This window comes from Neolamprologus brichardi, chromosome 9, assembly GCF_056152115.1.
Source record: "Neolamprologus brichardi isolate AB-2024 chromosome 9, ASM5615211v1, whole genome shotgun sequence".
Taxonomy (NCBI): Eukaryota; Metazoa; Chordata; class Actinopteri; order Cichliformes; family Cichlidae; genus Neolamprologus; species Neolamprologus brichardi.
In genome coordinates, this window is record NC_142112.1 from 30,670,141 (window position 1) to 30,777,320 (window position 107,180).

General features: G+C 39.3%; 4 protein-coding genes across 6 annotated transcripts; 3 read left to right on the forward strand and 1 right to left on the reverse strand.

The window, feature by feature from the left end:
* Positions 1-1,069: 1,069 nt before the first annotated feature.
* smpx (small muscle protein X-linked) lies at positions 1,070-16,721 on the reverse strand. 2 transcript variants are annotated; one of them, XM_006799215.2, is made up of 5 exons: positions 16,655-16,721; positions 11,982-12,041; positions 7,623-7,709; positions 6,474-6,617; positions 1,070-1,678 (listed from the first exon to the last, which is right to left on the reverse strand). In XM_006799215.2, exons 2-4 carry the CDS (start codon positions 12,015-12,017, stop codon positions 6,477-6,479), a joined length of 264 nt encoding a protein of 87 aa, XP_006799278.1. In that variant the 5' UTR covers positions 12,018-12,041; positions 16,655-16,721; the 3' UTR covers positions 1,070-1,678; positions 6,474-6,476. The 2 variants fall into 2 exon arrangements, with proteins under 2 accessions (XP_006799278.1, XP_006799277.1); XM_006799214.3 differs by lacking the exon at positions 16,655-16,721 and adding an exon at positions 15,130-15,296.
* Positions 16,722-20,528: 3,807 nt separating this feature from the next.
* Positions 20,529-43,769, forward strand: mbtps2 (membrane-bound transcription factor peptidase, site 2). The gene is made up of 11 exons (XM_087846298.1): positions 20,529-20,816; positions 22,285-22,433; positions 24,525-24,663; positions 25,287-25,390; positions 28,606-28,733; positions 34,790-34,908; positions 36,253-36,433; positions 37,313-37,419; positions 39,928-40,126; positions 40,421-40,496; positions 42,854-43,769. Exons 1-11 carry the CDS (start codon positions 20,742-20,744, stop codon positions 43,074-43,076), a joined length of 1,500 nt encoding a protein of 499 aa, XP_087702424.1. The 5' UTR covers positions 20,529-20,741; the 3' UTR covers positions 43,077-43,769.
* A 7,949-nt stretch (positions 43,770-51,718) lies between these two features.
* Positions 51,719-72,188, forward strand: phex (phosphate regulating endopeptidase homolog, X-linked). Its single transcript, XM_006799213.2, has 22 exons — positions 51,719-52,149; positions 55,867-55,923; positions 56,060-56,221; positions 57,182-57,265; positions 57,580-57,806; positions 58,843-58,911; positions 59,829-59,945; positions 60,160-60,243; positions 60,797-60,939; positions 61,793-61,886; positions 62,711-62,839; positions 63,093-63,194; positions 65,755-65,832; positions 65,956-66,059; positions 66,377-66,435; positions 66,665-66,719; positions 68,166-68,233; positions 68,312-68,442; positions 68,671-68,736; positions 68,934-69,038; positions 69,968-70,044; positions 70,130-72,188. Exons 1-22 carry the CDS (start codon positions 52,026-52,028, stop codon positions 70,230-70,232), a joined length of 2,238 nt encoding a protein of 745 aa, XP_006799276.1. The 5' UTR covers positions 51,719-52,025; the 3' UTR covers positions 70,233-72,188.
* A 10,188-nt stretch (positions 72,189-82,376) lies between these two features.
* ptchd1 (patched domain containing 1) lies at positions 82,377-101,895 on the forward strand. Of its 2 annotated transcripts, XM_006799212.3 has the most exons (5): positions 82,377-82,755; positions 83,047-83,628; positions 87,708-88,422; positions 99,688-100,412; positions 100,497-101,895. In XM_006799212.3, exons 2-5 carry the CDS (start codon positions 83,215-83,217, stop codon positions 101,595-101,597), a joined length of 2,955 nt encoding a protein of 984 aa, XP_006799275.1. In that variant the 5' UTR covers positions 82,377-82,755; positions 83,047-83,214; the 3' UTR covers positions 101,598-101,895. The 2 variants fall into 2 exon arrangements, with proteins under 2 accessions (XP_006799275.1, XP_006799274.1); XM_006799211.3 differs by having other exon boundaries at positions 82,377-83,628.
* The last annotated feature ends 5,285 nt before the right edge of the window (positions 101,896-107,180 follow it).

The window sequence follows — 107,180 nt, forward strand, 5'->3', positions numbered from 1 at the left end:
ACCTATCATGTTTGGGACTCTCTAATCAAAAGGATTAGCCTAATTATTATTTATGTGTGTAAGCGTGTTTTTGCATTTACCCCTCAGTACTCTAAGCCATTCCTACAACATATCAGTTCAGACAGTCACGCTGAACGAAGCTTTTGACCTCCACATGACTGAGTAGCAACTCCTATGAGCACGATTGCAATGTGTTTATAAACATCATTTATATATATATATATATATATAATCTTCAATGTTATTCATTTGGGTAAGCGCCACTTTTGACACCCTTTTAAGAAGCTCTCTTCTTCTCTTATCTGATCACAAACATCCTGTACAAAAAAAACTCTTATTTTGCAAGTGCAAAGTTTCCAAGCAAACTGTCTTAACTTCCTGTTATCTGTCTCTGCAAGCATTTTGTTTTTACATTGACCTTTTACTACACTCTGTCACCTTTCACTTATTCTACTAAAAAAAAAATCAAAGAGAAAACAAAACAAGCATTTTCAATCAATTAAGTTTAAGCATAAAAGCAATTACTTATGAATAAGTTTTATCATAGCTAAATTGTCAAACACCCAGAAAGTCCTAACATGATCATAAAGCCCCTTATTTCAACTTAAACCCCAAATCCCTCCTTCCTGACACACTTTAGGTGTCACTAGCAAACACGCTAAAATGATATGGCGGTTTTTCTATGCACTTATAACACCTCATAAAAGTGTCATAATTTTTTTATTTCATCACAGTAACATTAAATTTATACCCATAAAACTTTAGTTGTGTATGATACATGGTTGCACCTCACCATTTTAACAGTAACATTACATTTATACTCTCAAAATCTGTATTAGGACATGACATATTGGCCTAAACCCACTCAGCAATGGGCTAAAATTACCCTTTTTTTTTCATTTATCCAGCTGTAGGTCTTTAGAAATCTAATTTCTTATTACACAGTCGGTTAACATTACAAACAATACTGTAGCGTCAGCATCTATCAGTAATATTAAGACACTTGCACTCCTGTTGTCTTTTGCTATAACAGATGGAGGCATAAGTGATAAACCGAGTTTGGACAGGATTTTTAGAACCTTTTTGATTTATTGCAGTGTTTTTTCAAGACATTTTTGGAAACATCACAATAAACAACAAACGTATGATTATTTCCCCCCAAAAGCAGTACAGCTGACCTTAAACCCCACATACAACATTAGCAAAGGAAACATTTATTATTGTATCAATATAAAGTATCAATATAAATCAGTGGTGAACAGCTGAAGTGTCACCACAGAGTTTATTTGTTGCTGAGATGGATTCCTCGAATTTATATTCATTGTCAATAAAATGTCCTTTTTAACCATCTACTTAACAGAAAAGCAGATAACATGCTAAACAGTATGTTGTAATTGTAACACAAGTCACTCACTTCTAAAAGTCCAGGTAAACGATATATTATCTGAAGCAAGACTGTCAAGAATATTTGAAATTGTTGTATAAATTATGATTTAATTGGAAAGATAAATAAATATTTCTGTTAAACTACTGATTGGAGGAGAGTTTATAAAAACTGAGGCATTAGTATCTCCAAACATGTTGGGATTGGGGTTGTATTTTGCCATTCTTCAGAGTCAGTGGGCAAGTCTGTGTCTATGAAGATTATCTGCTTTCCTCTCCGCCTGGCTGGAGAATCCTGGAAGAAAACAGGCAGATATGATAACAGGCAGGCATGGTGAGAGATTTTCTTTGGCTGCTATCAGCCGTCTCAGAGCTGCCGACCTCTGACAGACTGTCTGTGACGTTCTAGACGATGAGGAGAAGGCCAGTTTACTACTGGTAGCTGAAATATGGAAACATTCTCATGTGCAATTAGCAATGCTGACCCTTCAAAAAGCCTGCCTCATATTCTTGAAGTAATAAACAAGAAATCCATTGAAGTTTTGCTTTGATTTTTTTGTCTTCAGCTAATTCTGGTAAGATATTTGCTTCTCAGCTCTTGGCCAAAAGTACTTGGACAGCCATACTTTTCTCTACTTCACATCTGGGGTTCTGTTTTGTAAATTGAGGCCCATTCGCTCCTGTAAAGGAAATTCATAATGCTGCTGTATACAATGATAATTTAGTTAATAAAGTGATCCAACTCTGTGCCAACAGTTTTGGGAAATTTCCGGCCTGTTTCAGCAAGGCCGTTTCCCCATGCATGAAGCCAGATTCATAAATAAAAGCGTTTGCCAGTTTTGAGTGGAACTTCGTGTCCACAGTCCTGTCCAATGCTTTTTGCACAGAGCAAATCCCTGCAGGCAGCTTCCAAAATCTTGTGGAAAACCATTCGCCAAAGAGCCTAGGCAGTTTTAGCAGCAGATTAATATCCACAACTCTGGGGGAAAAATGGTAAACAAACACAGATGGGTTTGACTTTCAGGTGAACACTGGAATGAAAATTGCTGGTGGTGCTGTATCTGTGTCTCCATAGTGTGTTCTTTATAAACTGCATAAAGACCTGATAAACAATAATAACAATAATCATGATAACAGATGTATGAGGATAGTGTTTATATAGTTTATGTAGATGCAAGCTCATAAATATCTATGAACTTCTATTATAAAACCAGGTTAAATTTACGTTATTTTTCTTTTTCCCTTGTGCAGAATACTAAACAGCTAGGATGTGGCTGCTGTTGTTGTTGCTGTTTGGAATAATTTTCCATGTTAAAACTTAAACCAGCTTCTGCTTTTGTTATTCCATCTCTTCTCTCCCTCATTTAGAACACCTACACAGCACACCCACGTGGCTTGGGCTGGGCACAGCAGCCGCAGTGCTTGGATATTGTGGTTTCTGTGTCCCGCTGGGAAAGTTGCAGCACAGACTGCCACTCAGCACTCACACTCATTTTCTAAAACACACACACACCCATAAAGTATAAATATAGCATCTGACTCAACCTGTCCAGCCCCCACACACACAGAGGCATCAACACACACGATGCTTGACCCAAACAAAGGCTGAGCGGCCCACACTGACTCCATGTGGTGAACTGCAACTACTGCAAGTAATTATTGCGTATCCTCACCAGCACCATACAATTAGCACACATTTACAGAGATATGAGTAGACCAATTTGAGTATCCGGTTAGGGTAGGATGTAAAAGATATACAATAGCACCATTTGTTCTCTTACCATGCATCAAAGAGACATACTTTAGCTAATATCAGTGTGTGCAAAGTTGAGGTAAAAAAGTAAAAATAAAAATAAAGCAGCGCTAAATATTTATTAAAAGACACTATATCACAGACTGTAATTGTTGCAAGATGCCAGTGTGACTTTTTAACTCTGCATAGCTTTGCTCTAGACAAAGATGTGTTTGATATTCTTACAGGTGTCTCTCGTGGTCATTCATGAACTCTTCAAACAGTTTGGAGACATTATCAACTCTGCACATAACCCTTCTTACATAGTGGTTATATAGTGAGGATTCTCATATTAAACACGGTCAGAGTTTTAAGTAGTAAGGGTCAGCATGAGTCCAAGTAAGCTAAGGCTTCAAACAGCTCTAAACAGTTGGCCTCCAGCTGTTTTTTTTTCCGCTTTTGGCCCTTTGTGATGTTAGTGAGAGTGGATCTCCCTAATATGGTCATCTCAGGCACATAGCTCCCATCCACCTGCTCCAACTGTGAACGTTTGTTCACTGCTTATCCATTCTTTAATTAGCCGCAGTGACCGACAGCTGGCTACACTAGGAGGAGGTTAAAAAAGCGGGGATTAAACCCTAGAAACCCGAAGTGCTTCAAGGTATTTTGTTTAAAAACAAATCTCAGAATGCAGCTCAACTTTCAGCTAGGCTAAAGCTAAAAGATGAAGATGTATAAAAAGTTATGTAGACAAGTGAATAGCTGAAGGTGTAATTAGCTTTATGTCGCTGAAATAATGTGTTGTATTAATTTTCAGGCTGAATGGCTTGTGACCACTATTTCATGGAAGACAAATAGCGTATTTAAATTTAACTAAGCAACTCTTGTAAGCTGATTTTAATATGATAAAAGCGATCATGAGCACTTGGCAACAGCAGAAAAGCATTATGCTATACGTAACTCTGTATCCAGTGTTTTCAGTCCAGTCAGCATTTCAGAAAATTTCCCTCACCTATTAAAAGGGACATATGTAGACACTGTTTTATAGAGCTTGTGATTAAAAGACTAAATCCACTTTTTTATACCACAATTACAAGGTAATGAGCATAATATTTACCAAATGGAAACATTCTCCTATCATCTTCATTTTTGTGGATGTTTGCGTTTTTCACTCTCATCTTCTGGGTCAGATTCTCAGAAGCTGCTGATTCAAGACTGCTTAATTATGTTTTCTAGGAGGTTTTCAGTTTGTTTTATGACTCTACAAGAAGTAACTTTTGTTTGCAGAAACAAAGGCAGCCAAGTGCTGACTTCAAGGAAAGGTGACATTAAAGGAAGAGGACAGTGGATTAACTGAGGAGTTGCACCAAGACAGATGTAAACCTACTCTGGTAGAGTCCAAGAATAAAAGTACAGAGCTAGAAATGAGGTCAAGTTTACCCTAACTTGCAAAACCACACTCAGTAACACTTTCAGATAGCCTCAATAAAACTCAATATTAAAACCCCAATGAATGTAGGATTTACTGCAAGACTTACACTAGTTTTACCTAGATGTACCAAACAAAACAGTCTACTTCTATTAGATCTAACTCCGAAAGGATTGTACAAATAAATCTTACCAATAATTGATGCAATTTTAAACATGATCACAGTATCTGTATCAACAGAATATGTACTTTAAGCTTTCAAGGTAGCTGTAATGAAACCACTACTGTAAAAAGCTTTTACTTGACCCAGCTGTCTTTGCTAATTATCTCCAACCTTCCATATTTCAAAAATTCTTAAATTGCAGTCCTGTGAGACCTCAGTGCAGCATTTGATACAGTATCACTGACCACAGTATTTTACTACCGAGATTAGGATATGTTAAAGGAAATGCACTGTCTTCACACACGAAAGTCAATTTTGGAGTTCCACAGGGTCCTGTGCTGGGTCCAGTATCATTTACATTAAACATGCTTCCCTTAGGCAATATTTTACAAGGCTGTTTTCTTGCATTATTTAAGATTTATGACCTTGCATAATCTAATCAGAAACAATTTGTCTCAGAGTGATACTGAAAAGCTAGTTCACAAATTCATTTCTTCTTAGCTTTTTGGGTTTTATTGTAGATTGTTTTAAAATTTACCTGAAAAGACATTTGTTAATCCAAAACACTATAAGGAGAGTACTGACAAGGCCTAGAAAGACAGAGTATAATTCTCCCACATTAGCTTATCTTCATTAAATTACAATCAAATTTAAAATCATTCTCCTTACATACAAAATCTTGAATGATCCCATCATATCTTAAACACCATATTATCCTAACAGAGCACTTTACAGGCTTGCTTATAGTTTTAAAAGTAGAATGGGAGGCAGAGCCTTCAGCTTTCAGGACTCTCTCCTAAGGGAATCAGTTCCTAGTTTGGATTTGGGAGACAGACATCCTCCCTACTTCTAAAAATAGACTAAAAACTTTACTTTTGATAAAGCTTATTGTTAGGGCTGGATCTGAGCCACTACTGCTGCTGTGGGACTTTGTGTGGTGGACTGAGCACTTCTTCTCTCACCTTATTTCACTCCCCACATGTTTACATACCGCTGCAGTGTGTCATTAGAGTTTTGTCTTCTCTCTCTCTCTTAGCTTGTGTTTTCTCCTGTCTGCCTTTGCTTTTTTCTTTCTCCTCAGTCAACAACCAGTCACAGCAGATGACTGAGCCCGTTTGTATTGCAGGCTTCTTCCTGTTAAAAGGGAGTTTTTCCTTCACAGCTTCACAAAGTGCTTACTCATAGGGTTTTTTGTTGGTTTTTCTCCAGAAATTTGTATAGTCTCTTCCTCCTACTACAAAATGCATTGAGGTGACAGTTGTTGCAATTTAGTGTTATATAAATAAACTTGAATTAAATGAAAAAATCCGAATTGGACAGGAATTGTAGACATGTCTCACATGTTAACTGTGGAGGACTTTAACTTTAGTATTCTTCACTTTTCTCAGTAACATCAAACACAGTATGCTTCTCTGCCTTTATATGTACACTTTTGTACATACATGTACACGTTTGTCGAGTTAGCAAATGATTTACTTTTTTCTTGCACTCAAACTGGATTTGCATCCTCCACAAAGTATTTGCAGTATTTGTGCTTCCTTTCAGTAGTTTGGTTGCAATTTGCATCTTTTAGTCTGGACTTTATAAACCCAGCCTATCTACATCACGGATCACACAAAAGACCTGCATTAATAAATAATAAAATAATTAACTTGCACATACTATATAATATTTTTAAAAAATAATTTTCCTTATTATAGTGTATTGATGATGTTTTATTTTCTTTGGAATCTTGCAAAAATGAAGGGAACTACAATCAAACCTACATGTTACTCCTTGGTGACCCATCGTAGTTCACTCTTGGCGTTTTGTATCTCTGAAAGGTTAACAGCAGGCCCAGGTAGCTTCACTGCTCCTGGCAATTTCTTCTCCTCTGGTGACTGGGCTGCAGCGCTTGGAGGTGAAGGATCCTGATTTAAAAAATAAATTGTGTGTGAGGTGATGGCATCATTGCTTTTACCTATATTTAAAGAGAAACTTCATCATCTTATAAAGGGACAGAATGCAAATGAAGCTGCTGCTTAAGCTGCCTATTCATAACAATGTGAGCTTTTAGGAAAAGGCCTTAAAGAGACAGCAGCAAAAACTACCTGTGTCGAAAGAGTATAAACTGAAGAGCCTCATAGAAGGCCAATATAAGATAAGTAAGGGTAAAATAAGAATAAAAATATGTAGCTAGAAAGTAGCTTTCTAGTTCCTTTTTAATGTCAATTAAATGCAGTTCTCAGGAAATTAATTTTGTAGTTTTTTATTATATCTTATATTATACTATATTGTGTTATAAAGTGATCACAAAATAAAATCTGCTTAGAATAAGTAAACAAAGTTAAGGAAATGTTTCTTTTATTACCATGCCACACACTACAGCATTTACAGCCCAAATTAATTTGCAAAGCCCTTCCCTAGATTGTCCTTTTAAATATGTAAAACTCAGCAACACTTACACAGTATGTCTGTGAAGGTTCCAAGTCATCCAGGTCATCGTAGTCAAAGGAGCTTGCTTTCTTTGCTTTCTTTGCTTTCTTTGCAAGCTCCTTTGACCACTTACACAGTAGTTAGTCAGAAACGTTAATTGTGCAATAAAAGCACATTAGAAGCACAAAAGTGGAATAGAGCCAAACTAGGAAATGTCTGAGTTTATTTTTTAGTTTTCAAGACGATATTAACATACATTTGTATCCATATTCAGCTCATTTGGGTCAGGAAAATTCCAGTTGTAAATATATGCAGATCCATGAGGTGGTCATGCGTATGTTGAATTTACAATTTAAATGTGACCACATTGTGAAAAAAAAAGCATCAGCTCCACAAGTTGGCAGAAGCTGTCTGTCTTGCCCATAGGCATTAAGGTGTGGGTAGAGTGGGGATGAGGAAAATGCAGACCAGTGGACTGGGTGTGAAATGTGTTATCTCACCTCTTCTGTTTCTACTGTGTCCTCTCTCCTCTTGACAGGATGTCCCGCCCCTGGACGCAGAGCTCCCATCGGGATGTTCAAATTAGCCTGAATGACAACAAAAACAGCCAATGAGACCCTTTCAACACTTGATACTCAACTGTCTGCGGTGTGTGTGTGTGTGTGTGTGTGTGCGTGCAGGCTCCTGCTGTTTCCTCAAAACCCAATGTTTTGATTATGGCCACTGCTTCCTCGTTATCATCATGTCCCTAAAAAGAGACTTGTGTTTTTATGAAAATTGGGAGACACATGCTTAAACACAGACAGACACACACACACACACACACACACACACATACACACAGATAAGAACGATCTACCTGCTAACTCGATGTTCTACTGCTGCCTGCCCCAACGTCCAACCACCTGGATTTGATGTGTTTTGTATTTGTACTGTAATGTATTGTATATAAGCTCACATTGTACAGCTGTACAGAGTGGGAGTGTGATGTGTGTTAACGATGTCTGTGGATGTTGTTCTATGAAAGAGTTATATATTTTACAGACGTTAAAGTTTTGAGATTGGTGAGGGAAGGTAAATCGCCTCATTCGCAGCATGTTTGCTGAAGTTTGTATCACTGTAACGTTGCTTTGGCTGGAATCGTTTGTTGTCTTTATGCTTGGCGTGCCGTCAGCATTCATGTCCTTGCACACCACTGGCACAACCCAAAGATTAAAGGAATATTTCACCCCAGAATGTTTTCTTGAAAATCCATTTTCAAGAAAACAAGACCACATGCTGTAATTCAATCTGAGCCTCCCATGCATAGGAAAAAAATGTTTATTGCAGCTCAGGCTTTTATTTTTCCACCAGCCATTAAAAGATCATAAACTTTTAGAGCAAACCAGTAGATTTACCTGATTTATTTGGATACGAAAATGCCCAGTTGATCCCCATAAACCATCTCAGTTTCTGTTTATCTTTGTAGTTATGTAGTTTTGTTTATGTATTTGACAATAATAATTTTAAATGCTCGCTAGTATCAGCTTTTCCCCCCTGATTTCCTGTGACAGTAAACTTAAGAGCTTTAGACATTTGGGCAAAGCAGACCAAGCATATATATCTCAGTAACCTGATTTTCTCTCACATTTTTTAAGAAAAATAACAAAACTATTAAAACTATTAATGATTCAAGTAAGTTACTCCCAGTAATTTGATGAAAGAAAGTAATACAACATGAAGTGACATAAAGTCGGCCAACTAGACTGAGCTCCTACATAACATGGGGACTGAAATTTTAAGGCATTTACCACATTTGGCCAGCTGGAAAATCATTATAGAAACTCATGTTTAACTTTTCCGATTAATGTATTGAGGTTTAGATAAACATGAATTAAATATTTATCTGATTGCAAAGTTAAGTATACAGAGTTCTAAAAATCTGGTTCAAGCTGTGATAAACTGTAGATTACCTAAAGTTTAGAAAACGTGATTTGGCATGTTCTCTTTTGTTCAATACCTCTTCAGTACAGCACAGAAACACATACAAGATATAATATAACACTTAAACAGCTGATTAAGAGGTTAAGTCTGTGTTTTAACCTCATATGTGTTGCATGTACAAGTCTTTCATTCATTCCTTTTTTAGATCCAAGATATTTTCTACTCATCATTTTAATAATAGCAATAACCAGGCAAGAAAACACTGGTAAATTCCACATATTGTAGGGGCACAGCTGTTGCATAAAGTAGAGTGTGAACTTTCTCCAAACAGCTTATGCAACACACTTCAGACTGTTTTTTTTTATCTAAACAACAGCACCAAAGCTCCAAACCTCTACGTATTTATCATCATTAACCTTGTTGCTAACCACATCCACATATACAGTATGTGAAGTAGAAGTGTGAGAGAAGCTGTCTGAGACGATACCCTATAAAGTCAACACTAGCTGTGAGTCTGGGAAGAGGCTGAGACTGAACTACAGTATACCTCCGCATTTTGATTGATTCTGTTAATGTTTTTTGAAGGTGAACTAATCCTTTAAGCTCGCCTGCTGACAAGCCGTTGTTATAACTTTATGTGAACATGAAAGGAAAGCCTAGATAAGAAGAAAGACCTCAGTATCTGACAGGTAAATGGAAGAAAAACAGACTCACAGACTAATCCTGTTGAGGAAAACAAACAAACATACAAATAAGCTCAATAGCCAGACTTCTTGTTACTTCCACATTCTAGTACCATTATGTCTGTATTATATAGGAATATGTTAAACTGAATTACCAAGCCGATGTTTATGAAAGTTTAAGACTTGAACTACAGATTTGACTTAATTTACTTGACTGTCAACTGTTTTCAAAAGCATAACAACTGAATTCCCTCAGACAGCCTCTGGTTTCCATTTCTTGCGTACGTGTTTTTAAAGTTGCTTTCTTAGTCAAACTGTTGCTGCTCTCTGAAGCAGCTGTAAACAGAGCCTGTTGTGAAAACCTGCTTTTACTGATGCTCAGCTGACTTAGTACTTTACCCCTATAATATTCTCGCATTTACGCTGGCCTTTCTGATTCCACATCATCTTCTTCCTTTTACATGGTTGCTAATGCTCCTGAATCTCTGGCAACCCGTGAGGTTGAAATATTAGGGCAACATGGAAAATGAAGGTGCCAAAGCCACTTGAAGGTGGCTTCAAAGGTGATTCAGTCCCTCGTAGAGTTACATGTTTAACATGGTCAACTTTAGAGCACTAATAAACATTTGCACCCTGGTATAGAAAACCCGTGTGGTGTTTTGGGTCTTTCGAGCTAATTCATCCATTCATAAGAGCAGTGCAGGGTTTTTTTGTTTGTTTGTTTGTTTGTTTTTTCAAGTAATTCTAATATTACAGGTATAGGTAGCATGCCAGTCATAGATAGGCAGCCAGATGCTTTCTGCAAGGCTTCACCTGATCTCCATTAATTTAAGTCATGACATAGACCTGTCCACTTTATTAGTGTTGTCGGTGCCTTCAAAGCATTTTAATTTAATAATGTGGTCCACTGTGTGCGGTACAACAAATCTGTTTGGTGAGTGAAATCTTATTACTTATTAGTGTTTTATTTAACAATAATTAGCAGGTAAGTATGTCTGTGTACAGCTTATGAGGGAAGTTTGCTTTTGAGGCATTTTGTAATATAGATATCTAACAAATATTATGGTTTGCTATGTGGTTTATCTATTAATGGCCCATTACAAAAATGTCTTTGTCCCACTTTTTTGTTAAGTTAAATTCTAGTGCTATATTTGTATTTTACTTGTATGCACCAGTACAGCCTATGGTTGCAGCTTGAAGGGTGCAAATGTTTCCCTGTAACTATGTCTACCAAGGCATTTGTCATTATCACGCTTCTTCTGTAACAATGCAAAATTTCCTAATGGGTTCATTTTAAATGTCTTTATTCAAAAAAACCCAGAATATGTTTAATTTACAACCTTTTATCCTTATTTGCAAACTGATTTTGACTACATTGACTTTGTATAATCACCATCTTTACATGACTATTGTCCATGCATGTGCTGGCTCTTCCCAAGATCTTTGCTCCTTGACATTGAATTGGCAACAGGTTGCAAATAGACATCCTGAAAGTTCTAGACTTGTCTTACACACTAAGAGGAGGCTAAGGAGAAAAGTTTAATTTAAAAAAACAACAACCCTAAATGCAGAAAATCATCATCTGATGGAATATTAAAGGGTATTTAGGCAATAATTAATAAATGGAAAACAATAGCTGTCTGGAAAACCTCTAATAATGCAACCACCTTTTGAAAATGTTTGACGCTAAAGCAATTAAAAGATTTGTTATTGATGAGCTAAAATGTGCAAAGCTGCTGACACTGAAGTATAAAGAGGTTTTTATCATCCAAATATTTATAATGTGAAGTCGCACTGCTTTTTTTCTTTGTGATAAAGTGATGATGGACTCTTTGGTGGAAACTGAACTGTGAACCTCATGGTTGTACTGTTAATAAAAAAGAAACTCTGTCCCATGGTTAGACGTGAAAATGAGCACAATGAGAAGTGAGCTGATGGAGGAAACACACAGAAAGCCACCAACACAAAGAAACTGCTCTGCATATGTTCGCCTTGCTAAAACCCTGCACTAACAACGCCTTGATAATGTATATGCACAGTTTAAACTCAGCATTTGCCTTCATGAATAAAGACTTTAATGTGGAAACCTGAATTTGTCTTTATTGAGGAGCAGGAAGAGTTACTGTGCATTTCAGTTGTCTTCTATTCTGCCTTTACTTTTGTAAAGTTAATATCATGCAGGAGGTAACACACAACCTTTTGAAGACACATCCACCTTACTGTGCATACAGATGGAAAAAAACAAACTTTTACCTGAAGGGCCTTAACGTTGGTCGAAGGTTTGGACATAATCCCCCTGGTGAGTCCGCTGACCTGCAGGAAGCATAGATCACAGACATTCAGGTGTGTTGGATCTTTGTTCTGTGTACTTGTGAGCGTGTGTATGCATGTTGGGGGCACTGGTACTCAGTTCCTGTGGTTTTCACGGCCTGGGATACCATTTCAGTTGCTTAGCGACTCTTGGGGAGTTAAGCAGGCAGAGGAACTGTTCTCTGAATCATTCATGAGAGGGAGACAGAGTGACTGCCAGTATAAAAGTACCTCAATTTCACCTTTGGGACGACTTTTGGATTGATGTAAAGGTAAAATAGAAAAAATTCTACTGCTGCTACTGTCAAATTTCTTCTTGGAGATTCTGTAGTTTGGTAATGTAACATGGTACACAGCAGTGTGAATGATAAACGCCACTTTTGTACAGTTTTTATTGCTATAAAGTTGTAGCTGAAGAGGGTAACTCTTCAAAATTCCAGCGTGCTGCTTCACCACCTTTACTGCTATGAACTTTTTTCAGCCAAATGTATTCATATCACAACACGAGCAGAACCTACGACAGAAACAGCTGTTTTTACTGGGGCGAGCAAGGCACGTATTGGTTATTTAATGCAATCTAAAAATAGACATCAATTAAAGTGTAGGAAATCGAAAGCAATCTTGCTCCTTTCATCTCAAACAGTGTTGTGTGTCATAAGCTTATCTTATTGTGTGTTTCAATTACTGCCATGTGTGGCCATAGCTGTCACTGTGTCTGTAGTGGCTGGATTAACTCTAACTCATTCTTACAGTCAAGAAAGCTGCACCCCACTTAAAAACCAAAAATTCCCATTGGTGCCACCAAATTGTTTGCGTAGTGGTAAAGCCAATGTGTGACCCACTTGACACTGCGACACAGATTGCAATATAGAGTGGTAAGTTTAGGTAAGAGTAGTGAGTAATATAAAAAACTAACCAGCACCTACCAGTTTTAATATAAAATTCTTTATTCATATAAAAATTGAAATATAAATCACTTTTATATAAATGAATAAAAATATGGAAATATGAAATTGTACACATGGAGTAATTTCAAATTGAATCTTTATTACTGCAACCCATCTACAGTACCTTCTTGGCCCATTAGGGGCTGACATTTTTGGAATCTCTGCTCTAGGACATGGACATCTTCATGGACATGTCCATGTCCTGTTAACAAGGATTAACTAAAAAAAATGCTAAAAACAATGTATGTCTATATCCTAATCAGTTAAACTGAAATTAAGACAAATCAAAAAGTCTAAAAGGAAGAAAATAGCCCGAGTGTGGTTAACACTAGCAGTGCTAATACCAATTGGGTTTTTATCCCATGTAGGTCAGAGTCTATATGCTTGTACTGAACGAGGTTATGCTCCTGTCTAGTAGTTATGCATCCATTTACTCCAAAGCGGCCCTATCTATCAGCAGCATAGACAGTTGCAAGTAGTGATGGTCTGACTGTGTAACCTTCCACTACAATAGTGCTGTACTTTGATGTCATTACTAATTCACAAACCAGTATTATTTGTTCACTAATATCTCACATCCTCCAAAGTTGACTGACTCCTATAAGAAAAAACAGAGATGTCACTAAAGCCTGTTTAGATGGGGTGAAACGGAGCACTCTGGTAATCTAGGAAGTGAAGCGTACTAGCGCATGTTTAATGTTGTATAAGGGAGTATTTTAACCCAGATGATGGTTTTCCAAACCAAATATGGTTGAGATTAGAAGTAAGCTAAACCAAATTTTCTTAACCCAACCAAACAGCAATTAAAAATAAAACTTTAGTCTCCTTGTCAAAGGTCAAAAAACTGTCTTTGTTTCCTCCACCTAACAAATATTCATTCTTGAAGTAGAAACACGTCTAAGTGTCTTTTAAGGATCACTTACATGGGTCTTTTCAAATGGAACAAAAGTGTCTCTCACCACTTTGCAGTTATTTTTTACTTGCTCCCCTCCTTTTAACTATAAATAAACTACAAATCCACTCCAAGCAACAAGTGGTTAACTATCATTAAAGTTTCCACGGCCTATTTATCGTATCTCCTAGTAGCTAAGAGGGCCAGATGTCCACTGGTTTCTCCAATCTTCTTTGTACAACAAAACGAAAGAAGGAAAAAGCTTTTCTGCCCTTGTGAGTAAAAACATGGACCCCGCTGAAATACACAGTACACACATTTCCACTACGTGATGATATTAATGTTGGCTGCCCGTAGCAGCCGCCTCAGTGACGCCACACTGCAGAGTCTGAAAAGCCCTTTCACTTTGCACACTCATGTCTGTCATGCAACGAGGCAAAGAGGCACAGGTGAATATATTATTTATGCTTTCAGGTTTTTTTTAAACCAGATGCAACACATTGGTATGCCAGTTTATTTCATGAAACCTGTGAAAAAGTCTGTATGCCTGCATGTTGTTGCTTGAACATCAATAAAACTTTAAAGAGGTGCAGCTGTGCATATAGGTTTGTCTCACTTTGATTACAGATTTGAAACACAATAACAGTTTCAAACTCATGTGTGAAATACCAACATAAATAATGCATAAAACAATTCATTCTAACTTTAAATAAAATTCTTTCCTTTCTTGCCAAGAGTGTAACAGAAAGATCAAAGCCGCTCCTAAATCTGTACGCTTAATATTTAATAGGAGATGATTGGCTTAGCATAAAGTTTGATTCTGCAAGGTGAAAACATTTTGAGGTTTCATGGACTTTAGACTTTCATGGCTGGAAACCTAAGAATTTCCAGTGATTGCTAAGGTAGGCTGACCTTGGGACACTGACACTGTATCTTGCATCCCATTCAAATCCTTCAAATCCTCCTCTTTCCCCAAATAATGAATCATATAAGGTCAATTTATTTCCCAAGTTGCTGGCTGTTGATTTATTAAGAATAAATGCAGTACATCAATTGCTGAATAACCAAACTCAATAAAGAATTTGGCTTAAATTTTTCCCTGCCATACTCTGAGTTCTCCTTAGAAACTTACATAATAATCCTTTAAAAAGCCACAGAAAGCTGAATGACTTTGACAGTAATGCCATCAACTGTCATGCCAATAAAAACACAGCACATAGACATAACATTATGTAAAGGAGACTGAACTTACCAGTCAATGAAACAACTCTTTCTTCTGATGCTTGCTTTTTTTACACCCACTGCTCTTGTTTATTTGACTCCTCACGCACTATTTGCCTGTCTTCTCTCCATCTCTTTTCTCTTCCTTTCTTTTCTCTCCTTCTCCCTCTCCCTCTTTCTTTCGCTCACTAACTCTCTCTCTTTGCCTTGTAAGTGGTAGGAGGATTCCTCTCATATCTGGGATTTGTTCTCACTATAAATAGACGAGTGATACACAGAAGGGACCTGCTTTCTATCTATGCTCACATGGACACACACAGCGACGGACCAAAACACAGTCAAACAGACGCACTGAGCACTGGAAACAGCTTAATTTGCATAGATTTTAAAGGGTTCTTTTTTTAAAACTACGTTTACAAGATTAGTCAGGAGCAGCAAAACACATTTAACTCCAAGACCATAGTGACTTTAACACTTTTTACATGTATTAATTCATAATCCACACTCATTTTAAAACTCTTCAAATAAGATCCAAAAGTTTTTTAAAGATTTAAATGCAGACCACTGAAATGCAGCACCGTCTGCATATATGATGTTTACATATTTTTAAGCTACAGTGAGATCAAGTGAGCAAACACTAGTAGAAAGTAAAACCTGTAAGTGTGAAATTTTTGTAAACTTTAAAAAGACGATTTTTCTCGTACCTGACTGGGCCAAATACCATTTAAAAATCTGATGCTTTAACCATGAAACAATCAAACACAATGTTGCCAGCTTCTGTTATGGCTGCTTTTATGATATTTGCTGATGCAAAAATGTACTTAAGTTATATTTACAGGGAAATAATGCGAAATAGATATGTACCTTCAGGGCATTTCAGCATGAACCAGAAGCTCTCATATATTGTAATGTTCTGATTGACAAAAAATAAGGGACTTACGTTAGGACCAAACTTAATTTTAAAAAAATTACGATCCAGCTTGTCTGCCAATGTAATTCAATCTCATTCAGCAATATTTATGATGACTTGATCCCTAATTTCAAATTGCTTTTAAGGTTTTAAACAATTGCAGAAAAATGCTCCAGTTAAGTATGAACCATGAAACTGTCTGCTAGATTATCGGATATTCATTCATTCATAATGAGAAGTGAGGTCACTGATTTAAGCATTTGGATTTTTTTTAATCTACTCATGTAGCAAAATGTTCCAAAGAGTAAAATAATTTCACTGCAGATTCATTCAGAAAATAAAACATTTTACTCATGAAACTCAAAACTATCTGTTTATATGGCATTCAGAGATGAGATGCGTGGTAATTTTTAGCTCTTCATCAAACCCTGACACTTGAGTCCCGAAAACACCCTTTCCTAATCTCAGTGACTAAAATGGGACTGGCCTATTTCTACCCCGACGCACACAAACACACAGAAAGAAGCAGTCATGCTGGTATATCTGCGTTTATACACTGATGTACAACCAAAAGCCCAGAGGAGACCTGTGATGCCACAGAGTTAAAGGTGCGCATGTGGCTATGAATGAGTGTGTGCTTTCTTACCTCCTGGTGTGCGTAGCTGCTCTGCCTTGCCTGTGCGCTCTCTGAGGTCCTCTTCGGCTACCTGACCTGTTTCCGCTTGTCCCGATTGGCTTGCGAGACAGAAAACTCCTCCCAGAGTGGAACCCGACCCAGCATCAGAGAAGTAAAATGAGTTTCAGCCTCTGTGCGTCTGTGTGTGTGTTTGTCTTTATTACATTGTGGGGACAAGGACCTGTTAGCACAGTCATGGGGTGGGAACCAGAATAAGTATGGGGACCAAAGAAAATAACTTTTATGTTTAATCGAATTTTTTAATTACAAAATATCTGACAAGTTCCCAGAATGCGGTTTCTATTCTGGTCTAATTATTCAGTGCTTTACAACCAGCAGAAAAGTTGGATCCCACGATGCATGTTTTGGACAGGTGGCCCTATAATGTAACAAAGACAAGGATAGGTGTGTGTGTGTGTGTGTGTGTGTGTGTGTGTGTGTGCACTTCTGTATGTTTGAAGTCATTATGACACATTCAACATACCTTTCTCTCTGGATGTGTTCTTTAAATGAGGCTGTTCACATTTATTGCAGCAAAGCACAGCGATCATCAGGCTTGTTACACTGACCTGCTGTGTCCCTGGGTAGTGAAATGAAGAGGCTCAAACTGAAACCTTGTTATATATTTCAAACTATGCAAATGCAACCCCCACACACAGGTCTCAACTGTTGGGAAGGACCGCCCTGGTCTATTATAGATAAACACTTTCATCACTGAATGTGTTTATTGTGTTGTTGCAGAGATCGGGTTGGTGGAGCCCAGAGGAGGGAAAATCCAAGGCATAACATTTCTCGACATGATCTGATTAATTGCAAATTGGCTGTATAAAGTACAAAGATCAAACGTGACTGAATCTTGTTGTGCAGGAGAAAGCCAAATAACTTTTTATGGATATGTAACGATGAGGTTTTTGTCAAGTTGTTTTTTCTACCTTGATAGAGCAGTCTGTAAAAGGTTCTACAGTATTGTGAAAAGGAAAGTAGACCTAAAGGATTTAAAAGCTTGCAGAGAATTTTGGCCCACTAGTTTTTACAGTGTTGTTTCAGTTGATTGAGGTTTGTGGGGATTTGTTTATGCACAACTCTCTTAATAGTCACCACAGCATTTCATTCGGGTTGTATTCTGAACTTTGACTGAGCCACTGGAACACCTCAATTCTTTTCTTTTTCAGCCATTCTGTTATAGGTTTGCTGCTATGCTTCGGGACTGTTGAACTGTTGCATGAACCAGTTTCAGCCAAGCTGTGCCAGCAGCACTGCTACAGCTTAGCACATTTGAGTCTAGAATACATTAATTTTTGACTCAGTTGGTACAAGATGCCCAGTTCCTTTGGTTGAGACAAAACCCCATATCATCACCCTTCCACAACTGTGCTTGTCAGTTGGTATGAGGCGGTTGTGCTGATATACTGTGTTTGGTTTTCACCAAACGTGGTGCTGTGCATTATGGAAAAATATCTCCACTTCATTCAAAGGACATTTGAAATCTGGTGGTTTGTTGTAAATACAGCCTTGCAACCAAGTCATGCAGATGTGTTATTTTTCAAAGTTCTTCTGCTTTTATAGATGTGCTTAAACTTGCTGATGATCAGTTAATCGAATGCATTTGATTAGCAGCATCTGGCTGCTACTTACCCACTCAATTCCACTGGATTGTACTTAGTTTTCCAAAGAACTGCATGGAGTCCTGAGAAAACATTCTTTTGCACAAATCTATAATTGAAAGACTTTGAGTATTATTATAGAAAAAAAACAACTAGTAGCAGAGCACTGGGGTCCAAAAAGGTAAAGTCATATTTCCTTTTTGTGTTGTAATTTTAGTTTCCGTATTCTTTATTTTGGAGCTGGTCCAGCCAGTCACTAGTTGCAAGTTCCTCACTTTTAAACTTTTGACCAGCCACATGCTTACGAAGGCCATTAAGCTGAACACGGCAATATAAAAGCAAGATGGCACACACTGAAAAAACACCCTGAAGATAACTGAAAAAACAAACAAGCAAACTCTACAGGTGGCAACTGCAGCATCTAATAGATATTCAATGTATTGCATAGAGCTAATTGCATTTGGGTGTTGCTTTTGGCACACTAGTTATAAATGTATCATGAAGAAAGTTAGAAGGTGTGGCTGATGTGCTCATTTGTTTTGGTCTGTGCTGTGGCTCTGAAGTTGTTTATGCTGTATATCACCTTTAAAACAAAGAAAACCTGTGGAAAAGTATCATCATTCAATAATGGAAATACTGTAGAGCTCAATCAATCATTCATTTCACCTGAACAAAAACCCCATCAAACGTTTTTTTTTTTTCTCCATTGAAAACATTTACCTTGTTGGAAATCCAGAATCGTGCTCCCGTAATAATACAGACTCTGTTGATATTTTTTTTTAATGGGAAAAGTTTAAATGTTGTTTAAAAGGCATCTGCTAGTCCAGTGTAAGGTTCAAAGTCTGACAATCCAAGGTAGCTTAAAGGTGATCGAGTTATTTACATTGTCCTGAGGAATAACCATTTACATATTCCTCAGGACTATGCAAATATCTTCCAAACTAACCTAGAAATGCCAAAAGGGAGTTTACTTCATAGGCAAATAATGAAAAAAGGAGCTTTACAAACAATATAATCTGCCTGTCTGTGGATAAAATAAATACACCATGGTGTGTATAATCGGGATCACTAAGCGTACAACACAAACTGTTGCCGCAGGGCCTAAAAGGAGATAAATGTGGCTGTGGCTAAGTTTGATATTACTTACTTTAAGAGTAAGACCTCATAAAGGAGGAGGTAAACTGCAATTGGGGTTTAACCTTTTAGAAGGCAGGTTATTGCACCCAAATAGACAGTTTTCATCTGCAGCTGTGTCCTCATGAAGCTCAAATAACACAGTTATTCTGAAAGGCTGAAGGCTCTGTAGGAACTGATGTACAGCAACACGTTGGCCTTTATCCACAAGCAGTTTTATGTTCCCTTGGCCACATTTATGGCTTAATGAGTCAGACTGGGAGCTTATTTTCTTGTTGCGCCTGACTCTGGCAATCCACATTTATTGGTTTCCTTTTACCCCCATTGACCTTTTGGCAGGATGAAATCCAATATCCAAAAACAAACTTTCATTTTTGTGTCTGCAGCTGAGCCAACTGATTATGCAATTCTCCATTTTTTAGGGTTGCAGCTATTTTCAGGTGCACCTCTAGATTTTCTTTTGCCAAGCTCTTTAAGAGTTAGACACATTGACAGAAAAGCATAAGTATAAATAATGTCAAATAATGTATTTTATTGAAGCAATAGCAGGGAAATGCATTATTTGCCACCGAAAACATTTTTAGGCACAGGTGTGCTTTTATTTTCCATAAGGAAAATAAAACAAATGTTGAATTAAAGTGAAATAAAGTAATGTTAGGGTTCATTTAAGAGGGGTTTGATATGATAAAGCAAATTAATGCTAAGTACTGCTTTAAATGATTAATTTCACCCTTTTCAACTCCTTTTTGAAGGCAGAATGTTTCTCTGTGCCCTATAAATAGTAAGCACAGGGACAATCCACTGTGAATTGTTTTTTTGTTGTTTTTTTTCATTTACATAAAAAAATTCTCTCTATCAATTTCTGCCATTTAATTTATTTCTTTTTATATGTAATTATTATAATTATTTTTTTTACTTCTTTACTAGTATTTAGAATTTGTGAATTTTTCAAAATACTTTTTATTTTTTACAGCAAATGTAATTATTTTTGTTTTAATTTTTTAATTAGTAATTTGTAAAAACTACCCAAAATGAAAAGTGAGATGCTGCAGTTGAACACTTGATGGCGCAATATTGGCAGGGACAAAAGAAAGTGTCGAAGAAGAAGAAGAAGCCGGAGTTTTGTCGCGCAGTGCTGACACTTCTTCCGATTCACGGCATTCGTGAAATCAAACCTTTCTGTCTGTTTGCAGTTCACCGTAAGTGACGGCATTTTATGGCAGCGTTGGACGCTAATGACGGCGGCCAGCTGCGTGACAAACGGCGGGCAGAGACAGTGATGAAGGCGGCGCGGTGTGGAGTCCTGTAACGGCTGCACTATGATCCCCGTGTCCCTGCTGGTGTTTGTGATGGCAGGCTGGTGTGCTGTCTATCTGGCGGACACGCTGCTCAGGGTGAATATTTGCCTTTTTGTGTTTGTTTTTCTTCCTGCTCGGCAGTCTGTCAACTGACGCACGTGAATGGATTTAACATTAGAAGAGGTTTGAGCTGTGGACACTCGTGTAAACAGGCCACAGCAGCCCTGGAACCGCTGGAAACCCCGCTATTAAACACATTACGGCCATTACTTCACAATGTCTGTCCATGAGATGCGTTTAATGCTTAAAGTGAGCAGAAAATGTGCGAAATATAAGACCCTGTCTGTCTTTAAATACTATCAGAGTAATATATAAGCGAGTACCTGCAGTAGTATAGAGTATCAGGATTTCCATGTATCCTGGAAAACCTGGCAACCTAGAGATCTGCTCTCCAACCCTTAAAATTTCGTGGAATTACAAAGCAAAACACAAGTAAACAAGGAAGAAGAGAGTAAAATCAGCTACAAACAAAGAGGAAATTGCCATTCACAATAAAAACAGCATGGGATAATTATAGCATTATTAGTATGGAAGCACATTCAAGGATTAGTGAGGAAAAAGAAAGGTTAATAACAAATTTTCTATTTCTTAAAACTGAGACATCCATTAGGGCATACACTTATTCGTTTTCATTAACTGGCTATCCTAATTAGTTGCAGGCCTGCTGGATCCTATCCCAGCTATTAGTCATATATTTTGACTTTAAAAAACAACAACTGGGTGAGCAAGATTGAATTTATTTAGGATTTTCTTGACTCGACACAGGGTCGAAAGTATACATACAGACACTAAATACTTACATACGACTCCACAAAGATTTGGTTAAATGACCCTTAGCAAGTTGCAGTTGAATCAGACACTTTTGTTAGCCAAAACGTATATCCCCATGTAAAAACATGTAACATCTTGTCAGATCTAAAGATACAGAGGAGCCAGTGAATGAGGCTTGTAATATCAACATCTGCTCAATTTTAGCTGCATTTTGAACAGTGTACAGATGAGTTAATGAAGACTGTGAAAGCCTTTAAATATCACTGCGAAAGCAATTTTAATGTTCAGAGGAGTTTAAATCCCAGTTTCAGATTTGAGAAGCCTTCGTGTTATTTATAACACGAAGGCTATAAATACCTTATTTCCTACCAAGTTAGAGGCAGTCTGCGGCCTCATATCTGAGCTGTTTTGTGTGTAAACCATTTCAGTCGGTCCTCCTCCCTCGACTTGCTTTTCCTTTTCTTACAATGATTAAGCATTTGGCTGCTTTTATCATTACATGCATCTGTGGGCAACTTTTAACATTGTAACCCCTTGTAGCTTATATAAAGTTAGAGATGAATAGTGTAACATTCTCCTTCTGATTGGGGGTTTCAATATGCAGAACCTTTTCTGATTACAGCTTATTGAGGTCCGGACATTGGAAATATCTGGACACTACAGAATAACTCCAGTTAGACGTGCTTTCTAAATGTGGATGTGCTTGTGCGCTGACTTTGTCTCTGTCCTGCAGTCGTCGGTGACGCATCGGATCAACTATGAGTCGTGGCTCGCCAGTCGTGGCCTGATGTTGTCTCCTTTTCACGTGAGATGGCAAACCACCATGTTCAACCGACTATTTGCATACTGCGCCCGCATCAACCCCCGGGCTCTTTACATGTGGTACGGTTTCTGTATATATAATCCACTCAGCTGTTCCTGTAGTCTTTCTGAACTTTAATCGAGTGCAGTTAGTCTCAAAAATGGTAGAAAATGTGTATGTTGTGACACACAAGCCTAAACTAACATTTACAAATGTGTACAAATGATTTGATTCAGGTGCTAGTGGAAAACCAGGACATCTGAGCTTCCTCATGTGTTTTTCAAATAAAACAATGTTTTGTTTTTATTTTTTGTTTTTTTCCTGAATAAACAGAACAGCCCATCACTCCTCGACTACAAAACATACATTTACAAGTTACAGATACAGTAACCAGTGAAAGTCAAAATGTGATTCAAATAAGATGTTGCTGCTGAGTTTATTCTGACTAATCTCTTGTATATTTTGAATGCTGATATAATCAGATTTACCTGGCATAACTACATCTAGGCTGCTATGTGGCATCCATGGTGGATAAATGTAGATTTTCTAGTCGAGGGGTGATGAGCTGTTTTGTTTATTTAGAGAAAAAAAAAGTCTTTATTTAAGAAGCATAGGAATCCACAAGAAGCCCACATATCCCAGTTTTCCACTTGCACTTAAATGCAGCTTATATTTGTAGATCTGTGTTGGCAGATTTTGATATACATGTTTGTAAAATAGTTTTATGCATGTGCAAATTGTTTTGTATTTGTGTGTGGATTGGAGCACACATTTGTGAGTGCTCAGTATACACACAAATAAATGAGTACATTAGCAAGTTAGCTTATGGATTATAACACACACTTTTTTAAAACATTTTGAGACTAATTTCCCTCTATAAACCTTTGTCCACACCTTCAGATTCCTGCTTCCTTCCACTTCAGTTACAATAAAATTATACTTTTTTTTCTTTTGACTTTGATACTTGATGGTTTGGCTAAAAGCTTTCCTCAACCTTCCTTTTTCATCATAAAAGCATTTGGCAATTTAATAACATTTCTAAAAACGTCTTTTCTGCAGTAAATGGATTCAGAGAAGCTGTTTACTTACTTTCACTGGACATAATTTGTTTCCTGGAAGAAAAAAGGACATTTTAGAGGATTACATTTTAATTGCAAACTGAGTCTGCACTGACTTCTATAACCAGCCGTATGACAACCGAGCCTTAAAAGCTAAAGTCGGCAGCAAATGTAAAAAATAAATAGCTTGAGATGTTAGCAGACATCTTTCCTCCTGCAGATGTCCTCTCTCTTTCTAAAGACTAAATGGACAGATAGACATGCATCATACATGCTGAAAGTAAGTAAATTTTTGACTTTTTAGTAAGCAAGTAAGTAACATTCATTTACAAAGCACTTCTCAATAACATTTCATCACATGGCTCTTCACAGTAAGATGAAAACAATGATGGAAAAAAATTAAAATAGGGATAAAAGCTGGTCTAAAGGTATCAGAAATGTCCACAGACCTCAAAAGCTCCTTTCTTCCTTAACCTGGACTGTGGGACAGCTAGCAGCACTGAACAGTAAACTGTACTGTCTTGCTAGTTACATATAGATTTAAAGGCTGACTAATATAGAGGGACATCTGACTGTCAGAGATTTGAAAGAATTTTGATTTGAATCCTAAGCTTTAATTCGAAGCCAATGTAAAGCCAGGACCATTTAGAGGACGTGATGAGAAGCCTCACAGCAGCATTCTGGACTGTTAGTAGGCTTTGAGGTCCGGTCAGGATTTGGTCTGAATTGTAGGATTTAAACTCTACTCTCAAAGGTAAAGGTCCTAACTCTATCTGTGTCTGGTCAAAGAAGTTGTTTTCCCATGACACAATTTAGGAAGGAACCTGATGGACAGGCCAGTTTTTACATATTTGTTTTATTGATTCATATTTTTTATGCTAACACCCCCAAACGTTTGGATTTATAGTAGATGACTTGTAGTAGTGACTGTTTTTAAAAATACTACTCTTAGTGTGGAACTGACTTGGTGTGGCATTTCTGAGTTTCTCAATTCCAGGTGATTTTTTCCGTTGTTTAGCTTTAATAATCTTTAGTTTTTTTCACATTTATAAATGTGAAAAAAGTACAGCAAAATTGCACTTGTTGAATTTGCATCCCATCTGTGTTTCCCAGGTTCAACAGTGGTCTGGTGTTTGGTATCGCTGCCATGTTGGGCTCAGTGGTGCTGCTGATAAGGACTCTGCAGCAGACCATCGCTCAGATGACCACAGACAACCCACGGATTGGAGATCAACAGACCCTGCAGGTGGTGGTAGGTTGACTTTAATGAGATTTCTATACATAAGTTACATCAGCTGAATGAAAATGGCAAGTATTCATCAGATTTAAATCTGTAAGCTTTTGTGTCTCTTTTCTGTGTGTAACTGGATAAAAACATCCTTCAGAGTTGATCATAAGCGTGTGAAATTCAAATGTCCGTGCCATGAAAAAAAATGACCCCTGCTTTTCAGAAGTGTTTCCCTATTCGCTTTTTATTCATTATGGTGTCAAATAACCGTGCATAAATGTGAGCCCTATCCCCAGTGGAGCTCTGTAGGTGATTCATGGGAAGCTATTAGTGGGCCATTTATATCCAAGAATTCAGCCTGGAGAAGAAAAGAAAATCTAGTCAGAAGGGGAAAAAATGCAGAAAACGACAAGCTTCAGCAAAACACCAAGCAATTAATGTGAAGAACCAAAAAAAAATAAAATAAATGTGGTGATACAAATTAGAATTTTTTATTTGGGAAGATGTTACACTGTGGTTAAATTGGCTCTTCATTTTTAGGATAAAACGAACCATAAATGCTGATTTTTAACTCTGTGAATTATGTTTTATGTTCATATCTTAGTCAGTTTCTTTTTTTTTTTTTCTCATCTCTGGTGTGTCTTTAGGTCCCCGGCGTTAATCTACCCACAAGTCAGCTGGCCTACTTCTTCATCGCCCTGCTGCTCAGTGGAGTAATACATGAGCTGGGCCACGCTGTGGCAGCACTGAGGTAATAACCACACCGCACCACATTGCAGTGTCAACATAGCATCCAGCATGAATCCATCATGATGAAGAGCATTTGTTTTGTTGGTGGATAATATATTAAACTCCAGAAAGGTGAAAGAATACAAAGACTCCAATACTACAAGTGTGTTTGCAAGGAGGACATTGTAAATGTATGTCAGACTTCTGCTCAAAACGTTTGAAGCCTGGTCTTAAAAGTAGAGAGGACGTCTGTCTCTTGAAGCCAAACTGGGAGCTGGTTCCACAGGAGAAGAGCCTGATTAATAATCTTGTCCATTGATAACCTTTCGGGATTAAGATAAAGGGTTTATCTGAATCAGAGATAAAGGATTGTTAAAGATGGGACAATCTGCCTGCAGACATGAGCCAAATATAGAGCCCTTTGCCTTTTATTCTGCTTTAAGTAGAATGTGTTTCTGCTACTTTAGTATTTAAATTTGACCTTAAACACCGGTTTGATAAAATTAGAGTGGCTTAGGCTGTCCAGGTACAGTGGAAATTAAATGTTTTTTGTATTAATCGCATGTTTTGATGTCAAATTCAAAACCACAAGTTGCTGATAATTTTGTTTAATTGGGCTTTGTATTACTTGCTCACTTTGTGTGATTTTTGATGAGCCCCAAAAAAATAACTTTAATTCATTCCTGATTTTTATTTCATTGTGCATTGGTTCTGATTACAGTTAATGATTAGGTGGATTGTGCAAATCAAAACTAATGAATTAGTGTGCATAGCACATGGTCCAGAGGAGATGACCCCTCTGATCTGCTGCTGCATCCTGTTTTTCACAAAGCCACTGATTTCAGGCAAATGCTTTTTAAGTGAGGAGCCTCAAAGACTTCTTTCATGTGGATCCAGTCTGTGAGACTGTGATTAACCTCTGCTGGAGGATTTTTTTTCCTCAAAAGGGTTGCAATTATTTTAATACAGGATACAACTTGTGTACAGATAAACGTGAAGGCAGTAGGGGGCTAGGTTCCAAGTACAGTGGTATGTATTTATGACAAATATAGGAAAAGAATTAACATTTGAAAAATATGTACATCCATAAACACTCAAGTCAGTATCTTGATTCAATCAAACAGGGGTTCAAGGGGATTTTTTTAAAGGATGTTTATTGTAAATTCTGTTGCACTAAATTAACAATGAATTCTTAACTTTCGGTGCAATATATACTGGGTGTATCAAAAAGAGTTGTTTGATTTCAAAGTGCTGTAATTCTGCAGTTGTTCGCCTGTAACAATCGAAAGATGCACTGTTACAAAGAGGGGATCCATGAGTTTCATGTGGTTGCTGGTAGGTAGCATAACAACAGCAGATGTTCTAGAGATGCTCTCAAAAGCATGTGACGAGTTTGACTATCATATGGACATATGCTGTGTGTCTAGAAAGGGACATGCTGAGCAATTGTGAAAATTGCTTGCAAGTTCTGTATATAAAACATTATATTCAGCCATGTATTTTAAAATGTATTTCAAGTTTCTATATCCGTTACTTTAACAAACATAGCCTTTTGAAATTGGATGGTTCTTTTTGATGAACCCTGTATATTGCAGTCGTATTTAGTAACCCCAAGTGCTGCTGCACACCTGAGGCGAATAACGTTCCCTTACTGCACATTGGCTCTGCCCTAAGTACACCCCGCTTTAATTGCATATCAGTTAATAACCACATAATCTAAAAAAAAAAATTAGATTATGAAATTACTGGCAAAATGTTTACTGAGGTCAAATATCCAGTGAGCGCCAGAATAGATTTTCCCATAGCCTCTTATACAAGCCAACTTCTGCTTGGAGCCAGATGTTTCCCCTTGCTTTCTATTTGAAGGTTTAAGGTACCTCCACACTTCCCAGAAGCTACATCTATGTTTTCCTCTAAATATTCACAGACACTATAGTGTGTTTGTCTAAATGGTCTCAAGACTTCTTGTACGTTTAGTGGAGTCTGGTGTGTCATTTGAGTTCGAGGGCAGCAAAGCCCAGTTTGATCTCACATGAGCTCTGCTCTTTGCCTTTTTCTAGTAGGTGTGCCCTATCTCATGTGCACATCCATGGTATGTCATGTACCCCCTAAAAAACCTAATTACAAGCCTTCAAAAAAGAAAAAGCATTCTTACCACATGACTCCCATCAGGAAGTGGTCCAGTCTGTCATATGCTTTTCACCAGTCTATCATCCGTTGACAGCGTAAATCAAGTCTGCCACTTCTTATGTATCTGTCATACCTTGGCTTTTGAATATTTTCCCTCACTGTGCCCAAAACCTGGAAACTGCCCAGTGTTGCCCAGGAGCTTCCACCACTTCAGTTGTTGGAGCTGTTAACAAAGATTCTCTCTTAGCAGGAGAGTTTACCCTCTGTTAAATTCAAGGACCAAAAATTGGCCTGAACATTTGTGTGTATTTGCTGTTCTTTTGTATGTTGTGGGCTTTTGTGGTAAATGGTAAAAGGACTGGGTCTTATGTAGTGCTTTTCTACTTCACTTGAGCACTCAAAGTGCTTTATACAGCTTGCCTTGTTCACTTATTCGCACCCATTTATACAAGGACTTTTTTTCTATGCCTAAGCGCTTTCTGTTGAAGATTCACACACATGACACTCCAATCAACACATCAGAGAGCAACCTGTGGTTCAATATATTGCCCATGGATACTTTGACATGCAGACTGGATCAAACCACAAAACCGATTAGTAGGTGACCTGCTCTGCCTTCTGAGCTCACCGCTTTTGTGTATACAATTGTAGAGACTGGCCTCGGGGCAAGTTCCTTTGTAGGGTGTCAGATTGTAAATCTGGCTGGCACGCCAGAAATTGTCAGCAACTGCTACAGGGCTAGACCAGTAAAACCACTTTATAATACGCTGTATGTATAAAGAAATACAAGTACTGTTGGAATATTTTCATTTGTAGTGAATCAATCCAATCAATCCGATCCATGATGGCAAGGCTGAAATAAATAAAATAAGTGGGATTCCACTGTCGCTTCTTTCACTTTCTGGTAGTCTGCAAAGAAATATTTCCATCAGAAAGTTTTGGCATGGCTCCTTGTCTTCTAGGTCATGATAAAAATCCAAAAATGGTGACCTCCTTTATCTTCCTTCTGTTCCAGCCCTCAGGCTGTATGTTTGACACCCCTCATAGAGTCTGTTTCCCTTTAAAATCTAATGTTTCTTTGTTTTTTTTACTTCTGTTCCCACGCAGGGAGCAAGTGCGAGTGAATGGATTTGGGATGTTTGTGTTCGTAGTTTATCCTGGTGCATTTGTGGACCTCTTCACCACACACCTCAACCTCATATCACCGGCTCAGCAGCTCCGCATCTTCTGTGCCGGTAAGACTTTTTATCCTGAGATGTGCTGATGGCTCCTTACGGCAGCCTGATTGTGTTTCCAGCTATTAATCACAATTATTACAAGCATGTTGTTTTGCCAGCAAAGGTCACTCTGAGGAGTTTATTGCTAAGCAGCAGACAGCTGCATCGCATCAAATCATTTCACTCTGCAATTAAGAAAATTAGAGCTTAATGAATTGAATGGTAAGCTGGCAGTCATTCGCACATGAATGTGACTGATGTCTGCCATCGCAGATCATCAGAGGGAGCTGCTTAAAGCCTGAGTATTTTCTGTGTGTGGTCTGGTTTGGAAGAAAAGTGCAGTTTCATTAGAAAATAGTCAAGTAGTTAGTTTGGAAAATCCCCATGCTGTAAGAATTACAGCAGAACTGTTATATGAAACATAAATTAAACGTCAAGCAGAGACTTGAACTTGATTTCCAAATTAACACAATGAAAACCAAAAAAACAAAACACAATAGATTAACATTAGAAGTTTTTCTGCATACAACTTATAAGTGTTGCTCTTAATATTCTTATAAAGCAGAAGTTATGAGAGCATCTTTTGCACTTTGATAATGTATACCCATGCCCCCTTACAGAAAGTGTGAAAGGATTATGTGGACTTGTTAAGGCCCTGGTCAAACAGGCCTAGAGTCTGGTTGTTGACTGCTTGGTAACCACTGGTTACTAGGAAAAAGTGAGTATTCCCAAACTAGTTGCAAGTGGTTGCTGGCAATCTCTGTGAAATAGATTTTTTTTAAGCCACAGTCATGCACCAAGAGGCCAATCAGTGAGACTTGGAGTATCCATGGGTCTGTTTGATGAGTGGTTGCTGGAGGTTGCTTGCTGCTGTTAAGTGAAATTGGTCACAAACAGGTATACGGTTGCTAGCAGATAGCTTTGGTTAACTTTAGTTTGTATGAAAGATGCTGACTAGTCTGCAAACACTTGCCAACTACTCTCAACCATTCGCCTTAAAAGTAAAAGTTTATTTAAACGTGTTATTTTCAGTAGAGAGGCGAAACTTTCAATTTGAAGGCAAATGTTCTTAGTTTGCAGTTTGTATCGCACTTTACTACTAAGAAGCATTAAAACTAAAGTGTTTGCAGAGGAGTCATCATCTTCTGTGCAAGCCACAGCAATCTGCATGCAACCGTGTACCTGTCTGTGACCAGTGTCACCCAATGACAGCAAGCCACTCATCCACCTCGTTGTTGACTGGCGTCTAGGTCTATGTTACTCAAGCCTAAGGTATCGCATTCCCTCCATCACAATGCCCGCCAGGCAGATGATTTTTCAGATGGTTTTGCATGGTGGATCAAAATCTGCTGGTTTTTTTCTGTGTTCATCAATTTGGACAAGATCTCTGACATCACTGGCTGAAATGCAGCCCCAAACTATGACCGAGTCTCCACCGTGTTTTAGTGATGGCTTCAGATACTCACTATTATGTCCCCACGCACATGTTGATAACAAGTTTGAAGTTTGAACCAATAATTTCTGAATTTAGATTCCTCACTTCATTAAACCTGTAGTTGCCGATTTTCAGTGCAGTTCTTGTATACTTTGGCAGACCTCACCTTTTCTCTTTGTTAACTTAAGAATACCTTCATCACAGCCACCTTTCCACTGAAACCATTTCTGATGAGGCTTTGGGAGTTTTTCCTTCCCACTTCGCCAAAGTGCTTGCTAGTAGGGGGTCATATGATTGTTGGGTTTTTCTCTGTATGTATTATTGTAGGTTCTACCTTATAATATAAAGCACCTTGAGGTGACTGTTGTTGTAATTTGCTGCTGTATAAATCAAATTGAATTGAATTGGTCAGTATGGGAATCAACCATGATTCACACACTGCTGAGAGATGGTAAGTTTTCAGCTAGTAGTTCTTTAGGAATAACCTAGGCTGAAAGTGATACAATTTAAAATGGGTTCTTTGCTAAATTGTCTAATATGTGTAAATGGAATGGGTTCATCACTTGAATTAGATGCCTTTTTTGTGCTTGAATTATTCATAGGTCAGTGCTAAATGGCTTATGAAATTTAAAATACAAACTATTAAATAAGATTCTCCTGGAAATGGTCCAGTACAAGGACTGGATTGAAAATGAGTGGTAATAGCAGCCAGTGTCTAACCCCCCCAAAAAACTTGGACAAGGTGAAACCTGCCCAGTACTATACATGTGTAATAGCCTTATCAATACAAAGGTCTGGCTAATGTGTATTAAAAGTTAGCAGATTTAAATACTTACATTAGTAAAATTATGAAGGTATTATAAGTTAAATATAGTTGATGCACTCATTATGTAGAGAAATTGTTAGCTGGGTCATGCATACTGTACTACATGTGATGTTTGATGTTGTGTTATAGGATTATTTATTCTATTGTCTTTGTATTGCTTCTGACTTGTATTTGGTCAATTCTGAAGCAATTATTCTGTCAGGCAGTTTAATGCAAAATCCCAATCACCCTATCATAATGAAAGCATTTCTCAATATAATGAAGAAAGGTTGTAGCTATAAAAATGGGGGAATGAGGCCTGTTATTGCAGTAAAAATATAATGTAGGAAAAAAAAGGTTCTGACATTCTTCCTGATATTTTGTCGCTTCATTAGAGAATTTTAATGATTCAGTCAAAGACGAAATTACTTGAAAATTGGATTAATTTTTTAATTTATTTTTGCACTTAATCATTTCCACATTTTATAGATTGAAGACATGGAGTAAAAGTGCACGAGTAGAACAGAACAAGAGCGCTCAGGTAAACAGAGCCACACCTTAATTCAGAGTGTGGCGATGCTATGAATAATTTTTCCAGCCTTGGAAATGTCACGCTGGTCTGGTCGAGGCTGAGCTCCATACAGATTATGGTACAGCTGGCAAAATTCCATACTGCTGGGTTTCCCTTTGCTGTTTGCAGCCTTTAGAGGGCAGTGAAGAGCTGTTGTGAAACAGTCTTTGTCTTTACCTATCAAGTGAAAAAAATTCCCTCAGGCTTTGCTGAGAAGAAAATAACTTGGTGGGGACTCCAGATGCAAAACTGAGACGTTCAGTCAGTTCACGTGACAAAGTGAGAGAGATGCTTTTCCCATTAGGAGGGTGGTGACGTAATAGCATGCTGTGTTTATTGTTTTTTTCTCTCGCTGTCCACAGCTGAGATTGCCCTGCGTGCAAGGGGGGTTGTCAGACATAACATGTTTATTATTTATTCCTGTAGAGATAGGTGCTGAAACTTTAATAGTTTGTTTACTGCATATATCAATATTTGAAATGCACTGCATGAAGCTTTTCCTTTTTTCTTTTTTGGCTGTAGGGCAGACATTGACTCTTTTTTTTTAAGATGTAGTGCATTTTCCAGCTGTACATTAAAAATCAGTTTTTTCCTTTTTTGTCAAAAAGGTTTTTCCTCAAAATACCATGTTTTTAACTTCCCCCTGACCACAGAGTCTGCCTCTGTCTATGTCACCATCACTATGTTTGAGTGATACCGTTGAGTGCTTTGACCTCATCAGGCCATGCAACGTTTCCTCCCGTGGTTTTTGGGAGACTGGCTTAGTTCTCTTGCATAATTAAGATGGTATAGACTGCTATTTTTAGTGAGCCGTGGTTACTGTTGTGGCATGAGATCCTACATTCAGAATATGTGGCAAACACGCAGGTGGTTATTACAGCAGCAGCAAAACTTTACCATACAATCCTGACATTACGAAGGATGTTTTAGTCTAAGCTTTTTGAAGGATGCGAAGGATGAAAAGACTATTGTTGTCCACAAAGTGATGTGCAGACTAGATGAGCAAGATATTAGTATTTCTTCTTATATTTGGAGTTCTTCCTTTGTAGGTCAAAGAGAGACACTCGTTAGCCAGTCTTTTTAGTGCAGAGTGATTTTGTAAGGAAAATGAAATTGCATCAGGTTTGCAATATTTTATGTTTTTTAAAACGGTGGTCTGTTATTCACAATTCCATTTGTGTATTTATAATCTTGTGTCCTGATAGAGTGGCATTTCAACATTAGTAGACCAAATAATCGCTATTTTTACACTATCAGTTGATTAGATGTCTGAAATGAGCTGTGAAACCAAAAACCTCCAGTTTCAATGTACTTTGCCATTGACGGCATGTGGGTGGAGCATCTGCACACTCAGCAACAGCTGTGATGACCATATATGGGATATCTGTCTCAGTGACATAATTAAGACACCCCCCCCCCCCCAAAAAAAAAAAAAAAGAAAAAAAAAAAGTCTGAAACCGAGCATACACTGACCTCAATATTTAAAATTTTTGTTCATAGAAAATAGCAGGTGCACTACAGTTTTCTTTGAACCATTGGACAAACAGAAACTTCCCTTTCCATGTACTTACATCAGTGATCCTTTAAGATAAAACAGTAAGAAATTAAAACGAATACAAGAGCTTGTAGTTATAGCCATTTAAAGTTCAGACACTGAGGCAATTTAACAGTCATATGTCCACTTGATTTGATTTTGAAGGAGTAATTACTGCAGCAGCTGGCTGGAAAATGTGAGAACCTGTCTTCCACCACTTCCAATTCGAAATGGAGACTTTGGCTTCAAGTGTCTGCCAATACAGAGTTCCTATCCAATAACGCTGTTAAATTAATAATCTGTATGTCTCACTGTGAGAAAAAGACTGGGTATTAGCCAAAATCTCATATCCCGATATAAGAATTCTATCGTCCAGGTAAAGATATAAATCACAAAAATGTAACATTTTCTGAAAATTCTGTGAATCTCGGGCAGCTCGACTTGCGGGAAGTGTTTCCAGCTGTGCGTCATGTAGCTGGAGTCGAGTGTTTTAACTGATGCATGAAACGATACATTTTTAGACATAAGTTGTAACGGCTGCCGTTTTCTTTGTGAGTATTTATTACACGAACAAGCCTGTTCTAACGTTTGAGTCCAAGGTTTGTTTTTTTTAGCACCTGACGGCTCTTTTTTACTTCTCATCCGTAAATAATCTGCTCTTTCACGTGATTCAGTTTATTTTGAAAAGTCTCAACAGGATCTTGAGCTTTATTGTGAAAGGTTTATGTGGAAGATGCTGTTACCGTCGTTGTTGCTAACCACAACGCATAAAAACAGGCGCTTGTCCGTCTGTTATATAAAATATAAGAGAAAGAGAGAACTTTAAGAAATTAATATAGCCACTACAGTGACCATCAAAACGATGAAAAAATATTGCCGTAAAGAGTTTATTTTGCGACACCACGAAACAAAGGATAGCGTAAGATGAAACGATAGACGTTTTTATATCATCATCCGATATATATCGTTATATCGAACAGCCTTACTGGGTATATATATATAGAGAGATAGATATATGGAAAAAAAAAACATCAAGTTCGACTTAAACAGTGAAATAATAAATGAAAACAGGTCCAGGAGAAATACAATGGGGGAAAAATAATGTATTTGTGTTGTTCAACTAATTTATTTTCACTGATCTTATTTTGGATCAGTGAGAGTCATGAGGCCGCAAACTGCAGCAGGTGTGCAGCTGACAGGAGACAGCTGCAGTGGAATCATATTTAATTGCGGTGACAACAACATTTTATGTTAACATAAGTGTAATAAAAGCTTACTGACAGGTGTTACACCAAACTAGGGTCCTACTAGCTTCACGTGTAAAGACTCGAACGTGACAAGAGTGAAAGTAAATGATAGTGAGCATAGTCATCTGATCTTTTCAGTCATGTCTGCTTACTTTGATCAGTTTGTATGTTTGCAGAAGTTTTTTTTTTTATGTAAGTGCAAACAGCAGCTGTTGGTGTAAAATGCCTCAAATGCCAATATCCTACTGTTAGCTTCCTCTGTGCTATGTTAGCTATGTTGCTAGCTGATGGCTTGTGGGGTGAAGGAAAACCACAGCAGCATAGAACTGAAATGAAGATTTCCACCTATAGATCGACTTGTTGTTGACAATATTGTTTTTAACGTGATTAAACCAAAGTTTAAAAAGCAAAACTACACAACTCAAATGAAGATAAAAAATGAGGAAAAACAAAAAAAACCATTTTTTGTCTTCTCTTTCCAGGTGTGTGGCACAACTTTGTTCTGTGTTTGGCAGCGTTGGCCTTTCTCTTCCTGTTGCCTCTCCTCCTGTTTCCCATGTACGCCACCGGAGCTGGAGCGCTGGTCACAGAGGTTGTGCAGGTCAGTGCCTCAGTTTCACATATCAGGTAAAGGGGTAGGTCGACGTGATAGCAAATCCATCGTACCTCTACATGAATTAATTTTAGCTGAGCTTAGCAGAAAGCTGCCCTGCCTCTGTCCCAAACTGAACTGATGTGAAGCCTGTGAGCAACAAACCCGCTGAATGTTTTATTTTCTGTCTGAGGTGAGAATGTCATTGTCATAAATTAATCAAATAAACACTGAAATAAACCACTGCTTTAATGCTGCATAATGCTATTACATCCTCAGCCAGATTACAATCAATGATGATGATGATGATGATTGTTGATTTAAGATAAGAAAAGCTACAAAACACACCTCTGTTTACCATTGGAGGTGAAGTACATCAGGTGAACAGCTTAATAATATTACTACTAATAATATTATCATCAATAATGTTATTTTGGGGTAATTGAGCCTTTATATATGTTTACATCTACTGATTTTTCCGACAGAACACTTCAGTTTTGTCATGAAACAAAAAATAAAAGCATGAAACAAATAAAAGCACACACTCAGAACAATACATAATCCCCCTGTAGTAAATAGTTAAGTAAAATATAGTTATAGCCGAGTCTGTAGTTGGAGTCTATGCTCTTTATATGTTCTTTACCACTGCTAGTGTCCCTTTATTAGCTCATTTAATCCACTTTAAAAATCCATCCAGGGTGCTTTATCTGCTTGTCAGTGTAGCAGCATTTAAAATACTTGAACAATGACCAGAATACTGACTATCACTAATCTCCAACCAGGAAAGAAGGGTCAGAAAAAGCAAAACCAGGCTAAATTCATGTGTTAAGTTCTTGTAAACGTCCGCAGATGGGGGGTAGAAGGCTAACTGGAAGCTCTGCAGTCTGGAATGTGCGCTTTGTACGGTCAGAACAGGAATACCCTGCAGTGGGTGACTAAAACCACCCAGAACGTCACTAGTTCCTGTGTGTCGCTGATACTGATGAAGCGAGGTGTTTGACCAGAGCCCAAAGGAGATAATAACCAGCCCCGTTGCCATCTGACAAACAGCACAATAGTATCAGCTACATCACCACTATGTGACTTGTGAGCTCATCCTCCCCACTTAAATCCACAGTAAACACTAAATTTTATGACTTAATCATTTATGATTTCATTAATGTATTTATGCTGCAGCAGTGTAGCCACAGTTGGTGACTGTTGCTCAAGAGCTTATTGTATTTGTCAATCTGTGCCCCCTCGCAGAGTTTCCCAACTATTGCAAGCTTGCAGGACTGAAGCCATCAGATTTCACTCGTGTGACCTTTTGCCCATTTAAATCAAGATTTATGTCTGCGTGTGTATTTGGTCCAGAGCTCTGCAGCTGACGGTCCCAGGGGTCTGTCAGTTGGGGACATAGTGACAGGCCTGGAAGACTGTCCCGTCAGGGGAGTGGAGGACTGGACCAGCTGCCTGTCTCACCTCACTCACACACCACAGACGGGATACTGCGTCCCTGTCGCCAGCCTGCAGCCCAGCTGGGCTCATGGGCGAGGTGGGTGAGGAATTTGTTCAGCAAGGCCTCCGGACTTGCTCTATCAAGACATAAGAAAGCTGTATTATTTCATAGTTTTGTATGTACACCTCCAATAAAGAGCTAGCTGAGTACCTCTACCTGGAGACTTGACTGTATTAAATCGTAATAGCATCATAAATTAACGTCTTTCAAAAGGCAGCTATTAAATGACTTTATTAATCACTTGATTTAAACATTAATTGACCTTGTTTTATCATCACTACAGTGGGCCACTTAAATATTAAACGGGGTCACAGTTACAGAGCAGCAACAGGAGCTCCGATTGGCCAAGTGTCAACTCATGTGGGAGGTAATTGTGTAACAGCTGGCCAATCCTAGCTCCTGCTGCTTCTCTGTGGTCTAGAATTTACTCAAGTGGCACATTTGATTTAGGAGCAGATGCCCTTAATGTTAATTTTCTATTATAGTCCTAAAATTTTTTATTGACATAACAGCTTAGAGATCAGTCATTTATGTCATTTTATTTGTCCTTTGTCTTTCAAAGTCTGTGTCTTGGATGGTTATCGAAAATAAGCTGAAACAAGTTATCACTGGGGATTTTGCTTATACTCTTCTTACTCTGGCATTGGTAATTATTGTCATATTAGATATGCAGAACAGAGTCTTTGGGGTTTTTCGCCTGAAGCACACCAGATTAATGTGCTTCTTACTATGCAGAGTTAAGCCAATGACCTTTTAAGGAGTCCAGAAGACTTTTTAGGCATCTAATAAATGGTGTGATATTGTGTTATTTTATCTAATCATCCATTTCGAGTCCACCTACTAACAGAACATCTATTTTTAAGATTCTTTTCAGAGTTGTGCTATATTTTCCATCCGTTTCTCTCCCCCCTGTAGCTTTCAAGCGTCTGGATGGAACAATGGACTGCTGCAGCAACAACAGCCTGACCGACCTCTGCTTCTCTTACATTAAGCCACAGGGCAGGAGCAGCAGAGAGAGAGAGGTGACACACACTCACTGACAGATGTGGGGGCTTTTTGTGGCTGGTTAGTCATACAAACAGGTCTCAAAACCTTTTAGACAGTCGCGGATATTTATATTACTTCCTTTGTTCACTTCCCTTTTATTTCCATGTGTGACTTTCCATGAGTTTTCAGCTGCGGTGCTGTGAAAAAAGTTTGACACTGTTCAAGTAAAGTTAGGATTTCTATTAGCATTTGGTGTGAGCACACTTTGTCTACATCACCAGTTCTTCTTATTGCCTTATTTTCTTGAGTAGCCACAGTTCTTCTGTGGGTTTTTATGCCACCTCTGTTACATTTTGTTCTTGCGATTGAAGATTACTCTGTGTCAACCTTATATGCTGAATTGACCCAAATCTGATTGGTTTTGCCCCAGAGTGACAGAGCTTGAGCATCTGCATTCGAGGGCTGCTTTACACGAGAGAGCTGGTTTTATGACCCCTGTTGGGACAATGAGATTGAAATTTTTCAGTTTTTTTCTGGATTTTTTTTTCCCTTGCCTGTCACCACCCACAGCTCTGTCTGGGCTGATGTGCCACCAAATGTTGGTAACACAGCAGCGGTTAAGGCTTATTCTTGTCTTGTCTGCTTACCTCTACAGTAAATTATCCTGAATGTGTACAGTAACACGGTGGCGGCACGGAATTGAACTCAGGACCTTCTCACTGTTGCTGCACAGTAAGAAGGTCCTGAGTTCAATTCCACCATCAGGCCGGGGTCTTTCTGTGTGGAGTTTGCATGTTCTCTCCGTGTACTCCGGCTTCCTCCCACCATCCAAAGAGATGCAGTTTGTGGGGATAGGTTAATTGGATAATCCAAATTGCCACTAGGTGCCCTGCGACAGACTGGCGACCTGTCCAGGGTGTACCCCGCCTCTCGCCCAATGACAGCTGGGATAGGCTCCAGCGCCCCCCGCGACGCTGAAAAGGATAAGCGGAAGCGAATGGATGGATGGATGGATGGTGTACGGTAACATAGGTATGTTAGGATTTTTTGCTGATGTACAATAGGCCTTTGGCTCTCAAGGCAATGAGTTAGGTGCTCCATATCACACAGATATGTGTTGTGTTTTGTTTTTTACCATTTGCTGAGCAAAAAGATCAACGTTGCTAGAGTAAATGAAACCCCAACCACTTGTGCTAAAACCTCTTTGGGTGGAGGTCACAAAAATCTCTGTGTAGGAAAGCCCCTTCCCTGTCATCTCTATTTATGTTGTTACTGTTGTATACATTAAGGTTTTGTTGATGTTCTTGTGGCTGCGGGGCATTTTCCAAACCCCCATCTGGAGGAAATGAACATGAACACCAACAATTAAAGTTCGAATTCTGATACATTTATTTCATAAATTCTGGTGAGTTAGAAGTGTCCCCCAATGACAGTTGTCAATTATCAGTACTGTTTTATTGTTACATAATCTTGCCTGACACTTGCAATGCTGCCTAAAGGGTAAGATGTTGCTTGCTGTAAAGGGACTTAATAAAATTAATAAAGGTTTTTCAGTATTCAAACAAATTTGGCTTCAAGGCCTGCAGTGTGAAGGATAGTCTCTGAGTCTGGCTGTTTGCTCACAATAAGAAAATTATGATTGAATACTTTCTGTTTGCATTTGCTAAAAAATTAAATTCCGCTTACAAAAAAACAAACAAAATACACGTAGCAGACATCTAAGCGGAACAAACCGAGCTGTCTTTTCCAGTCTTCTGTTGTCCAATTTTAGTCAGCCTGTGCAAATTCTAGCAGACAAGAATAGGACTCTGTGTGGTCTTCTGCCCATGTGCTTCAAGGTATGCTCTTCTGCATACCTTGGTTCTATTTAAGTATTTATTTGAGTTACTGTTGCATTTTCTATAGATCAAAACACACTGGCCATTCTTCTCTGACCTTAAAATGTAATTTTTACCCAGAGAACTGCAGCTGAGTGGATATTTTCTCTTCTTCAGATCAGAAAGTCATACAGATGGTTGTGTGGGAAAATCCAAGTAGATCAGCAGTTTCTGAAATACTCATACCAGCCCACCTGACCCCATAACCATGACACTTAAATCACCTTTCTTACCCATTCTGCCATATGATTGGCTAATTGATTAATTAAAATACACCTGCTAGGTGTATTTCTGAAATGTCTGTGTTAGGGGATGTCATGCATTGAGTTGTAGTCACAAAAAATAATTATCTCCTATTTTGCGCTGCTCTCTATTCATCATATTCAAGCTGCAATGCCAGTGTCTCCTCCCAGTCTCAAATGGGGGCACTTTCATAAGTTGCACTATGTAACCTTATTTACAGAAAAGAATAATTAGATATACAGTTTGAAATACAAGCTGAAAGTGTTTGTGCAGTCGTGCTTTGTATGGAAAAAGACACCATAACAAAATGAATGGGTGTTAATGGTGGAAACGGAAGCTAGCTAACATGGAGAAAAGCTGCATAGAGTAACTGAAAATCGTTTTTTTACTTCCTGTGTTTTTTGTGTAATCCTGTGGCTTCAGTACGCCTGCATGCCAGTACGTAAGATGGTGACGGGAACGCGAGTGTGTCATACAGATGACGACTGTGCTGCACATTCCCACACTGCCAGCATTTGCGTCACGCCTTCTCTGGAGAACCAGACTCGCTTCATCCGTGTCACACACCCTCCCAACACGCACATGCTGTTCGTGGGATATCCGCCACACCTGCAGTATGCAGGTACGTACACTTATGTTACCTCCATTTGTGAATGTAGGACATAATTAGCTGAAGCAACCGTCTGTTGAACATATCATTTGTTTAAATCTTGTGTTTTCAGTTTCAAACTGGTAATAAGCAACTGCATTTACTGTAATAAGCAAGTAATTGGTGTTTACAGTGTTCTGTAGATGTTGAACTGACTCTGGGCAAGGCTGAGGGAGTAATCACGAAGAGCCTGGATGTTTTCTCAGCTCATATTTAAGATTCATAAAGTGTTCAGTGGATATATCCTGTGTTTTCTTATTTCCACAGTGAGTCTGACTAACTTTGTCCCCCGCTTTGGATTCCTCCACCTGGACCTTCCTGTATTCCTAGAAACCTTCTGCAAGTATCCTTTCAGGTTAAAGGGACTACAGTCATAATCAAAGGATGGGTGTAAGAAGAATGAACCCTACTCTTCTGTCACTTTAAATTATAACATGCAGTGCAACATTTTATCATGCGTTGCATGTTCTCAGTTTCCTCTTTTAGGATTATATAGCATAAAAGTTTCATCTTACTTGATTCTAAATGTCTTTTTCTGAATAAAAGACCCCTTTTTAACATCTAATCAGCACAGTCAAGAGGCCAGATGCACTTTAAGATTGCCTGAATGCAGCCCTTAATTGCATTGCTGTGCACATTTCTGATTGCAGTTCAACCCTTTTTAAGCCGTTTTTACATTTTTGTAGGTCTGTTTTTCTTTGTGACTACTTAACAAAGTAGTTATCTCTTGGCATTGCTGATTGGTACTTGGATTGATTGAAAACAATTTTTAGTTGGGCTGAAAAGAACATGGCCTCATTAATGTCATTAAGTTTATGTCAAGATGACGGTGAAGGCTAAAACTGTATCTCGTTAATGTGAATTCACCTTTTTATTTGTAAGGGTAGGGTGAGTTGTTTCTTCTTGTTATGTAATGCTTTGAAAGTTAAAAGCATGCTCTTTGGTCTTGGGGCATTTTGGATGATTCAACGTTGATGTGTTTTTAATGGTGATCTTTTGAAAACCAACACTGCTCATATTTGACCAGGTGATTGTAGCGTGCCGCCTTTTCTGATTACTACTGGTGAGCAGCTACCTGATCATCTAGTCATTTTCAGCTTCCAGTTCTTCCTCAGTAGGATTTTTTTCCCCCTAAAATCTAATTATATGTTTTATAGTTTTATATCCGCTGCTTACACGTGTACATGCAGTGCTAATTCAATTATGGAAAAAATGCTGTATATAAAGGATGAATGCGTCTTTGGTTTCTAAAAGGTGAAGTCAATGCAGACATGCCTTAAACCTTCATTCATAATCATAAAAAGTCAGAGGGTGACTCCTTTGGTCAGACGTCCAATTGTACTAACGTGTATTTGGGGAGGGGGGGAGCCTTTTGCATGCTTGATCTGTGCTGTCCTTAAACACATCCCTGTTGGGTTTATGGGTTTATTTCTGACTGAGTTGCTAGTTTTAGGTCATGTCAAATCCAGCATCTTGTTCGTTTTTTGAGTTATGTTCCCATTAATGTCAAAAAGGAAGATAAAGAATACAGTATATTTTATTTCATTTTCCTTTCTTGTGTTCGACAAGAGTGTGCAGTGCCCTTCAGATTCACAGTCAGATTGACTTTGTGATGTACTGTTTCAAAAAGCCAACATGGCAACGGCCATAATGATTAGTTTCAGAGTTCAAACACCAGACTGCACAAACCACTGAGTAACGTCATGGTGGATACCTTTATTTTTTTTATGGACAGACACTCCAAAGTAACAACTAATTGAGAGTATATTCTAGATAATGCTGTTTCTACTGGTTCTCCCTGATGTGATATGCTTTGGCTGAATTAAATGACAGATGTTAAGAAGATGCAATGTAAAAACGTATCTCATTAATCTTTAAAAATAGTTTAATTCCCCTCTCCAACTCCAGTCCTCGAGAGCTGCTGTCCTGCAGCTTTTAGATGCATCCCTGCTCCGACACAGCCCTATCAAATGGTTTAATTGCTTCTTCAGCTTCAAGTTTGACAAAGGCCTGGTAACGAGCCATTCATTTGATTCAGATGTCCTGGAACAAGCATGAATCTAAAAGCTACAGGACAGTAGCTCTCGAGGACTGGAGTTGGAGTATCCCGCCTTACAATATTGATAGAAATGTCCAACAATCACACCCTGTGAACAAGCAGTTGGTGATGGTCAAGAACTCCTGTTTCACAGGAAGAGAGTTCTGGCAGAACCAACCAGATGGAGGCCACTGCAACTGGTTGAGGAATTAAGGGAAAGTAAAGAGGAATAATGAGAAACCACAAAGGGGATAGTACTAATGGTATGCCTTTGGGAAGTGTAAAGTAGAGCGTCGTGGCAAAGAGCAACTTTTCTGTTCATCATCTGTTTATCGTCAACAGCCAGAGCTTATAGTAGCATAACTATGGGACTGTTCAGGGCCTACTGAAGGGAATTTACCAAAAAGGAAAGTTTAAAGTAGAGAGTGTGTCGGTGTCCTGAGCCCAAACTGGGAGCTGTCTCAACAGGAGAGAATATTTCTTTCAGAAAATTAACCAAATTGGAGTTTTTGAGCTAACTGTAAAGAATGGACCGCTACTGTTTGCTAGCTGTCCAGCAGACAGAAGTAAACTTTCTCTGCTTTCATTGCTCGCTGCTTAAACTGACACTTAAATAATTGCCTGTTACTGTGTTTGTTTTCCTGAGCTGCCCTTCCTCTCAGATACGTGGTGTCCCTCTCTGGCGCATTAGCAGTAGTCAACTCTGTGCCGTGCTTTGCTCTCGATGGTCAGTGGATGCTGAACGCCCTGCTGGAGGCCACGCTGGCCAGTGTGGTAATAGACCGTCAGAAGCGTGAGCTGATTGGTTTCTTCCTGCTCCTGGCAGGCAGCGCCCTGCTGGCGGCCAACGTGGCGCTGGGCCTGTGGATGGTCACGGCACGGTAGCCACAGCGGTCAGCTGCCCCGGTGGACTGAGAGATGTTGTCTCAGGATGCGTTTGAGTGTTGTGGACCATTAAACTGTGAACAGACTGCATTACCCAGAAGCACTGCCCACCTTGTGGAGACTGTTGAGTATAACATCACTCTGCCTTTAAAATTTGACCACCAGGGAAAACAACTTTAATCCACCGTGTTGCTGCCATAAATCCAAAAGCACACAAACAAGTTAACAAATGCACTTGCTGTAAAGCACTGTCCTATGTGACTGTTTACAAAGACTGAACTGATGAAACGTGTGTTTGTGTTTTTCATTACTTTGATTCCAAAAATGCCATATTTTCCTGAGGTATTGACTAAGCTAACCTGTGGACACAAAAACGTTTAAGGAGCCTTCTTTTGTTTTCTGGTGAATGCATGGCAATATAATAATCTTGAATTCCTTATCACTGTTGAAAAACTTGACTACCTACTGTTCATGAAAACATGAATTATTTAATTAAATAAATCGACTCCTATCAATTTGAGCCTATTTAAATGGCATCTATCCTTCAGATTGATCTGGCATTGCAGTGCAAAAATTGCTTTCTTTTTCACTCACCTTTTCTTTATGTGTACGTTTTATTTTTTATTATGTCTGCCATATAGTTGCAAAAGTCAATTTCTAGAAATTGTGAAATAAAAACAACAGTTTTCCTCTTTCTTTCCTTTTTCTTTTGTCTGTTGAAGACACTGTTGGTATGTCTGGCAAGTGTTTTCCCACTTTTTACTTCTACTACACGTCTTACTTTTATTCATCAATTTGTCATTTAGTGACAAAACGTTAGATATCATAATTTATATTCAAGCAAAAAAAAAAGATAATTTTGTATAATATGTGCAATTTTTCCCCTATGAAGCGGTTAACATTACCTGCACTGCAGCAGTGACAATACTGTATACTGTCACAGTGATAATACAGCATTTACAATAAAACAGCAGCAACAAAGATGATATGACAAGAAAATTGATTATAATGAAACACATTAGAAGTGCTTAGGATAGCAAAGTCCTCACACTTCAGTAAGATTTAAAACAATGAGAAATTAAACTCACTGACCACTTAAGCCATGTGCACTTGTGAATGCTAATATCTAATCAGCCAATCACATGGCAGCAATTTGGTTAATTTAGGCATTTACATGTGGTCCTCATAATGCTAAAGTTCAAACTTCAAAAGGGAGTTGATTTATATGACTTTACATATGTTCTTGGTGCTGGTCTGAGTATTTTAGAAACTGCTGATTTACTGGGATTTTCTGGCCATCCCCAGCAGTAACTCAAATACGCACTTGTTGGAGAAGAGCATCTCTGAACACACAACATTTAGATGGTAGCGCCAGAATTGTGCGCAAACAACGTGAAAGCAAGTGGTGTAATGGTATGGTGTATATCTTATATGCATAACTTAGTACCCTCAGTACCAAATAAGCATTGTTAAATCACCACAGCCTACCTAAACATTGTTGCTGACCCTGTCTGTTCCTTTATGCCCATATTCTACCCAACTTCTGATAGCTGTTTCCAGCAGGATAATGCCCCATATCACAAAGCTCAAATCATCTCACACTGGGTTCTTGAACATGATGAGTTCACTGTACTCAAATGGCCTTCACAGTCACCAGTTCTAAATTCAATAGAGCAGCAGGATGTGGTGGGACTGCAGACTGGCATCATGGATGTTCAGCTGACAAATGTGCAGCAGCTGTGAAACGGAACCAAAACGTCTGATGACTGTTTCCATCACCTTGTTGAATCTGTAAGTGTGAAAAGAATATTAAAATAAAATAATTTACATAGTGTGAAATAATCATAAACAGTTTAAGATTTAAGCTCGGAAGGCATGAACAAGTTGCCTTTTTCACTATTATGCTTTTGGCTATGATACGCGTTATCTTAATACAGGGTGTTCGCGTGCAATAAAACATTTCTACATAGTGATGTTTCTTCTTCTCCTTACATAGTTTGGTGGAGCCAGTGTTGTATAGCTCATCAGCAGTGGAATATAAAGTATTCAGATCTTTTACTGTAGTAAAAACAGCCATACCACTGTGGAGGAGTACTCTGCTACAAGTAAAAGCTGTGGTCGCTGTGGTCTGTCAGGGTTGCTAAAGGTCATACGCCTGATCTTTCTCTCAGGAGGCTGCAGAGCAGAGCACCTTTCTAACTTTATACCCGGCATGTTCCCAGCATATTGGCCCATTGTATTCCTCAGATACTGTAACAAAAGCACACAAGCTACACTTTTAGTAACAGCGCCAAACCACAGTGTTTTCACAGAGCCGTGCAGTGATTATGTTTCTTGAGTGCGTGAGCGAGAGGATTGACACATTGTAATTTGGAAGGGTGTTTCCCACAGACTGTAAATACTGATTGGCCTTGAGCTTAGCCACAGAGGTGTGTTTAGTAAGATGAGCAGACACCTCTGTCAGCAGGTTCAACATTGAGGCCACTTTGGAGACTCTTATCACTGAATAATTAGTGCAGTGTATGTCTGTGGGAAGATCGGACCATGTTGAGTCATGAGTCTGAGGACTTTGCGTCTTTTGCGTGTGTACATTCGTTCTCTGATAAGGCAATTGGAAGCTATGCAAACAGATTGCTTATGTGCCCTTGCGTGTGTGCTTCTGTTGCTTATCATGCACTAATGACAGCCTGCAGGGATGCTTGGGTAAACAGACATGGGAGGATGATGAACAGTAGTGAGGGAGAGGCCAGAAAAGAGCCATGTTCTGCCTGTCTGGTTTATAGTGAGAAATTGCCCCTAATTTAATGCTGCAATCTCCCCCATTTACCTATAATAAAGGGCTGCTGTCATATTTTAGTGTTATTATTCTTACATTTGTTTGATAGCACTAAATACAAGTGTGGCTGCGACTAATGGGGATGTAATGGGCCATTAAGTATTTGGCTATAATCCAAATTATTGTACGAGTTGAAAATTTGACCCCATGATGAGACAGAATAAAATGAATGGATCACCAGTGTTTATTACAAATCATTTTCCATGACAAGCTATCATAACATTGTTCTGTTTTTTCCCCACTACAGCTCTATAAATTGTAGGCTTTAACAGAAGAAAGTCATTAAAGTGAGATCAAACTTAAATATCTGTGGAGTGTCTCTGTAACCTATCCTGTGGCTGTTTAAATTCTCCACTAAAAAACACAAAGAACACTAGATGGTTAAACTAGAGGAAAGAATTATAAAATAATGACAGTCTCAAACTGAATAAAACCTCTGGGGACTGAATGAGTAACAACTCCCATGCAAATCTGTTCAGTAGTTGTTCCAATGTTTATGTAAACATGCACACAACATCATGTTGCTGCTAGGTTATTAATGTCACGGTTCTGGGTCAGTTCGACCCAGCTTTTTGAGTTGTTACGTTTTGGTTTATTTTTGAATGATGGATTATTCTTTATGTTTCTCTGGTGCTTTGTTGGGTTTTATGACGAATCTGTGTTTCAGTTATTTTGGTGTGTTTTTGCATTATGGATTGTTTTCTTATTCTCTTGTAGGGCTTGTGGTGGTGATGATGATTATTAGTTTCATGTTTCTGTTTATCCGTGTTTAAGGATTGGTTGTTGCATGTATTGTTTGAGTTGCATGTGTTATATTCTGTCTGCGTCTTTGTTTAGTGGTTTCTTATTTCCTGTTTTATTGTGAAGGTCTGTCTCATGTGAGTGTGTTCAGTTCTTCTGCTCCCCTGTCTCGTTAGTCCAATTTCTCCCAGCTGTGTCTCCCTCCTGTTGCCCATTCCCTGATTACCACCCTGTGTATATTAGCCCTGTGTTTTCCTGTGCTCAGTGTCGCGTCGTACCCTCAGAATTATGCCTGTGTGTTTCAGTTCTCTGTTGCCAGTATTTTTTGTTCAGTTCATGTTTTTTGTTCTCCAGCAATAAAGCTGAGGTTTTGAGCTACAATTCCATGTTTGAGTCCTGCACTTGGATCCACATCTCCACCTGCCCGCACACAGAGCCCTGACAATTAATCCTCTGGGGAACACTGCTATCTGTGCTAAATTTAATGATAATTCATCCTGTAGCTGTGAAACGACAAGCACAAAAACAGCAACACACGAATGATCATTTCATAGTGACACAAGAGGAACGACCCTGCATTGCAATTTTGCAGTGCTTTTTTTTACACAAAATATCTTAATGGTTCATATTGTGGGGTTATCGTGGCTCAAGAGTTGGCAGTTCGTCTTGTAATTGGAAGGTTGCTGGTTTGAGCCCCGGCTCGGACAGTCTCGGTCGTTGTGTCCTTGGGCAAGACACTTCACCCGTTGCCTGCTGGTGGTGGTCAGAGGGCCCGGTGGCGCCAGTGTTCGGCAGCCTCGCCTCTGTCAGTGCGCCCCAGGGCAGCTGTGGCTACGATGTAGCTTGCCATCACCAGTGTGTGAATGGGTGAATGACTGAATGTAGTGTAAAGCGCTTCGGGGTTCTTAAGGACTAAGTAAAGTGCTATACACACCCACAAGATGAACCATTAAGATATTTTGTGTAGACACGTGTTCCCCAGAAGGGATCAGGCCATTTACAGGCTATATTCAAAAAACTCAAAAAAAGATACAATTGCATTATGCTGCTATGACAATTGAAGGGTGCTTTGTAACAGTTAGTTTAGTGATTTAATCCGTTGGGGACCATGAATATCTGAACCAATTCCACAACAATCCAAACAGCAGATGATGACTCTTTGCAGAAAACCCATAAATAATAATTTTATAGTAGCTTTAAAAGAAAGGTAAGACAGGCCCTAGATGAATGTCGGAACTAAAATTCTTGACAGTCTTTTCAAATTAAATTAAAAAAAAAGACAGTTAATGGTGACACTAGAAGAAAAAGAGAGCTGATAATCAGAATCTGTAGACTAAGTGCTCTGGGGAGTATTAATATATCAATCAAATCTCACATTAGTTTATCCAGATTTTTCAACACTTTTAAACAGTATTTGTTGTAACTTAATCCTATGGGCAACACAAATATCTGTATTAGATTTCACATCACTCCTTAACGTAGCTGATAATATTCAAAACAACTCCTCTGTGGACCACAAAGATGGCAAAAATATAGCTTGGTGATTCTCTATATGACATTTTAATTAAGTTAATTTAGATTTTTCTTCATATTAGTTACAAATTTTTTATTTTTTTTTTTTGGGATTGGCTGCTATGTGTAGAGACTTGCATCTAGAAGAACTCTGATTTTCATTTCTTTTCTTTTGACAGTTTAGCATTGTCTTTTTTCACTTTTGGAGGTTGGAATGTCGAGCATGAAGTATCGGTTAGACAAATCAGCTCCACTGCAGTGGTGATGCCTCTGACAGCTTCTACAGTAATTTAAAACATATCTTTTGTCACAAGTGAGTACAGCTCTTTTTAAATGTCCAAATCTTAAGATGTAATTTCTGCTGTCTTACACAGATACACAGATGTCGCCCTATCTGTGAATGGAATTTTCTTTAGGTTTATTTAGGACTCTTGGTTCAGGTTTCACTTCTGGAGCTGGCTGCACATTCTGTTTGTAAGAGTAGATGGAGACTTCAGTAAGTAACCCCGCGAACTACTTCGCCTTGGTGATCACTTGTCCTCAAAATAGACACGCAGTAACGTGTATTTGTTTGTTTTGTATGTGAAAAGTAGAAACTGTACAATGGCAGTTGAAAAATCCTGTTTAATGATAATTTCATAATCTCACAACAACCCTCAAACTAGGAAACATTAAGTCAAAAAGATTTGACCCAAAAGGTTGTTGGACATTTGCAAAAAAACACTACATTTCTTTTACTGTGTGTTTTGAGATGTTGATCTCTTAATTGTTTATTAACTATATTTTTGTTATTCTGTGTTTAGACATGACAGGAAATGTCATGTTTTGTGGACAGGAGTTCGGGAAATCAACGATGACAATCCACTTGTCATCTTCCTTCTTGCTAAGTTAGCGGAAAACTGTTTTCCTTAAAGACAGACTGTTACTGCTGAGTAGCATTAGTGATTTTGTGCTCAGCACTAAGTGTACAAATTGCTGATTGATGTGGACCACAGGATATGCATCTGCTATTAGCACTGATGGTGAAGATAATATTGAGAATAAATTCAGATGACAGAAACTGGCTACTGGCTACTTGTGGGTCTGCTTGTACTGAGAGGTACATCTTTTGGATTTTTGGATATCAGTTTTTTTTACCTGTTGTGTAATTGTTATATCTCTTGTCCACAAAGGACTCTTCCCAGGATATCAGGTAATAGTTGTTTCTATGACCTTTATCTAGGTTTTAGGATTTAGTTAGACTATATTTAAGAGCATGATTAACAGAGGCCAATCCGAACAAGAAGGTATAGCTGCCTCATGACTGTAGTTTGCTATCAGAGACCAGTAAAGTGGTCTGTGGGAAGGACATACCTCTAAAGGGAGGTGGTCGTGGTTCTCTCTACACAACTTGATCTTTGGTAACTGATAAACTACCAATGGGAAGGGTGGTGGCTCGAGTCCAGTAACAGTAAATGGGAAAGAGACACCAAACCCACTGGGAAACACTTTATATTTAAGTGATGTTGCAGGCTTTTAAACCATGTCTGGATTGGTATGTGCTAGCAAACAAATAACACTAGTTTATAGTAATATCTTGTGATATTTTCTACTCTATGAATATATAAACATATCAGGTACCATCAATGAAGATCATCCACAGTGCAGTACTTGAGCAAGAGGGTTTGAGTGCTGTAGTGCTGTCAATAAAGCTTGGGTGGTTAGCAAGCTGTCAGTTCTTTCAAAGATTTCTTCCTGTTAAAAGGGTTATTTTTCCTTCCCACAGTCACCAAGTGCTTGCTTATTTGGGGGGTTTCTTCTTACTATTGTACAGCCTTTACCTTACAATATAAAGTGCCTTGGGGGGACTGTTATTGTGCATTAGTGCTATATGAATTAAACAGAATTTAACAGAAATTAATATTCTGTACAGGTGCAATTCACAGACACAGATACCTGCTAAATGGAAACCTGATAAATATCAGTCTAATAAAATACTAAAATCACACCTAAACCAGTTCTTCTTGGTCAGTTGATTTTACAGAACAAGGCATATTATTTGTCAGATAAGTCTTTTAAGATGTTTAGGAGCTGTCAAAGCAGTCACACAGTTACTGTAGCTTTAACTGTGTGACTGCCTTTCCAGTATCCAAATGGTGCTAAAAGATGTTATAAAGTGGTATACGATCAATATTAGGCCAAACTGCTTTTATTAGCAGGTTGTGAATACTCTTAGATGTTGGAGCCAATGGGATTCCCGTTTGACTTCCTTTTAAGGTCAGCTTCAAGTGGCCATTAGAGGAAGTACAGGGTTTAGTCACTTCTTCACTGCCCTCAGTTTTTAGTTCCAGAGGTTGCTGCTTGGTTGTTAGTGATATACTGTTCTTCACTTTTTTCCTGCTATCGTGACTATTTGGATGATATTATTGTGATCATACCTGCTTAAAAACTGTACAAGCTAATAGGCAAGCATACGTTACAACTGAGAGATAGCCTGCAGCTCTGAAACTGTAATATTTGGTAGTTACGCTAGTTTATTGTTTTCTTATTACCTGCTGTTGAATATCTGTAAATATTTCCTCACAATTAGGTTACACGTTGCTAAGTTATTGATCTTATTTATGCAACTTGAGACTGAAGGATAACTGAAGGTTAATGCATTCTTGATTCAATGGATTCAATGGACTTCAATGGACTTCAATGGATTTTTGTTTAGTTTTTTAATAGCTGGAGCAACAGAACCAGCTCTTGATTGCCAATCTGTAAAGCAACTGAAAAAATTAGAGACTAAAAGCGGAGCAGAGGCAATCAAAACACTATGAGTAGGGTCCCAGTTGAGAATTGAGACAATGAGATATAAACAGGACACAAGTGATTGTTAGTCACAGGGGTGAACAATAGCATCGTGGTCTGTGTTTGATGAATGGGTGTTTTTAGCAGCACAGGAAGTCGTAACTATATAAGGGCTTTGTGGCCGACGCCCCAAACCCTAATGAGCACGTGCAGAAAGAGTTCTTACCACAGTGAAGGGGGTGAAGTTGAAGGCCAATCAGGAGTCTGCGTTGTCACGGTCATCTGCACTTCAAAGAGAGTGAGAAAGTAGACAGAAACAGTGATGTATTTTTACAGACAGCAGCAACACCATCTTCATCATCAGATTAATCTGCAATAATCGGTGTCCTGTGAGGATAATTTGGTTCTAGTTCACTGGCTGTCTGATCTGATAAATGTTTCAAGCAGAGCGCCCTGCTGTTCTGTACATGAGATTAGGCACACACGTTTCACATGTGCGCCATGAAGAAGAAGTGCAGCTGCCAGTGCAGACACATGCACAGATAAGGTCCTGGTTCTGGCCAATGATTTAGTTTTTGTTTTTTGTTTTTGTTTTAATATATGACCTCAGTTCATGTCACTGGGAAGACTGGTCTGTAGTTTTCTGCTGGGAAGGAGGAAAGGCAGAAGGGAGGGTGGGTGCAAGGCAGGGAGGAGTGCTGGAGGAGAGGAGGAGGGATGGAGGGAGGAACAGTGTGAAGAGCCAGAGTGAAGTTTGAGTAGCTGCAGATAGACAGAGAGCAGCAGAGAGAGCAAGACAGATTGGGAAAGTGATCTGAGTTCGGGCTGTTAAATTGAGGGAAATTTTAAATTCTCTGAAATTTTAGAGATGTTTGTAGGACTTTTGGGCATTTAATTTTTGCCCAGATATTAGACTTTTGGGGCCTATTTTTCTATAGTTTGGGATTTTTATTTATTTTTTTGCCTGTATTTAGATGATTAATGTCTACTTCAACTCTCAAGATTTTTAGACTGTAGGAGTAGTGTTTTATCTGTGTGTGTGTTTGTGTGTGTGTGTGTGTGTGTGTGTGTGTGTGATATAGTAAACCATGGAGCTGGAGCATTTAGGCGGCGGGGGGGTTAAACCCGAGAGGGATAGCAGTCGTCTCTACAAGATAGCTCTGGCCATGTGTGTGTTACTCTGCGCCGCTCTGCTTCTTGCTCTCATACTAGGTAAGTCCACCCCAAACACACACATATATTTATATATGCACACATTTTCCTTATCCTACATTATAATTAGTTAGGAATCCATCGTACGGGAATGTATGCATGGTGTCCTCAGATTATAGTACATGCAGACTGTAAATGACACATGACCATGCGAGTGGGAGCAAAGGTCTTTGTGGAGGCCTCGCGGGTAACTTGTGTAGAACTATTTTAGGTTCATGTAAGGTTTCATACACGCCCACTTGCACACGCACAACTTTGTGCTCTCCGTAATGCACAGTGGGACTCAAATCTGGACACTTGTGGAACAGAAAAGAATGTGTTTTTCACAGCTCTTCCTGCAGAGTGTAGTATTTTTAGCAGGGATATGTGTAACGGATTGCAAGTTATTTATTTACATCAATTTAAGCTGGTGCTGTAAAAGATGGTAGGTGCTGGTAGGTGTACTAAACCAGTAATTGGCATGCTTTAGATTAGCTAAAGAAAGAGCGATCTCACACATATCCACATAACACTGCAATAAAGGGGGCAAAAAGGAGTAAGATGAGTTTAAACAAATATATTTAACATCTATCGCTTCCATGGGAATATATAAAATATAATTAAAAAGAGAATAAAGCGTGGGTAAACTCGGGTTGACTTTGAGGGCTGTTATTTTGATGGATTCCCATGGATTAACACAATCCTAGAGCTGGAGAGCTTTTTTGACTGTTCTTTTATTCTAGGAGTAGGTTTAATCCATGTCTGGGGACTGTGTAAGAGCGCTGTATGCACTCTTAGCTGGACTTTTCCAGATGTTTCCTCCTGACTACGTTCACACTGCAGGTCTTAACCTCTTAACCGCTCAATTTCGATTTTTTTGTCTGCTTGTTCACACTACAAATAAAATGTGACAGCAAACGCGCTCTAGTGTGAACCCTCAAAGCGGCCCGCATGCGCAAAAGACGACGTCACACACAACGCGCTCTGTTTAGACCCAGAGCAAACAGTATTGTTTGACTGATGGCCCTTAATATAAAGACTTGTTTCGGATTTTACGTTTCCCAATTTTGCTTTAAGTTATAAAGTTATTTTGTTATTTTCAAATGGCCTAATAATTATCCTTATTGCTGTTTTAGAGAAGGGCGGTGCTTCAAGGATAGTTGGAAATTTCTGTCAGAATCTGCAGATTATACAGTACAAATAAAATGTTAACGTTTCTCCAACGTTGTCTTCCCAACAGTTTCACTGGATGGCCAGGAAGTGTTCGCGATGTCTTCTCGGGCGCTGATAAGTGGCGTCTGTCTTGTGTCAGTGATGTAAAAGACGGATTTAATGACATGACCATTCAAACAGCAGTTGCTTTCTGAAACATCGGATATGTATCGGATTCAGTACCACATACAAAAGTGACCCAGATCGGATTTGAAAATATCGGATTTGTCCATGATCGGATATGGGTCGCATAGGGTCAAAAAAGTCGGATTTGATGCGCTTTCGCCTGCAGTGTGAACGTAGCCTAATTGTCTGTTCTCCGATTCATTATAATTTATTCATTTTTTATTTCTGTTGAAACAATGCAGTCAGTTCCCTCTGCACAGAACATGTGGACCTTCTTTCTCAACAGTAAGATTAGTTACTACTCATAATAAAAATATATCTTTTTAGATGTATTATATTATATGCATTTCTATAATGGTCAAATTCTCAATTTTTGCTCAAAAGAAACAGTTTGGAGAATTAGAGCATGCTCACTCTGATATTTAGAAATATTAGAAGTGGGCAAAAATACTGGGCAGCTGTAGCTCAGGAGGTAAAATGGGTGGCTTACTAATTAGACAGTAAGTGGATTGATCCTCGGATCCTCAAAGTACCTTTCCGCAAGATATTTAACCTCAAGATGCCCCCAATGCACCTACTGGAGTGTGAGTGTGTGACTGTTAAAAGCACTTAGGCATGATGTGTGCCCTACATCAGCCCATTTACCAAATAGCTAGCTTGCTTTTGTCTGGAGTGAACAAATATGTCTATATGCTGTTTGAAAGTTGTGATTTTTACATTGTAGGAAATATTGCAGCATGGCTCCAGAGGAACTTTAAAGAGAGCCTGATTAGCTATATGCTCTTTTTTTTTTCAGTCTTTCTGCTATGCTTATAGTTTGGATTGGCATCACTCATGTGCAACTCTGCCTTCAAGATTTTGAGGAGAACATTTGAGTAGTGTGAGTGGTGCATGGCTGTGAGGATGGCTGTAGCAGGGAGGGGTGCGGGAGTAAGTATTGTTTTTTTTTCGTTATTGAGGGAAGGCAGGATTCTTGTGGTTTCATTGAAGTGTAATTACATAACAGCCCATGTATGCAGTCCCACACACCCACACTAATAGAACCCCCCCGTCCCCATCCATGTGAATGACCAGACACAGGAATGCTGCTTTGATTTTTTTCCAGATATTTTTAATGACTTTAAAGAGTGTGAGTCTTAAATGTGCACTTGTGTATCTGCATGTTTGTGTTGGTGGCTTGTTTGGTATCTCAGTAATGGACATAAGTTTGGTTTTAGCAGTGACACTGGAGCCTCAGTCGCGAGTGTGTGTGTGTGTGTGTGCGTGTGTGCGTGCGTGTTTAAACCCCTGTGTATGGGCTTCTGGGTGAGAGAGCGCCTTGTTGAGTTTGTTCCAGGCCAAGCAGTTCATGCAGGGTTGAAGCTGTTCTGAAAGTGGCCACAACTCTCAACAAGCAGCTCTAACTAGGCAACAAGGCTGGTGGACCTCAGAGGTCAGACATTGCGGCGCAGCACCGTAACGCTCCACTCATCCGTTCACAATGGGGATTTGGTTTCTAAATCTGTCCACGGATCCACATCGCATAACAGCGGTTTCTGCCAGGAGGTTAGAAAGGCAGGTTTTTGCTCACCTTCTATGAAGGGAAGTGAATGGGTAAACCTCCAGTTACAATGCAAGTAGCTTAAACAATGGTGTGCCTATTCTGTTTGTTTTGTGGTGTTTTGATTGCCTTTCGCAAAAGCGAGCGAGTAATGTCACACTTAGTGTGTCTTTCAAGAGTGTGGGCAAGCATGACTGTTTACTCTGTCTGAGCGCTCTCCAGCTGTATCAGCTTTGCTTGTTTATCTCGGTTTGACCCTTTTTCCTAAAGAGTGGATAGTAGAAATGTCCTCGACTACATCCTTCTCCAATAAGTACTGTCATTTTTGGGTAATTATTGCATAATGACTGGTGGGGGGAGTATTCAGAGGCTGAATATATGTAATAATGCTTCAGTATAGTAGTGCAGTGTTCCAAGGTGGAAGTCATGCAGTCAAAGTTTTACAGCCCCCGTAAGGAGGGGTAGACTGTATGTTTATACAGTTGAGAATATAGTAATTTTGTTTCTGTTGAGTTCATTTTCTAGAGCATTTTTTATGATATATATCATTACAACAAAGAGCATGAAAAGTCAAGTTTGCACAATATTTTCAAACTTATACATTTGCTAATAATCCATCCTTGGATTCAGGATATGAGATGAGGCAGAATTTCAAAGAGACATTTATGCATCAAATATACAATAACAATAAATGTCTGAGTCAAAGTTGATTTTTTGATCCTAGAACTGGTTTTGCTCAAGGTGCGGCCTTGTGAAAGTCTCAACTTCCACCAATCTGTTGGAGAACTGAACTTGTTTGACGTTTGTGCGCATGCCTTCAGTTCTCAAACTTCACCAGCAACTCTTTTCCTCTTCCTCAGTGTCTCAAAAATCCAGTCAGGAGGAGTTCTGTCTGACCCCAGAATGCATTGAAGCAGGTGAGAAGAGGCGCTAAACGGTCCATCTTGTACGTTTAGCGGGTTACATATGGACTGTCTTAATTGTGACCTAAGTACCTTATGCTTAAATGTCATTGATGGAGATGTTTTTTGTTTTTTTTTTTTATCTCTGTAGCGGGGTCTATTCTAAGTAAAATGGATCAATCTGTAAACCCCTGCGAGGATTTTTATGCTTTCTCTTGCGGTGGGTGGCTGAAGGAGAACCCAATTCCTGAAGATTCGTCCTCTTACGGCATCTACCCCTGGCTTAGGCAGCAGGTTGACATCCGACTTAAAGGTTTGAGAATAAATTCCTCATCTATGTCCTAATAAGCATTTTGGTTTTCTTACAATGTTTCAGAAGTTTGGAATAATGAAGTATAGATGTAAAATGCATGTACTGAATCTAAATGTATTTCCTTTAAGCTAAATTCTTTGCTGCAGACTGCTCTGAATAGTTTTCAATTTTTTTCTGCTTTTGGGACATTGCTGCAGTTGTCTTTATATGGTCATCTGGTACAAACAGAGCACACCCAAGCTGCTCGGCACACAGGAAGTTAGTCAGTCAGCAAAAAAGTGCTCTTTTAGGGAGAGGTAGCTTAGCAAGACAGGACCTATAATGGCTTATTTCAGACACAAGATAAGCATAAGAACCAGTATAATAATAAATGAAAATATTGGAATTACAAAACAGAAAAGGAATAGTGCTAGATATTCAATTCATATTCATATTTATATAACGCCAAACAACAACATTTGCCTCAAGGTGCTTTATATTGTGCCTTGGAAACAGGTGACCCCCTGTGAGCAAGCACTTGGTGAAAGTGAGAGGGAAAAACAGCCTTTTAACAGGTAGAAACATCTGGCAGAAGTAGACAATGATGCAACCTTTTTCCTTAATAGGAATTTCATTAAAGGTCATGAACAAGGTTAAGTGTTTCCATTCACTGGACTCTCACTTTCAGAGTATGCTACTGAAATAGCATAGTGCTCCAACAACACTGCAAAGCTCACATCAAATTTAAGAAAGGAGATTAAAAATTCTAAATCAATACAGCAAGCATGTCATCATTTTAATCCATACATTCTTTTTTCAATTCTACATTAAACATCAGCCATTATGCATCCTGACTGTATGGCTAAGTGTGTTATCCTAGTGATGGTTAATGTATCCTTGAGCGGTTAGCCTCTAGCAGAGATGATGACTGGGCATTAGAGGTTTCTTTGAATGATGACACAGACTTTTTTGCTCCATCAGAATTACTGCAAGCTCCTTCTGACCCTGACGAACTTGAAGCAGTGACCAAAGCTAAGACCCTGTACCGCTCCTGTTTGAATGAAAGTAAGTCACGACACAGATGTTTGCTCTGTGGATTTGTTGGGATTTTGTTTATATGAGACCCTCAAAATTCAAACCCTACAATTAAATGTCCTTACAAAGTCAATCATTTACACAAAGACACATTGACTCTGAAAACAAATAAGGTAGGATGAGCTTTTATTGATCCACACGACAGATCTGGGGTAATGGAAAAGCAATAAGAAACATGGGTGCAGCACAAAGCTAGAAAAAAAATAGCCACATGAGCTGTAAAAATAGTACAAAGAAAATCAATAAAGTTGTGTATACCATTTGTTGTGTGTCTGTGTACAAAGCTCTATTGGAGGAGCTGGATGCCAGACCAATGCTGAAAACACTTAAACAGCCAGAGTTTCGGTGGCCTGTTGTGGGTGATGGGCGCGGTGGAGAATATCAGTGGTCAGAGAGTCAGTGGAGCCTCTTGAAGACGCTGGCAGCGATGAGGAATCAGCACAGTAAGAGCGTCCTGATTCGCCTGTACGTCTCCCCTGATGACAAAAACTCCTCTCACTACATTATCAAGGTCAGACATTTTTCCTTCATAGCCCATCACATAACTCCACTGTAAAGCACACTTTTATAGTATTGCACTTGCATTGTTGGATTCAAGAACTTGGAGAAATAGTAAGTCCATTTCATCTCACTATCAAATTACATTAATCCCATTTTTTAGTTGCTTGTACTGAAGTACAAAATCCACAATCCCATACACTGTATATAAAAGATGGACATCTAAAAAAGAAAGAAAGAAAAGAAATCGAACGAGGCAAAAAGAAGCCTTCTTTATAGAATCCATGAGTTAAGGACAACATGACTCTGTTTATCTGTGAAGTCATAAACTCATCTATTCCCAATTATACTCTATGATCACAGTTGGTACTAAAGTTATACAGATGTTTATTTTTTAAGTTATAGTCCTGTTTAGTCCTTGTGGTTGGAAAGTGTCTACTATGTGTCAGTTTCTCAGTTAGATCCACCCTGCAAAGTTGGCAACGGCCAAAACAATTTCTGTAAACCAGTTTGTAAGGTCAGTGCTATAGCCATCTTTTATATACAGCATTTGGTTCCAATTTTGTAGAAGGACTGAAAGTTTAGGTTTAGAAATTTTCATTGTTAAAAAACTGTGGGACCAGACAGGATAAGTACCTTTTCAACAAAGAAAATTGCTGTTATACATTTTTGTTTACTTCATTTTTGTAATAATCAATGATCGTGTGCTCAATCAAAAGGCACAAAAACAGTTCAAATGGGCCAATCATTCTTATTTTATTTTATAAGAATGATGTGTACATGCACAGGCTATTCTTATTAAAAGAAATCACCCTGTGCCAAATTATGACTTTGAAAAGTGAATAAGAGCAATATTTTTGAACATACAACCAGAATTTAAAAGCTAATCGGTCATGCGAACAGATCAAAGTTTCAAAGCCAGGTGAGTTATTATGTATCCAGCTTAACTTCACTAGAATATAATGTATCTGAAACCTTTTGGAACTGTTTTGAAAGACAGCAGCGTAAAAAGCAGCAGAGGCTAACCAGCGCTTTCTGTCTTTATGTAGCTCGATCAGGCATCCTTGTCTCTGCCTTCCAGGGAAGATTACATCACCAACACCTCCTCTGCTCAGGCGGTGAGTTTCCGCTTTGCCTTCATGCATCTTACCTTTTAATCAAAACTCTCCGTCCTGGATGAATGGTAGCAAAAAAGACTTTTCCTGTAAAAAAAGTGTTTCTATTCAGACTCAATACGTCCCCCTCTGTGTTTTCCTGTAAAAAAAAAGATTTCTTCCTCACCTCAGTCACAGAGTTCTCACTCAAAAGGGATTGTAAAGACCTCATAAAGCACCTTTAGAAGCTATAAATTTAAATGGAATTGAAGATATCAAATAAGGCTTTTTATAATCTGTATAACTGTGAATTCCTTCTTATAACTTCAAATCTAAACATTTACGAGTGAAGACCTGTTGAAGCCGTTGAATTTAGAGTAATTCAAGATATTCATGCAAAACTTAAAATAGCAGAAATGTAATTTAAGGATAACAAGATGTTTTTGAATAAAACCGCTCTTGTATCACTTTCTTATTTTTAATTGTTTCTTTTTTGTACTGATCTGGCTTTAAATATTTCTGAACCACTGATAAATGGATACATTTGCATTTATATATATTAGCATATAATGCAAAAAACCTCTTTTGAGCCTAAACATTCTTATTAATAGTTTATCTGATCTGCTAACTTTAACACACTAATATTTAAACTTTCTAATGCTTTATAAACATCATCAGAGAGCAACACAGATTGGATTCCCTTTTTCAGTCACCATGAAGCTATTTGTGAACATAAATGTCTCTTTAAACCACTGAAGATTTTTCTGCTGCTGTTTGTCTCTCCCTCAAAAAAGGTAATAATAAAAAAAATACATTTCGCTGAATACTGATACAGTAGCACAAGGGTATGTGAGTGCAGATGCAGGCGCTTGATTGATGTCTGATGATGCCTGATAGCTCAGAGCAATGGAAGAATGAAGTCTCTCTGTCTCTTTCTCCAGTATCGTGCGGCGCTGCTCAGTTTGATGGTGGATGTGGCCGTCATGCTGGGCGCCCCAGAGAAAGACGCTCTGACCCAGATGGAAAAGGCTCTCGCCTTTGAGACCAAAGTGGCTCATGTAAGGACGTCATGTCAGATAAATATAATCCCGCTTAATGTATGAAAATTATTAAATAGGTCTCTGTAGCTCCAAAGCTAATTAAAACTCTACATTATTCTCTGTGAAATATGGCTGCTGATTCATCAGCTTCGCCAACAGTATAACAGGAAATCGTTTTTTGGACAAATTTAGGATCAGTCATGCTGATGACAATTGCTCTCTGTGTCTGCAGATCCTGATTCCCTATGAAAACCGCACCAGCGAGAGCATGTACCACAAATACACGCTCTCTCGCCTGCAGCGCTCAATACCTCAGGTACTTTAAAAGAATGCAGAAAAACCGCCAGAGAGAAATCAACCTTAGCATCAGTTAAAACCGGTTTGAAACCAAGTTGTACACGATTTCCTTGTCCTGTTTTTCCTGAGAAGTCTTCCTACCAAGCAGGGCTTTCTTCAATAGTACCAAACATTTCTGTTTTTTTGTGGACTGTTTTGTTTCCAAGGTCAGAAGAAAGATCAGTACAGCTCTTATGGTGAATTTGTTGCTACTGAGAGCAGAAACTCAATCAGCAAGTCAGGGAAACTGCTTTTATTGGATTTGTCTGAAATGTAACTACAAGCTTCATGACATGTTTAACCTCTATACGAACCAAATTGGAAATGAGGACTGCTGATATTTTGTATTTACCTGTGCACAAAAATGTAGTTCACAAAAGTTGAAATTGAACTTTGAAATTGAAAAAATACAATGCGTGCAGGTGTTGCGATGCCCAGCAACTGAAGTAGCTGGCTTGGTGAATATACTACATATTTCTATATGTTGTTAAAGACCTTTCGTGCTCTTTCTCCCTCTCTCTCTATCGCTGTAGTTCGATTGGCTTAATTTCGTAAAAACCGTGGTGGAGTCTAAAGGTGACCCGGATCGATCCATCTCCTCCTCTGAGCCTGTCATCGTCAGAGTTCCACAGTACTTCAAGGAACTTATGAAGCTCATCGAGGCCACCGATCCCCGGTACAGACTCCCTTTCTATCGTGGTGCCTTGTTGACACAATAGCTTAAAGACACTCTTCATACACACCCTATTAATAAATACAATTGTTGGTCCCAATGCGAGCTAAACAATGTAGAAAACTGCCTCGGGTAGTTTACGTGCATCAGCAAAGCAGATGCAAAATCTGCAAGCAATAGGCAATAAAAGGATGCAAAAGCTACACAGAGTTCCACAGTACTTCAAGGAACTTATGAAGCTCACCGAGGCCACCGATCCCCGGTACAGACTCCCTTTCTATCGTGGTGCCTTGTTGACACGATGCATTCCAGAGCCAACTTCTCTATCCATCACAGCACATAATAATAATAGCTTAAAGACACTCTTCATACACACCCTATTAATAAATACAATTGTTTGGTCCCAACGCGAGCTAAACAGTGTAGTTTACGTGCATCAGCAACGCAGACGCAAAATCTGCAAGCAATAGGCAATAAAAGGGTGTGAAAGCTACACAGCCTCAAAGTTCAGATGCTTGGCTTAATGGCAGGATGGCTTTAAAGAAAGAGCAGCTAAAACAGTGAGGGGCGCAGTAGGCCCAGTAAAAGAAAAAGAATTATTATGTAGTGTATGTCAGGCAAAGCTACTCTCGTAGTGTCAAAAAATTGAAGAATTGGCACCTGAGATAAACATTCAAGTCCCCTTTAAACTCAACCCAGTCCTCATAAGGGACAGATATAATGTACACACACAGGCACAGACATGAGCCCACACTGGGGCTGGAGGGCACCTGTCGCTCATTACAAGTATTTTACAGTGTGTAATGAGATTACATGTAGGAATTGAATTAATGTCCCTGTGTCTCTCGCTCTCCAGGACGGTAGCGAACTACGTCCAGTGGAGGACAGTCTTTTCCCGGATAACCGCTCTGAGCCGTCGTTTCCTCTACAGATACCTCGACTACGCTCGGGTCGGTACACAAATCGATGTCCATATATGATCACTTTTGAATGTTTTGAAAACAACTGTATTTTAGAGAATCTTAAGAAATGCAATATTTTGAATGTTAGCATTTAACGTGCTAACCGAGGCCTGTTAAATCTCAGATGTAGCTCTTGGGTTTTTCAGTTTCTCAGAGCAAAAGTCTGACCTCGGGTCAACTTATTAGGACATTCACTCCTTGGAAGTCTGGCTATCTTGAATGTCTTCCAATTGTGAATAATCTTTCTCACTGCAGAATGATAGACTTTAAATTGTTTGAAAATAACCTTATAACCCTTCCCAGATTGGCTGGCACCAACAGTTGCTTCTCTGAGATCATTTCTGATGTACTTGCTTCTTGGCATTGTGCTAACACACTAAAATCTTCCAGACCTGCAAAACTGCCAAAAATCTCTGCTTTTATAAAGGTGCTCAAACTTGCTGATGATTAGTTAATTGGGTGCATTTCATTAGCGGCAGCTGCTCATAATTCTCTTAATGTACACTTTTTTTCTTTTTTAAATGTTTTAAACCTAAACCTTTCAAAATAACTACACTTGAAGGTTTCTCAGCTTTTCTCAATCTCTGTTTTTAGGTCCCAAAATTCTTGTCACAGTACTTAGTGAGTTGGGGAAAGATTTTCTAATTTTACCAGCTGGTAGCTTCAAATGTTTTAAACAAATCATCCCCCCTCCCCGACTAAAGCGACTCAGCGTGAGGTCTTAAACACTCTCGTTAATGGAAACTTGTTAATGGAAGTTGTTTTTTTGGAGCGTTGTCACCTTGAATTTCCGTCTCTCTCGCCCCCATTAGGTAACCACGGGAACCACCTCTCTGACCCCGCGCTGGGATAAGTGTGTTAACTACGTGGAGAACTCACTTGTTTATGCCACCGGCCGCCTTTTTGTCAACACACACTTCCAGGAGGACAAGAAACACCTGGTGTGTGTTTTCCCATCATATCCTAAATCCTGGCTCAGCTATTTGAGTTTTCTGTAGCTGTGTAACAGATGAGTGCTGAGCTGTTATGTCTGCATCACTGTAGGTGTGTGTGTCTGTGTTTAGATGGCAATGATGCTGGGCCTTTTTGCATTTTTATAAACAGCCTCACTTTGCTATAAGTGAGAACGTTCTTGGTTCGCATCTGAAAATCGGAACATTTAAACTTCTGTTTCGTACTTGATTTGTTTCTCAGATGGAGGAGCTGATCGACGGCATCCGCTGGGCGTTCATCGACATGCTGGAGAAGGAGAATGACTGGATGGATGATTTAACCAAGAAGCGAGCTGTGGAAAAGGCACAGTTTATTCCATCTTTTCTAATCTAAACTGTAATATTAAAAAAATATTTGGATTGGTGATGTGAATTTCAAACAGTTTAATCCAAAACTGGCCCAAAAAATTGAATGAAATACAGCAGTGCATTAAATAGTGAAAACAACCCACTTTCTGAACAGCTGTGTTAGTCACATCTAACCGTTAAAACAAAGTCTGACCTTACTGTAGTTGCAGCAGCTGCAAACAGCTGCCAAGCTAGAACAGATACTATTGTTCTATCGGTTCGGGAAATCTGTTAGTATTTACTGGCACCACTAAAGAATATTTATATGCAAAAAAGAAGAAGTCCATTACTCAACAACCCAACAACAGTGTCTCTTACATGATCCACCATAATCCTTATTTATCTTATAGTCAGCCTTGGTGAGGTTCTTAGGCATAGGTCATACGGGCCAGAGACCCATGGACAATCCCCTGGCAACCACCTGTCACCATAGAAAAATGACTATTCCCTGAGCAGTTGGCAAGTGGTTGAAGGAGGTGGTTGATAGTCACTAGCAGAGATGGGCAGTAACGCGTTACTTGTAATGCGTTACTGTAATCCGATTACTTTTTTCAAGTAACGAGTAAAGAAAGGGATTACTATTGCAAAAACGGTAATTAGATTACTGTTACTTTCTCGTAGGAACGCTGCGTTACTGTGTTACTAAAACCGTGATTTTTTTTGCGAGAATGTCTCATGACAGTGATGTAAGCGAGTGCGACGTTCGTCACAACAGCTGTGTGCAGATTAACAATGGATAATATATCGAGTGTGGGAGAGAGTATGAGCGTGCAGCGTTTAAAGCGTGGAAGTACTGACCTTACTTTGAGTTTGATTCCATAAAAAGTGACAAAAACATTAGTGTCCGTTGTGCGTGGGAAGAAAACTTCTTTTTACAGCAAAAAGACCCCCTAAACTTCCAAGCAAGCACCGAGTGCGCTACCACGTAATGGGAAACTCACAGAGAAACTCGCGGATTCTTCCACTGACTGCTGCGGCACACCTGTACCAGGGTAAACCTCCGCCTACCCCACTCCTGCTATACAGGTGAAAATAGAGCAAAAGGACCGCTAGACAAAGGGCTTTATTTATTTTCTGCTGTGTTTTACTTGCATCTATTTGAAAGAGTGAGTCTAAACACACACAAAAAAAAAAATGTGCTGGAATGTGTAGAAAATAGGTTTAAATATTAAACAAATTTCTTCCAGTCAGAGAATGTTGCATATAATTCAATTTTTGCTTGATGCATAAAGTAAAACGATTAAAACTAATAAAACAAGTTTTAAAAAGGGACTTTTCCATTTCATTACATTTTGTATGATGGATTATGCAGAAAAAGTAGAATTGGGCTGAAAGATCTATCGCTTTATCACCTATTCAGGTTGTAAATCGTGTTTTTAAAAAGTAACTAAGTAATTAATTACTTTTGAAAATAAGTAATCAGTATAGTAACGGGATTACTTTTTGGGGAAGTAATCAGTAATTAGTTAGTGATTACTTTTTTCAAGTAACTTGACCAACACTGGTCACTAGGTGAAACTTGTCACAAAGAGATATATGATGCTCAATATTTTTTATTTTTACCACTTAACGAGCAGTTGGTAAGTCTTTGCGGATAAGTCAGCATCTTCCCTACAGGCAACAGCATTGATCTGTTAGTGCCCAAAGCAGTCACAAGGATGTTTTTGGTGCTGCACACTCTTTGTGACTGATTTCACCTTGCGACTCAAACTACTCACCAGTCAGTCAAGGAATACAAATTTCCCCTAGTGACCACTGCTTTCCGGGGGGGTTGCTTCCTGTTTAAAAGCCTGTGTTAGTGATGCTTTAATCCTTCCTTTTATCTCTTCCCTCTTAGAAGCCACGTCTCCTTTTATTAACTTTTAACTTTGTTCTACTTGACTGGAACCACAGCCCCGAACCACAGTTTGGTTCGGGGCCTTTTATGCTGTGACCATAAAAGTATATCTTCTCTTGCTGACATCAAACTGAGTGAAAAAAGAGTGTTTAGAGCAGCGCGACACCTGAGCTTTTGGCTGTCACATTCTCATTGATTGCAATTTTCATGTGTTCTCACTGGAACTGCAATGATTGAGAGAAAATACATTATCATAGGTTTTCATAAAGTCAGACTCAAATGTGTCCAGGATCTTATTGCTAACACAATTGTTTTCAGCTCCACTCACTCTTAAAATGTTTTTGATGCCTTTCTGCTTGAACCGAGCTACTTATCATTCACCAGCTTTGCTCAAGCTACAATACTGAAACCATTTAAAGAAATTGGGTCCACTTTATGGCAAGCATATAGACCTTCCTAATTAAAAAGGATTTTGCTGTAGGGACCCGGCAATGTTTCTGTGAAGACACTTTAGCCTAGGACTCTCACAGTGCTCTCTTTTTATTACTTTAATATCATTTAAACTTACTCATTCAAACTTATATTTGCACTCTCTGCCAATTAAGTTTGACTGAGAGTCTGACACACCTTTTTATGTTTAATTTAGATTTTATTTAAATTCTCTTATCTCTCTCTAAAGGCACATGCAGTCCTGGCTAAGGTTGGCTACCCAGAATTTATTTTGAATGACACCTACCTCAATGAAGATTTGAAGCAGGTCTGTTTACATTAGCACAGCACCAGCATCATGTTCCTGCAATGCTTTTTTCCCTTTTCATTTTGAAGATGGAGGAATGTTGCTATTTAGAAGTAATGTGTAATGTGTTTGTGTCTGCTTCAGCTAGAGTTAAAAGAGAATGACTACTATGGTAACGTGATGCAGACACTGAAGTTCATCGCTAAATCCGATCTCTCCTGGCTACGAAAGAGCGTCCCACGCACAGAGTGAGTGGCAAGTGTGAATACTTAATTAGGCACTGTGACATCATCCGTTTGATAAGGAGATACATGTTGACAGTAGGTCCGTCCTAAAGCATATGCAGCTTCACTGCTTTTTGACTCTAATGGGCATTATAATATATAAAATAGACATTGTGATGTATTAAATGAGACTTGAAATTAGGGATACAGCAACAGGAGTCGCCCCCTGTTGGCCACTGGAAAGAAGGAGGCACTTCCTTTCTTGCCTTTCTTGAAGCTCCAGCGATCGTGGGCTATGGTTTTATGTCCTTATTAATGCCTAATGTGTGTTTGTGTTTCAGGTGGTTTACAAACCCAACAACCGTGAACGCCTTCTATAGTTCATCCACAAATCAAATCAGTAAGATATACATTCGTTACATTTTGTTTTTTTAATCACTCAGTTAAGTCCTGACCAGACAGAGTAAAGCACCAATTCGGGGTCAAGATTTTGTGGGATTTCCATTTTTTATTATTTGTATCAGCAAACATAAGATTGAAAAGCCTTGACCTTATGCAGTAAAATATCCTGTTTGGAAAGAACTAAAGATACACAAAAAGAAAAAAATATTTTTGGTCTTCTTGTTTAGGATTTCCTGCTGGAGAGCTTCAAAAACCCTTTTTCTGGGGAAAAGAGTATCCAAGGTGAGTCATCCCACCCAAGAGCTGACTTTATTTTAAAGAAAAACCTTCTTTTAGAGAACCACAGCCTGGGCAGCATTATTGTTCTCAACAGATCTATAAACTGTCCTATATTAAACATTGGCTTGACAGCTTGATTTTATTTTGTAAAGCAATTTCCCACAGCACCGCAGCACAGTAACATTTGTCCATGCTTCTGTTTTTTTACCATATCTGAGACTGGATGACAAGCTATGTAACAGCCTGCTCAACTGGAATGGTGCTGGCTTCCAAAGCTTCTATTGCTTTCTTTTTATTGTGTTCTTTCCTCTTCCTGATGTTGTGTTCTCTGAGTGATACTTTACATCATTAAACTAAAAGTTACTGAATGAGGAAAGTAGCTCATTAACTGCCTGCTAGCTGTCAGTTTTAATGCTCTTTAGCTTGGCCGCTAATAGAAAAATAACTGCACACAGTTTATGTATGATAGGATCCAGTGGTGTGTGACGATTTTTACAAAAACTCAAGCAGAGACAATGACAAACAAAAAGAAATTATCTTCCACTGTTTAACAGGACAAATTGTTGTTTCAGACTATGAAACAATCGTTTCATGATTTAGTGTTGCATGTTATGCATCTTGCAGCACTCTGTGTGGTCATCTTCCCCTTTGTGCACTTCTTGGAGGCTGAAGAATTATTAAATGTTATTACTTTTATAGTTATCATAAAAAAAATATTTGCCCTTAGGTGACAATGATCTGTGCCGGAGGAACATTTAAGAACATTTAGTAGAAGTAATAACACACTTTGATTGGTAAAAATCAATATTACTGCTGTTTATGTTTGAGGTTGGTTTAAATATTTAAATATATTCTACTTGGTACTCAATTATATACTTGTGATTGTTCTAAGGACCATTATAGCTAAATTAAAAGGCCTGTGCACTGTCAATATCTACAGGAAGATTCAAATTATTAATGAAGAAATAAGGTAGCGTATTAAAAACAGCTGTCTAAAGATGATACACTCAGTATAGACAGCTCTTATGCATGCTAATCTGAAAGTACTGGTGAAGTCTGTAACTGTTAACTGTGTTCAGAGCCTTGAACGCAGAGCCAGCAGCAACTTGTTTAGCATTGCTAGTCTCCCTCAGTCTCCCATCAAAAACCAGAGGTTTATCCACAATGCACATTCCAATGGAATCATAGTCAAGCAGAGTCAAATGTGCTTCCAAAGACAGAGGCTGCAGCCTCAAGATGTCAATCATTTAAAGAATGGATACAGTGAAATCAGAATAATTATGACAGAATTCTGTTTGAGATGTCTGTGTTTAGACTTCATTGAACAGGCACTGCTTGCATACCTCCCCTGATCGAGCACCACTGATAGAATCGAATCCTCTCTTGAAATTCCACAAGACGTTGACTTGTGCCACACTAAAATCTGTGTTGTTTTCCTTCGATTTACAGATCTTTAAGTTACGGTGCCATCGGGGTAATAGTTGGACATGAGCTAACGCACGGCTTTGACAATAACGGTAAATAATGTTTGCTAATAATGATTTCAAAATATAACATTTGCGACTGAATAATAATGAATTATGTGGTCTGAACAGGTCGCAAGTATGACAAAAATGGCAATCTTGAACAGTGGTGGAGCAACTCGTCCATAGAGGCCTTCAATGAGAAGACCCAGTGTATGATTAACCAGTATAATGGTTATCACTGGAAGGAGGCGGGCCTAAATGTAAGGAAACAGTCTGAATATGCAAAAATTTATAAAAAAAAAAGAAGAAGAAAAAACTGCAGATGTAGAATGAATTTAAACCACTTTTCTAAGAAACTGTCTAAAAAATGCCTGTGTATAATTGGATAATTATCAAAGTCAAGAAATAACTGAAGACTGTTGTTCAGTTCAGACGTTTCTGATGCATTACTGCCTTTGTTACTCTTTTGTAAATGTTTTGCCCTGCAGGTGCGGGGTAAGAGGACCCTGGCAGAAAACATAGCAGACAATGGAGGATTAAGGGAAGGATTCAGGGTATGAGCTATGATTTAAGAAATGGTTTTCTACAGGAGCTGTCTACTTTGGACATTGTGAGCTATTGTTTAAAAAAAAGGAGCAATTTCCTAATCCTAAATGAATTTGTTCCCTTAGCAAAAATGATGAAGAAGAATTAACAACGTCATGTAAAGCAATCCAGATGAGAGAATGTTTATTTCACTGTTCTTGTGTAGGCGTACAGGCGGTGGGTGGATGAGAGAAGAGGTGGTGTGGAGGAGCCTCTGCTGCCTGGAGTTGCACTGAACAACAACCAACTGTTCTTCTTGAGCTATGCACATGTAAAGACACTTTTGCACACTATTTTTCACTACGATCTAAATGCAGTTTTTCTGCCAGTGTGTGTTAGATCTGAAGACCTTCAGTTGATTTGCAGGTCTGCATAGTAAAGTGATGATAGACAGGCAATATTCGGGCATTTTCCTATGGGAAATGTAATGTTTGGGCACTTTAACATAATGGTTGAATATAAACCAAACCATATAAACCATTAAAGTGTATTACATAAAAATAGTATATACATTAAAATTATACTTCAGTAAAATACTTGAGTAAATGTACTCAGTAACCTTCTACAGCTGGTTCTATCCATGCTGGAGAATCCAATTGTATTTCCCATGGCCCCCTTGTGGACACATCCCTGATGTGTTTCATTTCTTAACTACAGTTTTATGCAAATTTAAAGAGTCGGTTGTTGTAATTCCTAAAAGTGTCAGTAGGAGGCAATGCTGCTCCTCTCACGCTGTCATTTACTGAAACAAATGTAAAATATAGTTGAACATATCTATTTCTAAAGCTATCAAAACCATAGAGATGAGAAAGGTTTGAAAATCTATCACAGATGCTGTGTTCCACATCTTGGGTACTGCTCTTGTTGAGCTGTTAGAGTTATTTGTTCCCCTTTCATGCTGTCTAGCCAAACAGGATGTCATCGTGTTTTACTGTTTTCATGTGTGGAAAATGTCTGGCTACTCAGAATTATTGCATTTATAGAAGCATGCATGTGTGATTTTGCATTCAAATGCATTCCTGTCTGTGGAAATAATGAAATGGAATGGCCTCAAATGGAATGCTAGACAGAAGTTTTCCTTTCGGATTTTTATTGTAATATTGCATGCAGTGGCGCATGTTAAGTCAGAAACTTCTGAATACGCATACGTAATTTTGAGTATCTAGCAAAGCATTTAATCGGTGTGTTTGTAATGCGCAGGTGAGATGTAACACATACAGACCAGAAGCGGCCAGGGAGCAGATCCAAAGTGGAGCTCACAGTCCACCAAAATACAGGTGAAGCCCGCACGCAGACACACACATGGACACACATAGCAAGAACCCCTCCAACCTGACCTTTATCGTCACTCATGTCCTGCAGAGTTATTGGAGCGATGAGTAACTACGAGGAATTTCGGAAAGCATTCAAGTGTTCCGAGTCGTCGATTATGAACAGAGGAGCACAATCCTGCCGGGTGTGGTAACCTTCGACCTCAGCGTGATACCCCCGAAAAGGCTGATAATGCTGGATTTATCCAACATAGTTTACATGATAAGGGAACAACATTAAAATGAAGTAGAGTTGTTCTCACTGAAACACCCTAACACATACACAGCGTTTGGGTAAGTGTGGATCTTTGACCTGAAGCCCCTTTCAATTGGCTAACAAGAAAAATGTAACTTTTTACAGTCATCTTTCTTCCTTATGTCACATAAATTAAGGTTGAAGATTCTTATAAAGGACCACAGTTACAGGGTTGGAGACAAACATGTTTTTGTGACATTACAACAACACAGCTATATGTGCTGTACATGCAGCTAAATAAAAGCACTGCATTTACATGAACTGCATTTCTTCTGAGAATTTATGTAATGTAAATGTACAATGATGAGAACTTTTCTACTGATTACAAAAATATATTCCAGGTTGTTTTTTGTGACTGTAGGATACAGATATATCAGCTCAGCTCGCATTTATTTGTCAGCAGCCCAAATTCTGAACACTGTACACCAAAGATTAGTTCTTTAAGTAAAGTTACTTAATATTATTTTATTTTGAAAACCAGTATTATAGAATCTTAAGTGATCTTAATGTAACATCTAGCAAACTAGATCAGGTACTTTGTCTGTGAGTTGGAATTTGAGTGTGTGTGAGTGTGTGTGCGGGCCCAGATTTTCCTTTGACAGTCTTGCCTTCTGTTTTGCTTTGTTTCAATCTTGTGTCAGACATTTATATTCATTGCGCTGCAGTTCAGCCCGAGGCAAATGAACATACAGAATTACAAGCACTCAAACTGCAGCATGCGCTCTCATTTGTCTTCGTGTCTCCGTCAGTGGACTGTACCGCTGAGGTGCATTCACACCACAAAATGATGTTTCTTGGGAATAACAGGAATACTGTATGATGCATAGTTTAAAATTTTTGTCAGAAAATGGGAAAGAAGTATCTGTTGTAATAATTTGGCTGTGATTTGTTGACTTGGTATCAGCCTGCTGGTCTTTTTCTTTATTTAGCATTTTGTTTTTAATAAAGAAATCTGTAGTGAAATTACACTTATCTTTTTAGAATTAAATCTACTGATTAAAATCATGAAACAAATATTAATTATTTGAGTTTTTAAAATTTCTGTAAAACTTTTTTTAGTGTTACTGCCAAACAGTAGTGCTAATGTTTGATTCTGTGCCAATTATACAGCTGTTGAGACCTGTTGGTAATCCTCCCTGCCAACAACTGGTTAGTAGGGAAAAACTGGTATTTCTGATCTGGAGAACAGTTGATGGCGGTCTCTACACTGTAAAAAAATGTAAATCAAGAACAAACAAACAAACAAACAAAACAAAGAATGTGCTGTTAATTTTCTGCCAGTACATTGTCTGTTTTTTCTTTGTTTATTTGTTTGTTTATGTAAACTACAAATGGTAAAAAAGAATGACTAAATTCCTAATAAATTCTCTTACTTTAAAATAGTACATTGTGCTGTATTTTTACAGATTTTTTTTTTTACAGTGTCTATTAAATTGGTTAGAAAGGGAGTGCTACACACAAAAAACCCCTGTTTTTTCATAGGGTCAGGACTAAAAGAAAAAATTATGATACTTAATTCAAAATAATATAAAACTGGATTAACTTGTAAATAACATAAATTTGAAATTTGTGATCAATGGGCAAGCCCTAGTCCTGTAACTTTACTGTCAGTATTTTAGTAGTACGATATCCACTGTAGAAATGATTAGATTGAAACCAGTGTATATCATTACAGGTCTTTGTCTTCCTTTTTTCATTATTATTATTATGTCTTCTGTTTTTCTTCGAATGTTTTTGTAAGTTAATATGTGACAAACTTTTCATTGTAATTATAAATTTGTATGCCGTCATAATGGTCCACTGATTCTGGTCTTCAGTTTTGTTTTGTTTTTTAGGTTCCAATAAAACTTCTGAGACATTACACTGTACCACCAATTTTGCCGTGATTGATAAGAAGAGACAAAAAAATATGTGTGCGAACAAGAAAGACAGCTAGAGTGATGTAGTGAGCAGTGGGTGGAGGGTGCTGATGGATGGTGGACAAAAGACATAAAGAGATTGAAAGCATGTCCATTTATTGATTTTCCTCCGGACTCGCTATTACACACACTTACACCACATCACATCCCATTCATTTATGTCAACAGTTCCCATGGCAACTTGTTCTGTGTTACAGGAGGTGCTGTGTAGTCTTGCGGTGTCCAGCAGGGGGTAACATTAATGACTTGTATCTGTGGCAACACCAGCGGCAGTCCCATCAATTCACACCAATTAGAAAAACAGTCCACTGCTCCAGTCTGTCTCTTAGTGTGTGTGTATGTATGTGCATGTGTGTGTGTGCTGGGAGGTGTTTAGGTGATTAAGAGACAAAAGGGGGAAGTAAGTGAGATGCTTTTACGAGCAATATAATGCATCAAGCACCTGGCAGGCATTCTTGTCTTCTAACTGTTAATGGAAGTTTCGATTACCGATGTGCTACACAAGAATCAGAACAAACAACGGAAATTTTTACTTTTTATTTATTTTATTGTTGCTTGTCTCCTCGTGCCCTGTCAAGTATTTGGACTCGACATTTGAGTTGATTTTATAGATTAAGACATCACGACTTTTGTATACAGAAGAACATCAAGACAAAATCGATTAAAGTAAAGCAGGAGAAAACTTTTGTCTCCCTTTTGTCTTCAAAACTATTTCACATTAGAAAAATCACACGGCACAAACAGAAATGTCACAAAAAGCATAGGCTACTGATAATAAAGCCAATTGGCTTGATTTGTCCCCAATATACCTTCTACTACTCATGCTAGGAAATTCATCCGGGTCGGAATTTTCTCCAGGACCCAGGTCAGATTGAATACTTTTTCTTTTCAAATATTTATATATTGCTATTATGCGCTGCATTGTTTCACTCCCACCATGACTATGTAATTTCTTAAAACTTCTGTTTTACCAGCAGTTGGCAACCCATTTAATTGGAGCAAGAAATTGCACTGCCTTCTAGTGGAAGAGAATGTAATTGTTTTGCCAGGTGAAACCCGATAGTCTTTCACGGCACACCTGATCATTTCTCACAGCACACCTATGTGCCGCAGCACAGTGGTTGGGAAACACTGAGCTAACTGACTTTTTGCCAGCTTGTGTAAAATGTAAGTATCCCTCTTGAAAAGATTTTGTTCAATCAGATGGTTCACAAGGCTCAGGTGCTTTGCCCTAATTATAAGACTAATTGTTATAAGATAGTTATAGATTATTTTATAGATGTATTTATTTTTTAATAAATAGATCTTACATGGACTCCAAAGAGCTAAGTGATTTCAACTATTAGCTGTGTTCACGATAACTGTTAGAGTTGTGTTATGCAGCTCAGATAGCCCAGGTTAGCTGTCAAATAGATATTTTGCTGAGTCACCTTTTCTATTGTATTTTTTTAAAACAACTTATACTTGATTTGTTTTAGCTCCAACATTTGGATAGCTAGATAAACTTAGCTATACAAAGACTAATTTTTGAGTTTGGGTTTTTGATTCTCCAGTTGTTTTACCTATATTTGTGATTAGAGAAGCTCTGAGCTCTGTTGGTCGCTTTTATCCAGTATGTAAGAGAGCACAATCACCCCTGCTTGACTTTCTCAGTGTTTGTCGAGCAGTTATGAGTAATAAGCCCATACCTGACTTGGTGCCATTACATCACTGACTTGTGATAAATCTACTTTAGTGGCCAGTGTAAAAATGACATCTAGGGTGATTAAACCACTGATTTGCCACCCGGAGGCTATCTTTGTTAAACACTACCACACTAATCTGCACACTTGAGTAAATCAACTGACACATTGACCCCAAGAACCACTGAAAAAGAGGCAATGTACTGTCTATGAAAGCATCGAATTTGTAAGATTTTTATACTTCTATTTTCTTTACTTCTGCAGGTTCCACAGAGTAAAGGAAAACTGAAGTGAAAGGTAAAAAGAAATTGTAACCTCTACATATTTTTATATGTCATAATTTTTTTAAAAATATTTTTAAGTTCTATGCTGGTCCTAATGAAATGCTGAGTTTTGATAAGTTGTATCAATAAGCTGCAGTAGATTGGCAACCTGTCCAGTGTGTACCACGTCTGTGTCCCTAGAACATCTGGGATAGGCTCCAGCCCATCCATAACCCCGATCTGGATAAGCAGAAGAAAATGAATGGATGGATAATTGAGTTCCTGTGTATTTTTCACCACAGAAAATGCATGTATTGCCTTCATAACAAAGCACAGCTGTGCTTTGTTTGATGTCATTATTAGCTTCCTTTTGTCAAACATTTGCCCTCATAAACATCTACGTTCTGAAAGCCGGGCTTTGTTAATTAGATACTCGAATTGTCCAGAGGGACCTCTTCTGATGTTTATGTAAGTATCTGTGCTCTTATTATAAAGAGTCAGTGATTTTGTTGACTCATCCTGCACTCCACGTACAAAATAACTGTCAGTCCTTCCCGTCTAGATGGTTCTGAAGAGGTTGGTTTCATCATACAGCTATGGTACCATTTTGGCCATTGTGAATAGATTATAGTTATAGCATGTGAACAGTATTGTCTCAAATTTTAAGATTCACAGCTAAAGTTCAAGAAAATTGCTATGTCACAATATGCAGATTTGATCCATTCTTATTGAGCATGGTAATCAGCCCTCCTGATTTGTCAAACTGAACAGCAAAAGGCTTTTGAGTGGATGTCTCTTAGCACAACATCAGCTTTTCTGCTGCCAGAGGCTCAGCCACGGTCTGATGTCTAAGCTGGCAAACAGACACCTTGCCTTTGTTGTTTACTACATTCTCCCTAAGTGGAACTGATAGCAAAGGTTACAAAAATGACAGGTTTTTTTTCCTGCTGAGCTAAAGCGTGTCCAGCAGAGGGCAGGGAAAACCTGGGGCCGTTTTTTGTTTGATGTACAGATTAAACTTTCTTTCTGATAGATGAAAATAGCTCTTCTAAGATATTACACTCTGACCTTTGAGCCAAGTGGATTTTTTTTCAGACACTGCTGAAATCACTTGGCCTCTTCCAGTGTTTCTTATTAAATTTATGATCACCTGTCTCAATCATTTTGTTCTGCCCTTTTCTACTGCAATCGTAAAGAGAAGCAGCGTGATCATGTGATACGTCTTTTATCTGCATCCGTCTGCATCAATCTTCTCTGTTTCTGTCCGGCAACTGTAATCAAATCTTTGAGTCTCTAAGAGGCCATGAAAACGACTCTACTGTATTTCTCCACCCATGCACCTCCCTTTGACCTCCCTCTTCCATCACCCCCATTTGCAGCATCCTGCCTGGCCTCATGAGCTAATGCCCAAATGACATTTAGAAATTACGGATGCTGCTGACCACCGAGAAGATGCTCCGACTGGATAGACAGAAATAGCAGATATGATAAAGATGGATTGAAAGAGGGAGATGGAGATAGTGAAAATGATTAAAATGAAGACATTTAAATGAGTACAGAGACGCTGTGCTTGATGAGCAGAAACCGCCGTTAATAGTATGGTGTCTTAAAATTTTAAACATCACTTTTACGAAGATATCTAATTTAAAATGTTATTTAAAATGTAAAGAGTCAGAAACTTTTGTTCTGCATCAAGAAGTTTAATTTTGAACAGATTAGTTATTTATCCTGGAGTAACCACGAGACTGACGCAGCCATCACCCACTGGTTAGTGAAGTCCTGTTGTGAAGCCTCAAGCTGACTGTTTTCACAGGACCCTTTGTGGAGTTTTGAAACTAGCTGTGACTAACAAAGGATGACTCTGCAATATCAGTGTGCATATGATTTTTCACCCAATCTCAATCGCACAATTGACCTGGCCTAAAGAAAACCCTACTTTATCCTCCTTTTTTACTCTATTAAGGACTATAATTTATATAAGCTCATCATATTATACTGAATGTGATGTGGGATAAGCCGCATAGGGAATAAACTCATGAGATTTGGGTTTATTGTTTGTACTAGTGTTTAAGATCATCTTCCCACCAAACTAAAGCTACATCCATCTTTCATATACAGTCATATGGCCACACCAGGCATATTTGGTTGGTTGGACAGTGAATTTGTGGCACTTATCAGTAGTTCCCCCTTTTTACGGTCCTCCAAAGGGCTCAATCAATAGATGTAAATTGTATTGTGAAGATCGTTCACCAAAATAGGTTTGATCACTTTCAGTCATGTATAAAAAAATATTTTTTACACAGGATTAGTAGCATCTAAGTGCTTCTAGTCAGATGCCTTTGATTAACTGATCATCAACAAGTGTGAACACCAATATAAAAGCAGACATTTTGGCAGTTTTTTCAGGTTTGTGTCAAGGAGGAACAATATCAGAAATGATTTTAAAGAAGTGATTGTTAATGCCCATCTGGGATGGGTTATCAGCTCATTTCCAGAGAAACGGTAGTCCATCATTCCACAGTGAGAAGGATTATTTACAAGTAGAAAACAATCAAGATAACTGCCAATCTTCCCAGGAGTGGACAGCAAATTCACCCCAAGGTCAGACTGCAATGCAATGACAAATCCAGAGCTATCTCAGACTCTATAAGCCTCAATTAGAGTATTATAGGTTAAAGTTTATAACATTGCGATTAAAACAAAGACTGAACAAGTTTGGCTTTCTTGAAGGGGTTGCCAGGAAAAAATCTGCAGCTAAAAACAAACCAACCAACAAAAAACTACAAACCTTCTGGAAAAATGTTGCAATCTGTCCAACAGCTAAAGCTTGGTCCAGACTGGGCCTTGATCCTAAGAACAGCAGCAAACATAATGTGTTCTAATGACCCAAAGTCCAAACCTCAAGCCAAACTTCAAAGTGGGCCAACATTTTTCAGATGACTTTAATTGCAGATAGTCATTTTTTTAAACACTTTAATTAGACTTACTTCTTTCAGACCATCTCCAGCCTTCACATGAAGTCTCTTTTGGGTTGAAATGTAAAATTCATCCGAACACCACCGAGCACCTGTTAACACCCACAATCTGCAGATTTGGTAGATGTAAATTGAAAGAGCTGTCAATCAGAGTCTATACTAATTGCTGTTATGGCAGTTTAAAAGATTGAACATGATTAGTCATTTGTTTTTAGAAGTGGGTAGATCTGCTGCGTCCCATTCTGGCACACATATCTTCCCACCATAACTGGAGATAGATAAGTAAATAAATAATACATAAGGATGGGAAATAGAAACGAAAAGACAGTCTCTTTATTAATGGATGGCCTCCACCAAAACAGATGGACTGGGGGATGGGAGGGGTGGAAGAAGAGGAGGACGGGAGGGTTTGGATAAGTACGAACTCAGAGAGGAGCCCTTTCATGAATATCTGCCCGGCGTCCATATAGGTTTTGTTAGTAATGGAGGATAGACGTCACAGATGGGCAAACATGAGGCAAAATGAAATGCATATTTCAAATATGGACACAAACTACATAACAGCCTGTAGATGTAAAATCCTTAGAGGTGCTGTCCTCTTGTCAGCCTGTGCCATATTCCCCTCATCTGTCCATCTTGTGCATGCTTTAAAGTGTATGTGTTGACTTGCACTTTTTAACCCCTGGGGGATTTCCCCCTCCTTCAACTCTGTAGGTGCAGAAAATAGCCTGGCAACAAAATGGGGCTATATACTTTCAAAAGACTCCATTCATTCTCTCCCCCTTCCTCTTTCTATCCTTCACACACGCTATTCTGATTTCTATTAATCTTTTAGCGACACTAATTACTACTTTTGTTATCAGAAACTGCCCCGAGCCCCCTATATCTCCGCAGTCCTTCATTTTCTATTCTGCTCTTCCGTCCTCCCCGGGGAGACGCTTATTCATTCCTTCACTGCTCGTCTCTCGCTAGACTGGTAATGGGGATTAAAGGCTAATTGAGGCCTAATTGAATAATGGATTAGGACATGAACATAGTTGTTTTCTTTCAGTTTTATTGAACTTTTTCTAAGAAATCATGGCATGCTGTTTGTCTCAGCAGACTTTACCTGTAGCTACATGTGCATGGAAACTATTAAAATGACAGGATGTGTAATTGTATGCTAACCATATTTTTTAAGTAATGTGCAAAAGTCTTGAGCTACCCCTAATGTCTTTCTATATTTTGTTTCCAAGGAATCAGACTTTCTTTTATTTTTTAATTATCTGTAAAACACATTGGAGGCTCTGCCATGGGTTAGGACTGCACTTGTGGTATTAGGGATTGCTTCAAAATTGATGTAATTATTAATGCAGGAAAGTACAGTCAGATTTTGATCTACCATGTGATACCATCTGGAAAGCATCTGATTCAAAACGGCTTCTTTTTCATGACAATAATCCCAAACACAATGCCATACAGTAAAGACATACCTGGACAGAAAAACAGAGTGGAATACCTGTCATGGATTGGCCTCCCAAAAGCCTCCACCTCAACATTATTGAAGCATTGTGGGATCATCTTGACAAAGAACTGAACAAAAGACAGCCAGCATCCAAAGAAGAGGTTTCTAGCATAATATTGGACATTCTAACATGGCAGTCTATAAAGACTGACTACAAACTGTATGTTAAAAATGAACATAGCCTTCATGACATCACCCCCTATTTTTGGAATTTGCATTGTGAAGCTTCAGGATATTGTGCTAAATTATCAGCTTGTGAGCATAGAAGATGTCACAGTGACAGCAGGCAGATCATTGCTTTAACTCCATTTGTTTTTGCACCTGTCAGTCAAAGCAGCCATGCTCCAATCTTTTCACCAGGCTGTGAACACGTTTTTGTTTGTTTGTTTGTTTTTTAATGATGTTTAGCATTTCAATATGGGAGTCTGTTTCAATACACAATTTCAAGTTTATGGCAGCTCAGCATTAGCTTCATCTTTCAGATCTAGGTGATAGTAGCAACCAAGATTTCATGTTACAGGACATAGAATTCTGTGGGTAAAAAAAACCCCCCCTAACAACAACAAAGACACAGAAAAAACAAACAAACTCTTGTTTTTGTGATGAAGTAGTCTGAGTATAACTAAAATTCTTTTTTCCATCATTTTATTAGAAATGGTGATCTGTTTTTATGTTGCACTCTGCAAAGCAGTAAAACAACATGTGACCTTGTGGAGAAGTTGGAGATGTTCGGCCTGTTGCTTCCATCTTTTCATCTTATGGTTAATGTCGACTGATCCGTATTCTTCCATTAGCTACTCTTTGTAATATTTTAAACCAATCCACTGTCCAAAAATGCTGAAAAGGCCAGTTATCCTACTTTGTAGAGGCATTTTCCCTGAACGACAGAGGTAAGCTTTACTCTTTCTAACAAACCTGTTGCATTTGACTGCTTTAAAAAGTCAGCTGGTACTTTGTCCTTGTCAAACATTTTTCTAATGAGAAATCTTCTGGCTACATGTGGTGAAGGGTTTTTTTCCACAGTTAAAATAAATCAGCATTGCTTCATCCACCTTAGTAGCCTTCCTGGTCTTTTTGGTGTTGTGGAGCTTGGTATTGCATTTCTTCTGTTTTAAGATTTTAAATTTTAAATTGTCCACTCCAAACGTTTAGGGGGTCTGCTACGCGTTTCCCCCAACCTAATTATGGCCTACTGAATTTCCATTGACATTTCATGAATCATGATTCAATGTAGTGAAGCAAAAAAATAAAATGACAAAAACTGCATCCAAATACTTGGACCTGACAATATGGACATACTTTGGCCAACGGTTTAGTCATAACTGTGTTACCTGATCAGGGATACCGCCATATATTTAGCACCTTCAAGTCTAAGGTCACAGATCTCAGTTGTAACAATGCGGTTTGCCCATTCTGGGTTGGGAATGAGTTATTGCTGCTGAGCAGTTCAAATATATCAGGGTCTTGTTGAAGAGTGGGTGAGAGAGTCTGGCAGCAAGCTGACAGATGGATTGGCACAGCATCTCCATGGATGTGCTCCTCTGGATCCAAAGGAGCCAACTGAAGTGGACCAAACATCTAATTGGGATGCCTCCTGGGTATCTCCAGGAGAGCTGTTCTCGATATATTCAGCCGGGAGGAGACTTTGGGTAAGACCAAGGACATGCTGGAGAGATTATGCCTCAGTGTAAGAAAACCTCAGAAAGTTTGGGCATCTCCGCTTAACTGCTGCCCCCACGAACTGGACACAAATAAGTAACAGGATAAAAAAATGAAATGTATGGCTTAATTTTACTAGATGAAAATGTTTAAGATTGTCCCTTTAAGCAATTGTGGGTTTAGTAGCTCAAGATCTTCTAGTAAGCTACTACATAAGCGTATAACACTGAGATGGCCCTTCCTTGAACTGAGGGTTGATGGTGCCTTTGGAAAGATGAGCTTTTCCATCCATTCATCATACCTCACGATTCCAATCAGTTGCTCACATTACCAGCATATCGCCGTTTACCGTGTGACGAATTGGGTCTTTATATGTGCTAACAGGAAAAATTTGTGATATCCAGACATTTCATCTTGGATGTTAAATAACCTCAAATCAAACATACCAGATAATCGAACCACCTCTGACATCCTGGGAGAAAATGAGCAAAAGACATTTAGAGGTATTGATCCTTCACAGGTTAATTGCATCATTCTTATTAAATAAACTAATTATACTGGCTAATACTAACGCATAACAGAGATACATGTTTGCACTGGCTGGCACTAAAAGATAATTATCTATCACAGGTGTAACAGATAGCAAACCTAGACTTCTATTAGTGCTCAAATAACATAGAAATTTCCGATGTCCATAAATTGATATCTACATATTATAAGAGATTATGAAATGTAAATGTTTCTGCTTTCACTTTTCCGCCCTTCCAGTTTGTAAGTGTTACTGACCGCTCCCATTTGAGCAGGCTTAGGTTGTATGCAGTCCACGTGGAGTGCAAAAGAAATCACTCATAGTCGGACAATGGCTGGCATCTTGAACCAGATATCTTCACTACACTGGATGGCCTTAAAAACTGTCCTGACTGTTATTCCAAGAGGCAGCGGTCTGTGGGTTCTCAGGATGGTACATTTCTGACTAAAATTTGTTGTTTTTTTTCACTTGAACATCAAACTAGGTTTAAAAATGCAATAAGACAAAATGACAGTTTAACAGCAATCATTTGGCTTTTGCACACTGCACAAAACCTTTTGCTGCAAACGTCTTTTCTTTCTTTAGTTTAAAGCGGTGCACTGTTTCTTTTCATTTAATCCAAACATGGTGAGTAAAGAGCATTTTTGTTGTTGTTTGTTACTTTTCATTTTTTTTGTGTTGTCTCTTGAGTCTGTGTTAAATCCGAACAGCCTTGATGTATGATATCTGGGGAGAACAGGGAGCCATTAGTGGTCCCACAAAGACAGAGCAGAGCCTGCCTGACTATTTGATTTCAGGGCTTTAAATACAAAGACACACAGACAGACAAGAAGAGAGTGATCTCTGTCTGTCTGCACTCATTATTTCCTCCTCTGCTCCCTGCTCTCTCTCATGCCTTCTCCCTCACTCTTATGGCTTTAATGCCACTGTATCAGACACCTCCACCACGCCATAAGCAGATTGGGAGTCAGCAGGTGTGTGACCGTGTGTGTGTGAGAGTGTATGTTTGGGGGGGGGATGGGTGGCATCACCATTGCCATAGGAACGAAAGCATATAAAAAAACAACACAGTAATTGTTCCGTTTCCATGGTAACGAGCTACACAACAGCAAACCTAAGAGATACTTTGTGTCTGCGCGAAAAAAAGAAGTTCTATTTAACCCTGCAGTAAAAACACAAATATGTTGTAACAGTTGCACGTTTCTCTTATAAAAAAATCATTCAAGCTTGAAAACATCCCAAAACTGAGGGAACAATCACAGCAGTACCATAATATTAGTATGCACCGAGCAACTCTAATTCTTCTTTTTCTGATATAAAGACATCACAGAACATAACCTGTGTAAACACTTGTAACATGTTGAATTCCTAGAAATCCTTCTCCACTCACATCGTCGTTTCTCTGCATCGTAGCGGCGCGGAACGGCGAGAGGCGGGGCCGAAAAAGGGGGCTTGGAGCGGGTCGTGAGGGCGGTGCAAAAGAGGGGGGAAAGCAAAGAGAAAGAGAAAAAAGAGAGAGACGGTCCCCAGTTTGAAAGCCGGTAATTAGTGGCAGATGAACGCAAGCTCCGCTATACCACCGGAGCAACGCGGAGAGGAGAGGGTGGATGACAGCCTTCTGCCGCAGAGAAAAAAAGCCCAAATTAGGCTGATTTCACACGCAGCTATACCGGCATCCCCACTGCATGCACAACGCCTCACCTTATCCCATCTTGCGACTCTCACCTACCCACACACCCACCCACCTCGACCACCCATCCGGCTGTGTGCTGACTTGGTGATGCAGGGTGGAGCTGGACGCATGGACAGCCGGCAGGATAATATCTCGATCTGAGTACGTCTTAAATGATCTCCGTCATCACCGGGTCGGTACACCCGCTCTCCTCTTTGGGTATGTACAGCCTTGCTTTGGCATAGTGCAACTACAACGTGTGTTCAGCGCACGCTGCGAACAGAACTACTAGACAGTTTTGGGGGGAGACGCTTAACAAGTCTAATTATGAGATCACTTGGGCTCTGCGATTTTTCTCTTGCGCACAGAGCCCTGCAGTTTGCAGAAGGCGCGGAACGCAGCGGGGTACTGACTATTAAATTTAAAGTAGAGCTGGCGATATAATTTCTGAACGCAAAGCAGATAAATGCTGGCTCATTTTGCAGCCTTCTGTCCTTTGCGTTATTCCAGCGGATGAGAGAACCCCGGCAAAGGGGCGCCCCTGTGACCGGAGGAGGGTTGGATTCTCCCGGCTGGTGACCTCCTGCTCCGGGGGACAAATCCTCCCTCCACCGGGCATCACCTCCTCTACCCCGGACAAAAACCCACGGAGCCCACCGATGCGTCCGGCAGCCCCTGATGCTCGGCAGTGCTCCGAGGCTTTCCGGTCGGTGGGAGAGGCTCGAGCCGCGGCCGCGCGCTAGGATGCTGCGCCAGGTGTTGCACGCGGGCCTGAGGACCTCGTTCCACGCGTTGGGTCGGTTCGTGGCGAGCCACCCGGTCTTCTTCGCCTCCGCGCCCGTGCTCCTCTCCATCTTGCTGGGTTCCAGCTTTAGCCGGTACCGCGTGGAAGAGGACGTGGAGAGCCTGCTCGCGCCCAAGCACAGCCTGGCCAAGATTGAGGGCAACCTCGTGGACAGCCTATTCCCAGTGAACCGCTCCAAGCACGCGCTCTACTCTGACCTGCAGACTCCGGGCCGCTATGGGCGCGTGATCATCACCACCCGAAAGGGGAGCGTGCTGGATCCGGTTCATCTGGACGCCATACTAAAGGTACGCACGTGCACACATGGCACAAACTCTCAACTCATTTCTTTAGTAATTGTGAATTTCAGCTGACAAGCAGTCTGATATATAAAATAAAATACACGTAAAAGTATCTTTAAAGTATTTTCACGATTTTATCAGAAATGATAAAAACACAAATATGACAACGAAGCAAATAAACACGTACACAAGTGTCTGCTGAAGAAATAGGCTTCAACTAGTAGGTGCCAAGATTGAAATGGACGGAATGTGAACCGACCTATAACCTTTGAATGGTCATTCTTAGAGTTCGAGAGCACATATAGGCCTACCCACCCACTCCGCGAGGCACCTGTGGCGAAATGCCAAGCGAAAACACACAGCACTTGAAAAGTACAGCATTTGACAAGTTAGCTACTGTGCCCTTTAAATCATGGTGGATACATCAGAAAACGAGGTGCATCTACAGCTTTAAAAACAAGCTCTCATTCAGAAACACAAAGAGGTGAAGGTCAGTATCTGTAGGCTGCCTCACTCCTCACTCTCCGTGACTGATATTCATTAACTGGAGTCTTATTTCAAATCACCCTGACAGCCTTTTGAGGTTATAAAGCAGGGTATCTTAATCACACGTTAACTGGAGCTTAGAGGTCTCTATGTTGGTACACCTAAATGGTGTTATGAGTATCAGCCTGACACCCCTAGAGCAATTAGTTTAATGATTTCATGAAGTTATTAGGCTGCAATCAGAGCTTGCTGACTCATATGCTGGACACGCCGAGCTCTGCTGAGGAGATTGAGTTTGTGAGAGCTCCATCCACGCATGCTTTTCTGTGTATGTGTTTATCAAAGAATGTTATTGTGGCCTACTTTACATACATGCAGAATTCAGCGTTGGTCCACAGAGGACTGCCACAGTTAGAGAGCTCAGAGCTGTGCATCTTTTGCTGCCAACGGGCAGCGAGTGAGAAACAGGTTGGTGCATAAAAGAGAGTGCTGTAAAAGGGTAAATCCACTGTTACGTAATCTTACAGTGTTGCATATCATCCGTGAGGTTCAAGACTCTGTAATTTTCTTGTGTCTTTGCTTGCTCATGGCTTGCCCTCAGCATATGAGTTCTTGCATTTTCCCAGAAACTTTTTTTGCATCCCTCTGGGTCTGAACTTGTTGCATGTAGTAAGTTAAAGCATGCGTCGGTGGAGAGAGCGATATCAGCAAGAGCGAGAGAAAGAACTAGACGGATTTCCACTTGCAGTAAGAGTAAGATTTCTGAGTCACACCCATTGACTGAAGTATTTAATCTGTAGTTGGTAAATAAACTGATTCACTACAGCTCGCTCTTTTTTGAGGTGGTTTCCATCCTTTGTGGGAAAATGTTCAGTGTTCAAACAACCCGTACTTTACTGTTATGTGATACTGCATGTTGTTTTTGAAAAGACAAAGCAAATATACAGCATCATTTCACTGCAGGGGCACACGTGTGAGCCAACACCACGGTCAAGAAATTTCTTAACAACTGTTTACTGGAAGTATATTATTATGGATATAGACTCGGTTCCCAGAGGATACACAGCGCTGTGTTAATTGTGTTTTTCTTTTTTAATCTTTTACCACCAGCAGGTTAAAGTCTCTATTTATCGAGTAAAAATCTGAATTTCTCTCGAGGCATTTTCTGTTTAAGTCAAATGTTATTATTTAGAACAAATCTCTGCTCTACAGTTCTCCTAACATGGCTCTAGTGTGGTTTTAGAGCCCAACCAATGTATCCATTTTCTTTACTGTTTATCCAGTCTCTTAGAGACTGGTCAGCAATTCCCTGGAAACCTCTGGTCGCTACGGGAAAACAGTGACTGGTTGGCGAGTGGTTACCGGATGTCAGTGAGTGAAATCAGTTGCAAAGAGGGTTCTGCGCCGTGACCTCCTTGTGATTAATTTAGTCCCTAGCAGATTACTGGAATTGTCTGTAGTTTCCATGGAAGACTGCAAGCACTTGCTAACTTACCATAAAGTGGTAGTAATGTTTGGAGAAAGTAATCAGAATCAGCATACTTTATTAAGGATAGCATACCCTAAGGAAATTATGTGGGTTACAGTTGCTCCAATACACTAAGGGTAATAGACTAAACTATTAAAACAATACAATATGTTACACATTTACAAATTTAAGAAATAGCACTAATATATATACAAACACTCAATAATAAATATCAAGGATTAACAGAGGTGAATATAAATAAATATCAAGAATATTGACAGGAATATTACAGAGTAGAAAAGAGCGTGTGCAAAAAGGATGTAACTATTGCAGTGTTTATAGTGTATTAGATGGAGGAGTTGTACAGGGAGATGGCCACGGGCAGAAAAAGTAGTGCTGCACTGGCTTTACTTGCTCAACTTTTACTTTGAGGTTGAATGGTCTCCATTTCCAGTTTGGGTCACACTTTTTACAGTTTCACAACTACTTAGAGAGTGATTGGCAAGCGTTTGCAGAAAAGTCGATGTCTTCCATGCAAACTAGGTGACTGCTGCTTTCTGCTAGCAACCAAAGCACACACAAAGAGATTTTCAATGCAGTAGCATTTACCTTTTTGTGTACCAATGTCACATAACAATAGCAAGCACCCTCCTGTAACCACTCATCAAGTGGTCTGAGAATACTGGTCTCTAAATCTTCGTGATTGGGTCTTTAACAGTGAATTTCAAAGGGATTGCTACCAACCTACAACAACCACTTGCAACAGGTTAGGGATACTCATTCTTTCTCCTAGCGACAGGTGGTTACCTGGTTTCTGACACCCAGTCTCTAGTTCTGTGTGACTGGGGCTTTAAGTTTACAGGAGGGCTGCAGGATATGTCAGTTTTCACACAGCAAAAAGCAGATACCCCCTTTACAGGTTGGCACAAAACACACAGTCTCACAGTCTATCATATATAGTAGCATCACAGATGGTTTTGCAAAGTTTCTAACTAGTCCATAAAATATGTTGCTGGAAAGTTGATAAACAGTTATCCCCATCAAATATCTTCGTATATGTTGATGTTGGTTTTTTTTTTTTAACACAATAAAAAATTCCCAGCCATCTACAAAAATTAATTATTGTTTATAATCTTGTTTTATGAATATTTTTTTCTTTAACTCTCACCACCAGCTGGTTAGTGATCCACAGAGAATATAAATCTGAAATAATATCCACCTTTTAAAACAGGGTCACTTTAGTTTCTTTAACATAACAACCATGATAAGACTTTATTATCCCACAGAGAAATTTGCTTGGACACATAATGCATAAACACACTTCATACACCTACGTACACAGTAGCTGTTTCATGAATTTTATATTGAGGATGATTACTAAAAACCCTTCTTGAATAATCAAAAGAAAACAATCGACGCTGTGTTGATAGAGCATGGTAGGTTTACTCTTGATAAAGATAACTGCATGGAAGTGGAAGTGAAGTTAACGGTCACTTGTAGTGTTCAACTATTAAAGAGTAGGCATCTGAAGTTAGTGTACGTGCTTGAGGCACCTACAGCAGGAATTTTAAGTCTCTGCCATGAAGCTGTCGACAATAATGATGACAGAGTGGAAGAATTTGGCAGTAAAAGTTTATTTTACAATAAATCTTAGGACAGGTTGCTGCAGGACAGTAACTTGTAAACCAAAATTATAATAATTTTCAGGAGACATTCCTGCAGAATCACACTCCCTTTCTTAAGCCAATGCAGCAATCTGAGGTAGGAGAAAGCTTTGCTCGTGTTCACCATGGCAGAGACTGGCATCAGGCCTGTTGCTTAGTAACCAGCACCGTGGATGCTGGCACAGTTGTCCTCTCGCCATAGAAACGGAGGAGTACTCTGAGACAACTATTATTTCTCTGTTGAGTAATATATAAAACACATACACACACACAAACACACAGACTTCCCCAAATTTCTCTCCCTAGTAGTCGCACAAACAGCAACACAAAGTAGGTGAATGAGTCGCTGACACTCAGTTTGTGTGCTGCGTAGTGAAACTTTTCACTGTTCCCACAGTTTTTCCAGGAAAGCCACCGTTAAGCTGAGCAAATAAAGCTCTTTCTCTCTTTGTTTTGTCTGCTCGCAGCTCCACAGACGGATCTACCAGATGCAGGTAACTGTGCCAGCAACAGGCTTCAACAGTTTCAACTACTCCTTCTCCAACCTTTGCCTTCTTGATGACAAGAATGTCTGCATCATCGATGACATCATCCGCGCCATGGAGGAGATCCAGTCAGCTCGCAACTCCAATCGCTCCGTGCCCGTCCTGAGGTACCCCATCACACAGCTGGTAGATGGGCGGCAAGCGTACATTGGCCACCAGATGGGTGGTGTGCAGGGCTGGGGTCCTGGGGGGGCGATGCGAGCTCAGGGAATGGGAGTGAGGGGAGAAGGTGTCCGATCTGCCAGGGCGCTGCAGCTCACCTACTACCTCCAAGCCCCAGGCGGCCTGATGGACCGGGTGGCCAGCCAGTGGGAAAAGGCCTTCTGTGCTGAGTTGCAGCACTTTGCAGAGTTGCACCCAAAGTTGGGCCTCTACCCTTCTACTTCATCTTCTCTGAGGACAGACTTCCAGTTCTCCTCAGTGCTGGCACGTCGCCCCTTGTTGGCCAGCCTGGGAGTGTGTGGGGTGCTTGTCGTCCTTTGCTGCTCCATGAGGGACTGTGTGAGGTCCAAACCCTGGCTGGGACTGCTAGCTCTGCTGTCCATCACTCTATCAGGCCTTACTGCTGCTGGGATACTCAACCTGACTGGGGCCACCTACAACTCCACGTACTTGGGGATCCCTTTCGTCATGCTTGGTAGGTTTAACTCTGATATATTTACTGTGGAAATAACAAATAATATCACAAAGTATATTTTACCTTTTGGGTGTTTATGAAATAATTTTCCCATTTATCTGGAACTGACCTTTATAGGACGTTTTCAAAGAGTAACTGATGCTAATCCATGGCAGGTGGGAGCCGCACAGAACATTGCCATTGCTTTTCCTTCGCAGTTTGCTTGCCTGTACCTCACAGCCTGCTTTTTCAGTACCTGTTGTAATAGATTTTTCAGTTGTCTGCCTCAGGCTAAATGCCATTTCAGAGTAGACAGGTCTTCAAAATGACCGACAAGTGGTTGGGCATGAACTTGACTTACTGATAGAGAGGATGATGGTAACAACATGTTTTTTGACGAGTGGCAAAAACTAAAACTAAAGGTTCAAAAAAGTTTTAAGTTGCAGCTGAAGCAGAGTCTTGAGTGAGTTGTGAGATGGAACAGGAAGTTATTTTACATGCCAACAAGACCTCTGACTTTAACAACATTAACTTAACTCACCATATATGTCTTTATTCACCACTTTCCTTTTAATCATTAGTTGTTAATAAACTCTGGCTCTCTTACAGAGTGTGTCTTTTGTGTGTCTTTCCCTCTGCTCTCTTCTTTTCTACTCACCCGAACCAGTCATGACAGACTGCTACTTCCTAACCCCGGTTCTGACAAAGCCACACACAGATACATGCACACATATGTAATAACACTTTAGCCACGTTGTATATAACATTGTACACAGACTATCTTCCAGATCTTCAAACTGAAGCCCATGCCTTAAGCCTGCAGTTTTTTTAATGGCCAGCAGGAGGTGCCCCCTCTTTTTGCAGAAACAAGTCTGGTTGCATAGAAGTCTACAGGAAAATAACCCTACTGTTCACTTGATATGCGATCACAGTGAACACTTTCCTGATTAGTGCACTAGCGTTTCAAGTCTTGTTTATTACAAGATGTCTGTTGTCTAAATTATGGTATCAATTAGTCTGTAGAAGGATCATAAAATATGGTTTGCTTTAGGGTGAGCCTGCCGTGTTATTGAGAAGTCCCTGCACAAGTGCACAGTTGTCCTTTGTTTCTCAGTAAGAGCTATCCTGCACTTAGGACTAGTTTCAAGGAATAAAATGGTAGCCATCCATTCGCTTCCACTTATCCTTTTTCAGGGTCGTGGGGGGGTGGGAGCCTATCCCAGCTGTCACAGGGCGAAAGGCGGGGCACACCCTGGATAGGTCAAAAATGGTAGCCAGTGGTAAAAATGCCCAGCTTTTCCTTTAAATACAACTTTACTTTGGATACCAGTCGGTGATCACATCTTTGTAATTAAACCTGGTACGGTTTAAGTTTATATTCTGTGAAGAGGCATTGCTGTGCTTTGTTTATGTCACATCAAATTTAGTACAGGTGAAATGAAGACACTTTTAAAACTGCTTGTACAACAATACTGCTTAATGTAATATGGTGGTTATATATAATATCAATAAAAATGTCACATTCTAGTGATGGAAGGAAAAACATTTCAGTGCAATTTATAATCTCTGTAAGTGTCCAAAGAGCTTAAGTTTGATTAAGGGGGCAGCCCCAACATGCAATTGATTTTGGAAGCCAGTGAAAATGCTGATTTACAGGTAGTATAAAACTTGGGTATCAATGTAATTATATATATATATATATATATATATATATATATATATATATATATATATATATATATATATATATATAATTTAAGGATAAATACTTCTTTGGGGTATTGCTAAAAACAACTACTAATATTAACAGACATTTTGTTTAACTGGAAATATTAAAGACATACAAGCATATTTTTGATTTGGTGATGACTTTTCCACATGCATTCATAACATTGTTGTAAATGGGGTTGCACAGTAGTATTTAACCTACTGTGTATTTCCTAAAGTGAAAAAAATCAATCAGCAGTTTAACAAACCTCTGCTACTGATCAGTGACTATTTCAGCTGCGTAATTGGATTGCCTCTGCATTCCTAATTATGCAGCACCTTGCATGTGGAAAGGGCCCATAAAGTTGTATCAGTGTTTGAGCATTCATTTGTGTTGCATTTGGCACTAAATTAATTAAATAAATTCGTTTATTTGGTTGGGCAGGGATAAGATATAGAGAAGGAACAAAGAGAAAGTGGGCGAGGAAAGGCTGCTGTCAGGCTTAGAACAACTGCAGAGTGAACAGAAAGTACAGGGAAACAGACAGAGAGGATGAAATATGAAATATCACTCCAAATGCAGGCTGAGATAAGGATTCTCTTAGCAGAAAATGAAGTTAAACTGTAGTTAGAAGGAAGACAGGCAAGCAGGGAGAAGGATCTTCTCAGAATGCAAGTGGGCAGACAGAAAAAGGTGGGAGGACAGCGTGAGCCGAGAGAGAAAGCTTTGTTACAGGGAAAGATTGGATTTGGATTAAGGAAGAATGCTGTATTTTTGTAATATCTTAAAAATGACAGAGATTTGTGTCTTTCTCTTTTAAAATCAATCACAAGAGATGTTTCACATTGTGCTCGCTAATTTAAAAAGTTGCACATTGATGGGATAATGACTTTGGGCCATTAACTCACCAGGTGTGTGATTGTGTAGCAACGAGGGTAAATTGTTAACGGTAAAGGATCATTCTGGTCTGCTTCAGCCTGCCATTATTGTCACTGCTGTGGCTCTGTGGGTGTTGCTAACTTTGCACTTTTCACCTCCGTTGTGGAGCTTTGGGGAGTTCCGCCTAACAGAAACGGCGCAGTGCACATACATCAGTGTGACAAGTGCAAGCTTCCTGCTTGTTTAAAACTGAGATTTTTAACAGAAACATAAAGTAAATACAGTAAACCAAATTTTCCTGGTGACCCAATCACCATGTGAATTAATTTGGGGGGGGGGAGAGAGACTGATGACTGATGGACCATTTTAGTCATTTTTTTATAGAAAATATCACAGTTGTACTTTTCTCATGACTTAATTTCAGGCTTTCTTCTGTTTCATAAACCTGCCAGCTAAGGATTTTTCATGTTTGAACAGTTGGTCAGATGCACAAGAATGTTTCCTAGAGCTCTAGGAAAATTTCAGGCATTTTATAGAAGAGTTTTACTGATATATTTGTTGACCACTTGTTAGGGTACTTGGGAGGCTGAAGTTTTGCATGATTACTGAACTTTGATTTTGTCATTATTTATCATTTCTAATATTTTGGGTTCAGTGTTAGAGTTTTTAGTCTTCTGGTTTCTGTCTGTGTTCAATAGTTGCTCTGTTTCCCCTATCAGCTGTATCCCCTTGTCAACTGGATACAGCTCTCATAATACATCTCTGTGTTATGTTTTCTGTTTTACTTTGAAAGTCCGTGTCACATGTCAGTGTTTTTAGTTTTGCTTCCCTTGTCTCATTAGGCTTGATTTGTCCCAGCTGTGTTTCCCTCCTGTCTCCCATTCCCTGATTGCTGCCTCTGTGTATTTAAACCCTGCTTTTTCCTTGGTCTGTGTTGCTATTTCTCTCATTCCATACTGTGTGTTCCGTCTGCCAGTCTGTTTTGTTATTTTGTTGTGTTTAGCAATAAGTCAGTATTGAGTGTACCTTTTTACCTCTGTAAGTCTGTACTTTGGCTCCACCATTCCTGCCTTCACACAGTACAAGACACCAATATTGGTCTACTGTACATACTATAACTGCAGCTATGTTGAAAGTTTTGTTTATTTTACAGACAAAAATGCAGGGAAAAAGTAGTACAGTACAAGTAGGACAAATACTTGATATCAACTGTCAAGCACAGTATGGTGATTTGACCTGGTTTTGCAGTTGACCATGAACTCATCTGTTTTCCAGAAAATTCTGGAGTCAAATGTGAGATCATCCGTGCAAGAGCAAACTTGGTCAGGCACTAGGGCAGGGGTGGCAAACTCCAGGCCTCGAGAGCCGGTGTCCTGCAGGTATTAGATATCACCCTGGGTCAACACACCTGAATCAAATGATTAGTTCATTACCAGGCCTCTGGAGAACTTCAAGAATTTTGAGGAGGTAATTTAGCTATTTAAATCAGCTGTGATGGATCACGGACACATCTAAAACCTGCAGGACACCAGCTCTCGAGGTTTGCCACCCCTGCACCAGGGCAATGATCCCAAGCAGAATAGCTGAAAAAGAAAAGAATCAAGGTGGTTACAGTAGTCCATTCAACATCCAGACCTTAACCTTAATGAAAAGCTGTGGCGGAACATTAAGAGAGCTGCCAGAGCGAATAAACTGAAGCATTGTTGCAGAGAAAAGTGGACATAATTACTCCACAATGATGTCGGAGACTAATAAAGTCATAAAGAAATGATTGCTGTTTCACAGGAAAACTTGTAAAACCAAGCTGCTCTTAAATTCCCCATATTTATTTTTATTTTGTAATTTAACTAAAACAATCATCCCCACATTCAGTCAGTCCACATTAATTGATATGTAAAAATCAAATTAATGGATCATTTAGTTTTTAAGAGAATGTCATATAAGCACCTCATGAGATAATCTGTTACCTTTATTTGTTTTACAGTATTGTAAGTTGTGTATTTTTCACATATTTATTTAGACAGTTGGAAGATAAAAAAAAAATAAAAAAAAAATGCCTCCCTGAGCTTCAGGAAAACTTTACACATTTTATTATTTATTCATTTGAGCGGTTCTTTTTCCAGTGTGGAATGACTGTACAGCATACATTTGTTTGGTTAGTTCGGATTTTGTCCAATAATTGACCGTACATAAATGCTCAAATACATACATAGACTCCCACAAATATTTGGCTAAATGATTCTTAGCAAGTTGCATCTTGACCAGATGCTTTTAGTAGCCATCAACAAGCTTCAGGCATAGTACTCGCTGGATATTTGACTACTTTTCTTGGCAGAATTGGTAGAGTTCATGTAAATTAGGTTTCCCCAAATTTTTAGTGTAACCCACAGATTTTCAATAGGGTTGAGCTCAGCGCTTTGGGGGAGGCAATTTTAGAAGCTTACCATTAGCCTGATTTATCAATTTCAAAGCCAGTTTAGATATGTGTTTGGGGTCATTGTCTAGTTGGAACATCCAGTTGTGTCAAAGGTTCAACCATATAGCTGTTGATATGAAAAATTTGCAGGTAGTCCTCCTGCTTCATTATTCCATCCACATTCTACAATGTACCAGTATCACTGTCAGCAAAACAGCCCCAGAACATGATGCTCCCACCACCATGCTTAATAGCTAGCAGTGCTCTTAGGTTTATAAGCCTCACATTTATCCCTCCAAATAATTCCGAATTCCTGTTTTCATTGTGGCCAAATAGCTTAAATTACGGTGGTATGCAAATGTTTGGGCACCTCTGATAATTTTCATGATTTTCCTTCATAACTCATTGGTTGTTTGGATCCGCAATTTCATTTTACCCTTTAAAACCGGTCGGAGCGGGTACGCTCCGTTTTGCGTAACTATTTTTAAATCCCTGTAGGACTGCAACCACGTAAGCTAGCGCAATCATTTTTTTTGCATAAGAAACCCGAAGAGTTGTACTTACATGTTATGCCATCAGCTTGTCCTGGGTCACGGTTTCCTTCCACATATAGCTTTGCAAAAACTGCATAAAAAGCACTTGCAGCAACAAAAACATAATATTCCAGAAACACGCTTTGCCGATCCGATCAGCTGTTCATAACACTTCCTACGTTGGAATAGACGTCAGCGCGAACTATTGCACGTCCGCCACTACCTGCCTAAAACCGGAAGTGATGTCATTTTCGCGGAAAATGTAGTTTGTTTGGTTTTTTTACCTTTGGGGCCTTATAAGCCTACACTGGTGTTTTTAAAATTCATGTTTGACTTTATGACTTTCTGTATCGTTTCTGGGATGCTTAGAACTCAAATTGCACTGCTGGAAATAGTTTATTTTGATGCAAATGCTGTTTTTTTTGCAAATTTGCATTATAATATATATATTTTTTCGTTTTTCCTGCAATATATAAAAATTGGTTTATCTCAAAAATAAAACTATGAAGACACTCAAAATAAATTTCCTGTTGTTGGAAAATATTTTGTGCAACTTTTTTGTGTTTACAGTTTTGAGGGATAAACCTCTTAAAAATTTGTGTAGTTATTATGCACTTAATGCATACATATTATTAAAGTTTGGGCTATAATGGTTGTATTGATGTATAGCAACTTGAAATGCTCCCAAAAATGGCACTACAGCATGTAAAAATATAAAGATAAGCTCTGGTGGACTTGGTTCTATGGTAGGTCTTAAAGGGTTAAATATATCATGTAGCAGATGAACACAATGATATTTGAGAAGTGAAATGAAGCACAGAAAGTTTGCAATAGTTACTTAAGCTAAATTAGGCAGATGTATAAATTTGGGCACCCTTGTCGTTTTATTGATTAGAATACCTTTAGCACCAATTTTTGAAACATAAAATTTGTTTGGTAAGCTCATTGACCCTTGACCTACATACACAGGTGAATCCAGTCATGAGAAAGGGTATTTAGGGTGGCCATTTGCAAGTTTTTCTCCTCTTTGCGTCTTCTCTCAAGAGTGGCTACATGGGAGCCTCAAAACAACTCTCAAACACATGAAAACAAAGATTGTTCAACATCATGGTTTTGGGGAAGTATAGAAAAAGCGATCTCAGAGATTTCAGCTGGCAGTTTCCACTGTGAGGAACATGTTGAGGAAATGGAAGACCACAGGCACAGTTCTAGCTAAGGCTGGAAGTGACAGGTCAAGGAAAATCTTAGATAAGCAGAGGCAAAGGATGGTGAGAACAATCATAGTCAACCCACAGACCAGCTCCATAGACTTGCAACATCATCTTACTGCAGATGGTGTCGCTGTGCATCATTCAACTATTAAGCGCACTTTGCAGGAGATGCTGTATGGGAGAGTAATGCAGAAGAAGCCATTTCGGTGCACATGCCACAAACAGAGTTGTTTGAGGTATGCTAAAGCACATTTGGACAAGCAATCTTAATTTTGGAATAAGGTGCTGTGGACTGATGAAACTAAAATTGATCTTGTTAAAGTTGAGGGTTGCATGGATTCCAGTCAGTATCAGCAGATTCTTGAGAACAATGCTCAAGAATCAGTCACAAAGTTGAAGTTGGGCCGGGGCTGGATATTTCAACAAGACAATGACCGTAAACACTGCTCAAAATCTACTTAGGCCTTCATGCAGAGGAACAAGTACAACGTTCTGGAATGGCCATCTCAATCCCCAGACCTGAATATCATTGAAAATCTATGATGTAACTTAAAGCTCGGAAACCATCAAACCTGACTGAACTGGAGATGTTTTGTAAAGACAAAAGGTCCAAAACACCTTCAACCAGAATCCAGACTCTCATTGGAAGCTATAGGAAGTGTTTGGAGGCTGTTACTTCTGAAAAGGAGGAGCTACTAAATGTTGATGTAATTTTTCTGTTGGGGTGCCCAAATTTATGCACCTGCCTAATTTAGTTTAAGTAACTATTGCACACTTTCTGTAAATCCTATAAATTTCATTTCACTTCTCAAATATCATTGTGTTCATCTGCTATATGATATATTTAAATGAAACACATGCGCCAGCACAAGGCCAGTTGCAGACACACTGGTGGTTCTGTGCTGGCCCATGTGTGGATTACCTCTGGCAAACCTGATCTGGGCCTCCAAGGGCCATCATTTTTTGCGGTATGTGAGCCATGTGCAGCCACGGGCCAGTTGCAGACACACTACTGGCCCTGTGCTGGCCCAGAACAGTTTCAGCTCCGGCCCCAGATGTCAGCCTAATGTGTACCTTAATCAAGCCATGTAAGCCTTTTCTACTCTCCCGGATTACTTGAAGTGCTCTATACAACATGCCACATTCACTCAATCACACACTTTCTCTAAACTGAGTGCTTCCTAACTACATTCATTCATTCAGACTGGAGGAGCCAGGGATCGAAATGTGTACACTCACAAACCTGTCAAGCCTGCATTTGAAACATTGGCTACCATAGCAGTATAGTATTGTAACATAGCATTTGGATCTTTTAACTAAAATAGGAGAATAGGAACATAAATAGTGCCATCATTTACAGACCTGGCCCACATCTGGTTGACATACACCCTGCCATGACACCAGTCAGTCAGAAGTGCCAGCTTGATGCCGGATCCGGGGAAGACCTGTTTTCTATGAGCCTGGGCCACATAAACCAAACCACAATCGGGACAGATGTGGCATACCATCACATAAACAGTGCCCTCTACACCAGCCCTGTCCCATATCTGGATGACATACACCCTGGCATGACAACAGTCAGAAGTGCCAGCTTGATGCCGGATCTGGGCCATACCTGTTTTCTCTGAGCCTGGGCCACATAAACCAAACCACAATCGGCCAGATGTGGCATGCCATCACATAAACAGTGCCCTCTACACCAGCCCCGTCCCATATCTGGATGACATACATCCTGGCATGACAACAGTCAGTCAGAAGTGCTTGATCCCGGATCTGGGCCATACCTGTTTTCTCATCAGGGCCATACCTGTTTTCTCGGACCCTGGGCCACATAAACCAAACCTCAATCGGGCCAGATGTGGCATGCTATCACATAAACAGTGGCATCTGCACCAGCCCTGACCCATATCTGGATGACATACCACTTACCATAGAAAATACTAAAGAACTAAGGAGCTAGGAATACTTGAGACAGAAACCAAAACCAAGAGACTAGCAAAGACAAATCATGAAATCATGGATAAATAATACAAAACAGAAAACATTGGGTCACCGTCCCAGGAGCGTGACAACGTGCTTCACTGTGGTCAGTGACACGGATGTCCAGCAGCCATGGCAGGCTTGAGTCTTGGTGGTTCCTGATTGTTCCTGAACAACAACCAGTGGTGTAACAATTTACATCTTCTTCTAAATCTTGGAAAAGTGTTGATAAATCCAACTAACTTGTCATTACCTACAATTGCTGGAGCTGATTATTTTGAAATCTTCAGTTGTTTCTCCGTGTCTCAAAGGGACCTTGGCAATTTATGCAGATCTACAGTTCTCCTTCTTAGATCTTCACTGAGATCCTTGGACTTCCCTATTGTTTTGACTATTGGTCAAATCATTCATCATGCTGACAAAGAGAAACTACCAGTTGTGGTAAATCATAATCACTAATGAGAAGTTAATAAGCTTTGGCTAAAAGAAGGTTAAAAGACACTGAAGAATCTGCAGTACAACTTATTTAAAGATTAAAACGTGCATGCATATATCTGAGCCTGTATGTATACTTTTTTCCCTGCGTGGATTAGAGAAAATCCAACACCAACCCAAAATTATGCACCCAATTCTCATGTTTTAAATTCTTAGGATTTGAAAATCAACATAACATTCATGACTATGATGAGTGTAAGTAAACTTCCAAACACAACTCTACATACATACATTATATCCCCCAAGGATTATCAGCAACAATACTTCACTTGTTCAGATCGCTTGTTAAGATTTTTTATTTTCTTCTGCCTTTTTGCTCCATTTTTGCCATAGTTCACAAACTGACAAAGACTTTTCAATATCTGAAAAAAAAAAAAACATTTTGCAACACAGTAGTCGTATCAAGGGCAGACATAGTTTCAGGAAAAAGAAACATCCTTCTATGTTCCTCTAAGTGCTTCTATATATATGTGTGTGTCTGCTTGTGTGCCTGTCTCATGCTGGTAAATATCGTTGCACAAGTGCTGTCTCCAGCCTCTCTTTTTTGCTCTCATCTTGTCTCTGCAACATTAACCTCTGCACCTCTTTTCTCCGTCATCCTCTGTGTAATTCCCTCTCACACATCGCAGATCTGCAGACTTTCTCTGTACTCCACGCCCACGCCTCAAGTGTCGGTACAATGCGCCTCTGCTTAGGTGTTAAGTGTTTCGCCATGCTGAGGTCACTGGAGAGGGGGGTGATGGTGGTAGCGGTAGGGTGTACATGTGTTACTGGTGACTCACGGATGCTATGGCAACCACAGAAGGAAAAAAAACCCTTAAAAACCATCTGCTGCACCTAAATCAATGTGTATGCGCAGCACGTGAGACTGGACAAGCACAAATTCATGGAAATGGGCACTAATTTGCTTTAGTGAATCGACAATGATTCATTCCTTTCACTTATCATGTGATAATCGTGCTGTTGTTTTAAGACTATTAGTCTCTTTATTGTTAGGCCTAATGGCTCTAAGGTGTGTTTGCTACTGCAGGAGCAATGGCGCTTCTGGTATTTCTCATGTTGGGCATATTACAATCAAAAGAAAACGGCATTTTCACAGTGTCTTACATCTCTCATTTCATGTATCTCCACTTCAAATGGGATTTTTGGTGTGACCTCATACAAAGAGGGAATATTCAGAAGCACTATTGCACTACCTTGTGCAACACTGGGATTTGATGAAATGAATAAACTGAAGCAACAAGGCTGAAAGATCCCCAGTTTGAGATTGGGAGGAGACACAAATCCCTGGGAGGTTCTTATATGGTTTTGACCCCTTGTAAAGAAGAGAGGAGCTTTAATTTTTAAGCCTAGTTACAAGAAAATATTTGTCTTTAATACAGGTGATGTCTAGCATCCCAGTAAATTACCTTGGTTTTCTGCTAAGGGAACCATGAATTAAAAACAAAGAGGTTGGAGTTTGGAAAACAGAGAGCTAAGTATCTTCTGGTGAACTGTGAAGGTTCTTCAGATAAGTCAAGAGACATCATTTACAGCAGATGAACTAAATAAATAACTAAACTAAAATAGTTAATTTATTTAAAATAAATAATTAGAATCTAATTTGTGTAATTTAGATAAAAAAAACCCCAAAAAACAAAACATATTATTTATTCTTAATTTCCAGATTTGCTTTTTATCTGCAATTGTCTCCGTCTAATCAGATTGGAGGCTTACTTGTGGTTCTTGGGATATTTAAATGTAGAAAAAATGAGGCATAGCCTTCAGCTTCCAGGCCAGCTTTGGAACCAGCTACCAGTGTCCTGTGATTCACTGAACATTTCTTTACTCATCTCTTTTCTTTTTCTGTATGTTTATACCTGACTACTGTTTTTAATCATTGACAATATTTAAAGTTTTACTCTCTATTTTCTATATAAGAAACAAGCCAAATAGAGCAGAAATAACAAAGTTCTGCTAAAGTAAATTTATTTTGGCTAAGTAAGTGTGATACTGTTATAATCTCTTTTAAATTTGTTGGTCTAATATGAGATTAATTCTCATTGCTGTTCTATTTGTCCTCAGGTCATGGGCTCTTCGGCTCCTTCGAGATGCTGTCATCGTGGAGACGAACCCGTGAGGACCAGCATGTGAAAGAGCGTGTTGCAAGCGTCTTCGAGGATGTTATGTTGCGTTTCTCTGGCTCCACCATGATCCACCTGATGACCTTGGGCTTGGCCGCCTCCCCGCTCACCAACATGGAAGCCGTCCGGCTCTTCTGCCGCACTGCTGCTCTGGCCGTTACCATCAGCTATGTTTACATGTTGTCCTTCTACAGTTCCTGTCTGGTGTTTACAGGCTACCTGGAGACCGGGTACAGACATGGCTGCTTCTGCCGGCGAGTCCCCAAACCAGACCGTCTGGACTCTAAACCGGCTTGGTACAGGTGTTTAATGTACACTCGTTACCAGGAGGAGACCCAAGTGACGAATCCTCCACAAGGGATTGGTCACACTCACACACCAAACCCTGACCTTACTCACACGCACACGCACCCTCACCCTCACCCGCATACAACTAACAACCCCGCTGTTCGTGGACATGCTCATGTTGCTAACTCCACTCACCCACACCCACACCCTCACCCACATTCCACAGCAAGCACGGACCCTCATCCTCAGGACTCCCACCTTTTGTTGGGCTGTGTGCGGCGTTGCTATGGAGACTGGATCACTAACACTTATGTTAAACCCTTTGTGGTTCTGCTGTATCTGGTTTACATCTCTTTTGGATTGATGGGATTCCTACAGGTGAGACACCTGATGATTTCTCTTTTACAGAATTATAAAGTCTTTATTTGTGGCATGTAATAAAAATGTTTGTGTCGTCAACAGGTGACCCAGGGTTCTGACCCTAGCGCACTGGTCGCAATGGACACCGCAACAGTATTGTACACCCGAGCCCAGCAGCGTTACTTCAGCTCATACTCTCCTGTGATTGGATTCTACATTTATGAAAGTGCCCCTTACTGGAATGCCTCAGTGCAGCGGGATCTGCTGGAATATGCCAAAGGCTTCCAGAGAATAAGCTGGCTGGAAGCTTACCTGAACTACCTGTCAGATCGCAACCAGTCCACCAGCCAGCCGCGGGAAAATTTCACCCGCACGCTGCGCCACGCCTTTCTCCGTGAGCCGCAGTTTGCTCACTTTGCAGATGACATTATATTTGCAGAGCGCGGCCAGGGCGAAGAGCCTGATGTGGCAGCTTCTCGCATCTTCTTGGTTGCCAAAACAACGGAGAACAAGCGCGAGGAGATGTCAGTGCTGCTGGACACGCTGCGACGCCTGTCACTGACCTCACGAGTCCGCTTCCTAATCTTTAACCCTTCTTTCGTCTACCTGGACCGCTATGCTGCAGCAGTCAGCTCCCCACTTAGACACTCACTGCTGGCGGTGCTTTTCCTGTTGGGTCTCTCCTCTCTGGCTGTTGTGGAGCCCCTGGTGTCTGTGTGGCTGGGCCTCACACTGCTCTCTGTCCAGTTTGGCGTCCTGGGCTTCATGACCTTATGGGGTGTAGAGCTGGATTGCATGTCTGTGCTATGTTTGATTTCAGCTTTGGGGCACTCAGCAGACTGCAGCGGCCCCCTCCTCTGTGGCTTTGCTGCAGGTCGGGGTGAAAGCAGGACTCGCTGGGTGAGAGTGGCACTGGAGAGACACGGTGTTCCCTCTTTACAGACGCTCATCTGTTACGGTGCTGCCCTGGTACCCGTTGGCTCCATACGCTCCAACCTCACACGCACACTATTTCGCTGCCTCACCCTGACGGCCGCTTGCTCGGCCCTGCACACGTTGGCTTTCCTGCCCACACTCCTCACCTTCCTGCCCCCCTCCAAGAGCCGGGGCCATGGACCTGGAGGGGAAGGACAGAGACAGGAGGTGGAGTGTGTTGAAATGAATGACAGCACCAGAGTTGTCGACCAGATCACCACCGTCTGAGCATGGGATGAGAAGAGAGGAAGACAGGTTTCTAGTGCACATGTTACCTGCTTGTTGCTAGTGCTGTGTGGCATGTGAATGAGGTGTTTCCTAAAAAGCTAATGAGACATTAAATTTAATCCAGGTTGTGATGTAATCACAGAGGAAGTGCCACACTTTTCACCAAAACTTGCTTTAGATTCAGTCACTTTGTTTGGCTACTGCTGTCTGTTCACCATATCAAGTTGCACAACTACAGTGACATGAGGCAATCATCTGTATGACTCGAGTATTTCTACTTTATTGCTGGAAAAATAAAGACAAAATAAAAAAATCAAGATCTTAGCATTGTGATTTGTAATATATCATCTTGTGGAAATATTAGCATTTAACAAAAGTTCCCTTGTATGGGAGTTTTTTCTTCTTCTTTTTTTTTTACTCTAATTTGCTCATTTTCAGCTCAAAATTTCTAATTCTATTCCTGCTAGTGTAGCTTCACATGATCTACTTTTTCAAAATAATTTTATCTTATTCTGGGTTTTATTGCAGCCTCTCTGTACAACCCTTATCTACAACACGCCATTTTGGGTATGATCCCCTTCCATTTAAGTCAACGTTCTTTTGACTGGCTGCCCGTGTGGAGCTGTAAGCCCACAATGCCGTGGTCATTACTCAAGAGAAATTATGTATTAAAAGTAATGCAGTATGTTACTTCAATACTTGAACAACCCTATATCATGACAAAGCATGTAATAGACACACTGGTCCACTATGTCCATTTCACGCTTTGCCCCTTCAAAGCATGAAATGGACAATCATGCAGAAGTTGCAGTACCAAAAGAGGAAGATAATATATTTAAAGCAGTACAATCCAGCGTTGTTCTATGTCACAAACAATTAAGCTAGGCGGCTAAAATGTGGTTACATGTAAATGTGTTTATGATGAACTGAATGCAATGTCTCTTTAAACGCTTTCCTGTGATTATTTTAATGTTGGCTTGAAATAAAACATCTCCCTCTGCTGGTACTGCAGGTTAGTGAATTACGGAATTTGGTACAGTAACACGCTGCATTAGTGTGTTATTGAAAGACGTAATATGATTACAGTATCACATTACTTTGTAATACATTACACCCAACAGTGGTTACTGGGGTAACCATATAAAGGATGATAATAATAATAATAATAATAATAATAATAATAATAATAATACACTTTATTTATAAAGCACACCTAAAAACCAAGGGTATGCCAAGGTGCTTAACAAGTAACATAGAGAATAGGAGGAGGATAATAGAAATAGGACCAAAGCGAGTACTAAGTATGCAAGCAGGTAGCTGTCACTGATACATAGGAAAGCAACAGGTACAGAGCAAACAAGAATTTAAATGAGCATAAAAGTGCATAATATAAAATCATAAAAGAAATATTAACTAGAGGGAAAGGCAATCTCCAAGATTACTGACATCATACAGATCAAGGAGTTTAAATGAAAGTCTGAAACACTATTTAGAGCAGCTGAAGACGGAGCTTGTGGCACATCAGGATCACTTGTACACTGACCTCATTATTTTAGAGTTTGGCCTTGTTTAACTTAAGCATCAACCATTGAAACAGTATGACATATATAGTCATGTGAAAAAAGGGGTTTTAATATGCAGTCATCAATCAATTGTTTTTTGTATGACTTTATCAGTCTCTGACATAGTTATGGAGGAATTGTGACCCACTTTTCTTTACAATGTTGCTTCAGTTCATTGAAGCTTGCAGGTATTTGTTTAAGCACCGCTCTCTTATGGTCCCAACGCAGCTTTACAATCAGTTTAAAGTCTGGATGATTCTGTTGTTGTAGATTTACTGTTGTGTTTGGGACCATTGTCCTCAAGCCTGAAGTGGAAGTAGTAGAATGCTTTGGTATAGACAGTTCTTGGTTGACTGAGTGACTGCAAAACAAACCCAAACCATCACCACTCCACCACTGTGCTTGACAGTTGGTAAGATGTGTTTGTGCTGATATGCTGTGTTTGGCTTTCTCAAAACATGGAAGTGTGAATTGTGGCTTATCATCTCTTTTTTGGTCGTGTCTGTCTCAAAAGCCATACAGTAGTTCCAGAAATCTTGTGATTTGTTCAGATGCTGTTATGTTCTTTGTAGAGAGAAGAGACTTTCTTTTGGCAACATTTCTGAACAAGTCATACTTGTTAAGTCTTTTTTTTTTCCAGTTGCCAAATGTGGCAGTGTGAATTATGACTAAAAAGCTTTGCTTTGGTGTTATCTGCTCAAAGAACATTGTTCCACATGATGATCAGTCATTGAAGTATATTTGATTACCAGCCCCTGGCTGCACGTCACCCTCTTAATTCCTATGCTTCCTATTGAATCATACGGTTTTTCATAAGACTGCAAACCTTTTCTTTTCACATGAATGTATATTAGTAGTATGTGTAGTATGCATATATTGTGTATTAAAAGACAAAGCATAATAGGTCTACAGTAAATGGGTCAAAAATTTTACATTTGGGCAAAATGAATTTTAATAGGGCTTTGAAACTGATGACAAATGAATAGATAAAAGTTCATAAAACTGACTTTCTTTTTGTAAAGCTGTCATCAAGTGGAGGCTCAGAGTGTAAAAGTGTATAACGTGAAAGGTCAAATCCAATACCAATCATTTCGCTCTCTTTTTATTACAATTATGCAATTGAGACACCGGCAATGACATTAAGTAGTCATCAAGAAGCATCTATTGTCAGAAAATGTCAGAAAGCATTAGTCAGCCAGCTATCAAATGCGCACAGACAAAATCCTCAACCTTCCTGTAATCTTGCTCTATTGTACCGTCTTTACCATTCTATATAAAGCCCCTTGAGGTGGCTGTTGTTGCTGAATAAATTACATAAAATAGAACTGAATAAATCCTCGAAACAAACTTTACTTACTTCATGTGCTCGACTCCTCGGGGATGAAGAATTTAGTCAGCACCTAAACTAATGCTCATCTGGTGTTTTCTGACAAGTTTGGATCAAAGCATTATTTTATCCTGTTAACCCCCTTTCCTGAAGGGAAACAGCCTCTTTGTGTTTTACTCCATAAGTCACAGATGTAGCTGAACTTCTGGGTGTAGGAGTATCTGCTATTGTTAAAGCGTGATCCTCTCTGATAATTGCCTGAATGAAAGTATTGTTAAGGCTCTGTGCAGGTGCCACAGCCATCAGTAAGACAACGAAAGCCGGCTTCCCACCTGTGAACACTGCCAATTGGCCTTCGCAAGAGCGCAAGCTGGAGGGATCATTAGCTGTGATGGCTGCGTCATCTTTTGTAAAGCGTCCCACTTACGCACAGAGCTGGATGGTGTTCCTTCTAAAAATAATCAATGCTGAAAGCGTGCTGATGTGCTGCTTGCTCGGTTGAAATACCAGAAAAATGTGAACTGCTTTTTCTTAGAAAACGGTGTGTCTTTGATGCCGCCCTAATACGGAAATAAAAAATAATAAACTGTATAGTGTTTAAAAGCTGCTGAAATAAAACAAAACTCACAGCATTTGATTTAACTTTAAGACTGAGCCCTCAGGGTAGAAACACACTGGGCTCTATTAGGTCGCCAACACCTCCTACGCTCACTTGTGCTGTCAGTCCAAATGCAGTTTACTGCTGCTGTTGCTGCTTAGTTTCACAAGTAAAGTAGGCCAGTGTAGGAGCTGTGGAGTTTTGTGTTAGGTATAAAATAATGGGCTGCAGGTAGCACCTATGTAGAGTAAATCAGCAGTTCAAGGTGTCTGTAAATGTTTTATAATATAAAATTATTGAGACATCAGTTAAAAGACTTCAGGTTTTTCATTCACACCAAAATGCTGGACAGAGCCGCCCTGTGATGCTGTTAAATTCACTGTTAAAACAGCGGAGCTGAGGATTAAACTTCAGTATTCATTAGTCCTGTAGTTAACTAGGTTTCTAACATTGTTTATTTGATTTTCCACCACACTCTTTCACTAAGACTCAAACAGTTCAGACACCGTATACCCTGCCCTAATTTTATCTTCCAGCCTCTGGGCAAAGCTTTGTTGTCGAGCTATCAGCCATAAAACATCTTCCGTTCCTTCAGTGCCTGTTGCAGTAGACTGGCTGGTATTGTCTTCACCTTGTGAGGGTATGTGTGAGTGTGCGAAATGGGCCTGGAGACACAAACTGTAGGGGCTTCCATCACAAAGTTGGTTTTTCAATAGGCAGATTAGTTAAAATGATAGGGCTGCAACTTTGCAAGACAGAATTACAAAACTTTACAGCCAAAGATGAAAGTCAAACATGTGGATTAAATGAAGTTTGCATCTATCATATTTACTGAACTTGCATACGTTTATTGACTCTCACACAAAAAGCTTGACAGCTGGAGCTATCAGCATAGTTTGACTCTGCAACAATACCTGTAAAATCAAAAAGTACTAACCTAGAAGCAAAGATAAGGAGTAAATTCAATTCAAGAATATAAGTTAATTAAGTCAATTTGGTATTTCTGCTTCATGACCAACTCTGTGAGACTAATGCTAAGTAAATTATCTATAGGTGGAAGGCTCTCAGCAAGGGAGATTTTCCAGAACATTCAGGTATATCTGAAACAAAGCATGGGTGTGTCTCACTGCTGACTGTAGCCTGCTACTGGAGACAAACACGGGAATATGATATTATCATTATATATCCTCCAACATAGAGAATAATGTAGGTAATTTAACCGCGAGGCAGGAGATGACTTTTGACTTAGTATTATGAACATTTAAGCATAAATATGTTGTTTTTGGACGTTGGCTGAATTCTCTGATGCCTCACATGATCAATGATATTCATCACTTGCGTAAAGGTGGAGTTGCTATGTTGTGGGTGGAAGGTGAAACGTGTGATGTCACATCAAATTCAGATCAGATGGTGCTGACACTACAATTGAATGTTGCACTAAGATTGCAAAATTACAGGAAAGGGCTGAGAACATTCAGCAGAACAACATACAAAGTTTCTCCGGACTGTGGGAGAGAAACATGATGCAAAGTTTATGGTGGACTGGTGCGCAAGCTTGTATTCAAGACCAGTCAAATTCCATGACACAGACACAAAACACATATTTGCATCTTTCCATATGACTTACACTTCCAAATACTTTCATTAACACGGAATAAAGACAAAAAAATCAGCTTAGACACTGATATTACTAGAGAATAATTAAACGTTCTTGTTTTCTTCAGTGTTAAAGTCATCTTGTGACTTCTCTGTGCATCCATGCCTCTATTGCAGTCAGGAGCTTCTAATAGTTTGTTCAGTATATTTAAAATGAAATTATTAAGGCAAAAATCCCAAATAGTTTTTATGATGAATTATCTTCTGCTGGCTTGCATCCTTCTTTTTAATCATCAGATTCATTCTCAAACAGTTTTATTTTATGGTTGTTTGCATCCAACAATAAAAGGTACATTTTTACCATGATATAACATTGATTACCTTGGCTGAATACAAATTACAGCAACTACCTAGAAAAGCAGCGGAGTTGGAGTTTGAATATTTGCTAAAACATTGCCCAGAAGCATGCTCATTATTGAGCAGCTCAGGTGATCTTCCAG

What these genes read in the sequence shown, in the direction of transcription:
- mbtps2 (XM_087846298.1), top strand. Translation starts at nt 20,742, where the DNA reads ATGATCCCCGTGTCCCTGCTGGTGTTTGTGATGGCAGGCTGGTGTGCT. An exon ending in CACGCTGTGGCAGCACTGAG is followed by an intron (nt 25,391 to 28,605) that starts GTAATAACCACA and finishes GTTCCCACGCAG; the next exon opens with GGAGCAAGTGCGAGTGAATG. An exon ending in GGAGCAGCAGAGAGAGAGAG is followed by an intron (nt 37,420 to 39,927) that starts GTGACACACACT and finishes CTGTGGCTTCAG; the next exon opens with TACGCCTGCATGCCAGTACG.
- ptchd1 (XM_006799211.3), top strand. Translation starts at nt 83,215, where the DNA reads ATGCTCGGCAGTGCTCCGAGGCTTTCCGGTCGGTGGGAGAGGCTCGAG. An exon ending in ATCTGGACGCCATACTAAAG is followed by an intron (nt 83,629 to 87,707) that starts GTACGCACGTGC and finishes GTCTGCTCGCAG; the next exon opens with CTCCACAGACGGATCTACCA. An exon ending in GATTGATGGGATTCCTACAG is followed by an intron (nt 100,413 to 100,496) that starts GTGAGACACCTG and finishes TGTCGTCAACAG; the next exon opens with GTGACCCAGGGTTCTGACCC.
- phex (XM_006799213.2), top strand. Translation starts at nt 52,026, where the DNA reads ATGGAGCTGGAGCATTTAGGCGGCGGGGGGGTTAAACCCGAGAGGGAT. An exon ending in CCCAGAATGCATTGAAGCAG is followed by an intron (nt 55,924 to 56,059) that starts GTGAGAAGAGGC and finishes TTATCTCTGTAG; the next exon opens with CGGGGTCTATTCTAAGTAAA. An exon ending in GATTAAGGGAAGGATTCAGG is followed by an intron (nt 68,737 to 68,933) that starts GTATGAGCTATG and finishes GTTCTTGTGTAG; the next exon opens with GCGTACAGGCGGTGGGTGGA.
- smpx (XM_006799215.2), bottom strand. Translation starts at nt 12,017, where the DNA reads ATGTCCAAACCTTCGACCAACGTTAAGGCCCTTCAG. An exon ending in CCAACGTTAAGGCCCTTCAG is followed by an intron (nt 7,710 to 11,981) that starts GTAAAAGTTTGT and finishes GTTGTCATTCAG; the next exon opens with GCTAATTTGAACATCCCGAT. An exon ending in ACACAGTAGAAACAGAAGAG is followed by an intron (nt 6,618 to 7,622) that starts GTGAGATAACAC and finishes TTTTTAAATCAG; the next exon opens with GATCCTTCACCTCCAAGCGC.